Below are 143,926 nucleotides of genomic sequence, written 5' to 3'. Positions count from 1 at the left end.
AACGCCCTAGCATGCTGGTAAATCCTTTCCTCTATCCCCAACCACAATGTCCTAGCATGCTGGTAAATCCTTTCCTCTATCCCCTACCACAACGCCCTAGCATCCTGGTAAATCCTTTCCTCTATCCCCAACCACAATGTCCTAGCATGCTGGTAAATCCTTTCCTTTATCCCCAACCACAATGTCCTAGCATGCTGGTAAATCCTTTCCTCTGTCCCCAACCACAATGTCCTAGCATGCTGGTAAATCCTTTCCTCTATCCCCTACCACAATGCCCTAGCATGCTGGTAAATCCTTTCCTCTATTCCATCCACAACGCCCTAGCATGCTGGTAAATCCTTTCCTCTATCCCCAACCACAATGCCCAAGCATGCTGGTAAATCCTTTCCTCTATCCCCAACCACAATGCCCTAGCATGCTGGTAAATCATTTCCTCTGTCCCCAACCACAATGCCCTAGCATGCTGGTAAATCCTTTCCTCTATCCCCAACCACAATGCCCTAGCATGCTGGTAAATCATTTCCTCTGTCCCCAACCACAATGTCCTAGCATGCTGGTTAAGCCTTTCCTCTGTCCCCAACCACAATGCCCTAGCATGCTGGTAAATCCTTTCCTCTGTCCCCAACCACAATGCCCTAGCATGCTGGTAAATCATTTCCTCTATCCCCTACCACAATGCCCTAGCATGCTGGTAAATCCTTTCCTCTATCCCCTACCACAACGCCCTAGCATGCTGGTAAATCCTTTCCTCTATCCCCAACCACAATGTCCTAGCATGCTGGTAAATCCTTTCCTCTATCCCCTACCACAACGCCCTAGCATCCTGGTAAATCCTTTCCTCTATCCCCAACCACAATGTCCTAGCATGCTGGTAAATCCTTTCCTTTATCCCAAACCACAATGTCCTAGCATGCTGGTAAATCCTTTCCTCTGTCCCCAACCACAATGTCCTAGCATGCTGGTAAATCCTTTCCTCTATCCCCTACCACAATGCCCTAGCATGCTGGTAAATCCTTTCCTCTATCCCCTACCACAATGCCCTGTCATGCTGGTTAAACTTTTCCTCTATCCCCAACCACAACACTTCAGCAAGCTTCCAGCCTACTAGATGTTAATAGTCACTCACATTTCCCCTAGTGGACGGTAGTGAAGGATTCTCCCGATATACTGGGACCTGGACAAACGTTGAATCCTGAAGGCAATCTGATGTGACTTGCCTGGACATGCAGCTGTGTGAGATTAGAAAGGTGGCTGTGATCTGAGATCTGACCTTGCTTGCTTTAAACACACACACACACACACACACACACACACACACACACACACACACACACACACACACACACACACACACACACACACACACACACACACACACACACACACAGACATATCACCCAACACACACATACACAGTTGTTGTGCTTTCACTTCACCGTCCTCTTCAAAGATGACCCTTGCTCAAGGTGCACCTCTTTCCCAAAGGGTCTATAAATCCATAAGGGTTGGAGTCTGAGGGCGGTGGTTGTTGAAGAACATGATCTCGGTCAGCTGTGGCTCTAGTCATCACGTGTAACCCAGGAACAGGTCAATTTCATGGGCCCTGATAGAACTAACCCTGCCATCCCCAGAGTGCTGTTTGAAGAGGTGGACAGACTGGGTTTATCCCCCATCTCTCCAGTGGCAGAGACACGTATTCATCATGAAGGGGAAAAGCCCAGTGTCCCATGGTTTATTGGACCCCCCTGGCCATTGAACTGCCTTTCTGGGGGATATCAGACTCTCCAAACTCTCTCGTCAAGGTTCCCCAATGTCAAAACTGAGCCCAAGGCCATTGTCACACAGGTTTGACCTTTGACCTTTTGGGTGTCCATCATTTCCTGGCCATAAAGGAAATTCTCAGGGCTGATGCAGTGCCTGAACTAAATCAACTAACCCCTTCTCCCCCTTCATCAATCAACCTCACTTATACAAGCACACTCACTCGCAAGTTCTTATCATTTTATTGGCTGTGAAACAGGAAGGCAAGGAACTCTGCATGATTGACAACACAACACAATCAGAGAGATAGACAGAAGAGCAGCTTTTGAGGCTGATTTTAATAACGGTGTCCCGTGGTGAGGAAATATAGGCCTCTCAATACTCAATCTATACTGTCAACTGCATGACTTCAACATGGCTACAACAGATTGAAACAGATGGGGAACATCAGTGTTAACATGATATCTAACAACTGGGTTTCTGTCCATCTAGTGAGACATAAAGCAGAGCCATCAGGGTCGTTAAAACGATGAACGGTTCTCAAGCTGAAAATACTCCCTTTGACAATAGTACATCTACCGTGACGTCTGAACGATCTCACATACGTGTTGTAGTGGAAATTTTGACACAGCATACATAAAGAGAAACAGAGGAAAGCACATGCCAGCGAGCACGTGCCAGCGAGCACATGCCAGCGAGCACATGCCAGCGAGTGGCTATTTGTAGATTTTAGACTGATATGAGCCTGTTGTCCTCTTTTCTTTTTTTTACCCCTTTTTCTCCCCAATTTCGTGGTGTCCAACTGTTTAGTAGCTAGTATCTTGTCTCATCGCTACAACTCCCATACGGGCTCGGGAGAGACGAAGGTTGAAAGTCATGCGTCCTCCGATACACAACCCAACCAAGCCGCACTGCTTCTTAACACAGCCTGCATCCAACCCGGAAGCCAGCCGCACCAATGTGTTGGTCCGGCCCGCCACAGGAGTCGCTGGTGCGCGATGAGACAAGGACATCCCTACCGGCCAAGCCGACAGAGCCTGGGCACGAACCCGGAGTCTCTGATGGCACAGCTGGCGCTGCAGTATAGCGCCCTTAGCCACTGCGCCACCCGGGAGGCCCCTCTGTTGCCTTCTTATGAGTAAATAATAATGGCACCGTGCCAATGTAATTATAGAAACACACATGTCCATTCACACAACATGCACACAACATGCATACACACCGGCATACACACACATCCACACACACTGGTGTACACACACACTGCCATACACACACATCCAAACACACTGGCACACACACACCCACACACACTGGCATACACACACCCACAAACACTGGCATACAGACAGACCCACACACACACACACACACACACACACACACTCACACACGGTCACACACACGGACACACACGGACACACACACACACATACATACACATATGTGGCAAGGTCTACAGTCAATCACGGATTACAAAAAGAAAAACAGCCACGTCGCAGACACCGACGTCTTGCTCCCAGACAAATTAAACAACTTCTTTGCTCCCTTTGAGGAGAATATAATGCCAGTGACACGGCCCGCTACCAAAGCCTGTGCTCTCCTTCACTGTGGCCAATGTGAGTAAAACATTTAAACGTGTTAACCCTCGCAAGAGCACCTCCTCCCAGCTGCCCACTGCACTGAGGCTAGGTAACACGGTCACCACCGATAAATCCATGATTATCGAAAACTTCAACAAGCATTTCTCAACGGCTGGCCATGCCTTCCTCCTGGCTACTCCAACCTCGGTCAACAGCTCCGCCCCCCGCAGCTACTCGCTCAAGCCTCTCCAGGTTCTCCTTTACCAAAATCCAGATAGCAGATGTTCTGAAAAAGCTGCAAAACCTGGACCCGTACAAATCAGCTGGGCTTGACAATCTGGACCCTCTATTTCTGAAACTTTCCGCCGCCATTGTCGCAACCCCTATTACCAGCCTGTTCAAACTCTCTTTCATATCGTCTGAGATCCCCAAGGATTGGAAAGCTGCCTCAGTCATCCCCCTCTTCAAAGGGGGAGACACCCTGGACCCAAACTGTTACAGACCTATATCCATCCTGCCCTGCCTATCTAAGGAAAGCCAAGTCAACAAACAGGTCACTGACCATCTCGAATCCCACCGTACCTTCTCCGCTGTGCAATCTGGTTTCCGAGCCGGTCACGGGTGCACCTCAGCCACGCTTAAACGATATCATAACCGCCATCGATAAAAGACAGTACTGTGCAGCCGTCTTCATCGACCTTGCCAAGGCTTTCGACTCTATCGATCACCATATTCTTATCGGCAGACTCAGTAGCCTCGGTTTTCCTGATGACTGCCTTGCCTGGTTCACCAACTACTTTGCAGACAGAGTTCAGTGTGTCAAATCGGAGGGCATGCTGTCCGGTCCTCTGGCAGTCTCTATGGGGGTGCCACAGGGTTAAATTCTCAGGCCGACTCTTTTCTCTGTATATATCAATGATGTTGCTCTTGCTGCGGGCGATTCCCTGATCCACCTCTACGCAGACGACACCATTCTGTATACTTCCGGTCCGTCCTTGGACACTGTGCTATCTAACCTCCAAACAAGCTTCAATGCCATACAGCACTCCTTCCGTGGCCTCCAACTGCTCTTAAACGCTAGTAAAACCAAATGCATGCTTTTCAACCGTTCGCTGCCTGCACCCGCACGCCCGACTAGCATCACCACCCTGGATGGTTCCGACCTAGAATATGTGGACATTTATAAGTACCTAGGTGTCTGGCTAGACTGTAAACTCTCCTTCCAGACTCATATCAAACATCTCCAATCTAAAATCAAATCTAGAGTCTGCTTTCTATTCCGTAACAAAGACTCCTTCACTCACGCCGCCAAACTTACCCTAGTAAAACTGACTATCCTACCGATTCTCGACTTCGGCGATGTCATCTACAAAATAGCTTCCAACACTCTACTCAGCAAACTGGATGCAGTTTATCACAGTGCCATCCGTTTTGTTACTAAAGCACCTTATACCACCCACCACTGCGACCTGTATGCTCTAGTCGGCTGGCCCTCGCTACATATTCGTCGCCAGACCCACTGGCTCCAGGTCATCTACAAGTCCATGCTTGGTAAAGCTCCGCCTTATCTCAGTTCACTGGTCACGATGGCAACACCCAGCCGTAGCACGCGCTCCAGCAGGTGTATCTCACTGATCATCCCTAAAGCAAACACCTCATTTGGCCGCCTTTCCTTCCAGTTTTCTGCTGCCTGTGACTGGAACGAATTGCAAAAATCGCTGAAGTTGGAAACTTTTATCTCCCTCACCAACTTCAAACATCTGCTATCTGAGCAGCTAACCGATCGCTGCAGCTGTACATAGTCTATCGGTAAATAGCCCACCCAATTTGACCTACCTCATCCCCATACTGTTTATATTTATTTACTTTTCTGCTTTTTTGCACACCAATATCTCTACCTGTACATGACCATCTGATCATTTATCACTCCAGTGTTAATCTGCAAAATTGTAATTATTCGCCTACCTCCTCATGCCTTTTGCACACAATGTATATAGACTCTTTTTTTTCTACTGTGTTATTGACTTGTTAATTGTTTACTCCATGTATAACTCTGTGTTGTCTGTTCACACTGCTATGCTTTATCTTGGCCAGGTCACAGTTGCAAATGAGAACTTGTTCTCAACTAGCCTACCTGGTTAAATAAAGGTGAAATAAAAAAATAAAAAATAAAAAAAGGCTGCTGGCCCAGACGGCATCCCTATCCACATCTCAGAGCATGAGCAGACCAGCTGGTTGGTGTGTTTACGGACATATTCAATCAATCTCTATCAAAGCCTGCTGTGCCCACATGCTTCAAGATGGCCACCATTGTTTATGTTCCCAAGAAAGCTAAGGTAACTGAACTAAATGACTATCGCCCTGTAGCTCTCACTCCTGTCATCATGAAGTGCTTTGAGAGACTAGTCAAGGATCATGTCTCAGCCTCCAGTATTTATGCTGCATTAGTTTATGTGTCGGGGGGCTAGGGTCAGTTTGTTATATCTGGAGTACTTCTCCTGTCCTATTCGGTGTCCTGTGTGAATCTAAGTGTGCGTTCTCTAATTCTCTCCTTCTCTCTTTCCTTCTCTCTCTCGGAGGACCTGAGCCCTAGGACCATGCCCCAGGACTACCTGACATGATGACTCCTTGCTGTCCCCAGTCCACCTGGCCATGCTGCTGCTCCAGTTTCAACTGGCCTGGGCCCTAGGACCATGTCCCAGGACTACCTGACATGATGACTCCTTGCTGTCCCCAGTCCACCTGGCCATGCTGCTGCTCCAGTTTCAACTGTTCTGCCTTACTATTATTCAACCATGCTGGTCATTTATGAACATTTGAACATCTTGGCCACGTTCTGTTATAATCTCCACCCGGCACAGCCAGAAGAGGACTGGCCACCCCACATATGCTCTCTCTAATTCTCTCTTTCTTTCTCTCTCTCGGAGGACCTGAGCCCTAGGACCGTGCCCCAGGATTACCTGACATGATGACTCCTTGCTGTCCCCAGTCCACCTGACTGTGCTGCTGCTCCAGTTTCAACTGTTCTGCCTTATTATTATTCGACCATGCTGGTCATTTATGAACATTTGAACATCTTGGTCATGTTCTGTTATAATCTCTACCCGGCACAGCCAGAAGAGGACTGGCCACCCCACATAGCCTGGTTCCTCTCTAGGTTTCTTCCTAGGTTTTGGCCTTTCTAGGGAGTTTTTCCTAGCCACCGTGCTTTTACACCTGCATTGTTTGCTGTTTGGGGTTTTAGGCTGGGTTTCTGTACAGCACTTTGAGATATCAGCTGATGTACGAAGGGCTATATAAATAAATTTGATTTGATTTGATTTGATCATTTCACCTCCACCCTACCTGATACCCTAGACCCACTCCAATAGGTCCACGGACGACGCAATCACCATCACACAGCACACTGCCCTATCCCATCTGGACATGAGGAATACCTATGTAAGAATGCTGTTAATTGACCACAGTTCAGCATTTAAAACCATAGTACCTTTGAAACTCGTCATTAACCTTTTATAACTAGGGTGCATGATGTATGCAACTAGGTGGCATTATTTTCATTTTTGGATAAAAAATGTTCCCGTTTTAAACGGGATATTTTGTCACGACAAGATGCTCGACTATGCATATAATTGACAGCTTTGGATAGAAAACACTCTGACGTTTCCAAAACTGCAAATATATTGTCTGTGAGTGCTACAGAACTGATGCTACAGGCGAAACTCAGATAAAAATCCAATCAGGAAGTGACGCATTTTTTGAAACCGCCTCATGCCAATGACTCCTTATATGGCTGTGAATGAGCTACGAATGAGCTTACGTTTTCTACGCATTCCCCAAGGTGTCTACAGCATTGTGACGTCTTTTTACGCATTTATGTTGAAGAATAACCGTAAGGGACCACATTTAGCAAGTGGTCACATGGTGGCTCCCGCAGAAAATCTTGCGTAAAGTACACAAGTAGACATTTTTCCAATCGCTTCTTATGAGAAACCAATTGCCCCGACGGATATATTATCAAATTGTTATGTGAAAAACACCTTGAGGATTGATTCTAAACAACGTTTGCCATGTTTCTGTCGATATTATGGAGCTAATTTGGAAAAAAAGTTTGGCGTTGTAGTGACTGCATTTTCCGGTCGATTTCTCAGCCAAACCTGACGAACAAACGGGAGCTATTTCGCCAGTCGCTCTGGACAAGAGCGACTGACATAAATGTAAATGTAATATTTTTGTAAAAAAGGAACATTTACTATCTAACTGGGAGTCTCCTGAGTGAAAACATCCGAAGTTCTTCAAAGGTAAATTATTTAATTTGATTGCTTTTGTTATTTCGTGAAAATGTTGCCTGATGCTAGCAGAGCCTAGCCATAGCATTATGCCATGATAAACTTACACAAATCCTTGTCTAGCGTTGGCTGTAAAGCATATTTAAAAAATCTGAGATGACAGTGTGATTAACAAAAGGCTAAGCTGTGTCTCAATTTGTAAGTCGCTCTGGATAAGAGCGTCTGCTAAATGACTTAAATGTAAATGTCAATATATTTAATTTGTGATTTTCATGAATAGGAACATTTTCTAGGAAGATTTATGTCTGCTACGTTATGCTAATTCGTTTGAGGCTACGTTACGCTCCCGCATGCGGGATGGGTAGTATCAAGTTTAACTTGATGAGTGTACGGGGCAGAATTTTGATTTTTTTTTAATGAAAAACGTACCCATTTTAAACTGCCTATTTCTCAGGCAAATAAACTAGAATATGCATATAATTGTCAGATTAGGATAGAAAACACTCGAAAATTACCAAAACTGACAAAATATTGTCTGTGAGTATAACATAACTGATATTGCAGGTGAAACCCTGAGGAAAATCAAACCAGGAAGTGGCTTCTATTTTGAAAGCTCCATGTTCCATAGCCTGCCTTCGCTCCATTTAAAGGGATATCAACCAGATTCATTTTCCTATCGCTTCTTCAAGGTGTCAACAGTCTTTAGACATAGTTTCATGCTTTTATTTTGAAAAAGGAGCGAGGATGATAACATTGCGTCCTTGGCTAGCTGGGTGTTTGTATGAGTTTTGCTCGCGCAACAGAGTCTCTCCCTCTCCTATTGAAAAAGCGATTGTCCCGGTTGATATATTATCGATTATATATTTTAAAAACAACCTGAGGATTGATTATAAAAAATGTTTGACATGTTTCTGTGGACATTATGGAAACTATTTGGAATTTTCGTCTGCGATGTGGTGACCGCTCGAGCCTGTGGATTTCTGAACATAACGGGCCAAACAAATGGAGGTATTTTGGATATGAAAATAATCTTTATGGAACAAAAGGAACATTTATTGTGTAACTGGGAGTCTCGTGAGTGAAACCATCCACGATCATCAAAGATAAGCGATTAATTTTATTGCTTTTCTGATTTCCGTGACCAAGCTACTTTGATGCTAGGTGTTCATGCTGTTTTGTCTAGTGATCGATAAACTCACACAAACGCTGGGATTGCTGTAAAGCATATTTTCAAAATATGACACGACAGGTGGATTAACAACAAGCTAAACTGTGTTTATTGCGCAAACACACCATGCGATTATCTGAGGACAGCGCCCCGCATACAAAAGCATTAAATCTTCCAACCAAGAAGATGCATCGCGAAAGTCTGAAATAGCGATAAAATAAATCCCTTACTTTTGAAGATCTTCATCTGTGTCACGCCCTGACCTGAGTATTCTTTGTTTCTTTATATATTTTGGTTAGGTCAGGGTGTGACATGGGTGATGTATGTGTTTAGCACTGTCTAGGGGTTTTGTAGGTTTATGGTGTTGTTTACCATCTAGGTGTTTATGTATGTCTATGGTTGCCTGGATTGGTTCTCAATTAGAGGCAGCTGTTTATCGTTGTCTCTGATTGGGAACCATATTTAGGCAAACATCTTCTTTGGGTATTTCGTGGGTTATTGTCTATGTGATGTTTTGTGTCGAGGCACATATCTGGGGAAGGGTACCAAAAAATGTCTGGAGCATTGAAGGTCGCCAAGAACACAGTGGCCAAGACACTTTCTAGAGCTGGCCGACCGGCCAAACTGAGCAATCGGGGAGAAGGACCTTGGTCAGGGAGGTGACCAAGAACCTGATGGTCACTCTGACAGAGCTCCAGAGTTCCTCTGTGGAGACAACCATCTCTGCAGCACTCCACCAATCAGGCCTTTATGGTAGAGGGGCCAGACGGAAGCCACTCCTCAGTAAAATGCACATGACAGAGGCTAGTCAGGATCGAGGGAAAGATGTACAGAAAGATCCTTCATGAAAACCTGCTCCAGCATGCTCAGGACCTCAGACTGGTGCGAAGGTTTTACCTTCCAACAGGACAATGACCCTAGGCACCAAACCAAGACAATACAGGAGTGCCTTCTGTAAAAGTTTCTGAATGTTCTTGAGTGGCACAGCCACAACCCGAAAATAGCTGTGCATCGATGCTCCCCATCCAACCTGACAGAGCTTGAGAGGATCTGCAGAGAGGAATGGGAGAAACTCCCCAAATACAAGTTTGCCAAGCTTGTTGTGTCATAACCAGGAAGACAAGAAGACACAAGGCTGCAATTGCTGCCAAAGTTGCTTCAACAAAGTACTGGGTAAAGGGTCTAAATACTTATGAACGTGTGATATTTCAGTTTTTGTATGTGTAATAAATGTGAAACATTTCTAAACATGTTTTTGCTTTGTCATTATGGTGTATTTTGTGTAGCTTGACAAGGATAATAAAAAAAAATCAATTTTAGAATAAGGCTGTAACGTAACAAAGTGAGGGGGTCTGAATACTTTACGAATGCACTGTGAGTTCATATCACAGTTAAGGCTGAGTGCCAACTGTGGTGTCAGTACAAGACTTTACAGTAATTTAAATCAGAATACAGCAGCATACTATAATTTTACAGACATAACACCAAGTTGCTATGTATGCTTACTTTACGATCAACTTCAGGCAAAGTGCAGAAATGTATTCTTGCCAATCTCTCTTATGTCAACAGACCTGGTAGCACAGCTGGAACTTCAGGTAGCGACTAACCAAGAGGATGGGAGATCGAATCCGAAGGGAGGTTGAGTCCCAAGTAATGCTTTAATTTAGCTGTAAAAATACAGTAACTAGTTGTAGATTTACCATATTTTCACCACAAATAGACACAAACCTCCAGTGGACCATGACACAAGGTTCTAAAAACGTCCTTGGGGACGATCCTGGAACAAACCATGAAATGGGAAAAACCCTCAGGGGGCCATTACTGTTTCAAATAAATTCATGTAATTTATGCATTTCAATGTAACATTTTCGAAATGACATTTAACATGGTTTTTAACATGCTCAAATGTTGTCACGTGTAAATATGTTGAATTCCCATGTCAAATTTATTTCACATTAATTTCACAAATTACATGATCACTTGAGATTGCTTGTTTTCGCTTCCCATGTTGTTAAATGTAATCACATTAACTTCACGTTAAATCACAGTTGACCACATGAGGTCACATTTGTTCAGGTGAAACTGATGTGTTTTTTCTGTAAGGGCAGTAAACTCCTGATCACGGACGGACAGTAAAACCCACTGAAAAGCTATGAAGCCTCATAAACTCTCTACACAATTACACATACAGCCTTTTATGGGAAATAAATACTAAACAGTCATGTTATTTGGAGCTGTGCCACATTTTGAACAGGAGGATTATGAAGACATGTTTATGATATATGCCAGAGGAGGCTGGTGAGGGGAGGACAGCTCATAATAATGGCTGGAGTTGAGTAAATGGAATGGTACCAAACACATTTGTCTGATAGCACTACATTCATTCCTTTCCAACCATTACTATGAGCCCGTCCTCCCCAATTAAGTTGTCACCAGTCATCTGATATATTGGCAGACACCATCCCCTCTCTCAGAAGACACACCCAGACGAGAGACACGCACACACCATAAATAATTCAAATGTATACCCATCTCTTTCTGTCCTGTCCTGTCCTCTGTCCTCTCCTCTACTCTATCATCTGTCTTGTGATTTCACCAACTGGCCAGACAGTAGAAGTAAAAACCACATGATTGTTTTGCTTTAATGTGTACTGTGCAAAATGTCTCCCTTATTCTCCTCTAGGCTTTAGCTCAGCTGACTGATACAGTTTTGAAGTACACTGATGACCGAGGTTCAAACCTAGATCGTCACACTTCCTTCGATTGGGTTTTAAAGTGGCAAGCTCATGAGGCATTAAAAGTTATATTCTTCAAGAATCAATCAATGTACAGTATAATTAACCTAAAACTCCAAAAATGTATGTACCAAACCCAGATAAACCTTTAATGCATCTATTTTTCAGATGTTATTCTGAGCTGAATGGAACCCTTCAAGCTGCAGTGCATGCAGGAGCCATGACAGCTAGGCAGTTTAATTTGAACCTCTTATTATCCCTGATCCCAGATCTGTCTCCACTTGATCTCTGCCTCATAACCTGTCTTTTCCTGTTCATTTAGCCTGATTTAAAGCCTGTGGGTCTACTTACAAGTTTAGTCCAATGTTTTGATTATGTAATGTCATTATCTTATTGCTCTCTCTCTCTATGTGTGGGGGTGGGTGGGTGGGTGGGTTTTGGGTTGGGTAGGTTACTTTCTAAATGTAATCAGTTACAGTTACTATATACCTGTCCAAACTTGTAATCAGGAATGTAACTTTTGGATTACCCAAAGTCACTCACGTAATCAGATTACATTCAGTTACTTTTAGATTGCTTGCCCCTTAAGAGGCATAAGAAGAAGACAAAAAGGTACCAATTGAACTACATCTATTGCAGGATATATCAATGTTAATGTTTACATAGCTGGCCATATATGGATATTAAAGTTTACTTTATGGGTTGGTTATGTAGGCTTCTTCTAACCCATCGCTCTCTACGACATATAATAATACGATTAAATTATATCTTTACATTAAAAACCAAAGTCTCTCAGAATTCCAGTAATTACAATAAATGTTATACCTTTGATATTCAAGAATAGGACTTGGAAATATGGAAGTATAGATTTGCCAAAATGTTTAACCTGAAAAACCAAAACTAAGGACTTATTAGCCAGCCCTACTCTGTTGTTTATGATTTTGTTGTCATGGAGGACTGATTGGGCTCATTGATTCGAGTTTAAAAATAAACGCTGTGCTCATGGAATGGCATGCTTTAAACACTACTGAAAAGTGTATTTACATGTGAAAAATGAATGTCATATTTGGCATTTGCTATTGGCCTATTTACCTTTTTCATGGTGACACTTAGATATCTTGATACTATGCAGCTGTTTAAAGGGAAAATCCACAGATGAAACAATAAAATGTTTCCCCGCCTGTTTCGGTAAAAAGCTGAGGGATGCACCTGGAGAAATGTAACCTCTCTGAGATGAATATACATAGTCAGGCTGATTGAGGTAGCATGTACATGTAGATATGGTTAAGGTGACTATGCATATATGACGAACAGAGATATGGGTGACCTGTGAAACTCAATCCAGCTACGCTTGGAAGATGCAAGTCTACACAGGGAGGCCGACCAGTGGAGACCAGGAGAAGAATCAGGGGATGCGGGTTGTGCTTGATGTGACAGATGGACTGAGGGGGCACGATGTCACGTGTGACAATTTCTTCAACTCTTATGAACCCAGCCAGCAGCTCCTGAAGAGGAAGATTGTCTAACTTGTTGGCACAGTTAGAAAGAACAAGCCTGAGCTCCCCCCTGCACTCCTTGCAACAAGATAGAGAGAGGCCTTCTCATCAAAGTGTGCCTTCACCACCATTACCACTTTAGTTTCTTACCTCCCAAAGAGGAACACGAATGTGGTCCTCCTGAGCACATTGCACCAAAAACGTCTGAAATCAGTGATCGTGAGGACAGGAAGCCATCCATCATCCTGGACTACAACCACAATAAAGGAGTTGTGGACAACCTGGACAAGGTGATTGAAACTTACAGCTGCAGGAGGATGACTTCCCCTGGTCATCTTCCATAACATCATTGATGTGTCCTCATACAATGCCTTCATGATATGGAACACGATCAAACCTACCTGGATGCCTGATGAGCCTAACAAGAACAAGGTGTTCCTGGAGCAGCTGGAAAAGGCACTTGTAACGCCACACATTCAAAGAAGGGAGCTTCTCCCCCTCACACTAGCCTCTGCAGCGCTTGTGAAAGCTGTTCAGGGGGCTGAATCTTGTCCCGATCCAACTGAGGCTGCAGCTGGGTCAGGCAAGAGGAGGAGATGTCAATTCTGCCCACAAAAGAAGGACTGTGAAACAGATATTGTGTGCTGCACATGTGAGAAATGTATCTGCAAAGTCCATGCACACACACTTGCATACTGTCCTACCTGTGCTAATTAGTGTTGATTGATTTATGTTCTTCACGTTTTTGTTTTGTATCTATTATCTTATGTATTCTTATTTATTGTTCTATTGATAGACCTTGTGGGTGGGAGCAATGGTTAAAACAATGGGAGAAGACTAATAACTTGTAGTTGAATTCCTCATTGCACAGTATATAAGAATATATCACTATGTTTCCCGAAAAAATCAAGACTGTTATTGTTTCCCTTCAATAAAATACATTCAAAAGTACTTTCTGCACATTTCTGCTACTTTCTTAGGCAATACAAATGCTATTTCTTGCAAAAAATCCACATTTACACCTATGCAGTACCTTTAGCAATAATAATAATAACAATAAACTTCAACTTTAGTAAAGAAAACAATTATGACAGGTGTGTTGTAATGAAAGCAAGTGGTGTCCACTGATAAATGCAGTATTTCTGTATTGTGAAGATGGGAAAACTCAGAAAAATGTGCGGTTCATAATTCAATTACGCTGTTTATTTGAGGGGTTTAGCGAAGGCAGATAATTTTTACCCCGAGGACAATGGTAGTATACAGAATGTTAAGACCACATAACTGTTAACCAGCATGGCTACCATAGCATTCTGCAGTGATATGACATCCAACTGGTTTGCGCTTAGTGGGACTATCATTTGTTTTTCAACAGGACAATGACCCAACACACCTACAGACTGTGTAAGGGCTATTTGACCAAGAAGGAGAGTGATGGAGTGTTGCGTCAGATTACATGCTCTCCAGGATCTCCTGACCTCAACCCAGCTGAGATGGTTTGGGATAAGTTGGACCTCAGAGTGAAGGAAAAGCAGCCAGCAAGTGCTCAGCATATGTAGAAACTCCTTCAAGACTGTTGGAAAAGCCAAAAGTGTGCAAAGCTGTCATCAAGGCAGCTTTTTTGGGGTGGCAGGATAGCTTAGTGGTTAGACCATTGCACTATTAACCAAAAAGTTGCAAGTTCAAATCCCTGAGCTGACAAGCTCTGAACAGGCAGTTGTTCCTAGACTGTCAATGAAAATAAGAATTTGTTCTTAACTGAATTGCCTAGTTAAGTAACATTTTTAAAAAGGCAATTAGTGTCTACTTTGAAGAATCTAAAATATATTTTGATTTGTTTAACACTTTTTTTGCTTACCTCATGATTCCATATGTTTTACTTCATAGTTTTGATGTATTCACTATTCTACAATGTAGAGAATAGTAAAAATAAAGAAACACCTTTGAGTACTGTAGGTGTGTCCAACCTTTTGAATGGTACTGTGTATATATATATATATATATATATATCGAATTTATAAGTCCAAAAATTGATGTAGGAACTACATATTGCCACCTTTAACTCTATCAAAAGTGTACGAGTTTGAGCATGTGTCCATTAGGCCATTAGGCGTCTGCATTTTTTTTTATCAGCATGAATTAGATTGAGCAATAAAAGCCCCACTTGTATTCCATAGGCTGGTATCCACACTGTGTAGCTGTTGTTCCATAGGCTGGGATCCACACTGTGTAGCTGTTGTTCCATAGGCTGGGATCCACACTGTGTAGCTGTTGTTCCATAGGCTGGGATCCACACTGTGTAGCTGTTATTCCATAGGCTGGGATCCACAATGTGTAGCTGTTGTTCCATAGGCTGGGATCTGCACTGTGTAGCTGTTGTTCCATAGGCTGGGATCCACACTGTGTAGCTGTTGTTCCATAGGCTGGGATCCACACTGTGTAGCTGTTGTTCCATAGGCTGGGATCCACACTGTGTAGCTGTTGTTCCATAGTCTGGGATCCACACTGTGTAGCTGTTGTTCCATAGTCTGGGATCCACACTGTGTAGCTGTTGTTCCATAGGCTGGGATCCGCACTGTGTAGCTGTTGTTCCATAGGCTGGGATCCACACTGTGTAGCTGTTGTTCCATAGGCTGGGATCCGCACTGTGTAGCTGTTGTTCCATAGGCTGGGATCCACACTGTGTAGCTGTTGTTCCATAGGCTGGGATCCACACTGTGTAGCTGTTGTTCCATAGGCTGGGATCCGCACTGTGTAGCTGTTGTTCCATAGGCTGGGATCCACACTGTGTAGCTGTTGTTCCATAGGCTGGGATCCGCACTGTGTAGCTGTTGTTCCATAGGCTGGGATCTGCACTGTGTAGCTGTTGTTCCATAGGCTGGGATCCGCACTGTGTAGGTCTTGTTCCATAGGATGGGATCCACACTGTGTAGCTGTTGTTCCATAGGCTGGGATCCACACTGTGTAGCTGTTGTTCCATAGTCTGGGATCCACACTGTGTAGCTGTTGTTCCATAGGCTGGGATCCACACTGTGTAGCTGTTGTTCCATAGGCTGGGATCCGCACTGTGTAGCTGTTGTTCCATAGGCTGGGATCCACACTGTGTAGCTGTTGTTCCATAGGCTGGGATCCACACTGTGTAGCTGTTATTCCATAGGCTGGGATCCACAATGTGTAGCTGTTGTTCCATAGGCTGGGATCTGCACTGTGTAGCTGTTGTTCCATAGTCTGGGATCCGCACTGTGTAGCTGTTGTTCCATAGGCTGGGATCTGCACTGTGTAGCTGTTGTTCCATAGGCTGGGATCCGCACTGTGTAGCTGTTGTTCCATAGGCTGGGATCCGCACTGTGTAGCTGTTGTTCCATAGGCTGGGATCCACACTGTGTAGCTGTTGTTCCATAGGCTGGGATCCACACTGTGTAGCTGTTGTTCCATAGGCTGGGATCCGCACTGTGTAGATGTTGTTCCATAGGCTGGGATCCACACTGTGTAGCTGTTATTCCATAGGCTGGGATCCACAATGTGTAGCTGTTGTTCCATAGGCTGGGATCCGCACTGTGTAGCTGTTGTTCCATAGGCTGGGATCCACACTGTGTAGCTGTTGTTCCATAGTCTGGGATCCACACTGTGGCTGTTGTTCCATACTGTGTAGCTGTTGTTCCAGTCTGGGATCCGCACTGTGTAGCTGTTGTTCCATAGGCTGGGATCTGCACTGTGTAGCTGTTGTTCCATAGGCTGGGATCCGCACTGTGTAGCTGTTGTTCCATAGGCTGGGATCCGCACTGTGTAGCTGTTGTTCCATAGGCTGGGATCCACACTGTGTAGCTGTTGTTCCATAGGCTGGGATCCACACTGTGTAGCTGTTGTTCCATAGGCTGGGATCCGCACTGTGTAGCTGTTGTTCCATAGGCTGGGATCCACACTGTGTAGCTGTTGTTCCATAGGCTGGGATCCGCACTGTGTAGCTGTTGTTCCATAGGCTGGGATCTGCACTGTGTAGCTGTTGTTCCATAGGCTGGGATCCACACTGTGTAGGTGTTGTTCCATAGGCTGGGATGGGATCCATAGGCTGGGATCCGCACTGTGTAGCTGTTGTTCCATAGGCCACACTGTGTAGCTGTTGTTCCATAGGATGGGATCCACACTGTGGCTGTTGTTCCATCTGGGATCACACTGTGTAGCTGTTGTTCCATAGTCTGGGATCCACACTGTGTAGCTGTTGTTCCATAGGCTGGGATCCACTGGATGTTCCACAGGCTGGGATCACTGTGTAGCTGTTGTTCCATAGGCTGGGATACACACTGTGTAGCTGTCGTTCCATAGGCTGGGATCCACACTGTGTAGCTGTCGTTCCATAGGCTGGGATCCACACTGTGTAGCTGTTGTTCCATAGGCTGGGATCCGCACTGTGTAGCTGTTGTTCCATAGGCTGGGATCTGCACTGTGTAGCTGTTGTTCCATAGGCTGGGATCCGCACTGTGTAGCTGTTGTTCCATAGGCTGGGATCCGCACTGTGTAGCTGTTGTTCCATAGGCTGGGATCCACACTGTGTAGCTGTTGTTCCATAGGCTGGGATCCACACTGTGTAGCTGTTGTTCCATAGGCTGGGATCCACACTGTGTAGCTGTTGTTCCATAGTCTGGGATCCACACTATGTAGCTGTTGTTCCATAGGCTGGGATCTGCACTGTGTAGCTGTTGTTCCATAGGCTGGGATCTGCACTGTGTAGCTGTTGTTCCATAGGCTGGGATCTGCACTGTGTAGCTGTTGTTCCATAGGCTGGGATCTGCACTGTGTAGCTGTTGTTCCATAGGCTGGGATCCACACTGTGTAGCTGTTGCAAGAGTACATTTTTCACTGGCTGTCTACTGGTTTCAAAAACAATAATTGATAGGCAGCTTAAACTTCTTGAATTTAACTATTATTTGGTTCAAATACACATTTAGATTTGTGAACAGCCATCCACAACAACCACAATCCAGAAGGCAAAATAGCTAAATGAGAGAGCAGCAGTGCGATTCACATCATTGCGCTATGCAGATAACAATAATACATTATATCCGTATCGAAGTAGACTACAACACTGTTGTCTTCCTTACATCCAAGCGTTTATTCAAGTTGGAAAAATCTTTGGATGCCGAAAGCAGTCGCACGATTGAAAAACATAGCTTGAACTGTAACCTACAAAAGCCTATTAAACAATGCTACTTAATATAAGGTTTACTTACCCTACATTACACATCTCATATGTATATGTGTAACAGTATAATACCGTTCTCTCGCCCATACCCGGGCGAGAACCAGGGACACTCTGCACACATCAACAACAGTCACCCACGAAGCATCGTTACCCATCACTCCACAAAAGCCGCGGCCCTTGCAGGGCAAGGGGAACAACTACTTCAAGGTCTCAGAGCAAGTGACGTCACCGATTGAAACGCTATTTAGCGCGCACCACTAACTAAGCTAGCCGCTTCACATCCGTTACATATGTATATACTGTACACTATATCATCTACTGCATCTTTATGTAATTCATGTATCACTATGTTTACATACCCTACATTACTCATCTCATATGTATATACTGTACTCGATACTATCTACTGCATCTTGCCTATGCCGTTATGTACCATCACTCATTCATATATCTTTATGTACATATTATTTATCCCTTTACACGTGTGTGTATAAGGTAGTAGTTCTGGAATTGTTAGGTTAGATTACTCGTTGGTTATTACTGAATTGTCGGAACTAGAAGCACAAGCATTTCGCTACACTCGCATTAACATCTGCTAACCATGTGTATGTGACAAATACATTTTATTTTAATTTATTTGAAGTGTTTAAGGGAGCGTTTGACAGTGATGAGGGGTGGTTGTTTGACCGCAGACCCATTACGGACGCAGGCAATTTCGGCATTGATCGCTGAGTTCCTGGTTGAAGACAGCAGAGGTGTATTTGGAGGGCAGGTTGGTTAGGATGATATCTATGAGGGTGCCCATGTTTACAGATTTGGGGTTGTACATGGTGGGTTCAATGATAATTTGTGTAAGAATGAGGGCATCAAGCTTAGATTGGAGGATGGCCGGGGTGTTAAGCATGTCCCAGTTTATGTCACCTAACAGCACGAGCTCTGAAGATAGATGGGGGGCAATCAATTCACATATGGTGTCCAGGGCACAGCTGGGGGCAGAAGGTTGTCTGTAGCAAGCGGCAACGGTGAGAGACTTGTTTCTGGGAAGGTGGATTTTTACAAGTAGAAGCTCAAATTGTTTGGGCACATACCTGGATACTAAGACAGAACTCTGCAGGCTATCTCTGCAGTAGATTGCAACTCCGCCCCCTTTGGCAGTTCTATCTTGTCGGAACATTTTATAGTTAGGGGTGGACATTTAAGAGTTTTTGGTGGTCTTCCTAAACCAGGATTGAGACATGGCTAGGACATCCGGGTTGGCAGAGTGTGCTAAGGCAGTGAATAAAACCAACTTAGGGAGGAGGCTTCTAATGTTAACATGCAAGAAACCAAGGCATGTACGGTTACTGAAATCAACAATAAGGGTACGGCTAAAGGCCGCATCCGAGTGAGCAACAGATTGAGTGATCAACAGGATATCCGAGTGAGCAACAGATTTTTTCTTATGGGTAGTCAGGATCGAGAGAAAGATGAACAGAGCAAAGTACAAAGTAGAGATCCTTGATGAAAACCTGCTCCAGAGCACTCAGGACCTCAGACTGGGGCAAAATTTCACCAATGACTTTGAACACAGTCAAAACAAGACAGGAGTGGTTTCAATGTCCTTGAGTGTCCCAGCCCGAGCCCAGACTTGAACCCGATCGATGGAACATCCCTGGAGAGACCTGACCATATCTGTGCAGCAATGCTCCCCATCCAACCTGACAGCTTGAGAGGATCTGCAGAGAAGAATGGGACGAACTCCCCAAATACATATGTGCCAAGCTTGTAGCGTCACACCCAAGAAGACTCAAGGCTTTAATCGCTGCCAATGGTGCTTCAACAAAGTACTGAGTAAAGTGTCTGTTTGCTTTGTAATATCAGGGTATTGTGTGCAGATCGATGAGGAAAAAACATATTTAAACAATTTTAGTATAAGGCTGTAACGTAACAAAATGCACTGGAGATTGACAGGTAAGACATTTTTCAACAATTATTTTTGGGGGGTGAAGCTTGCATTCAATTGCCCCTCCCTGTTGCACACAACAAGCGTCAATTTCCCCTGTCACCCCGGGATTGATAGCTGATTTAAGATGAAATTGTTAACCCTGTTACGGTCAACCCTGTTATTTTATTTGGCTGTTATTAGGCACTTACAAGAGTATCATTTTTTAAAATTAATCTCTTGAGATGGGAAAATATGTTTTTCTCATGAAGTTGAACATGTGCTCTTCATGACAGAATGTTACAATTAGTTGAAATAAAATGTTTTACATCTCAAAAGGTACCACATTGGTGGAACGATCCAGAACATGAGGGTGCCACCGGCAGGGAAATCTCAACCAAAGGCTTCCACTGTGGAACAGTTTTGAAGCTGAATGTTGCAAGAACAAACACACATGCAGGTGTCACGCGGGACTAGGTGGGTGCAGGAATCAGATGCAGAGAGAGAGAGTAACTGAGTAAAGTGCTTTACTCTTGCAAACCAAAATAATAAGCCCAACACAATACAGGGCGCAGGACACTATACAAAACAACCCAAAACCACAGGGTGTCAAGTAAAGAAAATAAAATACACCACGACCAAACATGCACACACGTAACATAAAGACAATCCACCACTACCTGACATGCACACACGTCACATAAAGACAATCCACCACTACCTAACATGCACACACGTAGCATAAAGACAATCCACCACTACCTAACATGCACACACATAACATAAAGACAATCCACCACTACCTAAAATGCACACACGTAACATAAAGACAATACACCACTACCTAACATGCACACACGTAACATAAAGACAATACACCACTACCTAACATGCACACACGTAACATAAAGACAATCCACCACTACCTAACATGCACATACGTAACATTAAGACAATCCACCACTACCTAACATGCACACAAGTAACATTAAGACAATACACCACTACCTAACATGCACACACGTAACATAAAGACAATACACCACTACCTAACATGCACACACGTAACATAAAGACAATCCACCACTACCTAACATGCACACACGTAACATAAAGACAATCCACCACGACCTAACATGCACACACGTAACATAAAGACAATCCACCACGACCTAACATGCACACACGTAACATAAAGACAATCCACCAATACCTAACATGCACACACGTAACATAAAGACAATCCACCACTACCTAACATGCACATACGTAACATAAAGACAATCCACCACTACCTAACATGCACATACGTAACATTAAGACAATCCACCACTACCTAACATGCACACAAGTAACATTAAGACAATCCACCACTACCTAACATGCACACACGTAACATTAAGACAATCCACCACTACCTAACATGCACATACGTAACATTAAGACAATCCACCACTACCTAACATGCACACACGTAACATTAAGACAATCCACCACTACCTAACATGCACACACGTAACATAAAGACAATCCACCACTACCTAACATGCACATACGTAACATAAAGACAATCCACCACTACCTAACATGCACATACGTAACATTAAGACAATCCACCACTACCTAACATGCACACAAGTAACATTAAGACAATCCACCACTACCTAACATGCACATACGTAACATTAAGACAATCCACCACTACCTAACATGCACACACGTAACATTAAGACAATCCACCACTACCTAACATGCACACACGTAACATAAAGACAATCCACCACTACCTAACATGCACACACGTAACATTAAGACAATCCACCACTACCTAACATGCACACACGTAACATTAAGACAATCCACCACTACCTAACATGCACACACGTAACATTAAGACAATCCACCACTACCTAACATGCACGTAACATTAAGACAATCCACCACTACCTAACATGCACACACGTAACATTAAGACAATCCCACACAAAACAAGGGTGGGTCAAACTACTACATATAGGGAAGCTAATTAAACCAAAATACACACAGGTGAAACTAATAAGACAAAACCAACTGACAAACGAAAAAGGGATCGGTAGCGGCTAGTAGGACGGCGACGACGACCGCCGAGCACCGCCCGAACAGGCAGGGGAGCCAACTTCGGTGGAAGTCGTGACAGCAGGATTCAATGTAATCCGTTCCATGTAAGAGATTACAAAAAACGGTAACTGTAAATGTTACGTTACCAGCAAAAAAAGATGTAATATCAAATTATAATAAAATGTTATTTGTGACATACACATGGTAAGCAGATTTTAATGCGAGTGTAGTAAAATGCTTGTGCTTCTAGTTCCGACGATGCAATAATATCTAACGAGTAATCTAACCTAACAATTTCACAACAACTACCTTATACACACAAGTGTAAAGGAAGGAATATGAATATGTACATAAAAATATATGAATGAGTGATGGCCGAACGGCATAGGCAAGATGCAGTAGATGGTATAGAGTACAGTATATACATATGCGATGAGTAATGTAAGGTATGTAACCATTATTTAAATAGGCATTGTTTAAAGATGCTAGTGATACATTTATTACATCAAGATGGCAATATGCAGTAGATGGTATAGAGTACAGTGTATGCATATGAGATGAGTAATTTAGGGTATGAAACATTATATAAAGTGGCATTGTTTAAAGTGCCTAGTGATACATTTATTACATCCTTTTTTAAGTTATTAAAGTGGCTAGAGATGAGTCAGTATGTTGGCAGCAGCCACTCAATGTTATTGAAGGCTGTTTAAAAGTCTGGGGGCCTTGAGATAGAAGCTGTTTTTCAGTCTCTCGGTCCCAGCTTTGATGCACCTGGACTGACTTCGCCTTCTGGATGATAGTGGGGTGAACAGGCAGTGGCTCAGGTGGTTGTTGTCCTTGATGATCTCTTTGACCTTCCTGTGACATCAGGTGGTGTAGGTGTCCTGGAGGGCAGGTAGTTTGCCCTCGGTGATGCGTTGTACAGACCTCCCTACCCTCTGGAGAGCCTTGCAGTTGTGGGCGGAGCAGTTTCCGTACCAGGCGGTAATAGGCTTGTGAGTGTTTATGGTGACAAGTCAAATTTCTTCAGCCTCCTGAAGCCTCCGCCTTCTTCACCACGCTGTCTGTGTGGGTGGACCATTTCAGTTTGTCAGTGATGTGTACGCCGAGGAAATTAAAACTTTCCACCTTCGCCACTACTGTCCCCTCGATGTGGATAGTGGGATGCTCCCTCTGCTGTTTCCTGAATTCCACGAAAATCTCCTTTGTTTTGTTGATGTTGAGTGAGAGGTTATTTTCCTGACACCACACTCCGAGGGCCCTCACCTCCTCCCTGTAGGCCGTCTCGTCGTTGTTGGTAATCAAGCCTATCACTGTAGTGTTGTCCGCAAACTTGATGATTGAGTTGGAGGCGTGCATGGCCACGCAGACATGGGTGAACAGGAGGTTCAGGAGAGGGCTCAGAACACACCCTTGTGGGGTCCCAGTGTTGAGGATCAGCGGGGTGGAGATGTTGTTACCTACCCTCAGCACCTGGGAACGACCCGTCAGGAAGTCCAGTACCCAGTTGCACAGGGCGGGGTCGAGACCCAGGGTCTCGAGCTTGATGACGAGTTTGGAGGGTACTATGGTGTTAAATGCTGAGCTGTAGTCGATGAACAGCATTCTCACATAGGTATTCCTCTTGTCCAGATGGGTTAGGGAAGTGTGCAGTGTGGTTGAGATTGCGTCGTCTTTGGACCTATTTGGGCGGTAAGCAAATTGGAGTGGGTCTAGAGTGTCAGGTAGGGTATAGGTGATATGGTCCTTGACTAGTCTCTCAAACCACTTCATGATGGAGGAAGTGAGTGCTACGGGGCGGTAGTCGTTTAGCTCAGTTACCTTAGCTTTCTTGGGAACAGGGACAATGGTGGCCCTCTTGAGGCATGTGGGAACAGCAGACTGGGATAAGGATTGATTGAATATGTCCGTAAACACACCAGCCAGCTGGTCTGCGCATGCTCTGAGGACGCGGCTGGGGATGCCGTCTGGGCGTGCAGCCTTGCGAGGGTTAATACGTTTAAATGTTTTACTCACGTCGGCTGCAGTGAAGGAGAGTTCGCAGGTTTTGGTTGCGGGCCGTGTCAGTGGCACTGTATTGTCCTCAAAGTGGGAAAAAAGTTATTTAGTCTGTCTGGGAGCAAGACATCCTGGTCCGTGACGGGGCTGGTTTTCTTTTTGTAATCTGTGATTGACTGCAGACCCTGCCACATACCTCTTGTGTCTGAGCCATTGAATTGTGAATCTACTTTGTCTCTATACTGACGCTTAGCTTGTTTGATTGCCTTGCGGTGGGAATAGCACCACTGTTTGTATTCGGTCATGTTTCCGGTCACCTTGCCCTGGATAAAAGCAGTGGTTCGCGCTTTCAGTTTCACGCGAATGCTGCCATCAATCCACGGTTTCTGGTTTGGGAATGTTTTAATCGTTGCTATTGGAACGACATCGTCAATGCACTTTCTAATGAACTCGCTCACAGAATTAGCGTATTTGTCAATGTTGTTGTTGGAAGCAATGCGGACCATATCCCAGTCCACGTGATCGAGGCAGTTTTGAAGCGTGGAATCAGATTGGTCAGACTAGCGTTGAACAGACCTGAGCGCGGTCTTCTTGTTTTAGTTTCTGTCTGTCGGCAGGGAGCAACCAAATGGAGTCTTGGTCAGCTTTTCCGAAAGGAGGGCGGGGGAGGGCCTTATATGCGTCACGGAAGTTAGAATAGCAATGATCCAAGGTTTTACCAGCCCTGGTCGCTCAATCGATATGCTGATACATTTTAGGGAGTGGTTTCGATATGTGGTTTCCAGTTATATGTGGTTTCCAGTTTATGTGGTTATGTGGTTTCCAGGATATGTGGTTTCCAGTTTGCAAAGGATATGTGGTTTCCAGTTTGCAAAGAGTCAAATAAAGTTTGTTCAGGACCATCGATGTGTCTGCTTGGGGGGGAATATATACGGCTGTGATTATAATCGAAGAGAATTCCCTTGGTAGATAATGTGGTCAACATTTGATTGTGAGGAATTCTAAGTCAGGTGAACAGAAGGACTTGCGTTCCTGTATGCTGTTGTGATCACACCACATCTCATTAATCATAAGGCATACCCCCCCGACCCTCTTCTTACCAGAAAGATGTTTGTTTCTGTTGGCGTGATGCGTGAAGAAACCAGCTGGCTGCACCGATTCTGTTAGTGTCTCTCGAGTGAGCCATGTTTCCGTGAAGCAAAGAACGTTACATTCTCTGATGTCTCTCTGGAATGCTACCCTTGCTCGGATTTCATCAACCTTGCTTTCAAGAGACTGGGCATTGGCGAGTAGTATGCTAGGGAGTGGTGCGTGATGTGTCCGTCTCCGGAGCCTAACCAGAAGAACGCTTTGTTTGCCTTTTTTACGACGTCGTTGTTTTGGGTCGCAGGCTGGGATCCATTCCGTTGTCCAGGGTGGAAGGCAGAACATAGGATCCGCTTCGCGAAAGTCATATTCCTGGTCGTGCTGATGGTGATTTTACGTTGCTCTTATATTCAGTAGTCCCTCCCGACTGTATGTAATGAAACCTAAGATTACCTGGGGTACTAATGTAAGAAATAACACGTAAAAAAACAAAATACAGCATAATTTCCTAGGAACGCGAAGTGAGGCGGCCATCTCTGTCGGCGCCGGAAATCAATGTGAAATTGTTCTTCCAGACTTGACTGCCATTGACCAGCACAAAAACATCCTGTGGTGTACTGCACTAGCGAGCAAGCATTTCTAATCAACCTGGCCCGGGTATCCTGGAAGGATAATGACCTCCTTCTATCAGTAGAGGATGCCTGGTTATTCTTTAAAACCTCTTAGAGCTCCCCCTCTATACTGCCCCTGTTGGAGAAAGTGCGTGCCCATAGTAAACTGAAAATATTTTTCCCCAAAATTGCTAATATATGCATATAAAAAATATTATCGAATAGAAAACACTCTAAAGCTTCTAAAACCGTTTAAATTTTGTCTCTATGTAAAGCAGAACTCTCAGAGCATGCATTCTCCCAAATGCTATCTTGTCATGGAGAAAGTTGGCCCAACTTTGACGTCATCTCACACGCACTTCCCAAACAGCTACCGCCCTGGGAACAGTCTGTATGTGTTCAGCGGAAGCCTGCTTTCAATGGGGCTTCTCATTGTGAGAATCTCACGCTCACGGGAGTTTGAGCGAGCTGAAACCTCTTGGCCACGCTAAAAAAAAGGTGACTGTTACGCGCGCTCTGGCCGGGCGATGTCCTTTCTTCAGGATCGATTAAACGACGTGTGTGTTTCTGTTCGCCCTCACGATTTCTGTGCACCTTTATAACATGTTAAAGCTTAATGAACAGTTTGACAAGTTTACTCGACATATAATATGTACTTTCGATGTTTTGGTGCGCATCCACTTGAAATTTGCCTACATTTCGACCGAAAAGTGCCGTTTTTGAGAACGGAAAGACACAGACTTGAAAACTGAACGCTGATTTGGTAAGTATAATCCCTTCCAGGTCTTCTGATGGAAGAACAGCAAAGGTAAGGGAAATATTTATGTGGTAATTTTGGGTTTCTGTCGACTCCAAGATAGAGGAGGCATAATGATACCTTTGGAGCGCCGCCTCCTAGTATAGCCTAGTGAACGCAACCTGTAACGTTAAAAATAAATGTAACACAGCGATTGCATTTAGAAGAAGTGTATCTTGCTATACATATGTAAAACATGCATATTTAGTCAAAGTTTATGATGTGTATTCCTTGTTAGCTGAGGTTATCTGCCGGAGCTATTTCATTTCTCCTGACATTGTAGTAGCATTTTTTGAACGATGCGTCATTGTAAACAGAGATTTATGGATATATATTGCAGATTATTGAAAAAAAATGAATGTACTGTGTAACATGTTATATTACTGTCATCTGATGAAGATTTCAAAAGGTTAGTGAAATGATTTTTCTTTTAATAATGCGTTTGTTGATTGCATACTTTTTCCTACTTGGCTATGCTAATGAGGTATGTCTGCGGTGGTGGTTGGACATAAATATGTGCTATGTTTTCGCCGTAAAACATTTTAGAAATCTGACTTGCTGGGTAGATAAACAACTTGTTTATCTTTCATTTGAGCTATTTTACTTGTTAATGTGTGGAGGTTAAATATTTTTAGGAATATTTTTTCGCATTGTGCGTTATGCTAATGAGCTTGAGCCCTAGTCACGAACCCGCATACGGTATTGGTGGACTATGAGGTTAAAAGTACCATCTTAAATAAGCATACCCCATTCAAAAAATGGTAAACCAGGAACAGATATAGCCCTCATTCCAGACTTGACTGCCCTTGACCAGCACAAAAACATCCGGTGGTGTACTGCACTAGCATCGAATAGCCCCCGCGATATGCAACTCTTCAGGGAAGTTCGGAACCAATATACACATGCAGTTAGGAAGACAAAGGCTAGCTTTTTCAAACAGAAATTTGCATCCTGTAGCACAAACTCCAAAAGGTTCAGGGACACTGTAAAGTCCATGGAGAATAAGAGCTCCTCCTCCCAGCTGCTCACTGCACTGAGGCTAGGAAACAGTGTCACCACCAATATATCTGCGATAATTGAGAATTTCAAGAAGCATTTTTCTACGGCTGGCTATGCTTTCCACCTGGCTACCCCTACCCCGGTCAACAGGCCTGCGCCCCCCACAGCAACTTCCCCAAGCCTCCCCATTTCTCCTTCATCCAAATCCAGATAACTGATGTTCTGAAAGACCTGCAAAATCTGGACCCAAACCAATCAGCCGGGCTAGACAATCTGGGCCCTCTCTTCCTAAAATGATCTGCCGAAAATGTTGTAACCCCTATTACAAGCCCGTTCAACCTCTCTTTCTTATCATATGAGATCCCCAAAGATTGGAAAGCTGCCGCGGTCATCCCCCTATTCAAACGCGGAGATATTCTAGATGTAAACTGCTATAGACATATATTTATCCTACCCTGCCTTTCTAAGGTCTTCAAAAGCCAAGTTAACAAACAGATCACCGACCATTTTGAATCCCACCGTATCTTCTCCACTGTGCAATCTGGTTTCCGAGCTGGCCATGGGTGAACCTCAGCCACGCTCAAGGTCCTAAAATATATCATAACTGCCATCGATAGGAGACAATACTGTGCAGCTGTATTCCTTCGACCTGGAAAAGGCTTTTGACTTTGTCAATCCCCACATTCTTATCGGCAGACTCAACAGCCTTGGTTTCTCAAACATACCCTCGTAAAACTGGCTATGCTACCGATCCTTGACTTCGGTGATGTCATTTACAAAATAGCCTCCAACACCCTACTCAGCAAATTGATTTTGATTAGTTTTGTCACTAAAGCCCCAAATACTACCCACCACTGTGACCTGTAAGCTCTTGTTGGCTGGTCCTCGCTTCATATTCGTCTCCAAACCCACTGGCTCCAGGTCATCTATAAGACTTTGCTAGGTAAAGCCTCGCCTTATCTCAGCGCACTGGTCACCATAGCAGCACCCACCCATAGCACGCACTTCAGCAGGTATATTTCACCCCCATAGCCAATTCCTCCTTCGGCCGCCTTTCCTTCCAGTTCTCTGCTGCCAGTGACTGGAGTGAACTGCAAAAATCACTGAAGCTGGAGACTCATATCTCCCTCACTAGCTTTAAGCACCAACTGTCAGAGCAGCTCACAGATCACTGCACCTGTACATAGCCCATCTGTAATTGCCCATCCAACTACCTCATCCCCATACTGGGGCGGCAGCGTAGCCTAGTGATTAGAGTGTTGAAATAGTAACCGAAAGGTTGCAAGAGTGAATCCCAGAGCTGACAGGGTACATATCTGTCATTCTACCCCTGAACAAGGCAGTTATCCCACTGTTCCTTGGGCCATAATTGGAAATAAGAATTTGTTCTTAACTGACTTGCCTAGTTAATTAAAGGTAAAATAAAAAAATTAAATACTGTTATTTTTTGATATATTTTTTGCTCTGTTGCACCCCAGTATCTCTACTTGTACACTCATCTTCTGCACATTTATCACTCCAGTGTTAAATTGCAATATTATAATTATTTAGCCACTATGGCCTATCCATTGCCTTACCTCCCTTATCCTACCTCATTTGCACACACTGTATAGAGACTTTGTATTATTGACTGTATGTTTGTTTATTCCTTGTGTAACTCTGTGTTGTTGTTTGCGTCACACTGCTTTGCTTTATCTTGGCCAGGTAACAGTTGTAAATGAGAAATTGTTCTCAACCAGCCTACCTGGTTAAAAAAGGTTAAATAAATGTAAAGAAATTAAAATCATCCAGATCTATTGAGACTACCTAGAGCTTCTCAATTTGTTATCATTCTATGACCGTTTGTGTCTGGGTTATTTCTCCTAATGGCTCCTTACTTTCCCCTAGACTTCTAGGGGACATATAAAAAAAGAAATCATCTCACTGTCAACTGCGTTTATTTTCAACAAACTTAACGTGTACATATTTTTGTGAACATAAGAAGATTCAACAACAGATATGAAATAATATGTCCCTGAACAAATGTGGCGTCAAAATCCAAAGTAACAGTCAGTATCTGGTGTGGCCACCAGCTGCATTAAGTACTGCAGTGCATCTCCTCCTCATTGACTGCACCAGATTTGCCAGGTCTTGCTGTGAGACGTTACCCCACTCTTCCACCAAGGCACCTGCAAGTTCCCAGACATTTCTGGGGGGAATGGCCCTAGCCCTCACCCTCCAATCCAACATGTCCCAAACGTGCTCAATGGAATTTAGATCCGGGCTCTTCGCTGTCTTGCAGGAAATCACTCAGGATTCTAGAATGAGCACGATGGTTGGTGGCATTGTCATGCTGGAGGGTCAGGTCAGGATGAGCCTGCAGGAAGGGTGCCACATGAGGGAGGAGTATGTCTTCCCTGTAACGCACAGCGTTGAGTTTGTCTTCAATGTCAACAAGCTCAGTCCGATGATGCTGTGACACACTGCCCCAGACCATGACAGACCCTCCACCTCCAAATCGATCCTGCTCCATAGTACAGGCCTCAGTGTAACGCTCCTCTCTCAGCCTATTGTGGACAGTCTGAGCACTGATGGAGGGATTGTGCATTCCTGGTGTAACTCGGGCAGTTGTTGTTGCCATCTTGTACCTGTCCCGCAGCTGTGATGTTCGAATGTACCAATCCTGTGCAGGTGTTGTGACACGTGGTCTGCCACTGCGAGGACTATCAGCTGTCCATCCTGTCTCCCTGTAGCGCTGTCTTAGGCGTCTCACAGTGCGGACATTGCGATTTATTGCCCTGGCCACATCTACAGTCCCCATGCCTCCTTGCAGCATGCCTTAGGCATGTTCATGCAGATGAGCAGGGACCCTGGGCATCTTTCTTTTGGTATTTTTGTGTCCTAAGTTTTCATAACTGTGACCTTAATTGCCTCCCATTTGTAAGCCGTTAGTGTCTTAATGACTGTTCCACAGGTATATGTTCAATAATTGTTTATGGTTAATTGATCAAGCATGGGAAACAGTGTTTAACCCTTTACAATGAAGATCTGTGAAGTTATTTGGATTTTTACAAATTATTTTTAAAGACAGGGTCCTGAATAAGGGATGTTTCTTTTTTTAGTTTATAGGACACAAAGTTGAATTGAGATGTTCGTTTTAGCAGAATTCGAGAATGATGAGGTTGCACCCTCAACAACCACAGTGACTATTATTTGACCCTGCTGGTCATCTGTGAACATTTGAACATCTTGGCCATGTTCTGTTATAATCTCCACCCAGCACAGCCAGAAGAGGACTAGCCACCCCTCATAGCCTGGTTCCTCTCTAGGTTTATTCCTAGGTTCTGGCCTTTCTAGGGAGTTTTTCCTAGCCACCGTGCTTCTACACCTGCATTGCTTCCTGTTTGGAGTTTTAAACTGGGTTTCTATACAGCACTTTGAGATATCAGCTGATGTAAGAAGGGCTTTATAAATTCAATTGATTTGATGAGGTCTCATCATTGTTTACCGTTGAGCTCATTCTTGCCTCTGTTATTTAAAGGAGCAATAATGATAAGTTCCTGAAACAAGTTTGAGACTTTTGTTAGAATAATGATGTCACGTTCTTTCAAAATCGAACCCAGAAGCAGACCAGGACAAGGAGAGTAGGAAGAAGGTGAGTATTTATTTACAAGTGAATGTGAATGGGTAGACATATCCAGGTGGCGTAGCGGGCAGCGGTGGTGAGTTGATGGGAGTAAATAGGTGGATCCAATGGGGTAGCGGAATCCTCCGACGACCAGGCGGGAATGGGGTAAATGATCCGGGTGAGTAACTGAAGACAGAACAAACGGAGGTAAGTTTAAGGCAAGCAATACGTAAAAAACAACAAAACAAATTCTATCCAACTTGAGGCTGATACTATGGCACAACATACTGTTCATGGCTAAAGATCCGGCAGGGAATGGATGTAAGGTCAGAGCTTTTGAAGGGGAGAGGTGATGATCAGGACAAGTGTGCAGATTACTGATGGGATACAGGTGCAGGTGAACATCGATCTCCCAACAAGCTAATTCGCCCGGCAACCAGACAGGGTGCGTTCCAGGACACCGGAAACACACTCCAGGACAGAAACACAGGCAAACACAGACTCAGGAAGCGGGATTCGTGACAAATGATCTTTGTTTGAGGTGATAATTTCAGAAATATCTAAGAGGTGTGAGCCATAAAGGTGATCTCTACATTGTATGTGCAACGTCTCCTCCATGTCTCATTTATTTATCTTAAAATTACTACAGACGCTATACATGAGCTTGATTAATGAGATATGAGACAGAATTCAGAAATATATATTTTTGCATTAAATTGCAGTATTAATTATGATTAGCCGTTAAAAACATTAATGAAAACTGATACAGTTCAACAAATGTATTCAACAGTGATTATTATATTAGCAAAGCATCTCACTTTTCATTCCCAGCACAGATTGGGTTGCATTAACTGTAAGAATGTAAATAAAATAAATATACAGCATACACTCTTGTACCTGATTTGAAACATTAGGTACACCCAAAAATAATAATGTATAGATTGATAATAGGCAGTTGTCACCCACCAAATGTAGTCAATAAAAAGTCTAACATACATGTGACAACAAGCACAAGCAACAAGCACAAGTATGTTCTTAAATGAACCTTATTGCAAATATGAACATTGCACATCTTACACAAACAACAATATTTTAGTCACTACTCTGTCCTGCTCTGGTCCTACACATCTTCCTTCTTCAGTTTGGCTTCATCGATTCTGGTCCTATCATCCAAGGTAGCACATTGCAAGACATAAGCTGGAATAGTATATAAAACAATTGATTAATATTTTGACAAATAACACATAAATAACACATGACTATTCTACCCAAGGACTCACAGTAAGCAAAACATCGTAAAACACAAACGTCTTAAAAGGACATTGGGGAATTTGGTTTGTTTTAAAGGTATTTAAGATACAGTTTTCAGAAACTTGATTAGACTTGATTGCAGTGATGCATTAGCAAATAACATACGTAAATCCTTTTCATCAAGAATCAACCCTGATTTGCTGTAGGCAGTTTTTAGGTAACAAGTAACTTAGCTTTGAGAAAAAAGGCAACTGAATTGACACATTCTTTCACTGAGAACAAATAGTGAACAAGCAAATGAAACAGATGCAAGCAATCTGTCCTAGATGCCTGATGGACGGCAGCAAGGCGGAACGATGAGAGGAACATGCCACTGTCAGAAAACATCTCTTGTTCTCCTGTAGCTCACAGTGTTGCTCTCCAACGATGTCAATAAGAGCGTGCAGCTCTGGGATCTGTACTGGGTCTGAGAGGAGACAGTAGCACATACAGTACATTCATTATTATGTTCAAACACCAAATGTAACCAGCACACAAAAGAAATGGGATTGATGGATTTTATCAACATTTTTTACAATTCAACTTCACAAAATAAAGTTTGATAGGTGACATGATATTAATTACTTACCTATTCTCAAAATTACTTCCTCCATCCTTCCCTTGTCACAGAATATTTTTTCGACCTCTTCCCTGCAACTATCACATTGCTGCCGTGCGGCTGGTCCGTGCTGTCCAACTGGGACTAGTACATTCCATCCAGTGGGGGCTGGTGTGTGCTGTCCAACTGGGACTAGTACATTCCATCCAGTGGGGGCCGGTGCGTGCTGTCCAACTGGGACTGTTACGTTCCATCCAGTGGGGGCTGGTGCGTGCTGTCCAACTGGGACTGTTACGTTCCATCCAGTGGGGGCTGGTGCATCCCACTGGGACTAGTACATTCCATCCAGTGGGGGCTGGTGCGTGCTGTCCAACTGGGACTGTTACGTTCCATCCAGTGGGGGCTGGTGCGTGCTGTCCAACTGGGACTGTTACGTTCCATCCAGTGGGGGCTGGTGCGTGCTGTCCCACTGGGACTAGTACATTCCATCCAGTGGGGGCTGGTGCGTGCTGTCCAACTGGGACTGTTACGTTCCATCCAGTGGGGGCTGGTGCGTGCTGTCCCACTGGGACTAGTACATTCCATCCAGTGGGGGCTGGTGCGTGCTGTCCAACTGGGACTGTTACGTTCCATCCAGTGGGGGCTGGTGCGTGCTGTCCAACTGGGACTGTTACGTTCCATCCAGTGGGGGCTGGTGCGTGCTGTCCCACTGGGACTAGTACATTCCATCCAGTGGGGGCTGGTGCGTGCTGTCCAACTGGGACTGTTACGTTCCATCCAGTGGGGGCTGGTGCGTGCTGTCCCACTGGGACTAGTACATTCCATCCAGTGGGGGCTGGTGCGTGCTGTCCCACTGGGACTGGTGCGTTCCATACAGTGGGGGCTGGTGCGTGCTGTCCCACTAGGACTGGTGCATTTCATCCAGTGGGAGCTGGTGCGTGCTGTCCAACTGGGACTGTTACGTTCCATCCAGTGGGGGCTGGTGCGTGCTGTCCCACTGGGACTAGTACATTCCATCCAGTGGGGGCTGGTGCGTGCTGTCCCACTAGGACTGGTGCATTTCATCCAGTGGGGGCTGGTGCGTGCTGTCCCACTAGGACTAGTACATTCCATCCAGTGGGAGCTGGTGCGTGCTGTCCAACTAGGACTGGTGCATTCCATCCAGTGGGGGCTGGTGCGTGCTGTCCCACTAGGACTGGTGCATTTCATCCAGTGGGAGCTGGTGCGTGCTGTCCCACTGGGACTAGTACATTCCATCCAGTGGGAGCTGGTGCGTGCTGTCCAACTAGGACTGGTGCATTCCATCCAGTGGGGGCTGGTGCGTGCTGTCCCACTAGGACTGGTGCATTTCATCCAGTGGGAGCTGGTGCGTGCTGTACCACTGGGACTGGTGAAAATATATTTTCCAACATTAACTTAGTGACATGCAGCCGGGTAAGCAGCTGGCTGTTCAGAAATACAACAGCATGCTATCATTTTCCATTTTGATATAGCCCTGAAAATGATATATTACATATGTTATTATTTCACCTTGGAGTATGGTAAATTAATTGTTCACAATGTATTCAGTTGATTACGATTCTTAACTTCTTAACTTAGCAAATTCAAACTATCTGAAGCGAGGGTCCGCATGGATCAGTCATCATCAGCATCAGCAAAGCAATGACCTCAATCGTAACCGTCTTTCCAGCGGGTCTTTGACTGGCGTCCAATCACATTTCAAGTAAGGTCGTCCAGTCGTCCAGTGATTATATGTCATACATTCTGTAAAGAAACTCTCCCTGGCAATGAGGTATGGAGAGAGAGTTTCACTGTAAGACAAAGGGAACTCCCGCCCAAATCTACTACATTCTAGAATTTGAGAATAGAACAATATTCCTGTTTCGGAGAATGTGTAAACGGTCGGTGGAGAAGCCAGCTACGACCCGGTCTGTTTTGTTTCAAAATTTGTGACCACATGAAAGACAATGAAGCCACATTACCCTAACTCTGTTTCTATACAGCTAAAGTCGGAGGTTTACATACACCTTAGCCAAATACATTTAAAATCAGTTTTTCACAATTCCTGACATTTAATCCTAGTAAAAGTTCCCTGTCTTAGGTCAGTTAGGATCACCACTTTATTTTAAGAATGTGAAATGTCAGAAAAATAATAGAGAGAATGATTTATTTCAGCTTTTATTACTTTCATCACATTCCGAGTGGGTCAGAAGGTTACAAACACTCAATGAGTATTTGGTAGCATTGCCTTTAAATGATTTAACTTGGGTCAAATGTTTTGGGTAGCCTTCCACAAGCTTCCCACAATAAGTTGGTTGAATTTTGGCCATTTCCTCCTGACAGAGCTGATGTAACTGAGTCAGGTTTTTGTAGGCCTCCTTGCTCGCACATGCTTTTTCAGTTCTGCCCACAAATGTTCTATAGGATTGAGGTCAGGGCTTTGTGATGGGCACTCCAATACCTTGACTTTGTTGTCCTTAAGCCATTTTGCCACAACTTTGGAAGTATGCTTGGGGTCATTGCCACACCCGTGCTTCACGGTTGGGATGGTGTTCTAAGGCTTGCAAGCCTCCCCCTTTTTCCTCCAAACACAACACTGGTCATTATGGCCAAACAGTTCTATTTTTGTTTCATCAGACCAGAAGATATTTCTCCAAAAAGTACAATCTTTATCCCCATGTGCAGTTTCAAACCATAGTCTGGCTTTATTGGGGGGCGGTTTTGGAGTAGTGGCTTCATCCTTGCTGAGTGGCATTTCAAGTTATGTTCATATAGAACGCGTTTTACTGTGGATATAGATACTTTTGTACCCGTTTCCTCCAGCATCTTCACAAGGTCCTTTGCTGTTGTTCTGAGATTGTTTTGCACTTTTCGCACCAAGTACGATCATCTCCAAGAGACAGAACACGCCTCCTTCCTGAGCTGTATGACGGCTGTGTGGTCCCATGGTGTTTATACTCGCATACTATTGTTTGTACAGATGAACGTGGTACCTTCAGGTGTTTGGAAATTGCTCCCAAGGATGAACCAGACTTGCGGAGGTCTACAATTTTTTTCCTGAGGTCTTGGCTAATTTCATTTGATTTTCCCATGATGTCAAGCAAATGATGGCTGTGGGTAATTTACTATGTTAGTTGTTGGTAGTAGTTGGTATGTTCTGTGTGAGTTTGTTGCTCAGAGCTTATTTGATGTCCTTTGTTTCTAAGTTTGTTTGAGTAATTGTTTAATATTCTGTTTCGGTTGTTCCCAGGGGGGAAAGGGAAGGTACCTAGGGAGTGCTCAGGCAAGAGGCCCGCGGGCATACATATACCCATTGTATATTTACTGTCTAGGCACACTAGGTAAGACCTGGGCGGACCACCCCCTGTATTTTGGTTAGCGCACCAGGTGGTGCTAAGTTAGATAGGTGGTGGGTAGGCAGGTTAGATAGGAGAGGGGGCTTTGATTTACTTACTTTGCTTTGGTTCCGTCCAGCCCCTTTTCCCCATATTACTGTGTTCACCTCTTGAAGCTAGGGGGGCACTATTTTTATTTTTGGAAAAATAACGTTCCCAAAGTAAACGGCCTATTTCTCAGGACCAGATGCTAGAATATGCTTATAATAACAGCTTAGGATAGAAAACACTCTAAAGTTTCCAAAACTGTAAAAATATTGTCTGAGTATAACAGAACTGATATTGCAGGCGAAATCCTGAGAAAAATCCAATCAGGAAGTGACTCATATATTTTGAAACGTTTGTGTTCCTATGCATCCCTACTGACTATTGACAGGGATATCAACCAGATTCCCTTTTGTACGTATTCCCTAAGGTGTCTACAGCCTTTAGACGTAGTTTCATGCCTTTATGTTGAAGAATGAGCGTAAAGGACCACATTGTATAAGTGGCAGGGGTTTCAAAATAAGAGTTTTCTGATTGGATTTTTCTCAGGATTTCGCCTGTAATATCAGTTCTGTTATACTCACAGACAATATTTTTTTACAGTTTTGGAAACTTTAGTTTTCTATCCTAAGCTGTCAGTTATATGCATATTCTAGCATCTCGTCCTGAGAAATAGGCAGTTTACTTTAGGAACGTTATTTTTCCAAAAATAAAAATAGTGCTCCCTAGCTTCAAGAGGTTAACTGACTTGCCTAGTTAAATAAAAACATGTACTGTCAACTGTGGGACTCTATGTGGGCAGGTGACAGCCTTTCCAAATCATGCCCAATCAATTGAATTTACCACAGGTGGACTCCAATCAAGATGTAGAAACATCTCAAGGATGATCAATGGAAACAGGATGCACCTGAGCTCTATTTCGAGTCTCATAGCAAAGTCTTTTTTTCTGTTTTTGCTTTGTCAGTATGGGGTGTTGTGTGTAGATTGATGAGGAGAAAAATGTATTGAATCAATTTTAGAATAAGGCTGTAAAGTAACAAAATGTGGAAAAAGTCAAGGTCTGAATATTTTCCAAATGCACTGTATATATGAGAATGAGAAAGTGCATGTGTCCACATTGCTCTTGGTCCTGGCCTGCCATTCATATCCTGTCCTCGTGCTGTGGCCATGATGCTTCTACCTCAGCCGCTGGCCATATGTTTCTTAGTCATGGTCATGTTGCTGGGTGCTGACACACAGGTGAGACAACAAAGGTTAAACAGAATCAGAAATGAAAATAATAATTCTTGAAATGTCCTCTATTTGGACTACTTTAGTAGGATAACTTTGTATTACTTCAACACTCTCACAGTACACAACTGAGACCCCTGCCAGTTGTTAAAACATCTTCAGCTGCATGTCTGGCGAACAGAACGCTTCTGTTCTCACACCATTTCTCAAATGATTGACTGTATAGCCTATGGCCTCACTGTGAATGTGTTAAGAAAAATCTAAGGCCTCCTTTACCGCACCAACTGTTACCCAGAGAATGACCTACTCAAATGCAGTATGTCCTGTGATGGTGACTTTCCTCATTAAGAGCATTATGTCAAATCAAGACATTGGTGATTCCAAACCATTTTACACCCACCCACTCTGTAATTAAATGAATGCCTTAGAAGAAGGCGTCCTTCAATGGGCGTGTAAAGTATGACAAGCATGAACCTAATCCTTTCATGTCAATGTATGTCTGCACATAGGCCCCTGTCTCGCCCTGACAGATGATCTTTGTGTGAGAGTAAATATAAGTGGTGCATGCAAATTAATTTCCTCTACGTATCTTTTTCTCTGTTTTTGGCAGGTGTTATAAAACAGAGCACACATAACATCCATTTCTAGAGAAACCCTAAAGTATGTGAATAGGAGAGTTTGGACAGCATAACCTTGCAGACTCCTTATCTAGGGCAACTTCCAGCTGGCCTTTGACCTGGCTTAGTGGGAGTTTGGGGATCCGGTCCTTCACCACTAGAGAAGATGTAGGTGCTGGTCAGGAACCAGACAAGACCACCTACCTCTCCATGTTCTACCTTTCCTGTAGACCTCACTTCTTTCCAGATACAGAAGTAGCAGATGGTGCAGGACAGCAGAAGGCACAGAACCAGCTCCCATCTAATGCTTCCAAGTGATTGTATTCCATCTAATATCCTGAAAAAAAAATATATATATATATATCAAGTTTAGGTTTCGGCATTAGGGTCAGCAGTGTTTTTAAGGTTAGGGTTAAACTTAGGGTTAGGATTAAAATCAGATGCTATTACTTTGTGGCTGTGCCAACTGGTGACCACTTTGCAGAGCTGCGTCCAGAACAAGATTCACGACTAAAAAGGCAAACCTACATTTCTTTAGATATCCCGTTGTGTCTCTCCTTTGTTTTTGGGCTGAACCCAGCTCTCTTTCAGAAAAGGCACTGCATGTTTAGAGACACTGCCCAGCACAGTGCAGGTTCACAGAATCACTTTGTAATGCCGGCATACCTGTATTTATCAAAATGTCCCTGGGTTGGAACGTTCATAGCTTTCTTTTCTAACGCACCCACTACAGCAGATAACACATTCAGAAGGTGTTAGAACTCCTCAGGCCAGATGCTGTCTAATTTCAGATGTTCCTTCTCAGGGACTTTTGATTCATGATGGGAATGTAATTGACGTGATACTTCATTATAGCTGTGTAAAAGCAGCATGTCACACCTCAAAGACATGGTCTTATGAAACTCCACATATGCAACTCCATGTATGGAACTCCAGATCTCTTATGGAACTCCAAGTATTGGCACTCCAGATCTCTTATGGAACTCCACATATGCAACTCGTATATGGAACTCCAGATCTCTTATGGAACTCCATGTACGGAACTCCAGATCTCTTATGGAACTCCATGTACGGAACTCCACATCTCTTATGGAACTCCAAGTATTGGCACTCTAGATCTCTTATGGAACTCCATGTACGGAACTCCACATCTCTTATGCAACTCCATGTATGGAACTCCAGATCTCTTATGGAACTCCACATATCTTATGGAACTCCACATCTCTTATGCAACTCCATGTATGGAACTCCACATATCTTATGGAACTCACATTTACATTTACATTTAAGTCATTTAGCAGACGCTCTTATCCAGAGCGACTTACAAATTGGTGCTTTCACCTTATGACATCCAGTGGAACAGCCACTTTACAATAGTGCATCTAGGTCTTTTAAGGGGGGTGAGAAGGATTACTTTATCCTATCCTAGGTATTCCTTAAAGAGGTGGGGTTTCAGGTGTCTCCGGAAGGTGGTGATTGACTCCGCTGTCCTGGCGTCGTGAGGGAGTTTGTTCCACCATTGGGGGGCCAGAGCAGCGAACAGTTTTGACTGGGCTGAGCGGGAACTGTACTTCCTCAGTGGTAGGGAGGCGAGCAGGCCAGAGGTGGATGAACGCAGTGCCCTTGTTTGGGTGTAGGGCCTGATCAGAGCCTGGAGGTACTGAGGTGCCGTTCCCCTCACAGCTCCGTAGGCAAGCACCATGGTCTTGTAGCGGATGCGAGCTTCAACTGGAAGCCAGTGGAGAGAGCGGAGGAGTGGGGTGACGTGAGAGAACTTGGGAAGGTTGAACACCAGACGGGCTGCGGCGTTCTGGATGAGTTGTAGGGGTTTAATGGCACAGGCAGGGAGCCCAGCCAACAGCGAGTTGCAGTAATCCAGACGGGAGATGACAAGTGCCTGGATTAGGACCTGCGCCGCTTCCTGTGTGAGGCAGGGTCGTACTCTGCGGATGTTGTAGAGCATGAACCTACAGGAACGGGCCACCGCCTTGATGTTATTTGAGAACGACAGGGTGTTGTCCAGGATCACGCCAAGGTTCTTAGCGCTCTGGGACGAGGACACAATGGAGTTGTCAACCGTGATGGCGAGATCATGGAACGGGCAGTCCTTCCCGGGAGGAAGAGCAGCTCCGTCTTGCCGAGGTTCAGCTTGAGGTGATGATCCGTCATCCACACTGATATGTCTGCCAGACATGCAGAGATGCGATTCGCCACCTGGTCGTCAGAAGGGGGAAAGGAGAAGATTAATTGTGTGTCGTCTGCATAGCAATGATAGGAGAGACCATGTGAGGTTATGACAGAGCCAAGTGACTTGGTGTATAGCGAGAATAGGAGAGGGCCTAGAACAGAGCCCTGGGGACACCAGTGGTGAGAGCACGTGGTGAGGAGACGGATTCTCGCCACGCCACCTGGTAGGAGCGACCTGTCAGGTAGGACGCAATCCAAGCGTGGGCCGCGCCGGGAGATGCCCAACTCGGAGAGGGTGGAGAGGAGGATCTGATGGTTCACAGTATCGAAGGCAGCCGATAGGTCTAGAAGGATGAGAGCAGAGGAGAGAGAGTTAGCTTTAGCAGTGCGGAGCGCCTCCGTGATACAGAGAAGAGCAGTCTCAGTTGAATGACTAGTCTTGAAACCTGACTGATTTGGATCAAGAAGGTCATTCTGAGAGAGATAGCGGGAGAGCTGGCCAAGGACGGCACGTTCAAGAGTTTTGGAGAGAAAAGAAAGAAGGGATACTGGTCTGTAGTTGTTGACATCGGAGGGATCGAGTGTAGGTTTTTTCAGAAGGTGTGCAACTCTCGCTCTCTTGAAGACGGGAGGGACGTAGCCAGCGGTCAGGGATGAGTTGATGAGCGAGGTGAGGTACGGGAGAAGGTCACCGGAGATGGTCTGGAGAAGAGAGGAGGGGATAGGGTCAAGCGGGCAGGTTGTTGGGCGGCCGGCCGTCACAAGACGCGAGATGTCATCTGGAGAGAGAGGGGAGAAAGAGGTCAGAGCACAGGGTAGGGCAGTGTGAGCAGAACCAGCGGTGTCGTTTGACTTAGCTGGTTCTCCACATATCTTATGGAACTCCACATATCTTATGGAACTCCACATCACTTATGAAACTCCATGTATGGAACTCAACATCTCTTATGAAACTCCATGTACAGAACTCCACATCTCTTATGGAACTCCACATCTCTTATGGAACTCCACATATCTTTTGGAACACCATGTATGGAACTCCACATCTATTATAGAACCCCACATATCTTTTGGAACTCCATGTATGGAACTCCACATCTATTATGGAACTCCACATATCTTTTGGAACACCATGTATGGAACTCCACATCTATTATAGAACCCCACATATCTTTTGGAACTCCATGTATGGAACTCCAAATCTATTATGGAACTCCACATATCTTTTGGAACTCCATGTATGGAACTCCACATCTCATCTGGAACTCCAGAAACACATCTAGTTAAGTTAAATTCTCTGCAGGACACAAATACATTATCCAACCATTAGCACATTGGATTCGACAGATAAAGATCATTTTCCAAATAAATCACCGTTCACATAGTATAGTAAATGAAGTTGAAGTTGAAGTCGGAAGTTTACATACACTTAGGTTTGAGTCATTAAAACTCATTTTTCAACCACTACACACATTTCTTGTTAACCAACTATAGTTTTGGCAAGTCAGTTAGGACATCTACTTTGTGCATGACACAAGTAATCTTTCCAGCAATTGTTTACAGACAGATTATTTCACTTAAAATACACTGTATCACAATTCCAGTGGTTCAGAAGTTTACATGCACTGATTTGACTGTGCCTTTAAACATCTTGTAAAATTCCAGAAAATGATGGCTTTAGCAGCATCTGATAGGCTAATTGACATCCTTTGAGTCAATTGGAGGTGTACCTGTGGATGTATTTCAAGGCCTACCTTTAAACTCAGTGCCTCTTTGCTTGACATCATGGGAAAATCAAAAGAAAACAGCCAAAACTTCAGAAAACAATTGTAGACCTCCACAACTCTGTTTTATCCTTGGGAGCAATTTCCAAACGCCAGAAGGTACCACGCTAATCTGTACAAAAAATAGTACTCAAGTATAAACACCATGGGACCATGCAGCCGTCATAATGCTCAGGAAGGAGATGTGTTCTGTCTCCTAGAGATGAACTTACTTTGGTGTACGAAAAGTGCAAATCGATTCCAGAACAACAGCAAAGGACTTTGTGAAGATGCTGGAGGAAACAGTTCTAAAAGTATCTATATCCAAAGTAAAACGAGTCCTATATCGACATAACCTGAAATGCCACTTAACAAGGAAGAAGCCACTTCTCCAAAACCTTAAAAAAATAAACTACCTTTTGCAGCTGGATATAGGGACAAATATCGTACTTTTTGGAGAAATGTCCTCTGGTCTGATGAAACTGTTTGGCCATAATGACTACTGTTATGTTTGGAGGAAAAATGGGAGGCTTGCAAGCCGAAGAATACCATCCCAAACGTGAAGCATGGGGGTAGTAGCAGCATCATGTTTTTGGGGTGCTTTGCTGCAGGAGGGACTAGTACACTTCACGAAATAGATGGCTTCATGAGGCAGGAAAATTATGTGAATATAATAATAATCTCAAGACATCAGTCAAGAAGTTAAAGCTTGGTTGCAAATGGTTCTTCCAAATGGACAATGACCCCAAGCATACTTCCAAAATTGTGGCAAAATAAATAAAAAAGTCAAGGTATCGGAGTGGCCATCACAAAGCCCTGACCTCAATCCTATAGAGCATTTTTGGGCAGAACTGAAAAAGTGTGTGTGAGCAAGGAGGCCTACAAACATGACTCGGTTACACCAGCTCTGTCAGGAGGAATGGGCCAAAATTCACCCAACTTATTGTGGGAAGCTTGTGAAAGGATACCTAATAGGTTTTAACCAATTTAAAGGCAATTCTACCAAATACTCATTGAGTGTTTGTAAGCTTCTGACCCAATGTGATGAAAGAAATAAAAGCTGAAATAATTCATTCTCTTTACTATTATTCTGACATTTCACATTCTTAAAGTAAAGTGGTGATCCTAACTGACCTAAGACCTAATCGGCTTCCTATATCGCAACAAAGCATCCTTCACTCATGCTGCTAAACATACCCTCGTAAAACTGACCATCCTACTGATCCTCGACTTCGGTGATGTTATCTATAAAATAGCCTCTAACACTCTACTCAACAAACTGGATGCAGTCTATCACAGTGCCAACCGTTTTGACACCAAAGCCCCATACACTACCCACCATTGCGACCTGCACGCTCTCGTTGGTTGGCCCTCGCTTCATATTCGTCGCCAAACCCATTTATTTCGCTCCTTTGCACCCCAGTATCTAAATGCACATTCATCTTCTGCCGATCTACCATTTCAGTGTTTAATTGCTATATTATAATTACTTCGCCACCATGGCCTATTTATTTCCTTTTTTGCACTCACTGTCTATACACTTTTTTCTACTGTATTATTGACTGTATGTTTGTTTATCCATGTGTAACTCTGGGTTGTTGTATGTGTCGAATTGCTACGCTTTATCTTGGCCAGGTCGCAGATGCAAATGAGAACCTGTTCTTAACTAGCCTACCTGGTTAAATAAAGGTGAAATAATAATAATAATACTTTTTTTAAAGACAGGGAATTTTTACTAGGATTAAATGTTGGGAATTGTGAACTGAGTTTAAATGTTTTTGGCTAAGGTGTATGTAAACTTCTGACTTCAACTGTATATGATTTAAGTGGAAGGGTGTGAAATTATGTTGTTGAGCTGTCATTACAGTTGTCTTCAAACTCATCTGATCTGAACAAGGTATTTTGTAATGCTTTTAAAATAGTTGTATATCACCGGCCAATGAATCAATTATTTCCATCTTTGTAAATATTGGGGGGTGACTATACCAAAATCACCAAAAGTTGATTATCATCACTGCCAATCTAGCATGTTAACCTTTTATAAAATGTTGCTTTACCCTCTAAGCAGTCCATGGACAAGATAAGACAGCAATCCATGCTTTGGTTTTGTTCACCCATAATTTAGGTGAAATATCCATATAAGTGGTCCTGTGGGCTCCATGTACAGTATGATGATACACAGAGAACTAACGACGTCAGTACATGGGACGTTGTGATGTCTGGGGAAAGGTAGCACTGCCACCACTCTCGCTTTCCGTGTTTTACTGTAACAATAAATATGCTTATTTCCTTTGTCATCCAAGAGCTGCTGAACCTCATCTCTATATGGAATGACTTGTTGTACAACAGTAGGATAAGCCCAATGTTCTGTTCTCCTAGTGTGGCTGCCCAAGGCTAAGATATACTGTAAGCACCCTCTTCTCAATATGAGGCTTACTGCGGCCCGGTGGCGCCGGGGTCCGGTCTTCTCGGAGTCGGGTTGTTTGGGAATGCAGCCCAAAGCAGATTGTACAACTCAATCTCAAAGTAAATACCGGCATGAGACCGATAGTCGACAAGCACCGTAAGGGAAAGTTGAAAAGAACTTTGAAGAGAGAGTTCTAGAGCCCACACGGGTGTTAACACCATTTAGATATAATGTGCCTTTCTCAAGGGCACAACGGCAGTATGAATTATATTGGATGCTGAAGCCGGTAACCCTCTGGCTGACAGATTTTAGAGCAGGCAGCTCAGAGGTTGGAAACGTTCCGCCTCTCTAACCTCGAGGCTACCACCACCCCATCGGGACAGTGCTGATATCCATAAAAGCTCCAACAGGAGCAGACCATTGCACCAACAACTGATCTCCAGGCAGGAACTCAACAGACTCCTCACGCAGCTCTTGGCTCCGGACCCTCTCTTACTGGCAGGATGGCAGCTCCTCTCTCCGTAGGCAGACACGAGCCTCTCCCAGGATCCGTGCATTACACCCAACAGAGGGTCAAGGAGCGTGGCCAGTGGGATAGTAAAATGGAGTTCATTCTAACTGTGGCTGGTGCTATTATTGGACTTGGAAATATATGGAGGTTTCCATATCTTTGTTAGAAGAATGGTGGGGGTGAGTCAACAAATTCTCCTTTTTGCTTGTTGGTGAAATATGTGCATACATTTGTGTACCTCTGAGGCTGCGTTTACACAGGCATCCCAATTCTCATCATTATTTTCACTAATTGGTCTTTTGACCAATCAGATCAGCTCTTAAAAAGATCTGATGTGAAAAGATCTGGTGTGATTGGACAAAATTCCAACTAGTGGGGGGAAAAAATCTGCCATAGAAGAGTGTTCTGTTTATGGAGGAGTTTGAACTCTTTTCAGTTCGGTCCCTTTTAAAGTTCTTTAGAACATCCTAAATCTTCTTTAGGACTTCCAAAATATATTTATGGGTCAGTTTAATCTGGAACCCTTGCACGATTTACAGTTTCTCAAATAAGTTGTATTTGCTTGATTTACAACTGCACAGGACCAATCAAACTAATCTCAACTGAAATTGAGATGTTTCACTTCAGTCAGAAAGCTTTCCCAAAAGCATCTTAATAAGTCTAAGTTCATCGTTAGAACCTTCGTAGAAGCATCTAAAGTTGCACTTAAAAACACTCAATCTAAATGCCTGCCTCAGGCCACTTGTAGAACAGCCATTGTTGTAAAGTTAAGTTTAAAAAAACTTTAAAGTACTACTTTTAAGGATCTGTACATTACTATTTATATTTTTGACAACTTTTACTTTACTACATTCCTAAAGAAAATAATATACTTTTCATTACATGAATTCCCTGACACCCAAAAATACTCTTTATATTTTGGACAGGACAGGAACATGGTCCATTCAAGCACTTATCAAGAGAACATCATTGGTCATCCCTATCACTTATGATCTGGCAGACTCACTAAACACACGTTTTGTTTGTAAATTATGTCTGAGTGTTGGAGTGTGCCCCTGGCTCTCCATACATTTTAAATACAAGAAAAGGGTGCCGTCTGGATTGCTCAAAATAAAGAATTTGAATACTTAAGTATATTTTAGCAATTGCATTTACTTTTGATACTTATGTATATTTAAAAATCTACAACATTTAGACTTTTACTCAAGCGGTTGTAACGATATACACTGAGAGTCGGGAAGCAAATTCAGGGAGTTGAATACATTTAATTAATAAATGAACAAAACAAGAAGCACAGATACAGAGACAATGACGACTGGGGAAGAAACCAAAGGGAGTGACATAAAGGGCAGGTAATCAAGGAGGTGATGGTGTCCAGGTGAGTGTCATTAGGTGCAAATGCCGTACCGCTGGTGACAGGTGTGCGCCATAACGAGCAGACTGTTGACCTAGAGGCCAGAGAGGGGGCACACGTGACAGTGGTATTTTACTGGGAGACTGTCACATTTACTTTAGTCATTTTCTATTAAAGTATATTTACATTTACTCAAGTATGACAATTAGGTACTTTTTTCCACCACTGATAACAGCTAAGTATGTCATTGGATGTTTTGTTGCCCTCCCATGTAAATGTATACACAGAAGATCTCCGCTAAACTTAGTGTATCATTCTCTATTTGACCGGCAATAACTTCAGAACAAAGTTGACTACAAATACAACATTGCAAATGTCTTTGATTAGAAACAAGTGATGTATAAAAAGAGACTGCAAATGAAGACCGAGATGCCTACATTCAAATATAAACAGTAGGCTACAGGCCCATTTCAATCATATTGAAATACATTTCATGTTCAATCAATTGAGTTGTATTTGCTTCTTGTAGGCTTCCATGACGTGAAGCCCATTGTGCGCAATGATGAATAAGCCTCCTAATATTTGCAGCCTTAGGTGGTAAAAAATCACTAGAAGCTGATCCCTCTTCAGAATTGTGTAATAATTTATAATGTTAATTAAGGAAAGTTTTAAAATGGAGAAAGCTGACCCAAGAGCAGCGCTCCCTTCTTTTCGATCCTATCAGTATCGACACTTGCCTGGAAACCTGACATTGAATTGCATTGAATTCTACGTCGGACAGAAAGGAGCGTTTGGATGAGGAAAGTTTCCTCTCATGACCTCCACAAGACAGAATGTTGAATAAAATTATGTTTGAACATATAGTACCAGTCAAAAGTTTGGACACACCTACTCATTCCAGGGACTTTATTTGTACTATTTTCTACATTGACAAGACAGCTGTTCTTGACATAGCCATATTTGGTAAAATACCAAGTCTATATTATCTTCTGTGTACTACTCCTACCTTTTCACAACACAACTGATTGGCTCAAACGCATTAAGAAGGACAGAATTCCACACATTAACTTTTAACAAGGCACCTGTTAATTGAAAAGCATTCCAGGTGACTACGTCATGAAGATGGTTGAGAGAATGCCAAGAGTGTGTAAAGCTGTAATCAAGGCAAAGGGTGGCTACTTTTAACAATCTCAAATATATAATATAATTTGATTTGTTTAACACTTTTTTGGTTATGACATGATTCCATATGTGTCATTTCATAGTTTTGATGTCTTTACTTTTATTCTACAATGTAGAAAATAGTAAAAATAAAGAAAATCCCTGGAACGAGTAGGTGTGTCCAAACTTTTGACTGGTACTGTATGTGGATGATTGATGTTTTCTGAAAGTTACATATCTTGAAAACTTGAATGCTGACATGCAAAACATTTTGGGATTGTGCCAACCTTACGGACCTTACACACTGCCTTCCCGGGACATCTTCCTGCAGACTTGGGAGAAGCCTTGGATCTCTCCGCCATTCCCGTGAAGTACCTGGACCTCTGGGAGGTCTTCAACAACGCCCACACTATGTCTCTCCTTTTGTATTGACCTTACAACTGCACCATTGACCTTCTTCCGGGCACTACATCACCTCGGGGGCGGTTTTACTCCCTGTCGCGTCCGGAGACCAAGTCTATGGAGGAGTACATTAAGGCCTCTCTCGCTGCAGGGAGTATTTGTCCATCTGCCTCTCCAGCCAGCGCAGGGTTATTTTCTGTGGAGAAGAAGGACAAACCATGTGCCTGTGTATCAACTACTGGAGCCTTAATGACATCACGGTTAAACAACGTTACCCTCTACCACTCATCTCCTGGGATTTCAAACCTCTTCAGGGAGCGACCATCTTCTCTTAGTTGGACCTACGAAATGCTTACCATCTGGTTTGGATATGGGAAGGAGATGAGTGAAAGACAGCTTTTAACACGTTTAGCGGGCACTATGTGTACTTGGTTATGCCATTCGGACCAATGCTGTGTTCTGGGCCCTGGTCAACAATGTGCTCTGGGACATGCTTAACATGTTCGTGTTTGTCTACCTCGACGACATCCTTGTCTTTTCCCATTCAGCTCAAGAGCACGTCTGACAGGTCCTTCAGCGTCTCCTGGAGAACCAGCTTTACATTAAATTGAAGAAATGTGAATTCCATTGCTCCACTATCTCCTTCCTAGAATAAGTAATCGCTGTAGAACATACACAGATGGATACAGATAAGATGAGAGTGGTAGTGAATTGGCCTCAACCCACATCCCGGAGTGCAGCTGCAACGTTTCCTGGGATTTGCTAACTTCTACCGCGTTCAGAAGGCGTTCTGTACCCTCATTGGGTCGTCAGCCAGCCTGTACTCTGGTTTTCAAGCCTAATCTAACGGCCAGTCGACGCAAGCCAATCAGGACCTGTAGATGGCTCTTCAGTACCTCGTCTCCGCCAACCCCACCACCTGAAGCCAGAAACTTGTGTGGGTGGAGAACATCTGTAACACCCTTCCCTGCTCGGCCACTGGTCTCTCCACCTTGGAATGTTCCTTGGGATATCAGCCACCGCTCTTCCATGAGCAAGAAGTCAGCATATCCTCTTCCCAAATGTTGGTCCACCGTTGTCGCTGTACCGGGCAGATAGCCTGGGCTGCTCTTCTGAAGACCACATCCAGGTATCGTAGACAGGCAGATCGCCACCGGACCCCTGCTCCACGCTTGGGCAGAGGGTATGGCTTTCCACTCGGGACCTGCCCATCCGGGTGGAGTCCAGTAAACTTTCCCCACATTTCATCTGCCCTTTACCCATCTCTAAAATCCTTAGACCCTCTGCTGTTCATTTTCTATTGCCCCGCACACTCCGTGTACATCCCACTTTGCATGTGTCTAGGATTAAACCTCTGTCTCACAGCCCTTTTGTCTCCTGTTTCCTACCTGCCTCTTTTGTAGGTAAATTATTTCCAATAAACCTAACCTGTCACACTGGCCCCCAAAAGTCAACTAATGGTTAAAGTGAACAGAGGCCTACTTTTTGTGAATCCTGCCTGTTCTGCAGGTGCCTTCTTCATCCCGTATATCCTGTACCTGGTAACCTGTGGCATCCCTCTGTTCATCCTGGAGACGGCTCTTGGACAGTACACCAGCCAGGGGGGCATCACCTGCTGGAGGAAGATCTGCCCGCTGTTTGAAGGTGAGGATCATTGAATTACATAGTGATCTCTGTGTTGAGTATAGATGTACAACAGTGATGTTCGGTGCCGTTTAAGATGAGGGAGGACAATATTTTTTATGAGCATGTTCTTATTTCTATTACAGCATATTGGATGACTGTCATTCATATTCCATTCACCCAGTTCAATGTAACATCAATAGGTTTAGCCTACTACATGATAGTCAAATTTTAACTATAGCCAGCATGAGGTTGCTTGTGGACTTCAGTGCACTACACATCAGCTGTCTGTGACAAGCAAAACCTTCTTATCTTGATGCTAACCGCTACACACAGCCTACATCTTTGTCACGTCATAGTCAACTAGAACTACTAGAACTGATGCATTAGTAAACCCGCTACAATCATGAAGTACAGTCTACAGTCAGAAAGCAGTTTAGCAGTTTCACTGGCGGGCCCCTGTCCAATAAATTAATACAACCAAAAGCTTACCTTGACTTGGAAGAGTTCCAATGTTGGAAAGCCATGGCCAGCTAGGTAACATAGCATCCTTCTCTGTTTGAGTATGCTAAACTAGCTAGCTTGATTCGCTAGCTAAGTGAAAACAATACAATGAAATATCTATCTCTCTCTCTCTCTGTATCTTTCTATCTGGCTTTTCTTTCATTTTTGAATTAATGAATTTGTTTAAAACTGTTCATCTATTGTCTTTCTCTTTCTGTAAGTCAACTACTTACCACATGTTATGCACTGCAGTGCTAGCTAGCTGTAGCTTATGTTTTCATTACTAGATTTGTTCTCTGATCCTTTGGGTGGATCAACATGTCAGTTCATAATGATAGTTTGAAGGACATCCTCTAGAAGTTGTCATAATTACTGTGTAAATCTATGGAAGGGGTTGAGAACCATAAGCCTCTTAGGTTTCATATTGAAATAAATGTAACAAGAGGAAGATGGAAACTTGCTGTCCTCCAGCTTCACCATGATGCTACCCTACTGAGTGCTGTTGAGTCTACTGTACATGTTCATTACAAAACATTGTATCAATCAGTTATTTGGTGACATTTTAATATATTTACTATGATTCCATCAAAAAATGTGAATTCAATGAGGAGGATGGTCCTCCCCTTCCTCCTCTAAGGAGCCTCCACTGCTGTACAGTTCTGTGCACAAGGGTACATTGTTATTGTGCCAAACTTTTATCATTGCTTCACACATATCTTATCTATCAGATGTCTTAATGCAGATGTTGTCTAGCCTGGTCTAAACATTATGCTAGCTACATCAGATTGTAAAGTTGTAACATTGGTGAAGTAAAATAAATCACACTGCAATGAAAACTTTCAGTTCTACTCTAAAGGCAGCATTCCACTTTATAAGCCCCAAGGAAGGGTGTTCCTTAACCGTGCTGAGACACATTTATTCATTTCTATATGAGCTCTGCAAAACAAACAAGTGCTGAGTGACCTTAATGAATATGCAGTAACATAGGGCTCCATTAATTTTTCTCCATTAATATCCTGTTAGATTTTATGAGCATGCTGCTATGCTTCTGTTCTTGTCTTCATCAGGATTGGGCTACGCCGCCCAGGTGATCACTATATATGGATGTATGACCTACATTGTGATCCTGGCCTGGTCTTTCCACTACCTGTTTTCATCCTTCACTGTTGACCTGCCATGGGCCAACTGTAATAATTGACTGGAACACAGGTATTTACAATATTGGTGGCTGAACTGAAACTTCGTGGCAATTTTATCAGTTAGTACATTGGAGGCTAATGGGTTACAATATTCCCTTCAGGAGCTACTACCTCTGTAGCTTAGTTACAGTTGAAGTCGGAGGTTTACATACACCTTAGCCAAATACATTTAAACTGCGTTTTTCACAATTCTTGACATTTAATCCTAGTAAAAAATCCCTGTTTTAGGTCCGTTGGGATTAGCACTTTATTTTAAGAATGTAAAATGTCAGAGTAATAGTAGAGAGAATAATTTATTTAAACTTTTATTTCTTTCATCACATTCCCAGTGGGTGAGAAGTTTACATACACTCAGTTAGCATTTGGTAGCGTTGCTTTTAAATCGCTTACCTTGGGTCAAACATTTCGGCTATCCTTCCACAAGCTTCCCACAATAAATTGGGTGAATTTGGGCCCATTCCTCCTGACAAAAACACATGCTTTTTCAGTTGTGCCCACACATTTTCTATTGTATTGAGGTCAGGGCTTTGTGATGGCCACTCCAATACCTTGATTTTGTTGTCCTTAAGCCATGTTGCCACATTGGAAGTATGCTTTGGGACATTGTCTATTTGGAAGACCGATTTGCGAACAAGCTTTAACTTCCTGACTGATGTCTTGAGATGTTGCTTCAATATATCCACATAATTTTCTTCCTCATGAAGCCATTTATTTTGTGAAGTGCACCAGTCCCTCGAGCAGCAAAAAAAAAACACAACATGATGCTGCCACCACCGTGCTTCCCGGTTGGGATAGTGTTCTTCGGCTTGCAAGCCTCCCCCGTTTTCCTCCAAACATAACGATGGTCAATATGGTGAAACAGTTCTATTTTTGTTTCATCAGACCAGAGGACATTTCTCCAAAATGTACGATCTTTGTCCCCATGTGCAGTTGCAAACCGTAGTCTGGCTTTTTTATGGAGGGTTTGTAGCAGTGTCTTCTTCCCTGCTGAGCGGCCTTTCAGGTTATGTCGATATAGGACTCGTTTTACTGTGGATATAGGTACTTTTGTACCTGTTTCCTCCAGCATCTTCACAAGGTCCTTTGCTGTTGTTCTGGGATTGATTTGCACTTTTCGCACCAAAGTCCGTTCTTCTCTAAGAGACATAAGCGGTTTGACGGCTGTGAGCCTTTTGATGGCTGTGTGGTCCAATGATGTTTATACTTGCATTCTATTGTTTGTACAGATGAACGTGGTACCTTCAGGCATTTGGCAATTGCTCCCAAGGATGAACCAGACTTGTGGAGGTCTAAATTTTTTTCTGAGCTCTTGGCTGATTTCTTTTGATTGTCCCATGATGTCAAGCAAAGAGGCACTGGGTTTGATGTTAGACCTTGAAATACATCCACAGGTACACCTCCAATTGACTCAAATGATGACAATTAGCTACTCAGATGCTTCTAAAGCCATGACATCATTTCCTGGAATTTTCCAAGCTGTTTAAAGGCACAGTCACAGTCATGTTTCTGACCCACTGGAATTGTGATACAGTGAATTTTAAATGAAATAATCTGCCTGTAAAAATGCTTGTCATGCACAAAGTAGATGTCCTAACCGACTTGACAAAACTATAGTTAGTTAACAAGAAATTTGTAGAGTGGTTGAAAATCGAGTTTTATTGACTCCAACCTAAGTGTATGTAAACTTCCGACTTCAACTGTATGTTACAAAGCACAGTGCTGATAATAAATGACATCCACCACTGCAATTCAAAGACAGAAATGTCTAAATGTTTGCAGGTTGTTCCGTGAGGAGAGATCATGAGCAGTCAGTGTGTTAGCGCAAGGCTCCTTCTGACGGTCTGGAAAAGACTGAACCATGAGAATATTATTGGAGCTGGCCATTGCAGGCTGTCACAGCCTTGTCTCACACACACCCACATCTTAAACTAGTCCTTGAAAATACGTTCAGATAAAATTAAGTACATTCAAATGTATTCTCTTTTTGAAAACTAGACAAGCGTTAAACATAGTGTTGTACATTTAACTCGTGTACATTTTGCTTTTGAGTCAATTACTTTGAGAGGATTGAGAGAGTATGTTGCAATTCCACTTGAAGCTGTCAATCTGAGTAATATAATTAAACAATCACCATTTAAATAATTCAGTTTAAGTTAGTTATATGATTTTTGTTTGTTGCATTGGCTGTGTCTCAATCCATTTGTTTAACACTTTTTGATTACTACATGATTCCATATATGTTATGTCATAGTTTTGATGTCTACACTATTATCTACACTATTATTCTACAATTTAGAGAAAAGTACAAATAAAGAAACATCCTTGCATTAGTAGGTGTTATAAAACTTCTGACTGGTAGTGTGTGTGTATATTTTTGCAGGTTGTCCTACTTACAAAGCATGTAGAGGTCTGTCATTTTTATCATAGGTACATTTCAACTATGAGAGACGGAATCTAAAATAAACATCCAGAAAATCACATTGTATGTGATTTTATATTATATAACATTTTTCCCAACATGAAAATGTTCCCAGTTCAATAATTGCATGTGCATCTCTTTATGTGGATGGCCGAGCTTGTCTCTTTAAGTAGATGGCCGAGTTCGTCTGTTTATGTAGATGGCGGAGCTCGCCTCTTTATGTGGATGGCCGAGCTTGTCTGTTTATTTGGATGGCGAAGCTCGCCTCTTTATGTGGATGGTGGAGCTCTTCTCTTTATGTAGATGGCGGAGCTCGCCTCTTTATGTGGATGGTGGAGCTCGCCTCTTTATGTGGATGGCGGAGCTTATCTGTTCATGTAGATGGCTGAGCTCGCCTCTTTATGTGGATGGCCGAGCTTGTCTGTTTATGTAGATGGCGGAGCTCGCCTCTTTATGTGGATGGCTGAGCTTGTCTCTTTATGTGGATGGCGGAGCTCGCCTCTTTATGTGGATGGCGGAGCTCGCTTCTTTATGTAGATGGCGGAGCTCGCCTCTTTATGTGGATGGTGGAGCTCGCCTCTTTATGTGGATGGCGGAGCTCGCCTCTTTATGTGGATGGCGGAGCTCGCCTCTTTATGTGGATGGCGGAGCTCGCCTCTTTATGTGGATGGCGGAGCTCGCCTCTTTATGTGGATGGCGGAGCTCGCCTCTTTATGTGGATGGCTGAGCTCGCCTCTTTATGTGGATGGCGGAGCTCGCCTCTTTATGTGGATGGCTGAGCTCGCCTCTTTATGTGGATGGTGGAGCTCGCGTGGATGGCTCTCGCCTCTTTATGTGGATGGCTGAGCTCGCCTCTTTATGTGGATGGCGGAGCTCGCCTCTTTATGTGGATGGCTGAGTCGCCTCTTTATGTGGATGGCGGAGCTCGCCTCTTTATGTGGATGGCGTGGATGGCTCGCCTCTTTATGTGGATGGCGGAGCTCGCCTCTTTATGTGGATGGCGGAGCTCGCCTCTTTATGGGATGGCTGAGCTTGTCTCTTTATGTGGATGGCGGAGCTCGCCTCTTTATGTGGATGGCGGAGCTCGCCTCTTTATGTGGATGGCCGAGCTTATCTGTTCATGTGGATGGCGGAGCTCGCCTCTTTATGTGGATGGCCGAGCTCTCTGTTTATGTGGATGGCTGAGCTCGCCTCTTTATGTGGATGGCCGAGCTCTTCTTTATGTGGATGGCGGAGCTTGCCTCTTTATGTGGATGGCTGAGCTTGTCTCTTTATGTGGATGGCTGAGCTCGTCTCTTTATGTGGATGGCTGAGCTCGTCTCTTTATGTGGATGGCTGAGCTCGTCTCTTTATGTGGATGGCTGAGCTCGTCTCTTTATGTGGATGGCTGAGCTCGTCTCTTTATGTGGATGGCTGAGCTCGCCTCTTTATGTGGATGGCTGAGCTCGTCTCATTATGTGGATGGCGGAGCTCACCTCTTTATGTGGATGGCTGAGCTCGCCTCTTTATGTGGATGGCCGAGCTTGTCTGTTTATTTGGATGGCGAAGCTCGCCTCTTTATGTGGATGGTGGAGCTCGCCTCTTTATGTGGATGGCGGAGCTCGCCTCTTTATGTGGATGGCGGAGCTCGCCTCTTTATGTGGATGGCGGAGCTCGCCTCTTTATGTGGATGGCTGAGCTCGCCTCTTTATGTGGATGGTGGAGCTCGCCTCTTTATGTGGATGGCGGAGCTCGCCTCTTTATGTGGATGGCGGAGCTCGCCTCTTTATGTGGATGGCGGAGCTCGCCTCTTTATGTGGATGGCTGAGCTCGCCTCTTTATGTGGATGGCGGAGCTCGCCTCTTTATGTGGATGGCGGAGCTCGCCTCTTTATGTGGATGGCTGAGCTCGCCTCTTTATGTGGATGGCGGAGCTCTTTTTATGTGGATGGCGGAGCTCGCCTCTTTATGTGGATGGCCGAGCTTGTCTGTTTATGTAGATGGCGGAGCTCGCCTCTTTATGTGGATGGCTGAGCTTGTCTGTTTATGTAGATGGTGGAGCTCGCCTCTTTATGTGGATGGCGGAGCTCGCCTCTTTATGTGGATGGCTGAGCTTGTCTCTTTATGTGGATGGCTGAGCTCGCTCTTTATGTGGATGGCTGAGCTCGCCTCTTTATGTGGATGGCGGAGCTCGCTCTTTATGTGGATGGCGGAGCTCTCTTTATGTGGATGGCGGAGCTCGCCTCTTTATGTAGATGGCGGAGCTCGCCTCTTTATGTAGATGGCGGAGCTCGCCTCTTTATGTGGATGGCTGAGCTTGTCTCTTTATGTGGATGGCTGAGCTTGTCTCTTTACGTGGATGGCTGAGCTCGTCTCTTTATGTGGATGGCTGAGCTCGCCTCTTTATGTGGATGGCGGAGCTTGTCTGTTTATGTAGATGGCGGAGCGCGCCTCTTTATGTGGATGGCTGAGCTTGTCTGTTTATGTAGATGGCGGAGCGCGCCTCTTTATGTGGATGGCTGAGCTCACCTCTTTATGTGGATGGCGGAGCTCGCCTCTTTATGTGGATGGCTGAGCTCGCCTCTTTATGTGGATGGCGGAGCTCACCTCTTTATGTGGATGGCGGAGCTCGCCTCTTTATGTGGATGGCTGAGCTTGTCTCTTTATGTGGAATGCTGAGCTCGTCTCTTTATGTGGATGGCTGAGCTCGTCTCTTTATGTGGATGGCTGAGGTCGCCTCTTTATGTGGATGGCGGAGCTCGCCTCTTTATGTGGATGGCGGAGCTCTCTTTTATGTGGATGGCGGAGCTCGCCTCTTTATGTGGATGGCGGAGCTCGCCTCTTTATGTGGATGGCTGAGCTCGCCTCTTTATGTGGATGGCGGAGCTCCCCTCTTTATGTGGATGGCGGAGCTCGCCTCTTTATGTGGATGGCGGAGCTTGTCTCTTTATGTGGATGGCTGAGCTCGCCTCTTTATGTGGATGGCGGAGCTCACCTCTTTATGTGGATGGCGGAGCTCGCCTCTTTATGTGGATGGCTGAGCTCGCCTCTTTATGTGATTGGCTGAGCTCGCCTCTTTATGTGGATGGCGGAGCTCGCCTCTTTATGTGGATGGCGGAGCTCGCCTCTTTATGTGGATGGCGGAGCTCGCCTCTTTATGTGGATGGCGGAGCTCGCCTCTTTATGTGGATGGCCGAGCTTATCTGTTCATGTAGATGGCGGAGCTCGCCTCTTTATGTGGATGGCTGAGCTTATCTGTTCATGTAGATGGCGGAGCTCGCCTCTTTATGTGGATGGCCGAGCTTATCTGTTCATGTAGATGGCGGAGCTCGCCTCTTTATGTGGATGGCTGAGCTTATCTGTTCATGTGGATGGCGGAGCTCGCCTCTTTATGTGGATGGCGGAGCTCGCCTCTTTATGTGGATGGCGGAGCTCGCCTCTTTATGTGGATGGCGGAGCTCGCCTCTTTATGTGGATGGCGGAGCGCGCCTCTTTATGTGGATGGCTGAGCTTGTCTGTTTATGTAGATGGCTCAGCTCGCCTCTTTATGTGGATGGCTGAGCTCGCCTCTTTATGTGGATGGCGGAGCTCACCTCTTTATGTGGATGGCGGAGCTCGCCTCTTTATGTGGATGGCTGAGCTCGCCTCTTTATGTGGATGGCGGAGCTCACCTCTTTATGTGGATGGCGGAGCTCGCCTCTTTATGTGGATGGCTGAGCTTGTCTCTTTATGTGGAATGCTGAGCTCGTCTCTTTATGTGGATGGCTGAGCTCGCCTCTTTATGTGGATGGCGGAGCTCACCTCTTTATGTGGATGGCGGAGCTCGTCTCTTTATGTGGATGGCTGAGCTCGCCTTTTATGTGGATGGCGGAGCTCACCTCTTTATGTGGATGGCGGAGCTCGCTCTTTTATGTGGATGGCTGAGCTTGTCTCTTTATGTGGATGGCTGAGCTCGCCTCTTTTATGTGGATGGCTGAGCTCGCTCTTTATGTGGATGGCTGAGCTCGCCTCTTTATGTGGATGGCGGAGCTCGCCTCTTATGTGGATGGCGGAGCTCGCCTCTTTATGTGGATGGCGGAGCTCTTCTCTTTATGTGGATGGCGGAGCTCGCCTCTTTATGTGGATGGCGGAGCTCGCCTTTATGTGGATGGCGGAGCACGCCTCTTTATGTGGATGGCGGAGCTCGCCTCTTTATGTGGATGGCGGAGCTCGCCTCTTTATGTGGATGGCGGAGCTCGCCTCTTTATGTGGATGGCGGAGCTCGCCTCTTTATGTGGATGGCGGAGCTCGCCTCTTTATGTGATGGCGGAGCTCGCCTCTTTATGTGGATGGCGGAGCTCGCCTCTTTATGTGGATGGCTGAGCTCGCCTCTTTATGTGGATGGCTGAGCTCACCTCTTTATGTGGATGGCGGAGCTCGCCTCTTTATGTGGATGGCGGAGCTCGCCTCTTTATGTGGATGGCGGAGCTCGCCTCTTTATGTGGATGGCGGAGCTCGCCTCTTTATGTGGATGGCGGAGCTCGCCTCTTTATGTGGATGGCGGAGCTCGCCTCTTTATGTGGATGGCTGAGCTCGCCTCTTTATGTGGATGGCGGAGCTCGCCTCTTTATGTAGATGGCGGAGCTCGCCTCTTTATGTGGATGGCCGAGCTTATCTGTTCATGTAGATGGCGGAGCTCGCCTCTTTATGTGGATGGCTGAGCTTATCTGTTCATGTAGATGGCGGAGCCCGCCTCTTTATGTGGATGGCTGAGCTTGTCTGTTTATGTGGATGGCGGAGCTCGCCTCTTTATGTGGATGGCTGAGCTCGCCTCTTTATGTGGATGGCTGAGCTCGTCTCTTTATGTGGATGGCTGAGCTCGTCTCTTTATGTGGATGGCTGAGCTCGTCTCTTTATGTGGATGACTGAGCTCGCCTCTTTATGTGGATGGCGGAGCTCGCCTCTTTATGTGGATGGCGGAGCTCGCCTCTTTATGTGGATGGCGGAGCTCGCCTCTTTATGTGGATGGCTGAGCTCGCCTCTTTATGTGGATGGCGGAGCTCGCCTCTTTATGTGGATGGCGGAGCTCGCCTCTTTATGTGGATGGCTGAGCTCGCCTCTTTATGTGGATGGCTGAGCTCGCCTCTTTATGTGGATGGCGGAGCTCGCCTCTTTATGTGGATGGCGGAGCTCGCCTCTTTATGTGGATGGCGGAGCTCGTCTCTTTATGTGGATGGCGGAGCTCGCCTCTTTATGTGGATGGCGGAGCTCGTCTTTTATGTGGATGGCGGAGCTCACCTCTTTATGTGGATGGCGGAGCTCGCCTCTTTATGTGGATGGCTGAGCTCGCCTCTTTATGTGGATGGCTGAGCTCACTCTTTATGTGGATGGCGGAGCTTGGAGCTCGCCTCTTTATGTGGATGGCGGAGCTCGCCTCTTTATGTGGATGGCTGAGCTCGCCTCTTTATGTGGATGGCGGAGCTCGCCTCTTTATGTGGATGGCGGAGCTCGCCTCTTTATGTGGATGGCGGAGCTCGCCTCTTTATGTGGATGGCGGAGCTCGCCTCTTTATGTGGATGGCTGAGCTCGCCTCTTTATGTGGATGGCGGAGCTCGCCTCTTTATGTAGATGGCGGAGCTCGCCTCTTTATGTGGATGGCCGAGCTCGCTGTTTATGTAGATGGCTCGCCTTTATGTGGATGGCTGAGCTCTTCTCTTTATGTGGATGGCGGAGCCTGCCTCTTTATGTGGATGGCTGAGCTTGTCTGTTTATGTGGATGGCGGAGCTCGCCTCTTTATGTGGATGGCTGAGCTCGCCTCTTTATGTGGATGGCTGAGCTTGTCTCTTTATGTGGATGGCTGAGCTCGTCTCTTTATGTGGATGGCTGAGCTCGTCTCTTTATGTGGATGGCTGAGCTCGCCTCTTTATGTGGATGGCGGAGCTCGCCTCTTTATGTGGATGGCGGAGCTCGCCTCTTTATGTGGATGGCGGAGCTCGTCTCTTTATGTGAATGACTGAGCTCGCCTCTTTATGTGGATGGCGGAGCTCACCTCTTTATGTGGATGGCGGAGCTCGCCTCTTTATGTGGATGGCTGAGCTCGCCTCTTTATGTGGATGGCTGAGCTCGCCTCTTTATGGATGGCGGAGCTCGCCTCTTTATGTGGATGGCGGAGCTCGCCTCTTTATGTGGATGGCGGAGCTCGCTCTTTATGTGGATGGCGGAGCTCGCCTCTTTATGTGGATGGCGGAGCTTGCTCTTTATGTGGATGGCGGAGCTCGCCTCTTATGTGGATGGCGGAGCTCGCCTCTTTATGTGGATGGCGGAGCTCGCCTTTATGTGGATGGCTGAGCTAGCCTCTTTATGTGGATGGCGGAGCTCGCCTCTTTATGTGGATGGCGGAGCTCGCCTCTTTATGTGGATGGCCGAGCTTGTCTGTTTATGTGATGGCGGAGCTCGCCTTTTATGTGGATGGCTGAGCTTGTCTCTTTATGTGGATGGCGGAGCTCGCCTCTTTATGTGGATGGCGGAGCTCGCCTCTTTATGTGGATGGCTGAGCTCGCCTCTTTATGTGGATGGCCGAGCTTGTCTGTTTATGTAGATGGCGGAGCTCGCCTCTTTATGTGGATGGCTGAGCTTGTCTGTTTATGTAGATGGCTGAGCTCGCCTCTTTATGTGGATGGCTGAGCTCGTCTCTTTATGTGGATGGCTGAGCTCGCCTCTTTATGTGGATGGCGGAGCTCGCCTCTTTATGTGGATGGCGGAGCTCGCCTCTTTATGTAGATGGCGGAGCTCGCCTCTTTATGTGGATGGCGCAGCTCGCCTCTTTATGTGGATGGCTGAGCTTGTCTCTTTATGTGGATGGCTGAGCTTGTCTCTTTATGTGGATGGCTGAGCTCGCCTCTTTATGTGGATGGCCGAGCTTGTCTGTTTATGTAGATGGCGGAGCTCGCCTCTTTATGTGGATGGCTGAGCTTGTCTGTTTATGTAGATGGCTGAGCTCGCCTCTTTATGTGGATGGCGGAGCTCGCCTCTTTATGTGGATGGCTGAGCTCGCCTCTTTATGTGGATGGCGGAGCTCACCTCTTTATGTGGATGGCGGAGCTCGCCTCTTTATGTGGACGGCGGAGCTCGCCTCTTTATGTAGATGGCGGAGCTCGCCTCTTCATGTGGATGGCTGAGCTTGTCTGTTTATGTGGATGGCTGAGCTTGTCTGTTTATGTGGATGGCGGAGCTCTCCTCTTTATGTGGATGGCTGAGCTCGCCTCTTTATGTGGATGGCGGAGCTCGCCTCTTTATGTGGATGGCTGAGCTCGCCTCTTTATGTGGATGGCTGAGCTCGCCTCTTTATGTGGATGGCCGAGCTTGTCTGTTTATGTGGATGGCGGAGCTCTTCTCTTTATGTGGATGGCGGAGCTCGACTCTTTATGTGGATGGCGGAGCTCGCCTCTTTATGTAGATGGCGGAGCTCGCCTCTTTATGTGGATGGCGGAGCTCGCCTCTTTATGTGGATGGCCGAGCTCGCCTCTTTATGTGGATGGCGGAGCTCGCCTCTTTATGTAGATGGCGGAGCTCGCCTCTTTATGTGGATGGCGCAGCTCGCCTCTTTATGTGGATGGCTGAGCTTGTCTCTTTATGTGGATGGCTGAGCTTGTCTCTTTATGTGGATGGCTGAGCTCGCCTCTTTATGTGGATGGCCGAGCTTGTCTGTTTATGTAGATGGCGGAGCTCGCCTCTTTATGTGGATGGCTGAGCTTGTCTGTTTATGTAGATGGCTGGATCTTTATGTGGATGGCGGAGCTCGCCTCTTTATGTGGATGGCTGGAGCTCGCCTCTTTATGTGGATGGCGGAGCTCACCTCTTTATGTGGATGGCGAGCTCGCTTTTATGTGATGGCGGAGCTCGCCTCTTTATGTAGATGGCGGAGCTCGCCTCTTCATGTGGATGGCTGAGCTTGTCTGTTTATGTGGATGGCGGAGCTCTCCTCTTTATGTGGATGGCTGAGCTCGCCTCTTTATGTGGATGGCGGAGCTCGCCTCTTTATGTGGATGGCTGAGCTCGCCTCTTTATGTGGATGGCTGAGCTCGCCTCTTTATGTGGATGGCCGAGCTTGTCTGTTTATGTGGATGGCGGAGCTCTTCTCTTTATGTGGATGGCGGAGCTCGACTCTTTATGTGGATGGCGGAGCTCGCCTCTTTATGTAGATGGCGGAGCTCGCCTCTTTATGTGGATGGCGGAGCTCGCCTCTTTATGTGGATGGCGGAGCTCGCCTCTTTATGTGGATGGCGGAGCTCGCCTCTTTATGTGGATGGCCGAGCTCGCCTCTTTATGTGGATGGCGGAGCTCGCCTTTTTATGTGGATGGCCGAGCTCTTTATGCGGATGGCTGAGCTCGTCTCTTTATGTGGATGGCCGAGCTCGCTCTTTATGTGGATGTGGCTCGCCTTTTATGTGGATGGCGGAGCTCGCCTCTTTATGTGGATGGCCGAGCTCTTTATGTGGATGGCTGAGCTCGCCTCTTTATGTGGATGGCCGAGCTCTTATTATGTGGATGCTCGCTCTTTATGTGGATGGCGGAGCTCGCTCTTTATGTGGATGGCTGAGCTCGCCTCTTTATGTGGATGGCCGAGCTCGCCTCTTTATGTAGATGGCGGAGCTCGCCTCTTTATGTGGATGGCTGAGCTTGTCTCTTTATGTGGATGGCGGAGCTCTCCTCTTTATGTGGATGGCCGAGCTTGTCTCTTTATGTGGATGGCGGAGCTCGCCTCTTTATGTGGATGGCGGAGCTCGCCTCTTTATGTGGATGGCGGAGCTCGCCTCTTTATGTGGATGGCGGAGCTCGCCTCTTTATGTGGATGGCGGAGCTCGCCTCTTTATGTGGATGGCGAGCTCGCCTCTTTATGTGGATGGCCGAGCTCGCCTCTTTATGTGGATGGCGGAGCTCGCCTCTTTATGTGGATGGCGGAGCTCTTTATGTGGATGGCTGAGCTCGCCTCTTTATGTGGATGGCTGAGCTCTTTTATGTGGATGGCTCTTTATGTGGATAGCCGAGCTCTTTATGTGGATGTCGGAGCTCGCCTCTTTATGTGGATGGCTGAGCTCGTCTCTTTATGTGGATGGCAGAGCTCGCCTCTTTATGTAGATGGCGGAGCTCGCCTCTTCATGTGGATGGCTGAGCTTGTCTGTTTATGTGGATGGCGGAGCTCTCCTCTTTATGTGGATGGCTGAGCTCGCCTCTTTATGTGGATGGCGGAGCTCGCCTCTTTATGTGGATGGCTGAGCTCGCCTCTTTATGTGGATGGCTGAGCTCGCCTCTTTATGTGGATGGCCGAGCTTGTCTGTTTATGTGGATGGCGGAGCTCTTCTCTTTATGTGGATGGCGGAGCTCGCCTCTTTATGTGGATGGCGGAGCTCGCCTCTTTATGTAGATGGCGGAGCTCGCCTCTTTATGTGGATGGCGGAGCTCGCCTCTTTATGTGGATGGCCGAGCTCGCCTCTTTATGTGGATGGCGGAGCTCGCCTCTTTATGTGGATGGCCGAGCTCGCCTCTTTATGTGGATGGCTGAGCTCGCCTCTTTATGTGGATGGCGGAGCTCGCCTTTTTATGTGGATGGCTGAGCTCGTCTCTTTATGTGGATGGCTGAGCTCGCTCTTTATGTGGATGGCCGAGCTCTTTATGTGGATGGCGAGCTCTTTATGTGGATGGCTCTCTTTATGTGGATGTCGGAGCTCGCCTCTTTATGTGGATGGCTGAGCTCGTCTCTTTATGTGGATGGCCGAGCTCGCCTCTTTATGTGGATGGCGGAGCTCGCCTCTTTATGTGGATGGCCGAGCTTATCTGTTCATGTAGATGGCGGAGCTCGCCTCTTTATGTGGATGGCTGAGCTTGTCTGTTTATGTGGATGGCGGAGCTCGCCTCTTTATGTGGATGGCTGAGCTCGCCTCTTTATGTGGATGGCCGAGCTTGTCTGTTTATGTAGATGGCGGAGCTTGCCTCTTTATGTGGATGGCGGAGCTCGCCTCTTTATGTGGATGGCTGAGCTCGCCTCTTTATGTGGATGGCGGAGCTCGCCTCTTTATGTAGATGGCGGAGCTCGCCTCTTTATGTGGATGGCCGAGCTTGTCTGTTTATGTAGATGGCGGAGCTCGCCTCTTTATGTGGATGGCTGAGCTTGTCTGTTTATGTAGATGGTGGAGCTCGCCTCTTTATGTGGATGGCGGAGCTTGCCTCTTTATGTGGATGGCTGAGCTCGCCTCTTTATGTGGATGGCTGAGCTCGCCTCTTTATGTGGATGGCCGAGCTTGTCTGTTTATGTAGATGGCGGAGCTCGCCTCTTTATGTGGATGGCTAAGCTCGCCTCTTTATGTGGATGGCTGAGCTCGCCTCTTTATGTGGATGGCCGAGCTTGTCTGTTTATGTAGATGGCGGAGCTCGCCTCTTTATGTGGATGGCTGAGCTTGTGTCTTTATGTGGATGGCTGAGCTTGTCTCTTTATGTGGATGGCGGAGCTCGCCTCTTTATGTAGATGGCGGAGCTCGCCTCTTTATGTGGATGGCCGAGCTTGTCTGTTTATGTAGATGGCGGAGCTCGCCTCTTTATGTGGATGGCTGAGCTTGTCTCTTTATGTGGATGGCGGAGCTCGCCTCTTTATGTGGATGGCGGAGCTCGCCTCTTTATGTGGATGGCGGAGCTCGCCTCTTTATGTGGATGGCGGAGCTCGCCTCTTTATGTGGATGGCTGAGCTCTTTATGTGGATGGCGGAGCTCTTTTATGTGGATGGCTGAGCTCGCCTCTTTATGTGGATGGCGGAGCTCACCTCTTTATGTGGATGGCGGAGCTCGCCTCTTTATGGGATGGCGGAGCTCGCCTCTTTATGTGGATGGCTGAGCTCGCCTCTTTATGTGGATGGCTGAGCTCGCCTCTTTATGTGGATGGCGGAGCTCGCCTCTTTATGTGGATGGCGGAGCTCGCCTCTTTATGTGGATGGCGGAGCTCGCCTCTTTATGTGGATGGCGGAGCTCGCCTCTTTATGTGGATGGCGGAGCTCGCCTCTTTATGTGGATGGCTGAGCTCGCCTCTTTATGTGGATGGCGGTGGATGGCGGAGCTCGCCTCTTTATGTGGATGGCCGAGCTTGTCTGTTTATGTAGATGGCGGAGCTCGCCTCTTTATGTGGATGGCATAGCTTGTCTGTTTATGTAGATGGTGGAGCTCGCCTCTTTATGTGGATGGCGGAGCTCGCCTCTTTATGTGGATGGCTGAGCTCGCCTCTTTATGTGGATGGCCGAGCTTGTCTGTTTATGTAGATGGCGGAGCTCGCCTCTTTATGTGGATGGCTGAGCTTGTCTCTTTATGTGGATGGCTGAGCTCGTCTCTTTATGTGGATGGCTGAGCTCGCCTCTTTATGTGGATGGCTGAGCTCGCCTCTTTATGTGGATGGCTGAGCTCGCCTCTTTATGTGGATGGCTGAGCTCGCCTCTTTATGTGGATGGCGGAGCTCGCCTCTTTATGTGGATGGCTGAGCTCGCCTCTTTATGTGGATGGCCGAGCTTGTCTGTTTATGTAGATGGCGGAGCTCGCCTCTTTATGTGGATGGCTGAGCTTGTCTCTTTATGTGGATGGCTGAGCTTGTCTCTTTATGTGGATGGCTGAGCTCGTCTCTTTATGTGGATGGCTGAGCTCGCCTCTTTATGTGGATGGCGGAGCTCGCCTCTTTATGTGGATGGCTGAGCTCGCCTCTTTATGTGGATGGCCGAGCTTGTCTGTTTATGTAGATGGCGGAGCTCGCCTCTTTATGTGGATGGCTGAGCTTGTCTGTTTATGTAGATGGCGGAGCTCGCCTCTTTATGTGGATGGCTGAGCTCGCCTCTTTATGTGGATGGCTGAGCTCGCCTCTTTATGTGGATGGCGGAGCTCGCCTCTTTATGTGGATGGCGGAGCTCGCCTCTTTATGTGGATGGCGGAGCTCGCCTCTTTATGTGGATGGCGGAGCTCGCCTCTTTATGTGGATGGCTGAGCTCGCCTCTTTATGTGGATGGCGGAGCTCGCCTCTTTATGTAGATGGCGGAGCTCGCCTCTTTATGTGGATGGCCGAGCTTGTCTGTTTATGTAGATGGCGGAGCTCGCCTCTTTATGTGGATGGCTGAGCTTGTCTGTTTATGTAGATGGTGGAGCTCGCCTCTTTATGTGGATGGCGGAGCTCGCCTCTTTATGTGGATGGCTGAGCTCGCCTCTTTATGTGGATGGCCGAGCTTGTCTGTTTATGTAGATGGCGGACCTCGCCTCTTTATGTGGATGGCTGAGCTCGTCTCTTTATGTGGATGGCTGAGCTCGCCTCTTTATGTGGATGGCTGAGCTCGCCTCTTTATGTGGATGGCTGAGCTCGCCTCTTTATGTGGATGGCGGAGCTCACCTCTTTATGTGGATGGCGGAGCTCGCCTCTTTATGTAGATGGCGGAGCTCGCCTCTTTATGTGGATGGCTGAGCTCGCCTCTTTATGTGGATGGCCGAGCTTGTATGTTTATGTAGATGGCGGAGCTCGCCTCTTTATGTGGATGGCTGAGCTTGTCTCTTTATGTGGATGGCTGAGCTTGTCTCTTTATGTGGATGGCTGAGCTCGTCTCTTTATGTGGATGGCTGAGCTCGCCTCTTTATGTGGATGGCGGAGCTCGCCTCTTTATGTGGATGGCTGAGCTCGCCTCTTTATGTGGATGGCCGAGCTTGTCTGTTTATGTAGATGGCGGAGCTCGCCTCTTTATGTGGATGGCTGAGCTTGTCTGTTTATGTAGATGGCGGAGCTCGCCTCTTTATGTTGATGGCGGAGCTCGCCTCTTTATGTGGATGGCTGAGCTCGCCTCTTTATGTGGATGGCTGAGCTTGTCTGTTTATGTAGATGGCGGAGCTCGCCTCTTTATGTGGATGGCTGAGCTTGTCTGTTGATGTAGATGGCGGAGCTCGCCTCTTTATGTTGATGGCGGAGCTCGCCTCTTTATGTGGATGGCTGAGCTCGCCTCTTTATGTGGATGGCTGAGCTTGTCTGTTTATGTAGATGTCGGAGCTCGCCTCTTTATGTGGATGGCTGAGCTTGTCTCTTTATGTGGATGGCTGAGCTTGTCTCTTTATGTGGATGGCGGAGCTCGCCTCTTTATGTGGATGGCGGAGCTCGCCTCTTTATGTGGATGGCTTCGCCTCTTTATGTGGATGGCTGAGCTCCTCTTTATGTGGATGGCGGAGCCTCTTTATGTGGATGGCTGAGCTCGCCTCTTTATGTGGATGGCCGAGCTTGTCTGTTTATGTGATGGCGGAGCTCTTTATGTGGATGGCTGAGCTTGTCTCTTTATGTGGATGGCTGAGCTCGTCTCTTTATGTGGATGGCTGAGCTCGCCTCTTTATGTGGATGGCTGAGCTCGCTCTTTATGTGGATGGCTGAGCTCGCTCTTTATGTGGATGGCTGAGCTCGCCTCTTTATGTGGATGGCGGAGCTCACCTCTTTATGTGGATGGCTGAGCTCGCCTCTTTATGTGGATGGCGGAGCTCGCCTCTTTATGTGGATGGCTGAGCTCGCCTCTTTATGTGGATGGCCGAGCTTGTCTGTTTATGTAGATGGCGGAGCTCGCCTCTTTATGTGGATGGCTGAGCTTGTCTCTTTATGTGGATGGCTGAGCTTGTCTCTTTATGTGGATGGCTGAGCTCGTCTCTTTATGTGGATGGCTGAGCTCGCCTCTTTATGTGGATGGCGGAGCTCGCCTCTTTATGTGGATGGCTGAGCTCGCCTCTTTATGTGGATGGCCGAGCTTGTCTTTTATGTGATGGCGGAGCTCGCCTCTTTATGTGGATGGCTGAGCTTGTCTGTTTATGTAGATGGCGGAGCTCGCCTCTTTATGTTGATGGCGGAGCTCGCCTCTTTATGTGGATGGCTGAGCTCGCCTCTTTATGTGGATGGCTGAGCTTGTCTGTTTATGTAGATGGCGGAGCTCGCCTCTTTATGTGGATGGCTGAGCTTGTCTGTTGATGTAGATGGCGGAGCTCGCCTCTTTATGTTGATGGCGGAGCTCGCCTCTTTATGTGGATGGCTGAGCTCGCCTCTTTATGTGGATGGCTGAGCTTGTCTGTTTATGTAGATGTCGGAGCTCGCCTCTTTATGTGGATGGCTGAGCTTGTCTCTTTATGTGGATGGCTGAGCTTGTCTCTTTATGTGGATGGCGGAGCTCGCCTCTTTATGTGGATGGCGGAGCTCGCCTCTTTATGTGGATGGCTGAGCTCGCCTCTTTATGTGGATGGCGGAGCTCGCCTCTTTATGTGGATGGCGGAGCTCGCCTCTTTATGTGGATGGCGGAGCTCGCCTCTTTATGTGGATGGCGGAGCTCGCCTCTTTATGTGGATGGCGGAGCTCGCCTCTTTATGTGGATGGCGGAGCTCGCCTCTTTATGTGGATGGCGAAGCTCGCCTCTTTATGTAGATGGCGGAGCTCGCCTCTTTATGTGGATGGCGGAGCTCGCCTCTTTATGTGGATGGCGGAGCTCGCCTCTTTATGTGGATGGCGGAGCTTGTCTCTTTATGCGGATGGCTGAGCTCGCCTCTTTATGTGGATGGCGGAGCTCGCCTCTTTATGTGGATGGCGGAGCTCGCCTCTTTATGTGGATGGCTGAGCTCGCCTCTTTATGTGGATGGCTGAGCTCGCCTCTTTATGTGGATGGCGGAGCTCGCCTCTTTATGTGGATGGCGGAGCTCGCCTCTTTATGTGGATGGCGGAGCTCGCCTCTTTATGTGGATGGCCGAGCTCGTCTGTTTATGTAGATGGCGGAGCTCGCCTCTTTATGTGGATGGCTGAGCTCGTCTCTTTATGTGGATGGCGGAGCTCGCCTCTTTATGTGGATGGCTGAGCTCGCCTCTTTATGTGGATGGCTGAGCTCGCCTCTTTATGTGGATGGCCGAGCTTGTCTGTTTATGTGGATGGTGGAGCTCTTCTCTTTATGTGGATGGCGGAGCTCGCCTCTTTATGTGGATGGCGGAGCTCGCCTCTTTATGTAGATGGCGGAGCTCGCCTCTTTATGTGGATGGCGGAGCTCGCCTCTTTATGTGGATGGCGGAGCTCGCCTCTTTATGTGGATGGCCGAGCTCGCCTCTTTATGTGGATGGCGGAGCTCGCCTCTTTATGTGGATGGCGGAGCTCGCCTCTTTATGTGGATGGCCGAGCTCGTCTGTTTATGTGGATGGCGGAGCTCGCCTTTTTATGTGGATGGCCGAGCTCTTTATGTGGATGGCTGAGCTCGTCTCTTTATGTGGAAGGCCGAGCTCTTTATGTGGATGGCCGAGCTCTTTATGTGGATGGCCGAGCTCTTTATGTGGATGGCCGAGCTCTTTATGTGGATGGCCGAGCTCTTTATGTGGATGTCGGAGCTCGCCTCTTTATGTGGATGGCTGAGCTCGTCTCTTTATGTGGATGGCCGAGCTCGCCTCTTTATGTGGATGGCGGAGCTCGCCTCTTTATGTGGATGGCGGAGCTCGCCTCTTTATGTGGATGGCGGAGCTCGCCTCTTCATGTGGATGGCGGAGCTCGCCTCTTTATGTGGATGGCGGAGCTCGCCTCTTTATGTGGATGGCTGAGCTCGTCTCTTTATGTGGACGGCGGAGCTCGCCTCTTTATGTAGATGGCGGAGCTCGCCTCTTTATGTGGATGGCGGAGCTCGCCTCTTTATGTGGATGGCTGAGCTCGCCTCTTTATGTGGATGGCTGAGCTCGCCTCTTAATGTGGATGGCCGAGCTTGTCTGTTTATGTGGATGGCGGAGCTCTTCTCTTTATGTGGATGGCGGAGCTCGCCTCTTTATGTGGATGGCGGAGCTCGCCTCTTTATGTGGATGGCGGAGCTCGCCTCTTTATGTGGATGGCGGAGCTCGCCTCTTTATGTGGATGGCTGAGCTCGCCTCTTTATGTGGATGGCGGAGCTCGCCTCTTTATGTGGATGGCGGAGCTCGCCTCTTTATGTGGATGGCGGAGCTCGCCTCTTTATGTGGATGGCGGAGCTCGCCTCTTTATGTGGATGGCCGAGCTTATCTGTTCATGTAGATGGCGGAGCTCGCCTCTTTATGTGGATGGCTGAGCTTATCTATTCATGTAGATGGCGGAGCTCGCCTCTTTATGTGGATGGCCAAGCTTATCTGTTCATGTAGATGGCTCTTCTTTATGTGGATGGCTGAGCTTGTCTGTTTATGTGGATGGCGGAGCTCGCCTCTTTATGTGGATGGCTGAGCTCGCCTCTTTATGTGGATGGCCGAGCTTGTCTGTTTATGTAGATGGCGGAGCTTGCCTCTTTATGTGGATGGCTGAGCGTGTCTCTTTATGTGGATGGCTGAGCTCGTCTCTTTATGTGGATGGCTGAGCTCGTCTCTTTATGTGGATGGCTGAGCTCGCCTCTTTATGTGGATGGCGGAGCTCGCCTCTTTATGTGGATGGCGGAGCTCGCCTCTTTATGTGGATGGCGGAGCTCGCCTCTTTATGTGGATGGCTGAGCTCGCCTCTTTATGTGGATGGCGGAGCTCGCCTCTTTATGTGGATGGCTGAGCTCGCCTCTTTATGTGGATGGCTGAGCTCGCCTCTTTATGTGGATGGCGGAGCTCGCTGTTTTATGTGGATGGCGGAGCTCGCCTCTTTATGTGGATGGCGGAGCTCTTTATGTGGATGGCGGAGCTCGCCTCTTTATGTGGATGGCGGAGCTCGCCTCTTTATGTGGATGGCGGAGCTCGCCTCTTTATGTGGATGGCGGAGCTCGCCTCTTTATGTGGATGGCGGAGCTCGCCTCTTTATGTGGATGGCGGAGCTCGCCTCTTTATGTGGATGGCGGAGCTCGCCTCTTTATGTGGATGGCTGAGCTCGTCTCTTTATGTGGATGGCCGGAGCTCTTCTCTTTATGTGGATGGCGGAGCTCGCTTTTATGTGGATGGCGGAGCTCGCCTCTTTATGTGATGGCGGAGCTCGCTTTTATGTGGATGGCTGAGCTCGCCTCTTTATGTGGATGGCTGAGCTTGTCTGTTTATGTGGATGGCGGAGCTCGCCTCTTTATGTGGATGGCTGAGCTTGTCTCTTTATGTGGATGGCTGAGCTTGTCTCTTTATGTGTGGATGGCGGAGCTCGCCTCTTTATGTGGATGCTGAGCTCGCTCTTTATGTGGATGGCGGAGCTCGCCTCTTTATGTGGATGGCGGAGCTCGCCTCTTTATGTGGATGGCGGAGCTCGCCTCTTTATGTGGATGGCGGAGCTCGCCTCTTTATGTGGATGGCGGAGCTCGCCTCTTTATGTGGATGGCGGAGCTCGCCTCTTTATGTGGATGGCGAGCTCGCTCTTTATGTGGATGGCGAGCTCGCCTCTTTTATGTGGATGGCGGAGCTCGCCTCTTTATGTGGATGGCGGAGCTCGCCTCTTTATGTGGATGGCTGAGCTCGCCTCTTTATGTGGATGGCTGAGCTCGCCTCTTTATGTGGATGGCGGAGCTCGCCTCTTTATGTGGATGGCGGAGCTCGCCTCTTTATGTGGATGGCGGAGCTCGCCTCTTTATGTGGATGGCGGAGCTCGCCTCTTTATGTGGATGGCGGAGCTCGCCTCTTTATGTGGATGGCGGAGCTCGCCTCTTTATGTGGATGGCGGAGCTCGCCTCTTTATGTGGATGGCGGAGCTCGCCTCTTTATGTGGATGGCGAGCTCGCCTCTTTATGTGGATGGCGGAGCTCGCCTCTTTATGTGGATGGCTGAGCTCGCCTCTTTATGTGGATGGCGGAGCTCTCCTCTTTATGTAGATGGCGGAGCTCGCCTCTTTATGTGGATGGCCGAGCTCGTCTGTTTATGTAGATGGCGGAGCTCGCCTCTTTATGTGGATGGCTGAGCTCGTCTCTTTATGTGGATGGCGGAGCTCGCCTCTTTACGTGGATGGCTGAGCTCGCCTCTTTATGTGGATGGCTGAGCTCGCCTCTTTATGTGGATGGCTTTTATGTGGATGGCTGGAGCTCTTCTCTTTATGTGGATGGCGGAGCTCGCCTCTTTATGTGGATGGCGGAGCTCGCCTCTTTATGTGGATGGCGGAGCTCGCCTCTTTCGCCTCTTTATGTGGATGGCGGAGCTCGCCTCTTTATGTGGATGGCGGAGCTCGCCTCTTTATGTGGATGGCGGAGCTCGCCTCTTTATGTGGATGGCCGAGCTCGCCTCTTTATGTGGATGGCGAGCTCGTCTTTTATGTGGATGGCGGAGCTCGCCTTTTTATGTGGATGGCTGAGCTCTCTTTTGTGGATGGCTGAGCTCGTCTTTTATGTGGATGGCCGAGCTCTTTTATGTGGATGGCCGAGCTCTTTATGTGGATGGCCGAGCTCTTTATGTGGATGGCCGAGCTCTTTATGTGGATGGCGGAGCTCGCCTCTTTATGTGGATGGCTGAGCTCGCCTCTTTATGTGGATGGCGGAGCTCGCCTTTTATGTGGATGGCGGAGCTCGCCTCTTTATGTGGATGGCGGAGCTCGCCTCTTTATGTGGATGGCGGAGCTCGCCTCTTTATGTGGATGGCGGAGCTCGCCTCTTTATGTGGATGGCGGAGCTCGCCTCTTTATGTGGATGGCTGAGCTCGTCTCTTTATGTGGATGGCGGAGCTCGCCTCTTTATGTGGATGGCGGAGCTCGCCTCTTTATGTGGATGGCGGAGCTCGCCTCTTTATGTGGATGGCTGAGCTCGCCTCTTTATGTGGATGGCTGAGCTCGCCTCTTCATGTGGATGGCCGAGCTTGTCTGTTTATGTGGATGGCGGAGCTCTTCTCTTTATGTGGATGGCGGAGCTCGCCTCTTTATGTGGATGGCGGAGCTCGCCTCTTTATGTGGATGGCGGAGCTCGCCTCTTTATGTGGATGGCGGAGCTCGCCTCTTTATGTGGATGGCTGAGCTCGCCTCTTTATGTGGATGGCGGAGCTCGCCTCTTTATGTGGATGGCTGAGCTCGCCTCTTTATGTGGATGGCGGAGCTCACCTCTTTATGTGGATGGCGGAGCTCGCCTCTTTATGTGGATGGCTGAGCTCTTTCATGTGGATGGCGGAGCTCGCCTCTTTATGTGGATGGCTGGAGCTTCTTTATGTGGATGGCGGAGCTCGCCTCTTTATGTGGATGGCCAAGCTTATCTGTTCATGTAGATGGCGGAGCTCGCCTCTTTATGTGGATGGCTGAGCTTGTCTGTTTATGTGGATGGCGGAGCTCGCCTCTTTATGTGGATGGCTGAGCTCGCCTCTTTATGTGGATGGCCGAGCTTGTCTGTTTATGTAGATGGCGGAGCTTGCCTCTTTATGTGGATGGCTGAGCGTGTCTCTTTATGTGGATGGCTGAGCTCGTCTCTTTATGTGGATGGCTGAGCTCGTCTCTTTATGTAGATGGCTGAGCTCGCCTCTTTATGTGGATGGCGGAGCTCGCCTCTTTATGTGGATGGCGGAGCTCGCCTCTTTATGTGGATGGCGGAGCTCGCCTTTATGTGGATGGCGGAGCTCGCCTCTTTATGTGGATGGCGGAGCTCGCCTCTTTTATGTGGATGGCTGAGCTTTCTTTATGTGGATGGCTGAGCTCGCCTCTTTATGTGGATGGCGGAGCTCGCTCTTTATGTGGATGGCGGAGCTCGCCTCTTTATGTGGATGGCGGAGCTCGCCTCTTTATGTGGATGGCGGAGCTCGCCTTTATGTGGATGGCGGAGCTCGCCTCTTTATGTGGATGGCGGAGCTCGCCTCTTTATGTGGATGGCGGAGCTCGCCTCTTTATGTGGATGGCGGAGCTCGCCTCTTTATGTGGATGGCGGAGCTCGCCTCTTTATGTAGATGGCGGAGCTCGCCTCTTTATGTGGATGGCCGAGCTTGTCTGTTTATGTGGATGGCGGAGCTCTTCTTTATGTGGATGGCTGTTCTTTATGTGGATGGCGGAGCTCGCCTCTTTATGTGGATGGCGGAGCTCGCCTCTTTATGTGGATGGCGGAGCTCGCCTCTTTATGTGGATGGCGGAGCTCGTCTGTTTATGTGGATGGCGGAGCTCGTGTGGATGGCGGAGCTCTTTATGTGGATGGCTGAGCTCGTCTCTTTATGTGGATGGCCGAGCTCTTTATGTGGATGGCGAGCTCTTTTTATGTGGATGGCCGAGCTCTTTATGTGGATGGCCGAGCTCTTTATGTGGATGGCCGAGGAGCTCGCCTCTTTTATGTGGATGGCTGAGCTCGTCTCTTTATGTGGATGGCCGAGCTCGCCTCTTTATGTGGATGGCGGAGCTCGCCTCTTTATGTGGATGGCCGAGCTCGCCTCTTTATGTGGATGGCGGAGCTCGCCTCTTCATGTGGATGGCGGAGCTCGCCTCTTTATGTGGATGGCGGAGCTCGCTCTTTATGTGGACGGCGGAGCTCGCCTCTTTATGTAGATGGCGGAGCTCGCCTCTTTATGTGGATGGCGGAGCTCGCCTCTTTATGTGGATGGCTGAGCTCGCCTCTTTATGTGGATGGCTGAGCTCGCCTCTTTATGTGGATGGCGGAGCTCGCTTGTGGATGGCTGTTTATGTGGATGGCGGAGCTCTCTTTTATGTGGATGGCGGAGCTCGCCTCTTTATGTGGATGGCGGAGCTCGCCTCTTTATGTGGATGGCGGAGCTCGCCTCTTTATGTGGATGGCGGAGCTCGCCTCTTTATGTGGATGGCTGAGCTCGCCTCTTTATGTGGATGGCGGAGCTCGCCTCTTTATGTGGATGGCTGAGCTCGCCTCTTTATGTGGATGGCTGAGCTCGCCTCTTTATGTGGATGGCTGAGCTCGCCTCTTCATGTGGATGGCCGAGCTTGTCTGTTTATGTGGATGGCGGAGCTCTTCTCTTTATGTGGATGGCGGAGCTCGCCTCTTTATGTGGATGGCGGAGCTCGCCTCTTTATGTGGATGGCGGAGCTCGCCTCTTTATGTGGATGGCGGAGCTCGCCTCTTTATGTGGATGGCTGAGCTCTTTATGTGGATGGCGGAGCTCTCTTATGTGGATGGCTGAGCTCGCCTCTTTATGTGGATGGCGGAGCTCACCTCTTTATGTGGATGGCGGAGCTCGCCTCTTTATGTGGATGGCTGAGCTCGCCTCTTTATGTGGATGGCTGAGCTCACCTCTTTATGTGGATGGCGGAGCTCGCCTCTTTATGTGGATGGCGGAGCTCGCCTCTTTATGTGGATGGCGGAGCTCGCCTCTTTATGTGATGGCGGAGCTCGCCTCTTTATGTGGATGGCGAGCTCGCCTCTTTATGTGGATGGCCGAGCTCGTCTTTTATGTGGATGGCGGAGCTCGCCTTTTATGTGGATGGCCGAGCTCGCCTCTTTTATGTGGATGGCTGAGCTCGCCTCTTTATGTGGATGGCGGAGCTCTTTATGTGGATGGCGAGCTCTTTATGTGGATGGATGGCTCTTTATGTGGATGGCGAGCTCTTTATGTGGATGGCTGAGCTCGCTTTTATGTGGATGGCTGAGCTCGCCTCTTTATGTGGATGGCTGAGCTCGCCTCTTTATGTGGATGGCGGAGCTCGCCTCTTTATGTGGATGGCGGAGCTCGCCTCTTTATGTGGATGGCGGAGCTCGCCTCTTTATGTGGATGGCGGAGCTCGCCTCTTTATGTGGATGGCGGAGCTCGCCTCTTTATGTGGATGGCGGAGCTCGCTCTTTATGTGGACGGCGGAGCTCGCCTCTTTATGTAGATGGCGGAGCTCGCCTCTTTATGTGGATGGCGGAGCTCGCCTCTTTATGTGGATGGCTGAGCTCGCCTCTTTATGTGGATGGCTGAGCTCGCCTCTTTATGTGGATGGCCGAGCTTGTCTGTTTATGTGGATGGCGGAGCTCTTCTCTTTATGTGGATGGCGGAGCTCGCCTCTTTATGTGGATGGCGGAGCTCGCCTCTTTATGTGGATGGCGGAGCTCGCTTTTATGTGGATGGCGGAGCTCGCCTCTTTATGTGGATGGCTGAGCTCGCCTCTTTATGTGGATGGCGGAGCTCGCCTCTTTATGTGGATGGCTGAGCTCGCCTCTTTATGTGGATGGCGGAGCTCGCCTCTTTATGTGGATGGCGAGCTCGCCTCTTTATGTGGATGGCGGAGCTCGCCTCTTTATGTGGATGGCGGAGCTCGCCTCTTTATGTGGATGGCGGAGCTCGCCTCTTTATGTGGATGGCGGAGCTCGCCTCTTATGTGGATGGCGGAGCTGCCTCTTTATGTGGATGGCGGAGCTCGCCTCTTTATGTGGATGGCGGAGCTCGCCTCTTTATGTGGATGGCGGAGCTCTTTATGTGGATGGCTGCTTATCTGTTTATGTGGATGGCGGAGCTCGCCTCTTTATGTGGATGGCTGAGCTTATCTGTTCATGTAGATGGCGGAGCTCGCCTCTTTATGTGGATGGCCGAGCTTATCTGTTCATGTAGATGGCGGAGCTCGCCTCTTTATGTGGATGGCTGAGCTTGTCTGTTTATGTGGATGGCGGAGCTCGCCTCTTTATGTGGATGGCTGAGCTCGCCTCTTTATGTGGATGGCCGAGCTTGTCTGTTTATGTAGATGGCGGAGCTTGCCTCTTGGCTGAGCGTGGATGGCTGGCTGAGCTGCCTCTTTATGTGGATGGCTGAGCTCGTCTCTTTATGTGGATGGCTGAGCTCGCCTCTTTATGTGGATGGCGGAGCTCGCCTCTTTATGTGGATGGCGGAGCTCGCCTCTTTATGTGGATGGCGGAGCTCGCCTCTTTATGTGGATGGCTGAGCTCGCCTCTTTATGTGGATGGCGGAGCTCGCCTCTTTATGTGGATGGCGGAGCTCGCCTCTTTATGTGATGGCGGAGCTCGCCTCTTTATGTGGATGGCGGAGCTCGCCTCTTTATGTGGATGGAGCCTCTTTATGTGGATGGCGGAGCTCGCCTCTTTATGTGGATGGCGGAGCTCGCCTCTTTATGTGGATGGCTGAGCTCGCCTCTTTATGTGGATGGCGGAGCTCGCCTCTTTATGTAGATGGCGGAGCTCGCCTCTTTATGTGGATGGCCGAGCTTGTCTGTTTATGTAGATGGCGGAGCTCGCCTCTTTATGTGGATGGCTGAGCTTGTCTGTTTATGTGGATGGCGGAGCTCGCCTCTTTATGTGGATGGCTGAGCTCGCCTCTTTATGTGGATGGCGGAGCTCGCCTCTTTATGTGGATGGCGGAGCTCGCCTCTTTATGTGGATGGCGGAGCTCGCCTCTTTATGTGGATGGCGGAGCTCGCCTCTTTATGTGGATGGCGGAGCTCGCCTCTTTATGTGGATGGCGGAGCTCGCCTCTTTATGTGGATGGCGGAGCTCGCCTCTTTATGTGGATGGCCGAGCTTGTCTGTTTATGTAGATGGCGGAGCTCGCCTCTTTATGTGGATGGCTGAGCTTGTCTCTTTATGTGGATGGCGGAGCTCGCCTCTTTATGTGGATGGCGGAGCTCGCCTCTTTATGTGGATGGCGGAGCTCGCCTCTTTATGTGGATGGCGGAGCTCGCCTCTTTATGTGGATGGCGGAGCTCGCCTCTTTATGTGGATGGCGGAGCTCGCCTCTTTATGTGGATGGCTGAGCTCGCCTCTTTATGTGGATGGCTGAGCTCGCCTCTTTATGTGGATGGCGGAGCTCGCCTCTTTATGTGGATGGCGGAGCTCGCCTCTTTATGTGGATGGCCGAGCTTGTCTGTTTATGTAGATGGCGGAGCTCGCCTCTTTATGTGGATGGCTGAGCTTGTCTCTTATGTGGATGGCGGAGCTCGCCTCTTTATGTGGATGGCGGAGCTCGCCTCTTTATGTGGATGGCTGAGCTTTTATGCCTCTTTATGTGGATGGCCAAGCTTGTCTGTTTATGTGGATGGCGGAGCTCGCCTCTTTATGTGGATGGCTGAGCTTGTCTTTATGTGGATGGCTGAGCTCGCCTCTTTATGTGGATGGCTGAGCTCGCCTCTTTATGTGGATGGCGGAGCTCGCCTCTTTATGTGGATGGCGGAGCTCGCCTCTTTATGTGGATGGCGGAGCTCGCCTCTTTATGTGGATGGCGGAGCTCGCCTCTTTATGTGGATGGCTGGAGCTCGCCTCTTTATGTGGATGGCTGAGCTCGCTCTTTATGTGGATGGCGGAGCTCGCCTTTTATGTGGATGGCGGAGCTCGCCTCTTTATGTGGATGGCGGAGCTTGTCTCTTTATGTGGATGGCGGAGCTCGCCTCTTTATGTGGATGGCTGAGCTTGTCTGTTTATGTGGATGGCGGAGCTCGCCTCTTTATGTGGATGGCGGAGCTCGCCTCTTTATGTGGATGGCGGAGCTCGCCTCTTTATGTGGATGGCCTCTCTGTTTATGTGGATGGCGGAGCTCGCCTCTTTATGTGGATGGCTGAGCTTGTCTCTTTATGTGGATGGCTGAGCGTCTCTTTATGTGGATGGCTGAGCTCGCCTCTTTATGTGGATGGCGGAGCTCTTTATGTGGATGGCGGAGCTCGCCTCTTTATGTGGATGGCGGAGCTCGCCTCTTTATGTGGATGGCTGAGCTCGCCTCTTTATGTGGATGGCGGAGCTCGTCTCTTTATGTGGATGGCGGAGCTCGTCTGTTTATGTAGATGGCGGAGCTCACCTCTTTATGTGGATGGCTGAGCTTGTCTCTTTATGTGGATGGCTGAGCTTGTCTCTTTATGTGGATGGCTGAGCTCGTCTCTTTATGTGGATGGCGGAGCTCGCCTCTTTATGTGGATGGCTGAGCTCGCCTCTTTATGTGGATGGCCGAGCTTGTCTGTTTATGTAGATGGCGGAGCTCGCCTCTTTATGTTGATGCCTGAGCTTGTCTCTTTATGTGGATGGCTGAGCTTCTCTCTTTATGTGGATGGCTGAGCTTGTCTCTTTATGTGTACGGCGGAGCTCGCCTCTTTATGTAGATGGCGGAGCTCGCCTCTTTATGTGGATGGCGGAGCTCGCCTCTTCATGTGGATGGCGGAGCTCGCCTCTTTATGTGGATGGCGGAGCTCGCCTCTTTATGTGGATGGCGGAGCTCGCCTCTTTATGTAGATGGCGGAGCTCGCCTCTTTATGTGGATGGCCGAGCTTGTCTGTTTATGTGGATGGCGGAGCTCTCCTCTTTATGTGGATGGCTGAGCTCGCCTCTTTATGTGGATGGCGGAGCTCGCCTCTTTATGTGGATGGCTGAGCTCGCCTCTTTATGTGGATGGCTGAGCTCGCCTCTTTATGTGGATGGCCGAGCTTGTCTGTTTATGTGGATGGCGGAGCTCTTCTCTTTATGTGGATGGCGGAGCTCGCCTCTTTATGTGGATGGCGGAGCTCGCCTCTTTATGTAGATGGCGGAGCTCGCCTCTTTATGTGGATGGCGGAGCTCGCCTCTTTATGTGGATGGCTGAGCTCGCCTCTTTATGTGGATGGCGGAGCTCGCCTCTTTATGTGGATGGCGGAGCTCGCCTCTTTATGTGGATGGCCTCGTCTCTTTATGTGGATGGCGGAGCTCGCCTCTTTATGTGGATGGCGGAGCTCGCCTCTTTATGTGGATGGCGGAGCTCGCCTCTTTATGTGGATGGCGGAGCTCGCCTTTTTGTGGATGTGGATGGCTGAGCTGGCTGAGCTCGTCTCTTTATGTGGATGGCCTAGCTCTTTATGTGGATGGCCGAGCTCTTTATGTGGATGTCGGAGCTCGCCTCTTTATGTGGATGGCGGAGCTCGCCTCTTTATGTGGATGGCGGAGCTCGCCTCTTTATGTGGATGGCGGAGCTCGCCTCTTTATGTGGATTGCTGAGCTCGTCTCTTTATGTGGACGGCGGAGCTCGCCTCTTTATGTGGATGGCGGAGCTCGCCTCTTTATGTGGATGGCGGAGCTCGCCTCTTTATGTGGATGGCTGAGCTCGGTGGATGGCGGAGCTCGCCTCTTTATGTGGATGGCGGAGCTCGCCTCTTTATGTGGATGGCGGAGCTCGCCTCTTTATGTGATGGCGGAGCTCGCCTCTTTATGTGGATGGCTGAGCTCGCCTCTTTATGTGGATGGCCGAGCTTGTCTGTTTATGTGGATGGCGGAGCTCTTCTCTTTATGTGGATGGCGGAGCTCGCCTCTTTATGTGGATGGCGGAGCTCGCCTCTTTATGTGGATGGCGGAGCTCGCCTCTTTATGTGGATGGCGGAGCTCGCCTCTTTATGTGGATGGCGGAGCTCGCCTCTTTATGTGGATGGCGGAGCTCGCCTCTTTATGTGGATGCTCGCCTCTTTATGTGGATGGCTGAGCTCGTCTGTTTATGTGGATGGCGGAGCTCGCCTCTTTATGTGGATGGCGGAGCTCGCCTCTTTATGTGGATGGCGGAGCTGTGGATGGCCGAGCTCTTTATGTGGATGGCTGAGCTCGTCTCTTTATGTGGATGGCCGAGCTCTTTATGTGGATGGCCGAGCTCTTTTATGTGGATGGCTGAGCTCGCTCTTTATGTGGATGGCGGAGCTCGCCTCTTTATGTGGATGGCTGAGCTCGCTCTTTATGTGGATGGCCGAGCTCGCTCTTTATGTGGATGGCGGAGCTCGCCTCTTTATGTGGATGGCCGAGCTCGCCTCTTTATGTGGATGGCGGAGCTCGCCTCTTCATGTGGATGGCGGAGCTCGCCTCTTTATGTGGATGGCGGAGCTCGCCTCTTTATGTGGATGGCTGAGCTCGTCTCTTTATGTGGACGGCGGAGCTCGCCTCTTCATGTAGATGGCGGAGCTCGCCTCTTTATGTGGATGGCGGAGCTCGCCTCTTTATGTGGATGGCTGAGCTCGCCTCTTTATGTGGATGGCTGAGCTCGCCTCTTTATGTGGATGGCCGAGCTCGTCTGTTTATGTGGATGGCGGAGCTCTTCTCTTTATGTGGATGGCGGAGCTCGCCTCTTTATTTGGATGGCGGAGCTCGCCTCTTTGTGTAGATGGCGGAGCTCGCCTCTTTATGTGGATGGCGGAGCTCGCCTCTTTATGTGGATGGCTGAGCTCGCCTCTTTATGTGGATGGCTGAGCTCGCCTCTTTATGTGGATGGCCGAGCTTGTCTGTTTATGTGGATGGCGGAGCTCTCCTCTTTATGTGGATGGCTGAGCTCGCCTCTTTATGTGGATGGCGGAGCTCGCCTCTTTATGTGGATGGCGGAGCTCGCCTCTTTATGTGGATGGCGGAGCTCGCCTCTTTATGTGGATGGCGGAGCTCGCCTCTTTATGTGGATGGCGGAGCTCGCCTCTTTATGTGGATGGCTGAGCTCGCCTCTTTATGTGGATGGCTGAGCTCGCCTCTTTATGTGGATGGCGGAGCTCGCCTCTTTATGTGGATGGCGGAGCTCGCCTCTTTTATGTGGATGGCGAGCTTGTCTGTTTATGTAGATGGCGGAGCTCGCCTCTTTATGTGGATGGCTGAGCTTGTCTGTTTATGTAGATGGTGGAGCTCGCCTCTTTATGTGGATGGCGGAGCTCGCCTCTTTATGTGGATGGCTGAGCTCGCCTCTTTATGTGGATGGCCGAGCTTGTCTGTTTATGTAGATGGCGGAGCTCGCCTCTTTATGTGGATGGCTGAGCTTGTCTCTTTATGTGGATGGCTGAGCTCGTCTCTTTATGTGGATGGCTGAGCTCGCCTCTTTATGTGGATGGCGGAGCTCGCCTCTTTATGTGGATGGCGGAGCTCGCCTCTTTATGTAGATGGCGGAGCTCGCCTCTTTATGTGGATGGCTGAGCTCGCCTCTTTATGTGGATGGCCGAGCTTGTCTGTTTATGTAGATGGCGGAGCTCACCTCTTTATGTGGATGGCTGAGCTTGTCTCTTTATGTGGATGGCTGAGCTTGTCTCTTTATGTGGATGGCTGAGCTCGTCTCTTTATGTGGATGGCGGAGCTCGCCTCTTTATGTGGATGGCTGAGCTCGCCTCTTTATGTGGATGGCCGAGCTTGTCTGTTTATGTAGATGGCGGAGCTCGCCTCTTTATGTGGATGGCTGAGCTTGTCTCTTTATGTGGATGGCTGAGCTTCTCTCTTTATGTGGATGGCTGAGCTTGTCTCTTTATGTGTACGGCGGAGCTCGCCTCTTTATGTAGATGGCGGAGCTCGCCTCTTTATGTGGATGGCGGAGCTCGCCTCTTCATGTGGATGGCTGAGCTCGCCTCTTTATGTGGATGGCTGAGCTCGCCTCTTTATGTGGATGGCTCGCTTGTCTGTTTATGTGGATGGCGGAGCTCGCCTCTTTATGTGGATGGCGGAGCTCGCCTCTTTATGTGGATGGCGGAGCTCGCCTCTTTATGTGGATGGCGGAGCTCGCCTCTTTATGTGGATGGCGGAGCTCGCCTCTTTATGTGGATGGCGAGCTCGCCTCTTTATGTGGATGGCTGAGCTCGCCTCTTTATGTGGATGGCGGAGCTCGCCTCTTTATGTGGATGGCGGAGCTCGCCTCTTTATGTGGATGGCGGAGCTCGCCTTTATGTGGATGGCGGAGCTCGCCTCTTTATGTGGATGGCGGAGCTCGCCTCTTTATGTGGATGGCGGAGCTCGCCTTTTATGTGGATGGCCGAGCTCTTTATGTGGATGGCTGAGCTCGTCTCTTTATGTGGATGGCGGAGCTCTTTTTATGTGGATGGCTCTTTATGTGGATGTCGGAGCTCGCCTCTTTATGTGGATGGCGGAGCTCGCCTCTTTATGTGGATGGCGGAGCTCGCCTCTTTATGTGGATGGCGGAGCTCGCCTCTTTATGTGGATTGCTGAGCTCGTCTCTTTATGTGGACGGCGGAGCTCGCCTCTTTATGTAGATGGCGGAGCTCGCCTCTTTATGTGGATGGCGGAGCTCGCCTCTTCATGTGGATGGCTGAGCTCGCCTCTTTATGTGGATGGCGGAGCTCGCCTCTTTATGTGGATGGCGGAGCTCGCCTCTTTATGTGGATGGCGGAGCTCGCCTCTTTATGTGGATGGCGGAGCTCGCCTCTTTATGTGGATGGCTGAGCTCGCCTCTTTATGTGGATGGCCGAGCTTGTCTGTTTATGTGGATGGCGGAGCTCTTCTCTTTATGTGGATGGCGGAGCTCGCCTCTTTATGTGGATGGCGGAGCTCGCCTCTTTATGTGGATGGCGGAGCTCGCCTCTTTATGTGGATGGCGGAGCTCGCCTCTTTATGTGGATGGCGGAGCTCGCCTCTTTATGTGGATGGCGGAGCTCGCCTCTTTATGTGGATGGCGGAGCTCGCCTCTTTATGTGGATGGCCGAGCTTGTCTGTTTATGTGGATGGCGGAGCTCGCCTCTTTATGTGGATGGCGGAGCTCGCCTCTTTATGTGGATGGCGGAGCTCGCCTTTTTAGTGTGGATGGCCGAGCTCTTTATGTGGATGGCTGAGCTCGTCTCTTTATGTGGATGGCCGAGCTCTTTATGTGGATGGCCGAGCTCTTTATGTGGATGGCCGAGCTCTTTATGTGGATGTCGGAGCTCGCCTCTTTATGTGGATGGCTGAGCTCGTCTCTTTATGTGGATGGCCGAGCTCGCCTCTTTATGTGGATGGCGGAGCTCGCCTCTTTATGTGGATGGCCGAGCTCGCCTCTTTATGTGGATGGCGGAGCTCGCCTCTTCATGTGGATGGCGGAGCTCGCCTCTTTATGTGGATGGCGGAGCTCGCCTCTTTATGTGGATGGCTGAGCTCGCCTCTTTATGTGGACGGCGGAGCTCGCCTCTTCATGTAGATGGCGGAGCTCGCCTCTTTATGTGGATGGCGGAGCTCGCCTCTTTATGTGGATGGCTGAGCTCGCCTCTTTATGTGGATGGCTGAGCTCGCCTCTTTATGTGGATGGCCGAGCTCGTCTGTTTATGTGGATGGCGGAGCTCTTCTCTTTATGTGGATGGCGGAGCTCGCCTCTTTATGTGGATGGCGGAGCTCGCCTCTTTATGTAGATGGCGGAGCTCGCCTCTTTATGTGGATGGCGGAGCTCGCCTCTTTATGTGGATGGCTGAGCTCGCCTCTTTATGTGGATGGCTGAGCTCGCCTCTTTATGTGGATGGCCGAGCTTGTCTGTTTATGTGGATGGCGGAGCTCTCCTCTTTATGTGGATGGCTGAGCTCGCCTCTTTATGTGGATGGCGGAGCTCGCCTCTTTATGTGGATGGCTGAGCTCGCCTCTTTATGTGGATGGCTGAGCTCGCCTCTTTATGTGGATGGCCGAGCTTGTCTGTTTATGTGGATGGCGGAGCTCTTCTCTTTATGTGGATGGCGGAGCTCGCCTCTTTATGTGGATGGCGGAGCTCGCCTCTTTATGTAGATGGCGGAGCTCGCCTCTTTATGTGGATGGCGGAGCTCGCCTCTTTATGTGGATGGCCGAGCTCGCCTCTTTATGTGGATGGCCGAGCTCGCCTCTTTATGTGGATGGCGGAGCTCGCCTCTTTATGTGGATGGCCGAGCTCGTCTGTTTATGTGGATGGCGGAGCTCGCCTCTTTATGTGGATGGCGGAGCTCGCCTCTTTATGTGGATGGCGGAGCTCGCCTTTTTATGTGGATGGCCGAGCTCTTTATGTGGATGGCTGAGCTCGTCTCTTTATGTGGATGGCCTAGCTCTTTATGTGGATGGCCGAGCTCTTTATGTGGATGTCGGAGCTCGCCTCTTTATGTGGATGGCGGAGCTCGCCTCTTTATGTGGATGGCTGAGCTCGCCTCTTTATGTGGATGGCTGAGCTCGCCTCTTTATGTGGATGGCCGAGCTCGTCTGTTTATGTGGATGGCGGAGCTCTTCTCTTTATGTGGATGGCGGAGCTCGCCTCTTTATTTGGATGGCGGAGCTCGCCTCTTTGTGTAGATGGCGGAGCTCGCCTCTTTATGTGGATGGCGGAGCTCACCTCTTTATGTGGATGGCTGAGCTCGCCTCTTTATGTGGATGGCAGAGCTCGCCTCTTTATGTGGATGGCCGAGCTTGTCTGTTTATGTGGATGGCCGAGCTCGTCTGTTTATGTGGATGGCGGAGCTCGCCTCTTTATGTGGATGGCGGAGCTCGCCTCTTTATGTGGATGGCGGAGCTCGCCTTTTTATGTGGATGGCCGAGCTCTTTATGTGGATGGCTGAGCTCGTCTCTTTATGTGGATGGCCGAGCTCTTTATGTGGATGGCTCTTTTTATGTGGATGGCGGAGCTCGCCTCTTTATGTGGATGGCGGAGCTCGCCTCTTTATGTGGATGGCTCGCCTTTTATGTGGATGGCGGAGCTCGCCTCTTTATGTGGATGGCGGAGCTCGTCTCTTTATGTGGACGGCGGAGCTCGCCTCTTTATGTAGATGGCGGAGCTCGCCTCTTTATGTGGATGGCGGAGCTCGCCTCTTCATGTGGATGGCTGAGCTCGCCTCTTTATGTGGATGGCGGAGCTCGCCTCTTTATGTGGATGGCGGAGCTCGCCTCTTTATGTGGATGGCGGAGCTCGCCTCTTTATGTAGATGGCGGAGCTCGCCTCTTTATGTGGATGGCCGAGCTTGTCTGTTTATGTGGATGGCCGTGCTCTCCTCTTTATGTGGATGGCTGAGCTCGCCTCTTTATGTGGATGGCGGAGCTCGCCTCTTTATGTGGATGGCTGAGCTCGCCTCTTTATGTGGATGGCTGAGCTCGCCTCTTTATGTGGATGGCCGAGCTTGTCTGTTTATGTGGATGGCGGAGCTCGCCTCTTTATGTGGATGGCGGAGCTCGCCTCTTTATGTGGATGGCGGAGCTCGCCTCTTTATGTGGATGGCGGAGCTCGCCTCTTTATGTGGATGGCGGAGCTCGCCTCTTTATGTGGATGGCGGAGCTCGCCTCTTTATGTGGATGGCCGAGCTCGCCTCTTTATGTGGATGGCGGAGCTCGCCTCTTTATGTGGATGGCGGAGCTCGCCTCTTTATGTGGATGGCCGAGCTCGTCTGTTTATGTGGATGGCGGAGCTCGCCTCTTTATGTGGATGGCGGAGCTCGCCTCTTTATGTGGATGGCGGAGCTCGCCTTTTTATGTGGATGGCCGAGCTCTTTATGTGGATGGCTGAGCTCGTCTCTTTATGTGGATGGCCGAGCTCTTTATGTGGATGGCCGAGCTCTTTATGTGGATGGCCGAGCTCTTTATGTGGATGTCGGAGCTCGCCTCTTTATGTGGATGGCTGAGCTCGTCTCTTTATGTGGATGGCCGAGCTCGCCTCTTTATGTGGATGGCGGAGCTCGCCTCTTTATGTGGATGGCGGAGCTCGCCTCTTTATGTGGATGGCGGAGCTCGCCTCTTTATGTGGATGGCTGAGCTCGCCTCTTTATGTGGATGGCCGAGCTCGTCTGTTTATGTGGATGGCGGAGCTCTTCTCTTTATGTGGATGGCGGAGCTCGCCTCTTTATTTGGATGGCGGAGCTCGCCTCTTTGTGTAGATGGCGGAGCTCGCCTCTTTATGTGGATGGCGGAGCTCGCCTCTTTATGTGGATGGCTGAGCTCGCCTCTTTATGTGGATGGCTGAGCTCGCCTCTTTATGTGGATGGCCGAGCTTGTCTGTTTATGTGGATGGCGGAGCTCTTCTCTTTATGTGGATGGCGGAGCTCGCCTTTATATGTAGATGGCGGAGCTCGCGTCTTTATGTGGATGGCGGAGCTCGCCTCTTTATGTGGATGGCGGAGCTCGCCTCTTTATGTGGATGGCGGAGCTCGCCTCTTTATGTGGATGGCCGAGCTCGTCTGTTTATGTGGATGGCGGAGCTCGCCTCTTTATGTGGATGGCTGAGCTCGTCTCTTTATGTGGATGGCCGAGCTCGTCTTTTTATGTGGATGGCCGAGCTCTTTATGTGGATGGCTGTGCTCGTCTCTTTATGTGGATGGCCGAGCTCTTTATGTGGATGGCCGAGCTCTTTATGTGGATGGCCGAGCTCTTTATATGGATGGACGAGCTCTTTATGTGGATGTCGGAGCTCGCCTCTTTATGTGGATGGCTGAGCTCGTCTCTTTATGTGGATGGCCGAGCTCGCCTCTTTATGTGGATGGCGGAGCTCGCCTCTTTATGTGGATGGCGGAGCTCGCCTCTTTATGTAGATGGCGGAGCTCGCCTCTTTATGTGGATGGCTGAGCTCGCCTCTTTATGTGGATGGCCGAGCTTGTCTGTTTATGTGGATGGCGGAGCTCGCCTCTTTATGTGGATGGTGGAGCTCGCCTCTTTATGTGGATGGCTGAGCTCGCCTCTTTATGTGGATGGCGGAGCTTGTCTGTTTATGTGGATGGCCGTGCTCTCCTCTTTATGTGGATGGCTGAGCTCGCCTCTTTATGTGGATGGCGGAGCTCGCCTCTTTATGTGGATGGCTGAGCTCGCCTCTTTATGTGGATGGCTGAGCTCGCCTCTTTATGCTGATGGCCGAGCTTGTCTGTTTATGTGGATGGCGGAGCTCTTCTCTTTATGTGGATGGCGGAGCTCGCCTCTTCATGTGGATGGCGGAGCTCGCCTCTTTATGTAGATGGCGGAGCTCGCCTCTTTATGTGGATGGCGGAGCTCTTTATATGGATGGACGAGCTCTTTATGTGGATGTCGGAGCTCGCCTCTTTATGTGGATGGCTGAGCTCGTCTCTTTATGTGGATGGCCGAGCTCGCCTCTTTATGTGGATGGCCGAGCTCGCCTCTTTATGTGGATGGCGGAGCTCGCCTCTTTATGTAGATGGCGGAGCTCGCCTCTTTATGTGGATGGCTGAGCTCGCCTCTTTATGTGGATGGCCGAGCTTGTCTGTTTATGTGGATGGCGGAGCTCGCCTCTTTATGTGGATGGCGGAGCTCGCCTCTTTATGTGGATGGCTGAGCTCGCCTCTTTATGTGGATGGCGGAGCTCGCCTCTTTATGTAGATGGCGGAGCTCGCCTCTTTATGTGGATGGTCGAGCTTGTCTGTTTATGTGGATGGCGGAGCTCTCCTCTTTATGTGGATGGCTGAGCTCGCCTCTTTATGTGGATGGCGGAGCTCGCCTCTTTATGTGGATGGCTGAGCTCGCCTCTTTATGTGGATGGCTGAGCTCGCCTCTTTATGTGGATGGCCGAGCTTGTCTGTTTATGTGGATGGCGGAGCTCTTCTCTTTATGTGGATGGCGGAGCTCGCCTCTTTATGTGGATGGCGGAGCTCGCCTCTTTATGTGGATGGCCGAGCTCGCCTCTTTATGTGGATGGCGGAGGTCGCCTCTTTATGTGGATGGCCGAGCTCGTCTGTTTATGTGGATGGCGGAGCTCGCCTCTTTATGTGGATGGCCGAGCTTGTCTGTTTATGTGGATGGCGGAGCTCTTCTCTTTATGTGGATGGCGGAGCTCGCCTCTTTATGTAGATGGCGGAGCTCGCCTCTTTATGTGGATGGCGGAGCTCGCCTCTTTATGTGGATGGCGGAGCTCGCCTCTTTATGTGGATGGCGGAGCTCGCCTCTTTATGTGGATGGCGGAGCTCGCCTCTTTATGTGGATGGCCGAGCTCGCCTCTTTATGTGGATGGCCGAGCTCGTCTGTTTATGTGGATGGCGGAGCTCTTTATGTGGATGGCTGTGCTCGTCTCTTTATGTGGATGGCCGAGCTCTTTATGTGGATGGCCGAGCTCTTTATGTGGATAGCCGAGCTCTTTATGTGGATGTCGGAGCTCGCCTCTTTATGTGGATGGCTGAGCTCGTCTCTTTATGTGGATGGCCGAGCTCGCCTCTTTATGTGGATGGCGGAGCTCGCCTCTTTATGTGGATGGCGGAGCTCGCCTCTTTATGTGGTTGGCGGAGCTCGCCTCTTCATGTGGATGGCGGAGCTCTCCTCTTTATGTGGATGGCGGAGCTCGCCTCTTTATGTAGATGGCGGAGCTCGCCTCTTTATGTGGATGGCGGAGCTCGCCTCTTCATGTGGATGGCTGAGCTCGCCTCTTTATGTGGATGGCGGAGCTCGCCTCTTTATGTGGATGGCGGAGCTCGCCTCTTTATGTAGATGGCGGAGCTCGCCTCTTTATGTGGATGGCTGAGCTCGCCTCTTTATGTGGATGGCCGAGCTTGTCTGTTTATGTGGATGGCGGAGCTCTTCTCTTCATGTGGATGGTCGAGCTCTTTATGTGGATGGCCGAGCTCTTTATGTGGATGGCCGAGCTCTTTATGTGGATGGCCGAGCTCTTTATGTGGATGGCCGAGCTCTTTATGTGGATGGCCGAGCTCTTTATGTGGATGTTGGAGCTCGCCTCTTTATGTGGATGGCTGAGCTCATCTCTTTATGTGGATGGCCGAGCTCGCCTCTTTATGTGGATGGCTGAGCTTGTCTCTTTAAGTGGATGGCCGAGTTCGTCTGTTTATGTGGATGGCGGAGCTCTCCTCTTTATGTGGATGGTGAGCTAGTCTCTTTATGTGGATGGCCGTGCTCTTTATGTGGATGGCCGTACTCTTTATGTGGATGGCTGAGCTCGTCTCTTTATGTGGATGGCCGTGCTCTTTATGTGGATGGCGGAGCTCTCCTCTTTATGTGGATGGTGAGCTAGTCTCTTTATGTGGATGGCCGAGCTCTTTATGTGGATGGCTGAGGTCGTCTCTTTATGTGGATGGCTGATCTCGCCTCTTTATGTGGATGGCCGAGCTTGTCTCTTTATGTGGATGGCCGAGCTCATCTCTTCATGTGGATGGCTGAGCTCGTCCTTTTGCGTGGATAGCTGAGCTCGTGCAGATGTTTCTCTCACACCCTCCTTCGACCTCTAAAAACTGTTCTTTGGGCACTCGCATTTGCTTCACACATCTGCCAATCAATGGTGGTCAGAAGTTTTGACACTGACCAATCAGAAGATTGTTGAGGCGTGAGGTCAGCATATAAACACCCGGACTCATGCGTCAAAGTGCTCAGGGTTGATGTGAGGAGAGATTTTTTATGATTGCAAAGACTTGGCCGCTATGTTTTTGATTGACAGTTCATACAGTATGTTAGTTAGTTAAATAATTAGCTAAATCAAGGGCGAGGGGATGTGAAAGAACATCTGCAGGAGCTCAGCCATCCACACAGACATGCATGCAATTATTGACTAGGACCAGTTTCACGCTGTGGAAATCTTTACAACATGACATCACAATCAGAACTATTGGGAACTATTACACGCTGGGAAGATTTTTACATGACACGTGGCCGGGTATCGGGTGGAGGCCGGCTAGTGATGGCTATTTAAAAGTCTGATGAACTTGAGATAGGAGCTGTTTTTCAGTGTCTCTGTCCCTTGCCTTCAGGATAATAGCGGGGTGAGTAGACCGTGGCTCGTCTGGCTAAAGTTCTTGATGATTTTGGCCTTACTGTGACACCGGGTGCTGAAGATGTCTTGAAGGGCAGTCAGTGTAATCCCCCTGATGCGTTGTGCTGACCGCACCACCCTCTGGAGAGCCCTGCGGTTGCGGACAGTGCAGTTGCCGTACCAGGTGGCGAAACAGCCCGACAGGATGCTCTCAATGGTGAGGGTCTTAGGTGCCAAGCTGAATTTCTTTAGCACTTTCTTCACCACATTGTTTGTGTGGGTGGACCATTTTCAGATTGTTTGTGATGTATTAGCCGAGGAACTTGAAGCTTTTCACCTTCTCCACTGTGGCCCCATCGATGTGGATGAGGGCGTGCTCCCACTGCTGTCTCCTGAAGTCCACAATCAGCTTTTTCATTGTGTTGGCGTTGAGGGTTAGGCTATTTTCCTGGCTCCCCTCCACCAGTGACCTCACCTCCTCCCTGTAGGCTGTCTCGTCATTGTTTTTAATCAGTCCCACCAGTTACCTTCACTTTATTGGGCACAAGAACAATGGTGGACATCTTGAAGCAATTGGAGACAGCAGACTGGGATAGGGAGAGATTAAATATGTCCGTAAACACTCCAGCCAGCTGGTCTGCGCATGCTCTGAGGACACGGCTAGGGATGCCGTCTGGGCCGGCAGCCTTGGGAGGGTTAACACGCTTAAATGTCTTATTCACGTCGGCCGCGGAGAAGGAGTGCTCAAAGTCCTCGAGAACGGCGTATGTCGTCCGAGCGAAGAAGGTACTTAGCTTGTCCGGGAGTCAAATGTCGGTGTACGCAACTTGGCTGGCTTTCCTTTTATAATCTGTGATTGCCTGGAGTCCATGACACATACAGTGAATTTATGAATATGTTATTCAAGGCCAAAATCAATATTTTATCAAATAACTTTAAAATATATTTTTTCATACCTACAGGGGTCATACAATTTAAAATCAAATATCTAAATGATCCATGGTATGACCATCTTAAAAACAATTCCATATGTTAGCTTAGTAGAACCCCCCTTTTTTTTTACCTGCTTCAACTCAACTTCCATATATATCTGATCCTTGCCTCACATTTGGTACCAAACTGTCAACTTTTAACTTGCTACAAATAGACTTCAATGTATTTCAGATGCGTGTGTCACATTTGGTACCAATAATGTAACCAGCAATTGGACTGTTCCTCTTCTGAATACGTCATCTTCAGTTGTAGAGTTTTGGCAGTAAGTAATTCTATAATAATGCTGTGTTTTTAACCATGACATCTTTCATGATTAGATTTTTGCCTCAAACAATGTTGAAATAATTATTCTAAGTGCATACAATAAATTACAATAGGCTACAATATATTTATATCAGATTTTATTTTGGTGACGAAATGTTTTGCAGTGTCTACCTTTTCTCCTCACAGGCGGCGAGTGCTGCGGATATCGGATGGAATAGAATCACTTGGAGGCATTAGATGGGAGCTGGCTCTGTGCCTTCTGCTGTCCTGGGCCATCTGCTACTTCTGTATCTGGAAAGGAGTGAGGTCTACAGGAAAGGTGAGACTGAACACATGTATCGTTCCAATCTCAATCAATCTATAAATCAAAGGTAAAAAAGAAAAAGAAAATCAACAACAACAAAAAACAGAGTTGTAATATTTGCTGTAGCTGTACCCTACTTGGTGAGATGTATGGGTCCGTAGTTGGTAGCAGGTTAGCGTTATTCATCACGAATATTGTCCTGGACGCAGCTCTGCAGAGTGGACACTAGCTAGCACAGCCACAAGTCATCACATTTTAAACCAAACCTAACCCAACCTTAAGCCTAACCTTAACCACACTGCTAACGCTAAACTTAAATTAATGAACTTGTTCAATATAGAAAATATTTGACTTTGCAGCTGGCTTTACTAAGGGGAAATCACTCAGTTCTCCCTCCAGGACAAGACTCACAAAAATAAACATCAACCTGATAGTTGTTATGGTAATAGTTGCTAGTTGGTATGGTAATACCTGCTAGATGGTGTTAAGGACATTTTTACTTTGAGCATCTTGTCTTTGGTGTCATAAACAGTCCTCGGCTCCTGCCTGTGCCCGGTAAATACATGAGGAGGGGGGGGACCTCCTCATGGGTCATGATCTCCTCCTAGACTATTTGGCAGAATGCCCAGAAGGTGTTCTTTAAGTGAAGATATGAGACGGTGCCAGACACTTGCCAGAACCAACTCTATGAACTGTGCCCATGTAACATGTCTGTAACCAGTATATAAGGGAACTAAACTGGACTGCCCCGTGAGACGTCCTGACTGATGTTCACGATGGTGCATCAAGTTTGTTGGAACCTCTCCAGCATGCTGACAATAAACAATGATTAACTTAAGATATACTTTGAGTGTCCCTGTGTAAGCATTTCCACAACATTTGTATCGTAATAGATTATACTTGGTATGGTAATATATGCTAGTTGGTATGGTAATACATGCTAGTTGGTATGGTAATACCTGCTAGTTGGTATGGTAATACTTCCTAGTTGGTACGGTAATACCTGCTAGTTGCTATGGTAATACTTGCTAGTTGGTATGATAATAACTGATATTTGGTACGGTAATACCTGCTAGTTGGTACGGTAATATTTGCTAGTTGGTACGGTAATACCTGCTAGTTGGTACAGTAATACCTGCTAGTTGCTACGGTAATACATGCTAGTTGCTATGATAATACATGCTATTTGGTACAATAATAACTACTAGTTGGTACGGTAATACCTGCTAGTTGGTACGGTAATATCTGCTATTGTAATACGTGCTAGTTGCTATGGTAATACATCCTATTTGGTATACCTGCTAGTTGGTACGATAATAACTGCTAGTTGGTACGGTAATACCTGCTAGTTGGTACGGTAATATCTGCTAGTTGGTACGGTAATACCTGCTAGTTGGTACAGTAATACCTGCTAGTTGCTATGGTAATACATGCTAGTTGCTATGGTAATACATGCTATTTGGTACAATAATAACTGCTAGTTGGTACGGTAATACCTGCTAGTTGGTACGGTAAAATCTGCTAGTTGGTACAGTAATATCTGCTAGTTGGTACAGTAATACCTGCTAGTTCCTATGGTAATACATGCTAGTTGCTATGGTAATACATGCTAGTTAGTACGGTAATACCTGCTAGTTGCTATGGTAATACCTGCTAGTTGCTATGGTAATACCGGTAATGTAAATATTGTGTTGTTCTGTGTTATACCTGTACTATTTATTCCTAGGCAGCGTGCTTCACAGCAACGTTCCCCTATGTCATGCTACTGGTGCTATTCGTCCGAGGAGTGACCCTACCTGGAGCTATAGATGGCATCTTCTACTACATGTATCCCAATGCTACACGGCTTGCTGATCCACAGGTATTATGTGTAGTGTAAATTTATGAGCCAGTTTCCCGGACACAGATAGAGCATCGGCCGGGAATAAAAAACATTTTAAATTGAAGAATTCCATTGCACATCCTTCAGAAGTATGCTCAATCAGTGTCCAGGAAACCTGCCCTCTAAGTCCTTCTTCAATCTCATCACATCTTATCGGAATACATTTCTGATTTGATTCTTGAATGTTCCGTTTATGACTTGAGTTGAACTCCTATTTGTGTTCAATAAGGTTTGGATGGATCCAGGAACCCAGGTATTTTTTTCTTACGCCATATGCCTGGGATACCTGACTTCTCTCGGAAGCTACAACAAATACAACAACAACTGTTACAAGTGAGTCTTCAGTTTTAGGGTGTGGGTTTGATTTAAAATACACAGTATTAATTTGTCACAGTGAAGATCTTGCATAGTTGGCTCATTCCGTGGTGCTAACTGGTCTGAAGATGTAAAAAATGCACACCTGGTTAATTAAGCATGGAGGAATAGAACACTTAGAAAGGAAAATCTACACTGGCTTGGATGGCTCGGATGGCTCGGATGGCACGGATGGATTGGATGGCTCGGATGGATCGGATGGATCGGATGGATCGGATGGCTCGGATGGATCGGATGGCTTGGATGGCTCGGATGGCTCGGATGGCTCGGATGGCTCGGATGGATCGGATGGATCGGATGGATCGGATGGCTCGGATGGCTCGGATGGATCGGATGGATCGGATGCGATACATTCAATCCCTTAAATGCATAGTCATCTCATTCAGCTACGCCTAGAAGAGTCACGGCACAACATGCTCTGACAATGCATTACCTGGGGCTAAATGTTAATCCCCTCAATTTCAATATTTTTAGACCTTCACCAATTACAATAGTGTGTAAAAGAGGATTGAGACCTAATATCAAAGAGTATTCAAACATAATATGAACGAGAATTGAGAACTAATACAGTGCATTCGGAGAGTACTCAGACCCCTTGACTTTTTCCACACTTTGTTACCTTATAGCATTATTCTAAAATGGATGATAAAAAAAAATCCCTCGTCAATCTACACCTAATACCCCATAATGACAAAGAAAAACTGTTTTTTAGACATTATTGTAAATGTATAAAAAAAAATGAAATTGTACATTTCCATAAGTATTCACACACTTTACTCTTATTGAAGCACCTTTGGCAGCCATTATAGGCCTGAGTCTTTTTGGATATGACGCCACCAGCTTGGGACACATGCATTTGGGGAGTTTCTCCCATTCTCCTCTGCAGATCCTCAAGCTCTGTCAGGTTGGATGGGGAGTGTCGGTGAACCTTCGCCCCAGTCTGAGGTCCTGAGTACTCTGGAGCAGGTTTTCATCAAAGATCTCTCTGTTTTTTGCTCCGTTCATCTTAACCTCAACTATCTTTCCCTGACTAGTCTCCTAGGACCTGCCGCTGAAAAACATCCCCACAACATGATGCTGCACTACCATGCTTCATCGTAGGGATGGTGCCAGGTTTCCTCTAGATGTGATGCTTGATATTCAGGCCAAAGAGTTCAAACTTGTTTTCGTCAGACCAGAGTATTTTTTCCTTGAGGTTCCTTTTGGCAAACTCCAAGCGGGCTGTCGTGTGCCTTTTACTGAGGAGTGGCTTCCGTCTGGTCATTCGAAAATTGGTGGAGTGCTGCAGAGATGGTTGTCCTTCTGGAAGGTTCTCCCATCTCCACAGAGGAACTCTACAGCTCTGTCAGAGTGACCATCGGGTTCTTGGTCACATCCCTGACCAAGACTATTCTCCCCCGATTGCTCAGTTTGACCGGGCGGCCAGCTCTAGAAAGAGTGTTAGTGGATCCAAACTTCTTCCGTTTAAGAATGATTTAGGCCACTGTGTTCTTGGGGCCGTTCCATGCTGAACAAATTGTTTGGTACCTTTCCTCAGATCTGTGTCTCGACACAATAGTGTCTCGGAGCTCTACGGACAATTCCTTCGGCCTCGTGGCTTGGTTTTTGCTTTGACATGCACTCTCAGCTTTGGGACATTACATAGACAGGTGTGTGCCTTTCATATTATGTCTAAACAATTGATTTTACCACATGTGGACTCCAATCAAGTTGTAGAAATATCTCAAGGATGATCAATGGAAACAGGATGCACCTGAGCTCAATTTTCCGAGTCTCATAGCAGAGGTTCTGACTACTTATGTAAATAAGGTATTTCCTGTTTTTATTTGTAATACATTTGCAAAAATGCCTAAACCTGTTTTTCGCTTTGTCATTATTTGGTATTGTGTGTAGATTGATGAGGATTTTTTTTTTAATCCATTTTAGAATAAGGCTGTAACACAACAAAATGTGGAAAAAGTCAAGGGCTCTGAATACTTTCCAAATTCACTGTATGTTGAAGACTGTTTTGTGCCTTGCAGAGACTCCTTCTACCTGTGCTTGTTGAACAGTGGGACCAGCTTCCTGTCTGGTTTTGCTATTTTTTCCATCCTGGGCTATATGGCTGGAGAACAGGGTGTGGACATCTCTATGGTAGCTGAGTCAGGTAAGTCTCTAATGTAATGTAACAGAGGTACACGTAGAGTATTCTGTAACGTTTTGTTTTGTTGCTATCTGCTGCAGGTCCTGGCCTGGTGTTCATAGTGTACCCGCAGGCAGTGTCCCTGCTCCCCTGTCCTCAGTTCTGGGCCGTGTGTTTCTTCACCATGATCATCCTGTTAGGATTGGACAGCCAGGTTAGAGCTCAATACCCACCACACCATACCCCTGTGTATCCTGCTCGGTTCTTCCCGGCACCTTACCCTCCCTCCACCTGGGTGTCCTGCTGTGTTCTTCCCGGCACCTTACCCTCCCTCCACCTGGGTGTCCTGCTGTGTTCTTCCCTGTACCTTACCCTCCCTCCACCTGGGTGTCCTGCTGTGTTCTTCCCTGTACCTTACCCTCCCTCCACCTGGGTGTCCTGCTGTGTTCTTCCCGGCACCTTACTCTCCCTCCACCTGGGTGTCCTGCTGTGTTCTTCCCTGCACCTTACCCTCCCTCCACCTCGGTGTCCTGCTGTGTTCTTCCCTGCACCTTACCCTCCCTCCACCTGGGTGTCCTGCTGTGTTCTTCCCGGCACCTTACTCTCCCTCCACCTGGGTGTCCTGCTGTGTTCTTCCCTGCACCTTACCCTCCCTCCACCTCGGTGTCCTGCTGTGTTCTTCCCTGCACCTTACCCTCCCTCCACCTCGGTGTCCTGCTGTGTTCTTCCCTGTACCTTACCCTCCCTCCACCTGGGTGTCCTGCTGTGTTCTTCCCTGCACCTTACCCTCCCTCCACCTCGGTGTCCTGCTGTGTTCTTCCCTGTACCTTACGCTCTCATGTACACTGCCCTCTCTCTCTTCTGTCATGTTCCCCAGTTTGTCGGCCTTGAGAGCCTTATGACCTCGGTAACGGATGTCTACCCCAACGTCCTCAGAAAGGGCCACCGGAGGGAGCTACTGCTGCTGCTCATCTGCTGTTGCTGCTGCCTGGTCGGACTCATCACAGAGGTGAGAGGTCCCAGACACAGCTCACACATGCTCTCAAAAAGTTTCTGCTGTGTGAACAGGTAGAGGAGGGTCTCTGATATACTGTAAAAACACATATCAATAACATGGAGCAAGGTTTGAAAGTAGTTGTAATGAATGTCTATGTCTCTGCAGGGTGGCCTCTACATCATACAGCTGTTTGATCATTATGTGTGCAGTGGTGCCACTCTGCTACTCCTCTCCATATGCCAGTCTTTCAGTATTGGATGGATATATGGTATGAATGGGGAAATTACATTTTGTAAATAGTAGTTCATACTTATAGTTCCTTCAACTATCCTCTTAACAACAAGGAAACTGTTCATGAGTACCCCCTATATGTCTCTGTCCAAGGTGCTGAACGTTTCTGTGACAACATAGAGGATATGATTGGCTACAGGCCCTCCTCTCTGGTGAAGTACTGTTGGCTATACATCACCCCTACTATGTGCACAGTGAGTTTAAGTCAAGTGCATTTTCATCATTATTTTACTTACATTTACGGATATTATTTCACAATGCAGTTGCTTTCAGAACCTTGTGCTGTTAATATCAAACAAGACAAGTGATAAGACAAAACAACATATTTCGGGCATCTTTTTCCTCTTCCAGGGAACCTTTGTGTTCTCGCTGCTGAAGTACAGACCTCTGAAGTTCAACAACACCTATGTGTACCCGTGGTGGGCTTACGGGCTGGGCTGGTTCCTGGCTATGTCCTCCCTCTCTCTCATTCCCATCACCATGGTCTACAAACTGTACCGAGGACAAGGGACATTCTGGCATGTCAGTGGCATTTTACATTTTCTCTTCAATATTTAGCACTCGTGTGAAAAACAAATTATTGTTGCATTAAATGCATGAATCAAATGAATTATGACATTCTGATCAATAAAGCTTGTCTATGTGTTTCTGAGCTATTCTGAGATAGATTTTGAGTAATAATTTTGCTGCTAATTGTTTGTACGTATATTGATACCTCTTTGCTTCCCCAGCGCCTCCAGGCAATCTGTCGGCCAGCAGATGACCTTCCCAGGATCAGGGCTAGGATGTAATCGGGGTTGGGATGTTACATGTAATCCGTTACAAGTAAAGGATTACACAAAACCTGTAACTGTAATAATTTACTGTTACCAGCACAACCGTGCTGAGGGTGCTGCAGAACCCCCCCGAATAAAAAATAAACATTACCAGTCAAAGTGTGGACACACCTACTCATTCAAGGGTTGTTCCTTATTTTTACTATTTTCTAAATTGTAGAATTATAGTGAAGACATCAAAACTAACTACAGCAGAGGTAATTCTGGGTCTTTCTTTCCTGTGGTGGTCCTCATGAGAGCCAGTTAAATCATAGCGATTGATAACGATTGACTGGACTTGAAAAAACCTTCATATTTCTTGAAATGTGACTGACCTTCATGTCTTAAAGTAATGGAATGTAATGATTTTCTTTGCTTATTTGAGCTTTTCTTTCCATAATTTGAACTTTGTCTTTTACCAAATTGGGTGATCTTCTGTATACCACCCTTACTATTGCACAGCACAACTGATTGGCTCAAACGCATTAAGAAGGAAAGAAATTCCACAAATTAACCTTTAACAAGGCACACCAGTTAATTGAAACGCATTCCATTTGACTATCTCATGAAGGTTGTTGAGAGAATGCCAAGAGTGTGCAAAGCTGTCATTAAGGCAAAGGGTGGCTGCTTTGAAGAACCTCAGAAAGAAAATATATAATATTTTGTTTCGTTTAACACTTTTTTGGTTACTACTTGATTCTGTGTTATTTCATAGTTTTGATGTCGTCACTATTATTTTACAATGTTGAATAATAGTACAAATAAAGAAATACAATGTAAAGAGTAGCTGTGTCTAAACTTTTGACTGATACTGTATATTATTCAAAAATGGACAAAAGTAGTACACTGGGCCTATACCAGTGCTGTATTAGCGGACTGATATAGCCATCTGTAGTCTGCACTTTTATTTCTTCTAATGCCATGTAGGCCTATTGGTATCAAAATAAACACACTGAACAACTTGCTATTTAGAGAATTTCACCAATTTTGGCCTAAAAAACAATAACAATTATAGGCTACATAGCAAATGTGGATTGTTATCCAGTGACAGAATGGTAATTGAGATAATGTAAATCGTTAATGATTATTTAGTTGGGTTAAATGTAAAAAAAATCTTACTGTAGGCCTACTTCATCATCGTCCTTTGCCTATATACTTAAACCCTACCTGAACCTAACTGCCTCTGGTATGATGCATTTCTACCTCTCACTCTATCTTGCTTCTCCATCTTCCTGAATTAAATGAGATGTTCTAACAAATCAATCCTGCTGGCAAAACTGTAACGGATTACATTTACACAGTAACTTACCCTGCCCATGATGAAGAAGGAGATGGCAGCTCTCTATGCTCTGGACAATGTTAGATGAGCCGACACTGAGCAATAATCTATAGATTGACTGACAGTTCCATACACTTTCCGGGGCAGTTTCCCGGACACAGAATGAACCTAGTCATGGGGCGTCATTTATAAAATGGATTTACGATCAATTTTGATCTTAAGTAGAATTAAGTAGAATTTACACAGAAAACCACAAACTCAGCCAAAAAAGGAATGTCCTCTCACTGTCAACTGTGTTTATTTTCAGCAAACTGTGTAAAAACTGTGTAAATATGTGTAAATATTTGTATAAATATAACAAGATTCAACAACTGAGAAATAAACAGATATGTGACTAACAGAAATGGAATAATGTGTCCCTGAACAAAGGGGGGATCAAAATAAAATAAAAACAGTCAGTATCTGTTGTGGCCACCAAATGCATTAAGTACTACAGTGCATCTCCTCCTCATGGACTGCACCAGATTTGCCAGTTCTTGCTGTGAGATGTTACCCCACTCTTCCACCAAGGCACCTGCAAGTTCCCGGACATTTCTGGTGGGAATTGTCCTAGCCCTCACCCTCCGATCCATCAGGTCCCAGACGTGCACAATGGGATTGAGATCCGGGTTCTTCGCTGGCCATGGCAGAACACCGACGTTCCTGTCTTGCAGGACATCACGCACAGAACGAGCAGTATGGCTGGTGGCATTGTCATGCTGGAGTGTAATGTCAGGATGAGCCTGCAGGAAGGGTACCACATCAGGGAGGAGGATGTCTTCCCTGTAACCTACAGCGTTGAGATTGCCTGCAATGGCAACAAGCTCATTCATGATGGACCCTCCACCTCCAAATCGATCCCGCTCCAGAGTACAGGCCTCGGTGTAACGGTCATTCCTTCGACGATAAACGCGAATCCGACCATCACCCCTGGTGAGACAAAACCGTGACTCATCAGTGAAGAACACTTTATGCCAGTCCTGTCTGGTCCAGTGACAGTGGATTTGTACCCATATGTTACGTTGTTCTCAGTGATGTCTTTTGAGGACCTGCCTTACAACAGGCCTACAAGCCCTTTGTCCAGCCTCTCTCAGCCTATTGTGGACAGTCTGAGTATTGATGGAAGGATTGTGCATTCCTGGTGTAACTCGGGCAGTTGTTATTGCCATCCTGTACCTGTCCCGCAGCTGTGATGTCCGGATGTACCGATCCTGTGCAGGTGTTGTTGCAAATTGTCTGCCACTGCAAGGATGATCAGCTGTCCGTCCTGTCTCCCTGTAGCGCTGTCTTAGGCGTCTCACAGTACGGACATTGCAGTTTATGGCCCTGGCCACATCTGCAGTCCTCATGCCTCCTTGCAGCATGCCTAAGGCACGTTTACGCAGATGAGCAGGGACACTGGGCATCTTTCTTTTGGTGTTTTTCAGAGTCAGTAGAAAGACCTCTTTAGTGTCCTAAGTTTTCATAACTGTGACCTTAATTGCCTACCGTCTGTAAGCTGTTAGTGTCTTAACGACCGTTCCACAGGCACATGTTCATTCATTGTTTATGGTTCATTGAACAAGCATGGGAAACAGTGTTAAAACCCTTTACGATGAAGATCTGTGAAGTTATTTGGATTTTTACGAATAATCTTTGAAAGACATGGTCCTGAAAAAGGGACGTTTCTTTTTTTTGCTGAGTTTATAAGTAGTTATTTATAAAACCTTACTAAGATGTGGAAATTATCTTATAACCTACGCAACATCTAGACTTGACGTAAGTGTTTTTCCTGCTGGTTATGTAGGAGTATTGCAGTTTGAGACACATATGCGTCCAAGTCTGTGATAAACTTTGCATTAGCTTTAAGAACAATTTGTTAGGAATTATTAAAGGTGTGAGGAAGTAATTGCCAGACGCAAGGTGTTTTGAATTAAAAACAGGATGCGATGTTCTAGAAATAGTGTGTCAAATTAGAAAAAAGTAACCATGGCTGTTCTTGCGTTATTGAAAGACATTGAAAACCATGCTTTTAGAAGGGAGAGAGTTTTCAGAGACCGGAATACATTATTTTTGCACATGGTGATCCCTGGCTATTCCTGACTAAACCCTCATTTGTGCTAGCATTCTATAAGAGGAAATCGCTGATCGTAAGGCACGTTCAGATCCTGTCAATTTTAAGTTAATTTGAGATTTATAGATCACAGGTGTGTAAGTTACAAATGGGCTTCTTAGAACCTGCATAAGCAATGTTTTTTTTATGCTCAGTATCTTTTATGAATCGAACGTAAGCACACCGTTGGAAATGATCTTACGACTACGTTCAAGTATAAATCGAAGAACATTTTTTATAAATGAGGCCCCAGGAAACCAGCCCTTCCTATTCTTTAATATCTATTTTTATAACTTGAACATTTTTTCTTTATAAGGTTGTAAGGTATTTTTAGAAAGTCAAAAAGTATACCTTGGACAATGTACATGTTTCAGTATATCAACCGAAATGAAAATGTTTGAACTAATACTGTTTTATTATAAATGTTTGAACCTTTATGTAATAAAACACTTTAAAACCTAACACAGCCAAAGCTGATTCCATATTGTCCAAGTGATGATATGAATCTAAGCTATAGCCAAGGGCAAGTGAACTTGGATAGCCCTTAAACTATACAAATATTTCCAAACATTACAACCACAACATCATATCTGTGTCCACAACAGAGTAGGCTTTCGTATATCATGTGACTGTAAGGAATAAAGCCTGTAGCACACTCTGCTGTTTGTCTCCCTCCAGAGGTTTTCTTCAGGTATCATTATCAGCGCTAAGAGATTCCTGCATCTACTCCAGCTCAGTCATCTGAGCACCTACAGTACCAGTCAAAAGTTTGGACACACCTACTCATTCCATGGTTTTTCTTTATTTTTTACAGTGTTCTACATTGTAGAATAATAGTGAAGACAACACAACTATGAAATAACACATGGAATTATGTAGCAGCCAAAAAGTGTTTAACAAATCCAAATATATTGTGTATTTTAGATTCTTCAAAGTAGCCACCCTTTGCCTTGGTGACAGCTTTGCACACTCTTGGCATTCTCTCATTCTCTACAGCTTCATGAGGTAGTCACCTGGAATGCATTTCAATTAAGAAATGAAGGTCAGTCAATCTGGAAAATCTCAAAAACTTTGAAAGTTTCTTTAAAAATGTGTTTTACTCAAGTCAGTTAAGAAAAAATATTATTTACAATGACGGCCTACACCGGCCAAACCCAGATGACCTGGCCTCCACAATACCCCAACCTCAACTCAAATGAGATGGTTTGGGATGAGTTGGTTCGCAGAGTGAAGGAAAAGCAGTCAACAAGTGATCAACACATGTGAGATTTCCTTCAAGAATGTTGGAAAAGCATTCCAGGTGAAGCTGGTTAAGAGAATGCCAAGAGTGTTCAAAGCTGTTTTGATTTATTTAGCACTTTATTGGTTACTACATGATTCCATATGTGTTATTTTATAGTTTTGATGTCTTAACTATTATTCTACAATGTAGAAAATTTTAAAAAGGAAAGGAAACTGGAATGAGTAGGTGTGTCAACTTTTTACTAGTACTCTATGTCAGTTACTGACTTCTCAAGAGTCTGTAACCCATACTGTCTGAACATTCACATCAAGTTTGGGTTTAGCAAAATATTTGTTCAATAGACTTGTTTAGCTCCGCATCAACTGCTTTTGTGATTGCCTTTTTTATTTCCCCGTCTCCTGCTTGAACATTGTAGATAGCCCAGTTGTGTTCCTGGATGGTATACTACATAACAGGATCAATGAGTATACCCCTCTGGTGTTCAGCGTTCCCTGTTTGTTCCTGAATGGTATACTACACAGTAGGATCAATGAGTATACCCCTCTGGTGTTCAGCGTTCCCTGTTTGTTCCTGAATGGTATACTACACAGTAGGATCAATGAGTATACCCCTCTGGTGTTCATCGTTCCCTGCTTGTTCCTGAATGGTATACTACATAACAGGATCAATAAGTATACCCCTCTGGTGTTCATCGTTCCCTGCTTGTTCCTGAATGGTATACTACACAGTAGGATCAATGAGTATACCCCTCTGGTGTTCAGCGTTCCCTGTTTGTTCCTGAATGGTATACTACACAGTAGGATCAATGAGTATACCCCTCTGGTGTTCAGCGTTCCCTGTTTGTTCCTGAATGGTATACTACACAGTAGGATCAATGAGTATACCCCTCTGGTGTTCAGCGTTCCCTGTTTGTTCCTGGATGGTATACTACATAACAGGATCAATGAGTATACCCCTCTGGTGTTCAGCGTTCCCTGTTTGTTCCTGAATGGTATACTACACAGTAGGATCAATGAGTATACCCCTCTGGTGTTCAGCGTTCCCTGTTTGTTCCTGAATGGTATACTACACAGTAGGATCAATGAGTATACCCCTCTGGTGTTCAGCGTTCCCTGTTTGTTCCTGGATGGTATACTACATAACAGGATCAATGAGTAGACCCCTCTGGTGTTCAGCGTTCCCTGTTTGTTCCTGAATGGTATACTACACAGTAGGATCAATGAGTATACCCCTCTGGTGTTCAGCGTTCCCTGTTTGTTCCTGAATGGTATACTACACAGTAGGATCAATGAGTATACCCCTCTGGTGTTCAGCGTTCCCTGTTTGTTCCTGGATGGTACACTACATAGCAGGATCAATAAGTATACCCCTCTGGCATTCAGCGTTCCCTGTTTGTTCCTAAATGGTATACTACATAACAGGATCAATAAGTATACCCCCCTGGTGTTCAGCGTTCCCTGTTTGTTCCTAAATGGTATACTACATAACAGGATCATTAAGTATATCCCTCTGGTGTTCAGCGTTCCCTGTTTGTTCCTGAATGGTATACTACATAACAGGATCAATGAGTATACCCCTCTGGCGTTCAGCATTCCCTGTTTGTTCCTGGATGGTATACTACATAACAGGATCAATGAGTATACCCCTCTGGTGTTCAGCGTTCCCTGTTTGTTCCTGAATGGTACACTACACAGTAGGATCAATGAGTATACCCCTCTGGTGTTCAGCGTTCCCTGTTTGTTCCTGAATGGTACACTACACAGTAGGATCAATGAGTATACCCCTCTGGTGTTCAGCGTTCCCTGTTTGTTCCTGAATGGTACACTACACAGTAGGATCAATGAGTATACCCCTCTGGTGTTCAGCGTTCCCTGTTTGTTCCTGAATGGTACACTACACAGTAGGATCAATGAGTATACCCCTCTGGTGTTCAGCGTTCCCTGTTTGTTCCTGAATGGTATACTACATAACAGGATCAATGAGTATACCCCTCTGGTGTTCAGCGTTCCCTGTTTGTTCCTGGATGGTATACTACATAACAGGATCAATGAGTATACCCCTCTGGTGTTCAGCGTTCCCTGTTTGTTCCTGAATGGTATACTACACAGTAGGATCAATAAGTATACCCCTCTGGTGTTCAGCGTTCCCTGTTTGTTCCTGAATGGTATACTACACAGTAGGATCAATGAGTATACCCCTCTGGTGTTCAGCGTCCCCTGTTTGTTCCTGAATGGTATACTACACAGTAGGATCAATGAGTATACCCCTCTGGTGTTCAGCGTTCCCTGTTTGTTCCTGAATGGTATACTACATAACAGGATCAATGAGTATACCCCTCTGGTGTTCAGCGTTCCCTGTTTGTTCCTGGATGGTACACTACATAGCAGGATCAATAAGTATACCCCTCTGGCATTCAGCGTTCCCTGTTTGTTCCTAAATGGTATACTACATAACAGGATCAATAAGTATACCCCTCTGGTGTTCAGCGTTCCCTGTTTGTTCCTAAATGGTATACTACATAACAGGATCATTAAGTATACCCCTCTGGTGTTCAGCGTTCCCTGTTTGTTCCTGAATGGTATACTACATAACAGGATCAATGAGTATACCCCTCTGGCGTTCAGCATTCCCTGTTTGTTCCTGGATGGTATACTACATAACAGGATCAATGAGTATACCCCTCTGGTGTTCAGCGTTCCCTGTTTGTTCCTGAATGGTATACTACATAGCAGGATCAATAAGTATACCCCTCTGGCATTCAGCGTTCCCTGTTTGTTCCTAAATGGTATACTACATAACAGGATCAATAAGTATACCCCTCTGGCATTCAGCGTTCCCTGTTTGTTCCTAAATGGTATACTACATAACAGGATCAATAAGTATACCGCTCTAGTGTTCAGCATTCCCTGTTTGTTCCTGAATGGTATACTACATAACAGGATCAATAAGTATACCCCTCTGGCGTTCAGCGTTCCCTGCTTGTTCCTGAATGGTATACTACATAACAGGATCAATGAGTATACCCCTCTGGTGTTCATCGTTCGCTGTTTGTTCCTAAATGGTATACTACATAACAGGATCAATGAGTATACCCCTCTGGCATTCAGCGTTCCCTGTTTGTTCCTGGATGGTATACTACATAACAGGATCAATGAGTATACCCCTCTGGCATTCAGCGTTCCCTGTTTGTTCCGCAATGGTATACTACATAACAGGATCAATGAGTATACCCCTCTGGCATTCAGTTCCCTGTTTGTTCCTGGATGGTATACTACATAACAGGATCAATGAGTATACCCCTCTAGTGTTCAGCGTTCCCTGCTTGTTCCTGAATGGTATACTACATAACAGGATCAATGAGTATACCCCTCTGGCATTCAGCGTTCCCTGTTTGTTCCGCAATGGTATACTACATAACAGGATCAATGAGTATACCCCTCTGGCATTCAGCGTTCCCTGTTTGTTCCTGGATGGTATACTACATAACAGGATCAATGAGTATACCCCTCTAGTGTTCAGCGTTCCCTGCTTGTTCCTGAATGGTATACTACATAACAGGATCAATGAGTATACCCCTCTGGCATTCAGCGTTCCCTGTTTGTTCCTGGATGGTATACTACATAACAGGATCAATGAGTAAACCCCTCTGGCATTCAGCGTTCCCTGTTTGTTCCTAAATGGTATACTACATAACAGGATCAATAAGTATAGCGCTCTAGTGTTCAGCATTCCCTGTTTGTTCCTGAATGGTATACTACATAACAGGATCGATGAGTATACCCCTCTGGCATTCAGCGTTCCCTGTTTGTTCCTGGATGGTATACTACATAACAGGATCAATGAGTGTACCCCTCTGGTGTTCAGCGTTCCCTGTTTATTCCTGAATGGTATACTACACAGTAGGATAAATGAGTATACCCCTCTGGTGTTCAGCGTTCCCTGTTTGTTCCTGAATGGTATACTACACAGTAGGATCAATGAGTATACCCCTCTGGTGTTCAGCGTTCCCTGTTTGTTCCTGAATGGTATACTACATAACAGGATCAATGAGTATACCCCTCTGGTGTTCAGCGTTCCCTGTTTGTTCCTGGATGGTACACTACATAGCAGGATCAATAAGTATACCCGTCTGGCATTCAGCGTTCCCTGTTTGTTCCTAAATGGTATACTACATAACAGGATCAATAAGTATACCCCTCTGGCGTTCAGCGTTCCCTGTTTGTTCCTGAATGGTATACTACATAACAGGATCAATGAGTATACCCCTCTGGCATTCAGCGTTCCCTGTTTGTTCCTGGATGGTATACTACATAACAGGATCAATGAGTAAACCCCTCTGGCATTCAGCGTTCCCTGTTTGTTCCTAAATGGTATACTACATAACAGGATCAATAAGTATAGCGCTCTAGTGTTCAGCATTCCCTGTTTGTTCCTGAATGGTATACTACATAACAGGATCGATGAGTATACCCCTCTGGCATTCAGCGTTCCCTGTTTGTTCCTGGATGGTATACTACATAACAGGATCAATGAGTGTACCCCTCTGGTGTTCAGCATTCCCTGTTTATTCCTGAATGGTATACTACACAGTAGGATCAATGAGTATACCCCTCTGGTGTTCAGCGTTCCCTGTTTGTTCCTGAATGGTATACTACACAGTAGGATCAATGAGTATACCCCTCTGGTGTTCAGCGTTCCCTGTTTGTTCCTGAATGGTATACTACATAACAGGATCAATGAGTATACCCCTCTGGTGTTCAGCGTTCCCTGTTTGTTCCTGGATGGTACACTACATAGCAGGATCAATAAGTATACCCGTCTGGCATTCAGCGTTCCCTGTTTGTTCCTAAATGGTATACTACATAACAGGATCAATAAGTATACCCCTCTGGTGTTCAGCGTTCCCTGTTTGTTCCTAAATGGTATACTACATAACAGGATCATTAAGTATACCCCTCTGGTGTTCAGCGTTCCCTGTTTGTTCCTGAATGGTATACTACATAACAGGATCAATGAGTATACCCCTCTGGCGTTCAGCGTTCCCTGTTTGTTCCTGGATGGTATACTACATAACAGGATCAATGAGTATACCCCTCTGGTGTTCAGCGTTCCCTGTTTGTTCCTGAATGGTATACTACATAACAGGATCAATGAGTATACCCCTCTGGTGTTCATCGTTCCCTGTTTGTTCCTAAATGGTATACTACATAACAGGATCAATGAGTATACCCCTCTGGCATTCAGCGTTCCCTGTTTGTTCCTGGATGGTATACTACATAACAGGATCAATGAGTATACCCCTCTGGCATTCAGCGTTCCCTGTTTGTTCCTGAATGGTATACTACATAACAGGATCAATGAGTATACCCCTCTGGCATTCAGCGTTCCCTGTTTGTTCCTGGATGGTATACTACATAACAGGATCAATGAGTATACCCCTCTAGTGTTCAGCGTTCCCTGCTTGTTCCTGAATTGTATACTACATAACAGGATCAATGAGTATACCCCTCTGGCATTCAGCGTTCCCTGTTTGTTCCTGGATGGTATACTACATAACAGGATCAATGAGTAAACCCCTCTGGCATTCAGCGTTCCCTGTTTGTTCCTAAATGGTATACTACATAACAGGATCAATAAGTATACTGATCTAGTGTTCAGCATTCCCTGTTTGTTCCTGAATGGTATACTACATAACAGGATCGATGAGTATACCCCTCTGGCATTCAGCGTTCCCTGTTTGTTCCTGGATGGTATACTACATAACAGGATCAATGAGTGTACCCCTCTGGTGTTCAGCGTTCCCTGTTTGTTCCTGAATGGTATACTACATAACAGGATCAATAAGTATACCCCTCTGGTGTTCATCGTTCCCTGCTTGTTCCTGAATGGTATACTACATAACAGGATCAAAGAGTATACCCCTCTGGCATTCAGCGTTCCCTGTTTGTTCCTGGATGGTATACTACATAACAGGATCAATGAGTATACCCCTCTGGCATTCAGCGTTCCCTGTTTGTTCCTGGATGGTATACTACATAACCGGATCAATGAGTATACCCCTCTGGTGTTCATCGTTCCCTGCTTGTTCCTGAATGGTATACTACATAACAGGATCAATGAGTATACCCCTCTGGCATTCAGCGTTCCCTGTTTGTTCCTGGATGGTATACTACATAACCGGATCAATGAGTATACCCCTCTGGCATTCAGCGTTCCCTGTTTGTTCCTGGATGGTATACTACATAACAGGATCAATGAGTAAACCCCTCTGGCATTCAGCGTTCCCTGTTTTTTCCTAAATGGTATACTACATAACAGGATCAATAAGTATACCGCTCTAGTGTTCAGCATTCCCTGTTTGTTCCTGAATGGTATACTACATAACAGGATCGATGAGTATACCCCTCTGGCATTCAGCGTTCCCTGTTTGTTCCTGGATGGTATACTACATAACAGGATCAATGAGTGTACCCCTCTGTTGTTCAGCGTTCCCTGTTTATTCCTGAATGGTATACTACACAGTAGGATCAATGAGTATACCCCTCTGGTGTTCAGCGTTCCCTGTTTGTTCCTGAATGGTATACTACACAGTAGGATCAATGAGTATACCCCTCTGGTGTTCAGCGTTCCCTGTTTGTTCCTGAATGGTATACTACATAACAGGATCAATGAGTATACCCCTCTGGTGTTCAGCGTTCCCTGTTTGTTCCTGGATGGTACACTACATAGCAGGATCAATAAGTATACCCGTCTGGCATTCAGCGTTCCCTGTTTGTTCCTAAATGGTATACTACATAACAGGATCAATAAGTATACCCCTCTGGTGTTCAGCGTTCCCTGTTTGTTCCTGAATGGTATACTACATAACAGGATCAATGAGTATACCCCTCTGGCGTTCAGCGTTCCCTGTTTGTTCCTGGATGGTATACTACATAACAGGATCAATGAGTATACCCCTCTGGTGTTCAGCGTTCCCTGTTTGTTCCTGAATGGTATACTACATAGCAGGATCAATAAGTATACCCCTCTGGCATTCAGCGTTCCCTGTTTGTTCCTAAATGGTATACTACATAACAGGATCAATAAGTATACCCCTCTGGCATTCAGCGTTCCCTGTTTGTTCCTAAATGGTATACTACATAACAGGATCAATAAGTATACTGCTCTAGTGTTCAGCATTCCCTGTTTGTTCCTGAATGGTATACTACATAACAGGATCAATAAGTATACCCCTCTGGCGTTCAGCGTTCCCTGCTTGTTCCTGAATGGTATACTACATAACAGGATCAATGAGTATACCCCTCTGGCGTTCAGCGTTCCCTGCTTGTTCCTGAATGGTATACTACATAACAGGATCAATGAGTATACCCCTCTGGTGTTCATCGTTCCCTGTTTGTTCCTAAATGGTATACTACATAACAGGATCAATGAGTATACCCCTCTGGCATTCAGCGTTCCCTGTTTGTTCCTGGATGGTATACTACATAACAGGATCAATGAGTATACCCCTCTGGTGTTCAGCGTTCCCTGTTTGGTCCTGAATGGTATACTACATAACAGGATCAATGAGTATACCCCTCTGGCGTTCAGCGTTCCCTGTTTGTTCCTGGATGGTATACTACATAACAGGATCAATGAGTATACCCCTCTAGTGTTCAGCGTTCCCTGCTTGTTCCTGAATGGTATACTACATAACAGGATCAATGAGTATACCCCTCTGGCATTCAGCGTTCCCTGTTTGTTCCTGGATGGTATACTACATAACAGGATCAATGAGTAAACCCCTCTGGCATTCAGCGTTCCCTGTTTGTTCCTAAATGGTATACTACATAACAGGATCAATAAGTATACTGCTCTAGTGTTCAGCATTCCCTGTTTGTTCCTGAATGGTATACTACATAACAGGATCGATGAGTATACCCCTCTGGAATTCAGCGTTCCCTGTTTGTTCCTGGATGGTATACTACATAACAGGATCAATGAGTGTACCCCTCTGGTGTTCAGCGTTCCCTGTTTGTTCCTGAATGGTATACTACATAACAGGATCAATAAGTATACCCCTCTGGTGTTCATCGTTCCCTGCTTGTTCCTGAATGGTATACTACATAACAGGATCAAAGAGTATACCCCTCTGGCATTCAGCGTTCCCTGTTTGTTCCTGGATGGTATACTACATAACAGGATCAATGAGTATACCCCTCTGGCATTCAGCGTTCCCTGTTTGTTCCTGGATGGTATACTACATAACAGGATCAATGAGTATACCCCTCTAGTGTTCAGCATTCCCTGCTTGTTCCTGAATGGTATACTACATAACAGGATCAATGAGTATACCCCTCTGGCATTCAGTGTTCCCTGTTTGTTCCTGGATGGTATACTACATAACAGGATCAATGAGTAAACCCCTCTGGCATTCAGCGTTCCCTGTTTGTTCCTGAATGGTATACTACATAACAGGATCAATGAGTATACCCCTCTGGTGTTCAGCGTTCCCTGTTTGTTCCTGAATGGTATACTACATAACAGGATCAATAAGTATACCCCTCTGGTGTTCATCGTTCCCTGCTTGTTCCTGAATGGTATACTACATAACAGGATCAAAGAGTATACCCCTCTGGCATTCAGCGTTCCCTGTTTGTTCCTGGATGGTATACTACATAACAGGATCAATGAGTATACCCCTCTGGCATTCAGCGTTCCCTGTTTGTTCCTGGATGGTATACTACATAACAGGATCAATGAGTATACCCCTCTAGTGTTCAGCATTCCCTGCTTGTTCCTGAATGGTATACTACATAACAGGATCAATGAGTATACCCCTCTGGCATTCAGTGTTCCCTGTTTGTTCCTGGATGGTATACTACATAACAGGATCAATGAGTAAACCCCTCTGGCATTCAGCGTTCCCTGTTTGTTCCTGAATGGTATACTACATAACAGGATCAATGAGTATACCCCTCTGGTGTTCAGCGTTCCCTGTTTGTTCCTGAATGGTATACTACATAACAGGATCAATGAGTATACCCCTCTGGCGTTCAGCGTTCCCTGTTTGTTCCTGAATGGTATACTACATAACAGGATCAATGAGTATACCCCTCTGGTGTTCAGCGTTCCCTGTTTGTTCCTGAATGGTATAATACATAACCGGATCAATAAGTATACCCCTCTGGTGTTCATCGTTCCCTGCTTGTTCCTGAATGGTATACTACATAACAGGATCAATGAGTATACCCCTCTGGCATTCAGCGTTCCCTGTTTGTTCCTGGATGGTATACTACATAACCGGATCAATGAGTATACCCCTCTGGCATTCAGCGTTCCCTGTTTGTTCCTGGATGGTATACTACATAACAGGATCAATGAGTATACCCCTCTAGTGTTCAGCGTTCCCTGTTTGTTCCTGAATGGTATACTACATAACAGGATCAATGAGTATACCCCTCTGGCGTTCAGCGTTCCCTGTTTGTTCCTGAATGGTATACTACATAACAGGATCAATGAGTATACCCCTCTGGCGTTCAGCGTTCCCTGTTTGTTCCTGAATGGTATACTACATAACAGGATCAATGAGTATACCCCTCTGGTGTTCAGCGTTCCCTGTTTGTTCCTGAATGGTATACTACATAACAGGATCAATGAGTATACCCCTCTGGCGTTCTCTCCGTTAGTTTGATAAATAGCTCGATATGTCTGTTCTTGTTCTTCTCCTGTGTTTATATTTTAGGTCAGTGTTTGCTTTTATCTCATTGGGAAATAATATAAATTGATATTTGCATGCCTCCTTCCATCACTCATCTGGAATTGGATAGCTCTATTGAAGTCACGGATTCTTGAAAAATGTAGGCCTAACTCAAAAATGCATCATAAGGTTGCACCTTAAAAATCTGATTAAAGAAAGTGGGATCATCTGGGTTTGAACCTGTGATGTCAGCGTGCCACAAGACTGCTAAAGCCTAGAGGAGAATAAAGGGGGAACTTGTGTACAGGACAAAATACAGTGTTGCAGGTACCCCATTCCAACGCCTAACAATCATATGGGTTATACTGCCACCACCTGACCCGTCAGTGAAATCACAACTAATAGTATCACATCTAGAGTATGTTCTGTTACCCTTTTTTCAAATGGTTCAAAACAAAACAAGGAGCCCAATGTCCTAGAGCTCTGGAGTGGATACTGTGTGACAGGCACTGTCCCTGGGTTGCATTTACAGTGTTAAGAGGCACGCACAGAACTCATAAATAAATGATCCTGTGAACAACAGACCTAAATACGCTCGATAAGAGGAATGACAGGCTGGTGCCGTTACAGCCCCACATAGAGTCAGAGACGGAAAGAGGCTGGACCCAGGCTGCTTCCCAAATGGCACCCTATACCGTAAGTAGTGCACTACTACCAATAGGGCTCCCATAGGGCTCCAATAAGGCTCTAGTCAATAGTAGTGAACAGGGTGTCATTTGGGACACTGTCCTAAAGGCTAATGAAACAATGATAAGTAAACCTAATTATACCCAGTACCTTCCATTCTAAAGCCTTTTGGATCACCATTAATCTACATGGTGTAGAGAGTGATTAGTGGAACCACATGCTGTAATCTCCTCTCAATGCTTTTCTCTTACTCTCTCTCATGGCCATCAGGAGTTGGCTGGCAGGAAGGCTGGGGGTGCATTCCAAATGACACCCTATTCCCTACATGGGCCTTGGTCAAAAGTAGTGCACTAGGGAATAGGGTGCTATTTAGGACACATCCTGCGCTGATGGTAGAGTAGCAATTGTTAAAATGCCCAGGTTAATCAGCATTCCCACTGGTACACTACCCTTCAGAGCCCACATAGCTTGGATGCTGTGGAATCACTCCCTGGACAAAGAGCCAGAATAGCAGAGTGGCAAGGCTATGGGGAGATAAGGAGGCATAGACAGACAGAGACAGACAGACATACTGAACATATCTGACACAAAGCACATGACACACACACAAACTGACACACACACACACACACACACACACACACACACACACACACACACACACACACACACACACACACACACACACACACACACACACACACACACACACACACACACTCACACACATACACACACAAATGCATAGTCTTTCATACTCAATGGTTAAGGGTAGACCATAAGTCATAATCACAGATGATGATAGGCAGTGGTCAGACATGTGATTCTGTGTGATTAGTCTGACTGGTCAGAACAATCAGTAGGCAGCGGTCAGACATGTGACCCTGTGTGATTAGTCTGACTGGTTAGAACAATCAGTAGGTAGCGGTCAGACATGTGAACCTGTGTGATTAGTCTGACTGGTCAGAACAATCAGTAGGCAGCGGTCAGACATGTGACCCTGTGTGATTAGTCTGACTGGTCAGAACAATCAGTAGGCAGCGCTCAGACATGTGAACCTGTGTGATTAGTCTGACTGGTCAGAACAATCAGTAGGCAGCAGTCAGACATGTGAACCTGTGTGATTAGTCTGACTGGTCAGAACAATCAGTAGGCAGCGGTCAGACATGTGACCCTGTGTGATTAGTCTGACTGGTCAGAACAATCAGTAGGCAGCGGTCAGACATGTGAACCTGTGTGAGTAGTCTGACTGGTCAGAACAATCAGTAGGCAGCGGTCAGACATGTGACCCTGTGTGATTAGTCTGACTGGTCAGAACAATCAGTAGGCAGCGGTCAGACATGTGAACCTGTGTGAGTAGTCTGACTGGTCAGAACAATCAGTAGGCAGCGGTCAGACATGTGACCCTGTGTGATTAGTCTGACTGGTCAGAACAATCAGTAGGCAGCAGTCAGACATGTGAACCTGTGTGATTAGTCTGACTGGTTAGAACAATCAGTAGGCAGCAGTCAGACATGTGAACCTGTGTGATTAGTCTGACTGGTCAGAACAATCAGTAGGCAGCGGACAGACATGTGACCCTGTGTGATTAGTCTGACTGGTCAGAACAATCAGTAGGCAGCGGTCAGACATGTGAACCTGTGTGATTAGTCTGACTGGTTAGAACAATCAGTAGGCAGCGGTCAGACATGTGAACCTGTGTGATTAGTCTGACTGGTCAGAACAATCAGTAGGCAGCGGTCAGACGTGAACCTGTGTGATTAGTCTGACTGGTCAGAACAATCAGTAGGCAGCGGTCAGACATGTGACCGTGTGTGATTAGTCTGACTGGTCAGAACAATCAGTAGGCAGCGGTCAGACGTGAACCTGTGTGATTAGTCTGACTGGTCAGAACAATCAGTAGGCAGCGGTCAGACATGTGACCCTGTGTGATTAGTCTGACTGGTTAGAACAATCAGTAGGCAGCAGTCAGACATGTGAACCTGTGTGATTAGTCTGACTGGTCAGAACAATCAGTAGGCAGCAGTCAGACATGTGAACCTGTGTGATTAGTCTGACTGGTCAGAACAATCAGTAGGCAGCAGTCAGACATGTGAACCTGTGTGATTAGTCTGACTGGTTAGAACAATCAGTAGGCAGCGGTCAGACGTGAACGTGTGTGATTAGTCTGACTGGTCAGAACAATCAGTAGGCAGCGGTCAGACATGTGACCCTGTGGGATTAGTCTGACTGGTCAGAACAATCAGTAGGCAGCGGTCAGACATGTGACCCTGTGTGATTAGTCTGACTGGTCAGAACAATCAGTAGGCAGGGGTCAGACATGTGAACCTGTGTGATTAGTCTGACTGGTCAGAACAATCAGTAGGCAGCGGTCAGACATGTGAACCTGTGTGATTAGTCTGACTGGTCAGAACAATCAGTAGGCAGCGGTCAGACATGTGACCCTGTGTGATTAGTCTGACTGGTCAGAACAATCAGTAGGCAGCGGTCAGACATGTGACCCTGTGTGATTAGTCTGACTGGTCAGAACAATCAGTAGGCAGCAGTCAGACGTGTGACCCTGTGTGATTAGTCTGACTGGTCAGAACAATCAGTAGGCAGCGGTCAGACATGTGACCCTGTGTGATTAGTCTGACTGGTCAGAACAATCAATAGGCAGCGGTCAGACATGTGACCCTGTGTGATTAGTCTGACTGGTCAGAATAATCAGTAGGCAGCGGTCAGACATGTGACCCTGTGTGATTAGTCTGACTGGTCAGAACAATGGTGTTGTACAGAGCATAGAAATATGATGACTAGAAGGGAAATGTTGTATTCAAAATAATGCCATAATGGGTAGATTATATTTCTATGGTACTGAGCTACTGGTTTGTGTAACCAACCGTTGGACAAGTCCTCGGGGAAGAGATCTCGTCTTCAGAAGAACTGTTGTAGCTGCAGGTCACTGCACCTAATCACACACACACACACACACACACACACACACACACACACACACACACACACACACACACACACACACACACACACACACACACACACACACACACACACACACACACACACTCTGTCCATCTGGATAATGTTCAGACTGTCGCCATTCATAGGCCCTTCGCGGCATCAGGGGAATTCGGGATCCCTCCACACCCCTTCATACCTTCTCTCTCCCTCTCTCCTTCTATTTCTCTGCGTAACAATCAAACACCATATGGAAAACATATTCTTATGATTCATTGGCTTGTATAGCTCTTAATTAGAAAACGGGCCTTGGCAGTGGGGGTGTTCCGGCAGGGGTCTGAAGAAGTAAAGAATATAGCCTGTCACTGTTGGCCATTAAACACACTTTATTTCTATTAGCCCAGTTATCCGCCGCTCGGGGACTTTTGAAACCACGGTGGTTAATTAGGAAAGAAAAACAGAACAATGTTACATGTCTTTAAACTCGACTTGAAACTGCACCTTATGCATCTACACAGCAGCACTTGTTCACTTGACAGACAGAATGGTGACTTCTGCTATGTAGTCCACTTGATTTAGTCAGTTTACTGCACAGTGGAGTGTTTTCATTGGGAGAGTCGGCAGTATGTCTGGATGGATAAACAATAACTGGATATAGTCTGCTTTGGTTATACTTTGCAGGATAAAGGTGACACATGTTTTATGTCTGCATAAAGCCAATCCCATCTCCAATAGTCAATGGTTTGTACTGAGTTGTTTCCAGGAGATGTGCTAGTACATGGCAATTGCTGTTCACACTCATATCAATGTTTTCTTGTTCTCTTTGGAAGCTTTTGGAAACTCTGTCCTTCAACATTGAGTTAGAATCCCTAGTGACATTACTTGTCTCGGGATAACGTGTTGAGTTTACCACTGGTGACATCATAAAAAACAGACCAAGCACAACCTCAGAAGAAAAGACTGAATTTCGGAACTCCGGAAATAAAATCTTAAACTCCAGAATTCAATCTTTCTGCGATTTCATGCCCATTCGGCTCATTCTGCTAGGTGGGGTATAGAGTTCGGCCCTCTCCTAAAACCCAATGAGGGTTTTAACGATGGGCCGTAAATCAGTTGGACAGAGGCCTGCACCCCGTCACTGACCCGCATCTGGACAGCATCTGGGGTCACAGGGTCACTCTGACAAGTGCTAAACCATCTGGAGACTTCCTGCTGGAGTGGACAGAGAGGACAGAGAGGAGAGAGGACAGAGAGGAGAGAGGGATGGAGGGGATTAGGATGGGAGCAGGAAATAAAGGGGAAATATATTTATGTGAAAAGCGACAATAACAAATAAAGTATATTAATTCAAGTCTATCATCAATTCATCATATACACTTTTGTTTTGAAATACTCTGAAAGTTTGTCTCCACATGTTGTACAATATGTTGTACCAAAGCAGCCTTTCACATACAGGTCTGCTCCCTTTACCTCAGACTCCAGCAGCCTCACAGTTTTCACTGGTAATTTAGAGGGCTAAGGATTAATATTTATTTTACTAGGCAAGTCAGTTGAGAACAAATTCTTATTTTCATTGACAGCCTAGGAACAGTGGGTTAACTGCCTGTTCAGGGGCAGAACAACAGATTTCTACCTTGTCAGCACAGGGATTTGAACTTGCAACCTTCGGTTCCAAGTCCAACGCTCTAACCACTAGGCTAACCTACCGCCCCTTATATCCATGTAATTTGTTATCAATTATCTGTCCTTCAGTTTTCACATCCTACCCAACTCTCCATCTCCTATCTCCCCTCTTTCTTCCTCCACGTTGCTCCGGCATACGTCCTCATCACTTGTTTAACGTCCCTCCTCGCCTCCGTAACCCTCATCTTTTCTCTATCCTCCACTGACAAACACTTCCCTCTGTTTCCAGGGCCTTGTTGACATCTTTGACCAATGACCCTCATACTGAGTGGAGATTGGTTACCCAAGAACTCCGCTAGACAAAGCATTTCAAGTGTCTCAAGCAACTTGGAGCATTGGGTGCTTTGTGCCCTCCTGAGCACTATCTCTCTCATCTACCTTCTCTCTCTTCTCTTGTGGTCCTGGGATGTTTTTCACCTGTTTTCTTTCACCCGACACCCGTTAACCCAATGGCCTGTCATCTTAAAGCCACTAGTTTTCTGGTCTGGAATGTTGTTCTTGACGCTTCATCCTGTTTCCTAGTGAAAACTAAAAAGGCCCTTTCAGTTGCTGCATTAGAGAGAGAGAGAGAGAGAGAGAGAGAGAGAGAGAGAGAGAGAGAGAGAGAGAGAGAGAGAGAGAGAGAGAGAGAGAGAGAGAGAGAGAGAGAGAGGGTGGGTGGGCGGGAGAATAACAACATTAATTAAAAACAGTTTCACTGGATAACAGTATGTCTGGATAACAGTATGACTGAATAACATTATGTCTGGATAACAGTATGACTGGATAACAGTTTGACTGGATAACAGTATGACTGGATAACAGTATGTCTGGATAACAGTATGTCTGGATAACAGTATGTCTTGATTACAGTATGTCTGGATTACAGTATGTCTGGATAACAGTATGTATGGATTACAGTATGTCTGGATAACAGTATGTCTGGATAACAGTATGACTGGATAACAGTATGTCTGGATAACAGTATGTCTGGATAAAAGTATGACTGGATAACTGTATGACTGGATAACTGTATGACTGGATTACAGTATGACTGGATAACAGTTTGACTGGATAAAAGTATGACTGGATAACAGTATGACTGGATAACTGTATGACTGGATTACAGTATGACTGGATAACAGCTTGACTGGATAACAGTTTGACTGGATAACAGTTTGACTGGATAACAGCTTGACTGGGTAACAGTTTGACTGGATAACAGTATGTCTGGATAACAGTATGACTGTATAACAGTTTGACTGGATAACTGTATGACTGGATAACAGTATGTCTGGATAACTGTATGACTGGATAACATTTTGAGTGGAAAACAGTTTGACTGGATAACTGTATGACTGGATAACAGTTTGACTGGATTACGGTATGACTGGATAACTGTATGACTGGATAACTGTATGACTGGATTACAGTTTGATTGGATAACAGTATGTCTGGATAACAGTATGACTAGATAACAGTATGACTGGATAACAGTTTGACTGGATAACAGTTTGACTGGATAACTGTATGACCGGATAACTGTATGACTGGATAACAGTATGACTGGATATCTGTATGACTGGATTACAGTATGACTGGATAACAGCTTGACTGGATAACAGTTTGACTGGATAACAGTATGTCTCGATAAAAGTATGACTGTATAACAGTTTGACTGGATAACAGTATGACTGGATAACAGTATGTCTGGATAACAGTATGACTGGATAACAGTATGACTGGATAACTGTATGTCTGGATAACTGTATGACTGGATAACAGTATGTCTGGATAACTGTATGACTGGATAACAGTATGACTGGATAACAGTTTGACTGGATAACTGTATGACTGGATAACAGTTTGACTGGATAACAGTTTGACTGGATTACAGGTTGACTGGATTACAGGTTGACTGGATTACAGTATGACTGGATAACAGTATGTCTGGATAACAGTTTGACTGGATAAGAGTTTGACTGGATAACAGTTTGACTGGATAACAGTTTGACTGGATAACAGTTTGACTGGATAACAGTTTGACTGGATAACAGTTTGACTGGATTACAGGTTGACTGGATAACAGTTTGACTGGATAACAGTTTGACTGGATAACAGTTTGACTGGATAACCGTATGAGTGGATAACAGTTTGACTGGATAACTGTATGACTGGATAACAGTTTGACTGGATAACAGTTTGACTGGATAACTGTATGAGTGGATAACAGTTTGACTGGATAACTGTATGACTGGATAGCTGTATGAGTGGATAACAGTATGACTGGATAACAGTATGACTGGATAACAGTATGACTGGATAACAGTATGTCTGGATAACTGTATGACTGGATAACTGTATGACTGGATAACAGTATGACTGGATAACAGTATGTCTGGATAACTGTATGTCTGGATAACTGTATGTCTGGATAACTGTATGACTGGATAACAGTATGTCTGGATAACTGTATGACTGGATAACAGTATGACTGGATAACAGTTTGACTGGATAACTGTATGACTGGATAACAGTTTGACTGGATAACAGTTTGACTGGATAACTGTATGGGTGGATAACAGTATGACTGGATAACAGTTTGACTGGATAACTGTATGACTGGATAACAGTTTGACTGGATTACTGTATGACTGGATAACATTATGTCTGGATAACAATTTGACTGGATAACAGTTTGACTGGATAACAGTTTGACTGGATAACTGTATGATTTCAAAACAGTTTGACTGGATAACAGTTTGACTGGATAACTGTATGATTTCAAAACAGTATGACTGGATAACTGTATGATTTCAAAACAGTTTGACTGGATAACAGTTTGACTGGATAACTGTATGACTGGATAACAGTTTGACTGGATAACAGTTTGACTGGATAACAGTTTGACTGGATAACTGTATGACTGGATAACAGTATGTCTGGATAACTGTATGACTGGATAACTGTATGACTGGATAACAGTATGTCTGGATAACTGTATGTCTGGATAACTGTATGACTGGATAACAGTATGACTGGATAACAGTATGTCTCGATAAAAGTATGACTGTATAACAGTTTGACTGGATAACAGTATGACTGGATAACAGTATGTCTGGATAACAGTATGACTGGATAACAGTATGTCTGGATAACTGTATGTCTGGATAACTGTATGTCTGGATAACTGTATGACTGGATAACAGTATGTCTGGATAACTGTATGACTGGATAACAGTATGACTGGATAACAGTTTGACTGGATAACTGTATGACTGGATAACAGTTTGACTGGATAACAGTTTGACTGGATAACAGTTTGACTGGATTACAGGTTGACTGGATTACAGGTTGACTGGATTACAGTATGACTGGATAACAGTATGTCTGGATAACAGTTTGACTGGATAAGAGTTTGACTGGATTACAGGTTGACTGGATTACAGTATGACTGGATAACAGTTTGACTGGATAACAGTTTGTCTGGATAACAGTTTGACTGGATAACAGTTTGACTGGATTACAGGTTGACTGGATTACAGTTTGACTGGATAACAGTTTGACTGGATAACAGTTTGACTGGATAACAGTTTGACTGGATAACCGTATGAGTGGATAACAGTTTGACTGGATAACTGTATGACTGGATAACAGTTTGACTGGATAACAGTTTGACTGGATAACTGTATGAGTGGATAACAGTTTGACTGGATAACTGTATGACTGGATAGCTGTATGAGTGGATAACAGTATGACTGGATAACAGTATGACTGGATAACAGTATGACTGGATAACAGTATGTCTGGATAACTGTATGACTGGATAACTGTATGACTGGATAACAGTATGACTGGATAACAGTATGTCTGGATAACTGTATGTCTGGATAACTGTATGTCTGGATAACTGTATGACTGGATAACAGTATGTCTGGATAACTGTATGACTGGATAACAGTATGACTGGATAACAGTTTGACTGGATAACTGTATGACTGGATAACAGTTTGACTGGATAACAGTTTGACTGGATAACTGTATGAGTGGATAACAGTATGACTGGATAACAGTTTGACTGGATAACTGTATGACTGGATAACAGTTTGACTGGATTACTGTATGACTGGAAACATTATGTCTGGATAACACTGGATAACAGTTTGACTGGATAACAGTTTGACTGGATAACTGTATGATTTCAAAACAGTTTGACTGGATAACAGTTTGACTGGATAACTGTATGATTTCAAAACAGTATGACTGGATAACTGTATGATTTCAAAACAGTTTGACTGGATAACAGTTTGACTGGATAACTGTATGACTGGATAACAGTTTGACTGGATAACAGTTTGACTGGATAACAGTTTGACTGGATAACTGTATGACTGGATAACAGTATGTCTGGATAACTGTATGACTGGATAACTGTATGACTGGATAACAGTATGTCTGGATAACTGTATGTCTGGATAACTGTATGACTGGATAACAGTATGACTGGATAACAGTTTGACTGGATAACTGTATGACTGGATAACAGTTTGACTGGATTACAGGTTGACTGGATTACAGTTTGACTGGATAACTGTATGATTTCAAAACAGTTTGACTGGATAACAGTTTGACTGGATAACTGTATGACTGGATAACAGTTTGACTGGATAACAGTTTGACTGGATAACAGTTTGACTGGATAACTGTATGACTGGATAACAGTATGTCTGGATAACTGTATGACTGGATACCTGTATGACTGGATAACAGTATGTCTGGATAACTGTATGTCTGGATAACTGTATGACTGGATAACAGTATGACTGGATAACAGTTTGACTGGATAACTGTATGACTGGATAACAGTTTGACTGGATAACAGTTTGACTGGATAACAATTTGACTGGATAACAGTTTGACTGGATAACAGTTTGACTGGATTACAGTATGACTGGATAACTGTATGACTGGATAACAGTATGTCTGGATAACAGTATGACTGGATAACTGTATGACTGGATAACAGTTTGACTGGATTACAGTATGACTGGATAACTGTATGACTGGATAACTGTATGACTGGATTACAGTTTGACTGGATTACAGTATGACTGGATAACTGTATGACTGGATAACTGTATGACTGGATTACAGTTTGACTGGATAACAGTATGTCTGGATAACAGTATGACTGGATAACAGTATGACTGGATAACAGTATGTCTGGATAACTGTATGACTGGATAACTGTATGACTGGATAACAGTATGACTGGATAACAGTATGTCTGGATAACTGTATGTCTGGATAACTGTATGTCTGGATAACTGTATGACTGGATAACAGTATGTCTGGATAACTGTATGACTGGATAACAGTATGACTGGATAACAGTTTGACTGGATAACTGTATGACTGGATAACAGTTTGACTGGATAACAGTTTGACTGGATAACTGTATGAGAGGATAACAGTATGACTGGATAACAGTTTGACTGGATAACTGTATGACTGGATAACAGTTTGACTGGATTACTGTATGACTGGATAACATTATGTCTGGATAACAATTTGACTGGATAACAGTTTGACTGGATAACAGTTTGACTGGATAACTGTATGATTTCAAAACAGTTTGACTGGATAACAGTTTGACTGGATAACTGTATGATTTCAAAACAGTATGACTGGATAACTGTATGATTTCAAAACAGTTTGACTGGATAACAGTTTGACTGGATAACTGTATGACTGGATAACAGTTTGACTGGATAACAGTTTGACTGGATAACAGTTTGACTGGATAACAGTTTGACTGGATAACTGTATGACTGGATAACAGTATGTCTGGATTACAGTATGACTGGATAACAGTTTGACTGGATAACAGTTTGTCTGGATAACAGTTTGACTGGATAACAGTTTGACTGGATTACAGGTTGACTGGATTACAGTTTGACTGGATAACAGTTTGACTGGATAACAGTTTGACTGGATAACAGTTTGACTGGATAACCGTATGAGTGGATAACAGTTTGACTGGATAACTGTATGACTGGATAACAGTTTGACTGGATAACAGTTTGACTGGATAACTGTATGAGTGGATAACAGTTTGACTGGATAACTGTATGACTGGATAGCTGTATGAGTGGATAACAGTATGACTGGATAACAGTATGACTGGATAACAGTATGACTGGATAACAGTATGTCTGGATAACTGTATGACTGGATAACTGTATGACTGGATAACAGTATGACTGGATAACAGTATGTCTGGATAACTGTATGTCTGGATAACTGTATGTCTGGATAACTGTATGACTGGATAACAGTATGTCTGGATAACTGTATGACTGGATAACAGTATGACTGGATAACAGTTTGACTGGATAACTGTATGACTGGATAACAGTTTGACTGGATAACAGTTTGACTGGATAACTGTATGAGTGGATAACAGTATGACTGGATAACAGTTTGACTGGATAACTGTATGACTGGATAACAGTTTGACTGGATTACTGTATGACTGGATAACATTATGTCTGGATAACAATTTGACTGGATAACAGTTTGACTGGATAACAGTTTGACTGGATAACTGTATGATTTCAAAACAGTTTGACTGGATAACAGTTTGACTGGATAACTGTATGATTTCAAAACAGTATGACTGGATAACTGTATGATTTCAAAACAGTTTGACTGGATAACAGTTTGACTGGATAACTGTATGACTGGATAACAGTTTGACTGGATAACAGTTTGACTGGATAACAGTTTGACTGGATAACTGTATGACTGGATAACAGTATGTCTGGATAACTGTATGACTGGATAACTGTATGACTGGATAACAGTATGTCTGGATAACTGTATGTCTGGATAACTGTATGACTGGATAACAGTATGACTGGATAACAGTTTGACTGGATAACTGTATGACTGGATAACAGTTTGACTGGATTACAGGTTGACTGGATTACAGTTTGACTGGATAACTGTATGATTTCAAAACAGTTTGACTGGATAACAGTTTGACTGGATAACTGTATGACTGGATAACAGTTTGACTGGATAACAGTTTGACTGGATAACAGTTTGACTGGATAACTGTATGACTGGATAACAGTATGTCTGGATAACTGTATGACTGGATACCTGTATGACTGGATAACAGTATGTCTGGATAACTGTATGTCTGGATAACTGTATGACTGGATAACAGTATGACTGGATAACAGTTTGACTGGATAACTGTATGACTGGATAACAGTTTGACTGGATAACAGTTTGACTGGATAACAATTTGACTGGATAACAGTTTGACTGGATAACAGTTTGACTGGATTACAGTATGACTGGATAACTGTATGACTGGATAACAGTATGTCTGGATAACAGTATGACTGGATAACTGTATGACTGGATAACAGTTTGACTGGATTACAGTATGACTGGATAACTGTATGACTGGATAACTGTATGACTGGATTACAGTTTGACTGGATTACAGTATGACTGGATAACTGTATGACTGGATAACTGTATGACTGGATTACAGTTTGACTGGATAACAGTATGTCTGGATAACAGTATGACTGGATAACAGTATGACTGGATAACAGTATGTCTGGATAACTGTATGACTGGATAACTGTATGACTGGATAACAGTATGACTGGATAACAGTATGTCTGGATAACTGTATGTCTGGATAACTGTATGTCTGGATAACTGTATGACTGGATAACAGTATGTCTGGATAACTGTATGACTGGATAACAGTATGACTGGATAACAGTTTGACTGGATAACTGTATGACTGGATAACAGTTTGACTGGATAACAGTTTGACTGGATAACTGTATGAGAGGATAACAGTATGACTGGATAACAGTTTGACTGGATAACTGTATGACTGGATAACAGTTTGACTGGATTACTGTATGACTGGATAACTGTATGACTGGATAACTGTATGACTGGATAACAGTATGTCTGGATAACTGTATGTCTGGATAACTGTATGACTGGATAACAGTATGACTGGATAACAGTTTGACTGGATAACTGTATGGCTGGATAACAGTTTGACTGGATTACAGGTTGACTGGATTACAGTTTGACTGGATAACTGTATGATTTCAAAACAGTTTGACTGGATAACAGTTTGACTGGATAACAGTTTGACTGGATAACTGTATGACTGGATAACAGTTTGACTGGATAACAGTTTGACTGGATAACAGTTTGACTGGATAACTGTATGACTGGATAACAGTATGTCTGGATAACTGTATGACTGGATAACTGTATGACTGTATAACAGTATGTCTGGATAACTGTATGTCTGGATAACTGTATGACTGGATAACAGTATGACTGGATAACAGTTTGACTGGATAACTGTATGACTGGATAACAGTTTGACTGGATAACAGTTTGACTGGATAACAATTTGACTGGATAACAGTTTGACTGGATAACAGTTTGACTGGATTACAGTATGACTGGATAACTGTATGACTGGATAACAGTATGTCTGGATAACAGTATGACTGGATAACTGTATGACTGGATAACAGTTTGACTGGATTACAGTATGACTGGATAACTGTATGACTGGATAACTGTATGACTGGATTACAGTTTGACTGGATAACAGTATGTCTGGGTAACAGTATGACTAGATAACAGTATGACTGGATAACAGTTTGACTGGATAACAGTTTGACTGGATAACTGTATGACTGTATAACAGTTTGACTGGATAACAGTATGACTGGATAACAGTATGTCTGGATAAAAGTATGACTGTATAACAGTTTGACTGGATAACTGTATGACTGGATAACAGTATGACTGGATAACAGTATGTCTGGATAACTGTATGTCTGGATAACTGTATGTCTGGATAACTGTATGACTGGATAACTGTATGACTGGATAACTGTACGACTGGATAACTGTATGACTGGATAACAGTATGACTGGATAACAGTATGTCTGAATAACTGTATGAGTGGATAACAGTATGACTGGATAACAGTTTGACTGGATAACTGTATGACTGGATAACAGTATGACTGGATAACAGTATGACTGGATAACAGTATGTCTGGATAACTGTATGACTGGATAACTGTATGACTGGATAACTGTACGACTGGATAACTGTATGACTGGATAACAGTATGACTGGATAACAGTATGTCTGAATAACTGTATGAGTGGATAACAGTATGACTGGATAACAGTTTGACTGGATAACTGTATGACTGGATAACAGTATGACTGGATAACAGTATGACTGGATAACAGTATGTCTGGATAACTGTATGACTGGATAACTGTATGACTGGATAACAGTATGACTGGATAACAGTATGTCTGGATAACTGTATGTCTGGATAACTGTATGTCTGGATAACTGTATGACTGGATAACAGTATGACTGGATAACAGTTTGACTGGATAACTGTATGACTGGATAACAGTTTGACTGGATAACAGTTTGACTGGATAACATTTTGACTGGATAACAATTTGACTGGATAATAGTTTGACTGGATAACAGTTTGACTGGATTACAGGTTGACTGGATTACAGTATGACTGGATAACAGTTTGACTGGATAACAGTTTGACTGGATAACAGTTTGACTGGATAACCGTATGAGTGGTTAACAGTTTGACTGGATAACTGTATGACTGGATAACAGTTTGACTGGATAACAGTTTGACTGGATAACTGTATGAGTGGATAACAGTTTGACTGGATAACTGTATGACTGGATAACTGTATGAGTGGATAACAGTATGACTGGATAACAGTTTGACTGGATAACTGTATGACTGGATAACAGTTTGACTGGATTACTGTATGACTGGATAACATTATGTCTGGATAACAATTTGACTGGATAACAGTTTGACTGGATAACAGTATGACTGGATAACAGTATGTCTGGATAACTGTATGTCTGGATAACTGTATGTCTGGATAACTGTATGACTGGATAACAGTATGTCTGGATAACTGTATGACTGGATAACAGTATGACTGGATAACAGTTTGACTGGATAACTGTATGACTGGATAACAGTTTGACTGGATAACAGTTTGACTGGATAACAGTTTGACTGGATAACAATTTGACTGGATAATAGTTTGACTGGATAACAGTTTGACTGGATTACAGGTTGACTGGATTACAGTATGACTGGATAACAGTTTGACTGGATAACAGTTTGACTGGATAACAGTTTGACTGGATAACCGTATGAGTGGTTAACAGTTTGACTGGATAACTGTATGACTGGATAACAGTTTGACTGGATAACAGTTTGACTGGATAACTGTATGAGTGGATAACAGTATGACTGGATAACAGTTTGACTGGATAACTGTATGACTGGATAACAGTTTGACTGGATTACTGTATGACTGGATAACATTATGTCTGGATAACAATTTGACTGGATAACAGTTTGACTGGATAACAGTTTGACTTGACTGGATAACAGTTTGACTGGATAACAGTTTGACTGGATAACTGTATGATTTCAAAACAGTTTGACTGGATAACAGTTTGACTGGATAACAGTTTGACTGGATAACTGTATGATTTCAAAACAGTATGACTGGATAACTGTATGATTTCAAAACAGTTTGACTGGATAACAGTTTGACTGGATAACAGTTTGACTGGATAACTGTATGACTGGATAACAGTTTGACTGGATAACAGTTTGACTGGATAACTGTATGACTGGATAACAGTTTGACTGGATAACAGTATGACTGGATAACTGTATGAGTGGATAACAGTTTGACTGGATAACTGTATGACTGGATAACTGTATGAGTGGATAACAGTATGACTGGATAACAGTTTGACTGGATAACTGTATGACTGGATAACAGTTTGACTGGATTACTGTATGACTGGATAACATTATGTCTGGATAACAATTTGACTGGATAACAGTTTGACTGGATAACAGTTTGACTGGATAACAGTTTGACTGGATAACTGTATGATTTCAAAACAGTTTGACTGGATAACAGTTTGACTGGATAACAGTTTGACTGGATAACTGTATGATTTCAAAACAGTATGACTGGATAACTGTATGATTTCAAAACAGTTTGACTGGATAACAGTTTGACTTTCTGGATAACTGTATGACTGGATAACAGTCTGGATAAACTGTATGACTGGATAACAGTTTGACTGGATAACTGATAACAGTTTGACTGGATAACTGGATAACAGTATGTTTGACTGGATAACTGGATAACAGTATGTCTGGATAACTGTATGACTGGATAACAGTATGTATGGATAACTGTATGACTGGATAACAGTATGTCTGGATAACAGTATGACTGGATAACTGTATGACTGGATAACAGTATGTCTGGATAACAGTATGACTGGATAACAGTATGACTGGATAACTGTATGTCTGGATAACTGTATGTCTGGATAACTGTATGACTGGATAACAGTATGTCTGGATAACAGTATGACTGGATAACTGTATGACTGGATAACAGTATGTCTGGATAACAGTATGACTGGATAACTGTATGTCTGGATAACTATATGACTGGATAACAGTATGTCTGGATAACAGTATGACTGGATAACTGTATGTCTGGATAACTGTATGACTGGATAACAGTATGTCTGGATAACAGTATGACTGGATAACTGTATGACTGGATAACAGTATGTCTGGATAACAGTATGTCTGGATAACTGTATGTCTGGATAACTGTATGACTGGATAACAGTATGTCTGGATAACTGTATGACTGGATAACAGTATGACTGGATAACAGTTTGACTGGATAACAGTTTGACTGGTTGACTGGATTACAGTATGACTGGATAACAGTTTGACTGGATAACAGTTTGACTGGATAACAGTTTGACTGGTTAACAGTTTGACTGGATAACAGTATGACTGGATAACTGTATGACTGGATAACAGTTTGACTGGATAACAGTTTGACTGGATAACAGTTTGACTGGATAACTGTATGAGTGGATAACAGTTTGACTGGATAACTGTATGACTGGATAACTGTATGAGTGGATAACAGTATGACTGGATAACAGTTTGACTGGATAACTGTATGACTGGATAAGAGTTTGACTGGATTACTGTATGACTGGATAACATTATGTCTGGATAACAATTTGACTGGATAACAGTTTGACTGGATAACAGTTTGACTGGATAACTGTATGATTTCAAAACAGTTTGACTGGATAACAGTTTGACTGGATAACAATTTGACTGGATAACAGTTTGACTGGATAACAGTTTGACTGGATAACTGTATGATTTCAAAACAGTTTGACTGGATAACAGTTTGACTGGATAACAGTATGACTGGATAACTGTATGATTTCAAAACAGTTTGACTGGATAAGAGTTTGACTGGATAAACAGTTTGACTGGATAACAGCTTCACTGGATAACAGTTTGACTGGATAACAGCTTCACTGGATAACTGTATGACTGGATAACAGTTTGACTGGATAACAGTTTGACTGGATAACAGTTTGACTGGATAACAGTTTTACTGGATAACAGTATGACTGAATAACAGTTTGACTGGATAACTGTATGACTGGATAACAGTTTGACTGGATAACTGTATGACTGGATAACTGTATGACTGGATAACTGTATGACTGGATAACAATACAACTGGATAACTGTATGACAGTATAACTGGATAACATTATGACTGAATAACAGTATTATTTGATAATATTGTGACTGGATAACAGTATGACTGTATGAATGGATAATAGTGTGACTGGATAACTGGATAACTGGTGCGCGATGAGACAAGGATTTCCCTACCGGCCAAACCCTCCCTAATCCGGACGACGCTAGGCCTGTTGTGCGTCGCCCCATGGACCTCCCGGTCGCGGCCTCGGCCGGTTACGACAGAGCCTGGGCGCAAACCCAGAGTCTCTGGTGGCACAGTGCTGTACAGCGCCCTTAACCACTGCGCCACCCGGGAGGCCCAGATACTGTTTTAAAGCAAATTTCTGCAGCAATGGTGAAGACGTGATCAATACATGTTGATTAACTATTTGTAACTATTCTGGTAGGTTGACTGTTAACCTGAACCAGGTTGCAGACATTGACCTTGACTACACCATATCTGTCTCGCAGCTGTGGCCCCTGTCTTTGCCTCACCCCTCCCAATAGCCTGCAAGTAGAGACTGTATAAACTGACAGGCAAGAGTCTGGGGTCCTGACACCTCATTGGCTGCCTGCATGTGTTCATGGACCCTGTGGCCCCTCAGTGGTCGTTACAAAGGGCCCAGGGCACTGTAGGACGTCCCCATATGATCTCCCTTCTGTCTGGGGCTCTGGTCAACAGTAGTGCACTATATGGATAATAGGTTGTGTTTAGGGACACAGCCTCTGCATCTCTTGATATGCCAGTGACTGTGTTTACGAAGATGTCTAATGTCTATGTCTTATTTGCAACATATTTGGCCAATCAATGGAGGTTCTTTGGTTACCATGGCATTTCTGAGCAGGAAGTATCTGGTATCAGGGAGGTGGAGATGTGTTCTAGAGGCGGCAGGTGGATGGCAGAGGCAGGGTAATTTGTGTCTGTTGTGTGTTCTCCTCATTCCTTCCTCCTATACCATGTGGAGCCACCAGCTGCCCCACCAAGAACCACAGAGAGGTCAATGCACCCACATTCACTTTACTCCTTTGGATACAGCCTTAGTTTCTAGCAAAGAACAGCTAGTGCACAGCTAACTAAGTAAGTTAATTGTTCCGTCCCACGGTTAGCCAATATGTTTTTATAGCTAGCTAAGGTTGTGTACCGTTAGTTATCGGTCACTCCTACCCTGTTTTGCTAGGCACGGTAGTGCCAGACACCTGTCTTTGCCAATGACAATGTCTACAGTTCGGTTTACATTTAGCGATTGTGACGCACCTTCAATGCATATGCACTTTACATGTGGAAAATGACAATGTTGTAATGTATGCTATTCATCTAAAGCTACTTAAAGCTACACAATAGCTGTGTAAAAATGTTACATGAGAACATGTAACTAATACAGAATATAAAGCTGTCCTTCTGTAGTTGTGTGCCTTTGTTTCTAAATGCTCCAGTATATTCATATTGAAGTTATAAACCTCAATGCATGCAATAATATCTCTAACAGACAACTGAGAAAAATAACTAACACACCTTTGAATGAGAATGTAAGGAAAGCAGAATCAAAGAGAGAATGTAAGGAAAGCAGAATAAAAGAGAGAATGTAAGGAAAGCAGAATAAAAGAGAGAATGTAAATAAAACAGAATAAAAGAGAGAATGTAAGGAAAGCAGAATAAAAGAGAGAATGTAAGGAAAGCAGAATAAAAGAGAGAATGTAAGGAAATCAGAATAAAAGAGAGAATGTAAGGAAAGCATAATAAAAGAGAGAATGTAAGGAAAACAGAATAAAAGAGAGAATGTAAGGAAAGCAAAATAAAAGAGAGAATGTAAAAGGAAAATGCAGAAAATAAAAGAGAGAATGTAAGGAAAGCAGAATAAAAGAGAGAATGTAAGGAAAGCAGAATAAAGAGAATGTAAGAAAGCAGAATAAAAGTGTAAGGAAAGCAGAATAAAAGAGAGAATGTAAGGAAATCAGAATAAAAGAGAGAATGTAAGGAAAGCATAATAAAAGAGAGAATGTAAGGAAAACAGAATAAAAGAGAGAATTTAAGGAAAGCAAAATAAAAGAGAGAATGTAAGGAAAGCAGAATAAAAGAGAGAATGTAAGGAAAGCAGAATAACAGAGAGAATGTAAGGAAAGCAGAATAAAAGAGAGAATTTAAGGAAAGCAGAATAAAAGAGAGAATGTAAGGAAAGCAGAATAACAGAGAGAATGTAAGGAAAGCAGAATAAAAGAGAGAATTTAAGGAAAGCAGAATAAAAGAGAGAATGTAAGGAAAAGCAGAATAAAAGAGAGAATGTAAGGAAAGCAGAATAAAAGAGAGAATGTAAGGAAAGCAGAATAAAAGAGAGAATGTAAGGAAAGCAGAATAAAAGAGAGAATTTAAGGAAATCAGTATAAAAGAGAGAATGTAAGGAAAGCAGAATAAAAGAGAGAATGTAAGGAAAGCAGAATAAAATAGAGAATGTAAGGAAAGCAGAATAAAAGAGAGAATGTAAGGAAAGCAGAATAAAAGACCCCCTTGTCTCTCTTTCTCTCTGAGAGGCCATAAGTATCCTAGTACCCAACGACCTCTTGAGAGCTCACCCTACCACTTTCTCTTTTTTAACTGTGGCCTGACAATGAGCTCGCACCTCTTTTCACCGGCTGATCAAATCAGTCATTAACTCTGTAAAAACACATTGTCTTTAAGAAAGGGGAGTGGTGGGGAGGAGGCATTCATCTCAATAGAGCGTTTCAGGGTGTAAAGAATTACCTTCATATGGCCAGAGGAACGCCTGGGTCTCAATTAGATGTATAACAGAGAGAGAGGGGGAACAATTTGGCTGGTCCCTATTAGCAGATGAAAGGGCTATTCTCTATTCTTCCTCTGGTCCTGGTGGTGGTTTAAGTTGTGGGAAACCCCTGGGTTCCTTCAACAGGAGGAGTGACTTGGTCTGATTCCCAATTAGAACCCCATTCCCTATATAGTGCCCTACTTTTCAACAGAGCCCTATGGACACTGGTCAAAAGTAATGCACTACATAGAGAATAGGGTGCCCTTTGGGACGTAGACAGGTGGGAAATGGGGGTGGAGGAGAGACAATGGGTTTAGATATCTCCTGTCACTAAGTCCTACAGAGCCCTTTGGTCCAATAAATTACCACCTTAGAGAAGGTAATGGGAGAACGATTAGAATGGACTTATTAGAATTTTTGTTGTAATTTTTACCACCTTTTTCTCCCCAATTTTGTAATTACCATCCTGTCCCATCACTGCAACTCCACAATGGGCTCAGGGGATATGAAGGTTGAGTCCTGCGTCCTCTGAAACATGACCTGCCAAGCCACTCGCTTCTTAACAACCACTCGCTTAACCTGGAAGCCAGCTGCACCAATGTGTCGGAGGAAACACAGTTCAACTGATGACCAAAGTCAGCCTGCAGGCGAGACTCCTGGTCATGGGATCAAACCCCAGACTGTAGTGATACTGCAACACTGCGATGCAGTGCCTTAGACCGCTGCACCACTCGGTAGGCCCCCTAAAGGACTTATTCTATAGCTAATTTCATTTGCCTACCATTTTCTGTCCTCGAGCAGAGGAGAAGTACTTTCTCATGCTGTAAATCATATATTGTGGAGATCATTGGCTGAAGTTGGAGACTTGTATCTCCCTCACTAACTTCAAACATCTGCTATCTGAGCAGCTAACCGATCGCTGCAGCTGTACATAGTATATCGGTAAATAGCCCACCCAATTTACCTACCTCATCCCCATACTGTTCATATTTATTTACTTCTCTGCTCTTTTGCACACCAGTATCTCTACCTGTACATTACCATCTGATCATTTATCACTCCAGTGTTAATCTGCAAAATTGTAATTATTCGCCTACCTCCTCATGCCTTTTGCACACAATGTATATAGACTCTCTTTTTTTTCTTTTTTTCTACTGTGTTATTGACTTGTTTATTGTTTACTCCATGTGTAACTCTGTGTTGTCTGTTCACACTGCTATGCTTTATCTTGGCCAGGTTGCAGTTGTAAATGAAAACTTGTTCTCAACTAGCCTACCTGGTTAAATAAAAGTGAAATAAAAAAAATGGAGAGTCTCTCTTTCACACAGATACCGTTGGGGTTCACAGTGCACTTTTGTTTCAGAGAAAATGTTGGACAAAAACATCAAAACAATATGGTCAAATGCAATAGCTCCTACCTAACCCTAGGAACAAGGCACAGATGCTCCCCAAAAAAGAAAGCTGGTCTTTATACTGTACTGTATTCAGAATGTTTTTCATCTTTACCCCCCAAACCAGTGTAACAGTCATCTAGGGATCCCACTTAGAATGCTGTGGTGTTCCAGAGGTGTTCCAGAGGTTCTAGAGCGGGAATTCCCAAACTTGGTCCTGGGGCCCCCCTGGGTGTACTCCCCCCCCCCCCCCCCCTAGCACTACACAGCTGATTCAAATAACTAACTCATCAAACTTTGATTATTTGAATCTGTTCTAGAGCCTCATCAAACAGTCGTTCTTGCCATTGCTTGCTGTGACGAGTCAGTGCGAACACTGGAATCTTGGAACCATCATATAAAAGGATAGTAAAAAAACACATATAATTTCCACTTATCAGAAATGAAAAGGTGCAGTAGTCAAATGATAAATGTCATGGAATTTAAGCACTCTGCGGGTGATAGATGTAGGCACAAAATAAAATGAAATGAGCAGCATTAAACGAAAATAAAAAGTGACAGATGCAGGGGGTACTTGCCATACAAAGGAGGCACTTCTTTCTGGCTAGTTCTATATTGTGTGTGAGTTATTACCCCTAGACTGAGTCAAATAAAGTCCTAAACAATCAGGCTTGTTTGAGGGGACCATGACCATGATGCATAGACCGAAGGTCCTCAATTACTCAGTCTTACCCATAGAGATCCTTTTAAATTACTAGAGGGACTATGTCATAAACCCTCAAAGTTCCACAATGTGGTCAAAATGGCAACCATATTGGTCAGGGAGAAATCAAAACCAGTCTAATTGGAATTAATGGCAGTAGAGGCATAATCCAGATTGTATTTATGCAGGAAAATAAAAGTAAGGAATGTGATATGTGTAACGAGTGCGCTGAGAACCAAGAAGCAAGTTCAGGGAGTGAGTGTTTTAATAAATAAATGCAACTAAATACAAAACAGGAAACACAAACAAAGCACAGACATGACACTGAAACAGAAACAATGATGCCTGGGGAAAGGACCAAAAGGAGTGACATGTATAGGGCAGATAATCAAGGAGGCGATGGAGTCCAGGTGTGTCCGAAGGTGACAGGTGTGTGCCATAACGAGCAGACTAGTGACCTGGAGGCTGAAGAGGTACCACACTTGACAATATGTCAGAAATTGTGTAAAATAAGTATTGTCAACCTTAAATAAATAAAAAATGTACAGGTTTTATGAAAACTGTCTTTATACTGTAAATATTCTCTAAAATATGTGTAAACAGATCATACATGTCTACATTTAGGTTTTCTTGGAAAGCTGTGATCGCTTTTATATCATAAAATATCAGTACTTGTTGCATTTGCAACTTTTCTAAGTCTTATCATCAACTGATGTTAGTCAGTGTATGGCAGTAGATTGACTGTATTGTTCGAATTAAATGTTGGCATATTGGCAATTAATTTAGAATAACTGTCTGGCAGGGTAGCTCACAAGATACAGTGTGGATAAATTCTATTAATTATTACAAATACAGAACTGGCAAATTATGGTTGACTAACTCCCTGACCAAAATGGCAGAGATTTATCCCATCATAATAGGTTCATGTCCATTCTAGAATTCTAATGACTAATTCTATGGGCTCACCTCACCGCTGCCTAAGCTTCACTCCCCTACCCCGCGCCAACTCAACTACCCTATGCCACTCATGATTTGTAGTTGCCAAATTAGGACCCAATTAGAAGCAATCTGCCTTACTTTGTAACATTTATTACCATCAGGATTTGATTAAGCACCAACAAGGTGTACTCTGATTGTTCTGTCAGTGGGTAAAGCATAACTCTTATGGTTGTTAACCGTTTCTACACACGACAGAAACCTTCAGGAACCAGCCATTGTCTTATTTTGTTTTGGACAAAACTGTTGTGTAGAAATGTATAGTGTAGAAAATGGAGATCAATGATGTGGAGCTTGTGCGTTACGGCTCGCAAAAACCACGTCTTGTTCAAGGCTACCTACTTAACTGGTGAGTAGCGTCTGATCCTCGGTTAAAGTTCAGCTATGTTTGGTGTCACACACACACTTGCACACAAAAGGCTATTTTCCTTTAAATCAGCCCAGTTCAGTATAGTTGTGTCTGTAATTATTACAGCTGTTCTGCATATATTATTAATAATTTGATTAAAGGTGAATTTCACTCTGGCTCTGCCATGGCATATAGTCATTACTATATTAACAACATTACATTTTTATCATAAACATCACAATTATCCAAACTACAAGCTAGAATTAGCACATTTTAATTTCACTGGTAGATTCAGGAAGTTTCAAATCCCTGTGTCTGCACATAGAGAACCACAAAATGCGGCATTCGTAGCAAATGCTAATCTCGCCCACTAGTTAAAGGGGGGCGTGCCCACAAATGTGAAAAATGGCATTGTTTACTTCGAACGGCCAACACACAGTGATCTCAGAACTTCTCTAGGCACGATTTGTTTGAAAACATTTGTTTTCCACTGTTTGTCATCATGCCCGTGTGGTGTTCTGTGGCTGGCTGTGGTAATTACAAACAAGTGCAAAAACGTGTTATATTTCACCATTCTACCTTCCAAAGAATCACCCCGATTCTGCTAGTGGCTTGCGGCAATCAAAACTGATGCTGTGACCAAAGATTATCAGAGGGATTTTCAGGCTGAACTGATGAGGAATCCATTTTGACTACAGTTAGAAAGTGATGTGATACCATAAAATGTTTTTCCTTCACAACAAAACAGATGATTCTTAATTAGAGAACCTAACATTAGCTAGTTTGATAGCCTAGCTGGGTAAGTTGGCTAGCTATAGCTAACATTACAGTCATGTATTGAACTCAAATAGCCAGCTATCTTTTGGTATAAACACTGTCAATGAATTTCCCCTACGCCATAGTAGTCACTGCTAGACTGGTAGCTACTTTCAGCAGAGTAAACTTGTTTGTTTGTTCATTCTATTTATGACTGACATTAGCTAACATAAGCTGGCTAACATTACTCATTTATTATCTCAATTTGGTTGCCATCTATTCCACCTTCGTCTGGAAAACACTCTGTTACTAATAATAGAATTGTCAATGTAACTAACTCACTCTGTTTGTGATGAATGTGTATAAATCATCTATGGTTGATTAGTTGATTCTCAGCCAGTCTCAGCTGGCTAGTGATCTTGCTACCCATTTAGTGGCGTTAGTTAGCTAACAGCAAGCTGACAATACTGAAATGTCCATGTTAAGTATGCTTAGCTAGCCAGTCCAATGTAGATCGATACAATTTGTAGGGTGGTTAAATTGTGCATACATGCACATTTTGTTGTAGGTGGTACATAATCTGATTCCACCAACATGTGCTTCCATCCTCTAGCTCTGAACAAGGTGAACCTAAGTTGGCCAAAATATTTACAAGCTGATGGCTTGTAAAGATTGCTCAATTTACAGTATGCGTGACATACACATGAATTGGGAGGTGTTTGTATGGTTTGATGAAATCTCGCGTCTTGTGGCGGCCGGCCGCCCAACAACCTGCCCGCTTGACCCTATCCCCTCCTCTCTTCGCCAGACCATTTCCGGAGACCTTCTCCCTTACCTCACCTCGCTCATCAACTCATCCCTGACCGCTGGCTACGTCCCTTCCGTCTTCAAGAGAGCGAGAGTTGCACCCCTTCTGAAAAAACCTACACTCGATGTCAACAACTACAGACCAGTATCCCTTCTTTCTTTTCTCTCCAAAACTCTTGAACGTGCCGTCCTTGGCCAGCTCTCCCGCTATCTCTCTCAGAATGACCTTCTTGATCCAAATCAGTCAGGTTTCAAGACTAGTCATTCAACTGAGACTGCTCTTCTCTGTATCACGGAGGCGCTCCGCACTGCTAAAGCTAACTCTCTCTCCTCTGCTCTCATCCTATCGGCTGCCTTCGATACTGTGAACCATCAGATCCTCCTCTCCACCATCTCCGAGTTGGGCATCTCCGGGCGCGGCCCACGCTTGGACTGCGTCCTACCTGACAGGTCGCTCCTACCAGGTGGCGTGGCGAGAATCCGTCTCCTCACCACGTGCTCTCACCACTGGTGTCCCCCAGGGCTCTGTTCTAGGCCCTCTCCTATTTTCGCTATACACCAAGTCACTTGGCTCTGTCATAACCTCACATGGTCTCTCCTATCATTGCTATGCAGACGACACACAATTAATCTTCTCCTTTCCCCCTTCTGATGACCAGGTGGCGAATCGCATCTCTGCATGTCTGGCAGACATATCAGTGTGGATGACGGATCACCACCTCAAGCTGAACCTCGGCAAGACGGAGCTGCTCTTCCTCCCGGGGAAGGACTGCCCGTTCCATGATCTCGCCATCACGGTTGACAACTCCACTGTGTCCTCCTCCCAGAGCGCTAAGAACCTTGGCGTGATCCTGGACAACACCCTGTCATTCTCAACTAACATCAAGGCGGTGGCCCGTTCCTGTAGGTTCATGCTCTACAACATCCGCAGAGTACGACCCTGCCTCACACAGGAAGCGGCGCAGGTCCTAATCCAGGCACTTGTCATCTCCCGTCTGGATTACTGCACCTCGCTGTTGGCTGGGCTCCCTGCCTGTGCCATTAAACCCCTACAACTCATCCAGAACGCCGCAGCACGTCTGGTGTTCAACCTTCCCAAGTTCTCTCACGTCACCCCGCTCCTCCGCTCTCTCCACTGGCTTCCAGTTGAAGCTCGCATCCGCTACAAGACCATGGTGCTTGCCTACGGAGCTGTGAGGGGAACGGCACCTCAGTACCTCCAGGCTCTGATCAGGCCCTACACCCAAACAAGGGCACTGCGTTCATCCACCTCTGGCCTGCTCGCCTCCCTACCACTGAGGAAGTACAGTTCCCGCTCAGCCCAGTCAAAACTGTTCGCTGCTCTGGCCCCCCAATGGTGGAACAAACTCCCTCACGACGCCAGGACAGCGGAGTCAATCACCACCTTCCGGAGACACCTGAAACCCCACCTCTTTAAGGAATACCTAGGATAGGATAAAGTAATCCTTCTCACCCCCCCCCCTTAAAAGATTTAGATGCACTATTGTAAAGTGGCTGTTCCACTGGATGTCATAAGGTTAACACACCAATTTGTAAGTCGCTCTGGATAAGAGCGTCTGCTAAATGACTTAAATGTAAATGTAATGATGTAAATGTTTGTGTTTCTGTTATGGGGTTACAGGTGGTTAGATTTAGCCTGAGGGCCACAGAGTACCTTCCAGACAATGTAATCAATTTAGTGTACTTCTCTTTTTAAATCTTATTTTAGTTAAACGTTATCTATAGTCATTCCACAGTGCCCTACTGAAAAATACCCCAAAGTGGGGAATTTTGGGTACACAAGCATGAGGGAGGGGGCATACCTTGTGGTTATGGAGCACAACAAGATTGTGGGACAGAAACCAGCAAGGGACACTAAAAGTTATAAAATCAAGACTAGAACAGTAATGACACACCCACCTCAATATTCTCTCTGCAGATTCTCAAAACACAATACAAAGACTGTAAAGGGCTATTTGACAAGAATGATCTGTCAAAGTCAATGGGCTGTGGAGGTTTGCAGACAGTACTTTGAGATGAGGAAAGTGGTTTAGTTTTGCAGGGTTGTGCTCAGACAGTAAATGTCTTGGTGTGTATGAGAGCAATCTCCCATACACTTTCAGATATTTTAATGTCCGATGAATTAGTCTACTAATTTATTTATTTTTCTTTACCTCACGTTAGTCTCATTCCAAACATCATAAATTGTTGGTTATCTGCACGAACCAAGTCTTCACTATGACTCATCCATACATCAATTGTCTCAGCCATTTATTTATTAACTAACTAAATAATCACAGTAATGCATCAACAAACAAACAAAGTAGACATGGTTACAGGGAAATGATAGTGGATGTGCCCTAGTGGGCTAAACTGGTATGGCGGCATGGTAGACAAAGGGACTGAGAAGGGCACAAAATACGAAAGACACTACACAGTTGATAATTATAACAATTGAAATGCTAATCCTTTGCACAGGAACGCTCACTCATTCGGGAATAACTGCAATTAATATATACATCTATGCTCAGTGTGTCGTCGTGATCACTGATGGAATCATCCTTCTTTCTGTTGGAAGTTCATTCACCCATCTTTCGTGGTTAGAATGGATACTTCAGAGTCCCATTCAGAAATGTTCTTTCAGAATAAATGTTTTGGTGGTTGTCAGCCTTTGCATTCAATGGTACGCAATTCCTAGCTGCAGACTAGTAATTAGTATCTAAGATTTGCTCTTATTCTGTCGGTATCGATAGTCTCAGAGTTCAAAACAACCATTACAACCTTAGCTTATACTTATGTTTTATGGTCTCTACTCAAACCTTAGCCCTCTCGGTAATTGAGGTAAGCTTGGTCTGAAGGGAAATTCCCAAGGTGGGGGTTATATCCAGAACAGTAGGAAAGGGCTGTCCCATGATGCCAGATCAATATCTGTGCTCATGGGGCGGGTCTTTGACTTAGTTAAACTCCAAAGGGAGTTGGAGTTTCCTTAATTAAACAGTTTAAAATCACATTACATAATTTCACAATTAGTTTAATCTTTACTCATTCATTTTATACAACAATTAGATGCAAGCCTCACAACGGAGACTCTTGTATAAACAGAGTTATGGTTCTGTGATGTGGAAGACGTTCCTTTGTTCTCCTGTGGAACTCTCTCTCTCTCTCTATACTGCATGGCCATGTCTCCTCATGGAATTTACGACCTGAGATAACAGAACCTGGGTGGGAAAGAGAGAGAGAGAGAGAGAGAGAGAGAGAGAGAGGGGATGGTAGAAAGAGGGGGATGGTACTCGCTATCCCCAAAGAGGGCCACGTCGTGACAGGTCTTTTGACGAATCAGATCAGTTCTGAAAAAAATCTGATGTGAATTAAGTGGAACAAAAGATCAGAATTGGGCTGCCTGTGTAAACACAACCAGTGTGGCTCATCATAAAACCATGTAGAACAAGGATCTCCAATCCTGTTCCTGGAGTGCTCCACTCCTGTATGTTTTCACTCCAAACCCAATTGCAACTAATCTTGTTCAGTTTATCAATCCGCTAATTATTAAGAATCAGGTGCGCTAGATTAGGGTTGGAGTGAAAACCTGCAGGATGGTAGCTCTTCAGGAACAGGGTTGGAGAGGCCTGATGTAGAACCACCATAAAATAATATGCATATTTACTATCAATCTTCTAAATGTGTCTGCCCTTTTGGATTCACAGAACACATTTATACAAGATGCATAGGGCTCTGTAGCATGAACCAGATGCTAGACATTCAGACATCCAATGAATGTTTGTTTATTTGTTCAAATCTAAAGTACAAGAGAATGTAGAATATTTAATGCTAACTCAAGAGAACTGGTTATTCAACCACCATGTTATATGGTAAAACTAGTATGGAGAGACACACAAATGCAGAGTACTGTAGTTCAAATCAAATCAAATCAAATTGTATTTGTCACATACACATGGTTAGCAGATGTTAATGCGAGTGTAGCGAAATGCTTGTGCTTCTAGTTCCGACAATGCAGTAATAACCAACAAGTAATCTAACTAACAATTCCAAAACTACTGTCTTATACACAGTGTAAGGGGATAAAGAATATGTACATAAGGATATATGAATGAGTGATGGTACAGAGCAGCATACAGTAGATGGTATCGAGTACAGTATATACATATGAGATGAGTATGTAAACAAAGTGGCATAGTTAAAGTGGCTAGTGATACATGTGTTACATAAGGATGCAGTCGATGATATAGAGTACAGTATATACGTATGCATATGAGATGAATAATGTAGGGTAAGTAACATTATATAAGGTAGCATTGTTTAAAGTGGCTAGTGATATATTTACATCATTTCCCATCAATTCCCATTATTAAAGTGGCTGGAGTTGAGTCAGTGTCAGTGTCAGTGTGTTGGCAGCAGCCACTCAATGTTAGTGGTGGCTGTTTAACAGTCTGATGGCCTTGAGATAGAAGCTGTTTTTCAGTCTCTCGGTCCCAGCTTTGATGCACCTGTACTGACCTCGCCTTCTGGATATTAGCGGGGTGAACAGGCAGTGGCTCGGGTTGTTGATGTCCTTGATGATCTTTATGGCCTTCCTGTAACATCGGGTGGTGTAGGTGTCCTGGAGGGCAGGTAGTTTGCCCCCGGTGATGCGTTGTGCAGACCTCACTACCCTCTGGAGAGCCTTACGGTTGAGGGCGGAGCAGTTGCCGTACCAGGCGGTGATACGGCCCGCCAGGATGCTCTCGATTGTGCATCTGTAGATGTTTGTGAGTGGTTTTGGTGACAAGCCGAATTTCTTCTGCCTCCTGAGGTTGAAGAGGCGCTGCTGCGCCTTCTTCACGATGCTGTCTGTGTGAGTGGACCAGGATCAGCGGGGAGGAGATGTTGTTGCCTACCCTCACCACCTGGGGGCGGCCCGTCAGGAAGTCCAGTACCCAGTTGCACAGGGCGGGGTCGAGACCCGGGGTCTCGAGCTTGATGACGAGCTTGGAGGGTACTATGGTGTTGAATGCCGAGCTGTAGTCGATGAACAGCATTCTCACATAGGTATTCCTCTTGTCCAGATGGGTTAGGGCAGTGTGCAGTGTGGTTGAGATTACATCGTCTGTGGACCTATTTGGGCGGTAAGCAAATTGGAATGGGTCTAGGGTGTCAGGTAGGGTGGAGGTGATATGGTCCTTGACTAGTCTCTCAAAGCACTTCATGATGACGGAAGTGAATGCTACGGGGCGGTAGTCGTTTAGCTCAGTTACCTTAGCTTTCTTGGGAACAGGAACAATGGTGGCCCTCTTGAAGCATGTGGGAACAGCAGACTGGTATAGGGATTGATTGAATATGTCCGTAAACACACCGGCCAGCTGGTCTGCGCATGCTCTGAGGGCGCGGCTGGGGATGCCGTCTGGGCCTGCAGCCTTGCGAGGGTTAACACGTTTAAATGTCTTACTCACCTCGGCTGCAGTGAAGGAGAGACCGCATGTTTTCGTTGCAGGCCGTGTCAGTGGTGCTGTATTGTCCTCAAAGCGGGCAAAAAAGTTATTTAGTCTGCCTGGGAGCAAGACATCCTGGTCCGTGACTGGGCTGGATTTCTTCTTGTAGTCCGTGATTGACTGTAGACCCTGCCACATGCCTCTTGTGTCTGAGCCGTTGAATTGAGATTCTACTTTGTC

At 45.5% G+C, this 143,926-nt stretch overlaps 1 pseudogene; it reads left to right on the top strand.

The window, feature by feature from the left end:
* The first annotated feature begins 45,243 nt into the window (after positions 1–45,243).
* Positions 45,244–99,380, top strand: LOC115126345 (sodium- and chloride-dependent GABA transporter 2-like; annotated as a pseudogene).
* The last annotated feature ends 44,546 nt before the right edge of the window (positions 99,381–143,926 follow it).

This window comes from Oncorhynchus nerka, linkage group LG28 (genome assembly GCF_034236695.1).
Source record: "Oncorhynchus nerka isolate Pitt River linkage group LG28, Oner_Uvic_2.0, whole genome shotgun sequence".
Taxonomy (NCBI): domain Eukaryota; kingdom Metazoa; phylum Chordata; class Actinopteri; order Salmoniformes; family Salmonidae; genus Oncorhynchus; species Oncorhynchus nerka.
Note: the sequence above shows the minus strand (reverse complement) of the source record. Positions and strands in the feature narration are given on the sequence as shown.